General features: G+C 43.3%; 2 protein-coding genes across 11 annotated transcripts in view; both read left to right on the top strand.

Annotated features, from left to right (window-relative positions):
- Window positions 1-16,276, top strand: part of CYP27C1 (cytochrome P450 family 27 subfamily C member 1) — a 20,549-nt gene extending 4,273 nt beyond the window's left edge. The window contains exons 2-9 of the mRNA XM_074145012.1: window positions 811-1,001; window positions 2,924-3,123; window positions 5,664-5,873; window positions 7,634-7,797; window positions 11,146-11,312; window positions 12,106-12,184; window positions 13,213-13,416; window positions 16,160-16,276. Coding sequence (XP_074001113.1) covers window positions 811-1,001; window positions 2,924-3,123; window positions 5,664-5,873; window positions 7,634-7,797; window positions 11,146-11,312; window positions 12,106-12,184; window positions 13,213-13,416; window positions 16,160-16,276 — 1,332 coding nt within the window. The remainder of the gene's footprint in view (window positions 1-810; window positions 1,002-2,923; window positions 3,124-5,663; window positions 5,874-7,633; window positions 7,798-11,145; window positions 11,313-12,105; window positions 12,185-13,212; window positions 13,417-16,159) is intronic.
- An 18,840-nt stretch (window positions 16,277-35,116) lies between these two features.
- Window positions 35,117-132,506, top strand: BIN1 (bridging integrator 1). Of its 10 annotated transcripts, XM_074145589.1 has the most exons (18): window positions 35,173-35,283; window positions 79,603-79,683; window positions 86,795-86,849; window positions 87,315-87,409; window positions 89,320-89,415; window positions 93,889-93,996; window positions 96,597-96,689; window positions 101,751-101,836; window positions 103,677-103,752; window positions 105,680-105,762; window positions 113,375-113,525; window positions 117,509-117,637; window positions 120,534-120,641; window positions 122,115-122,138; window positions 125,763-125,855; window positions 126,603-126,713; window positions 128,137-128,238; window positions 131,635-132,397. In XM_074145589.1, exons 1-18 carry the CDS (start codon window positions 35,200-35,202, stop codon window positions 131,740-131,742), a joined length of 1,683 nt encoding a protein of 560 aa, XP_074001690.1. In that variant the 5' UTR covers window positions 35,173-35,199; the 3' UTR covers window positions 131,743-132,397. The 10 variants fall into 10 exon arrangements, with proteins under 10 accessions (XP_074001694.1, XP_074001690.1, XP_074001692.1 ...); XM_074145593.1 differs by lacking the exons at window positions 96,597-96,689; window positions 117,509-117,637; window positions 120,534-120,641; window positions 122,115-122,138 and adding exons at window positions 108,498-108,542; window positions 129,402-129,452 and having other exon boundaries at window positions 35,117-35,283; XM_074145591.1 differs by lacking the exons at window positions 96,597-96,689; window positions 120,534-120,641; window positions 122,115-122,138 and adding an exon at window positions 108,498-108,542.
- Window positions 132,507-143,218: the final 10,712 nt, after the last annotated feature.

Below are 143,218 nucleotides of genomic sequence, written 5' to 3'. Positions count from 1 at the left end.
TGAAATAATCAGTAAGATTTCATGGGACGATGATAACGCAATCTTACTGGAACACTTTCGGGGAGGGGGGGTGTGTGTTTATACATATTTTAATGTTTTTCAATCCTCTTTCTTAATTGCCTGTTGCTTGTGTCCAGCTTGAATCATACAACTTGTGGGTCAGCCACTAAATAAACCTCACTGCAGGAATAAGACCTTAACTTTTCCTTCCTTTTTCAGAATTGACATATGTCATTCTAAAATTCACTGCTGATGAAGCTGTCCCAAAATGCAGTTTATCACTAGGCTGCTGTGCTATCATCATCCTCGGTTAGGTGTGAGAAACTTATAAGTAGTTTTTTTGTGAAGAATAAAATGGTAGACTAAGTCTTTATTCATGAAAGACATTGAAACTAAATTATTATATCTTTGCATTATACTGTTATTTTCCCCCCTTTTACCTCTGTGTTTTTCATTTTTTTCAGACATTTTTTCTAACCTGTTTGATCTGAAGAGATGTGTTTTTAAGTGCCCTGAGTCCTTTCATCTTCTCAGTATTTGGTTTCTCTCATGCTTTGTGCCTTACAGCTTTGGGTCTTTGCAGTCAGGGGTCCTAAAGATGTGACCTCTCTGTTGGCTTTGTGAATATTTCACAGTAATGCTTAGACGCTTTCTCCTGACATTTCAAACCATTCCTTGACTGGAGGGCTAAGGGTCAAGTTCTAGATGTGATAGATTGATTCGTTGTATGACAAATTGTCAGTTTCCTTTTGTGTTATTTTTTCCTTAGTAATGCTTTACTTCTGTTTCTCTTTGTTGGTGATATTGTAGCAAAAACACACTCAGGAATATGGAAAGATCTTCAAGTCTCACTTTGGTCCCCAGTTTGTTGTATCCATTGCAGATCGAGATATGGTTGCTCAAGTCCTACGGGCAGAAGGCAGAGCACCACAAAGAGCTAACATGGAATCCTGGCAGGAATACAGAGACTTACGAGGGAGAGCCACAGGACTTATTTCTGCGTAAGTGTTGTTACTCTTTCATTTTCTTTGTTTTCTTGTAAAAGTTTAGTGATTTTATGAAGGACTACACAGGTCATCTGGGAATTCAGCCTTTTCTGTCTGGGGAAACTTGTGTGTCTAGTGGGGTGAAGAGGGTAGGAATTTATGGTGAATTGTCCGTTCTGCTGTAAATTTTCAAAGGGATGGTAGTGATACGTAGTTTGAAAGTAAGCTATCTTGCATAAAAGCATTCTTAGGGATTGTTTATCAGCTAGAGACGTCTGAGCTGACTTGCTTACCTGGAAGCAGTATTGCAGAACAGGGCTTACTAACTTGGGCACAGCATTGCACAAATATGGTTTTATTGCTTCAGATCTAGACTGTTTCATCCAGTTGGCAGTGTGCGGTGTGGACTTGTTGGCTCAGGCTGGCTTTAGCTTTATTGTTCACCGAAGTGCCCCCTCAGTAGATTAATGCAGAGAAGTCACTGTACAGTAAATTCACTCTGTAGTGCATCCCCATGCAGATATTTTTGTACATGGCTGATTCTAGAAGTTATCTGTTTTTAAAGCTTGCATAAGCTGGCAGTGCATGTGGGTGTGGTTAATTGCCACTGGGAACTACTCACAGTCCCCACTGACATAGGATATTTATTTAGAGGGAAACTAATTTCCTGAGCCATGGACAGTCTGTTTCTTTCATGGTGGCAAAAGGCGTTATGTGTTGCACTGTAGACTCAAATTTTAAGCTGCAGTTCAGAGTCAAACTAATGAACAGTTCCTTCATATTTTGTGAAATATCTTAAAGGAAGAGATAGTCAGAAAATGTCTGTTAAAGAGATTAAATTGTTTTGCAGGCCAATAAGTTTCTGTACCTTGCAGCAGCATTGCTCCAGGTGAAAGAATTTGATGGGAGATACTTACATAGCAATTTGCAATAAACACAGAAAAGATAATTAGCTGTCTCCATAAGGAACTGAAAGATATCCCTGGAACCACTGTTCCCAAATACTCTACTCATTGGAAGCATGCAGATGCTACAATTCAGATTTTTCATCTTCATTTCAATACATAGCTCACCTGAAGGAGAATCTAGCTGTAAACTGTTTCTCCAGAACTAGGTCTACTATCCTATTACTTTGTAGGTTTAGACTTAGGGTAACTGAAAGTGATGTATGAGAAATGGCATTTATAGTACTAGCTCAAATCATTGATTTGTCAGATGTGATACCGTTGGTAATCAGGCACCAATTCTAGGTAAAGGCAGTTTTGTAGACTATCCATTCAAATATTTATTTAAAGTACTTTTAATAAGCAAATTTTGAAAATTTCTTTTGTTAGCTACTACAATAAATACTAATATAGAGACACTTGTCAAATTCAGAACACTGAGTGGACAAGTTCTGTCACTCAGACCAGAGGCTGATTTACAGATGTACCTACATATTGCAATATGGAAATTTAATGAGGATGTGCAATAAATACAGAATAAAAATGTAGGAGGATAATACCAAATATAGAATTATAGAATTGTAGAATCATCTAGGTTGGAAGGGACCTTTGAGATCATCAAGTCCAACCATTGACCTAACACTGCCAAAACTACCACTGAACTGTGTCCCTCAGCACCACGTCTACCCCTTTTTTAAATACCTCCAGGGATGGTGACTCCACCACTTCCCTGGGCAACCTGTTCCAATGTTTGATAACCCTTTCTGTAAAGAAATTTTTCCTAATATCCATCCTAAACCTCCCCTGGCTCAATTTGAGGCTGTTTCCTCTTGACCTAAAATATGCTCTATCTCATACATTATCATCATTTTCATTTCACCACTTGCTCTCATTTGTAATGAAAAATCATGAACAGTTTCATTGCAGAGTTCCTACCCAGCAAATGACTGTTAAGGAGAATTGTGTATAGACATTATTAATAATTTTTTCTAGGGAGGGGGAACAATGGCTAAAAATGAGAAGTGTACTGAGGCAAAAAATTCTGAAACCCAAAGATGTGGCTGTTTACTCTGAAGGAGTCAATGAAGTTATCACAGACTTAATTAAAAGAATCTACACCCTCAGAAGTCAAGAGGACGATGGGGAAACAGTGACCAATGTTAACAACCTTTTCTTCAAGTATTCAATGGAAGGTAAGCCCAGGCTGTATAACATCCGTAAAGAAAATGGATGTAAAGCAGTGTGCTTTTGTCAAATAGCTAGTGCTCCATTGGGATTATTCTGATAAGGGATGCTTGATATTCTGCATTCAGGTGTCTTCCTACTCAGTGCAATAGGTATATCAATAGAATTCCTTTGTAGAGTCCAAAGAAATGATACCTCATATTAAGGGACAATTCCTGTGGAAATGCTGGTATGTAGATAAAATGTACAATCAAGGCTCTGAGCAGTTTCAGTACTCCATATTTCTAATTTCTTAATTTCTCAAGAATAAGGGTGTTGACCTTCTAAAACATGTTAATTTAACAACACACTGGCCGAATTCCAGATGGGGAATCACTGTGTGATATATCTAAATTCTGTTCATAGGTTAACGTGGGAAAAGACACTGCTTTTCCCTGCGTACACATACCAACTGGGGGATTGTTGTACTTGCCTTAAAATCATCTGCCACTGGCTCCCGTTAATGAGGAAACGCTAAATGAAATTCCAGCCTGAACTAGTACAGCATTTCCTGTGTTCTTATAGAAATCTAATGGTGATTCATACTTCATGCATTCCTTTGACTGCATACAACCTGATCTTGTATATAGTGCCTTTTATAAGCATTGGTACTCTTTGCTGACAGGCACCTGAATAAGTTGAGATTTGCAAGGACTTCCAAATTGCTCATCTACGAAGATGCTGTATCAAATGGCTGGCTGGCTGTTTGGTAAAGTCACCTGAGTCTGTTCTACATTAATAATGTCTAAAAATGGCATTCAACTAAGAGTTACCAATTTTATGGAATTTTAAACTCTGAGCTTACAGATTCACTTTGACTGATAGGTTAGTGTAAATTCTTCAAATTCTTTTAGCTTTTCATTTATAACTTGTGCCTGGCACGCACTTATTTCCTATAGGAATTGCAATGTTAATTAACTTACACTGTCAACTGCCCAGGGAAACAATGTGTAAGGTTCCTTTTTAACAGACCATGTAGAGAGGAAAAGAATGTATAAGAAGTAGCAGTTGCTGAAAGAAGCACCAGAGAAATAAAAGGCACAGAAAAATACCTCCCCGAGGAAAAAAATTAAGGAGGAGTGAATTGAAAATAGCCAGATTTTAAAATTATTTTTGTTAATGAAGAAGAAATATGAAGTGAAGAACAGGTAAAAAGAAAAGTTTCTTAGTATATATGTATTTGAGAATTTGTGGAGAGTTTGATGGAGGGCAAGGTCAAGGCTAAACATCATATCTATTGTACCTGTTTTTAATAGGAGAAACAGAGAAAAAAGAGACTAGAGTGTTACTAGACCAGTTACTCTAATTATCCAGTTAACAGTTATTCTAGTATTTCCTGAAAAGATGTGGACAAACTATTAACTAATAAATTTAAAGCACAAAATTTATTTTAAAACATTTGATTTGATGCAAACGGTTTTGAGAAATTATCTAAATGCCTTTCTAAATTATCTAATTGCTCCACTGGATGTTAGAAAAATCATTAAATAAGATTATTTTGATAATAGGAATGCTTTTTGTACAGTGCCTTGTGGTATTTTCATAAATAAACTGGGTAATATCATCTAGATTTGCAAGTTGAGAGGAAAAATTGCTAGAAACCTGTGTTCAGAAAGTAGTTAAAAACAGTTTGCTGTCAAACTGAGAGAACATTTTGGCTAACTCCAGTAGGGCAGTTTCTGGCTGAGTTCTGTCTAATATTTAATAATTTAGGTATGTTTGTAAAAACTGAGCTGAGTGATTGCGGGAACACTAATGGATGAGTGAGAAGTAACTTGATAAATGGAAGAAATGATCCAGAGTAGAGAAGAACAATAATTTAATAAATATATATATCTCTCTCTCAAAAGTACTGTTCTTTGGGGAATGTGGGTGGGTGTAAATTATATTTCTAGTAGGGATCACTGCAATACTGCAGACAAAACATCTGAGGAAATTATAGCAAGTCAGGAAAAAGAGACTTGTCAGTATTGTCACTTGCAACAGTGTCACACACTTGCTGTCTTTCAGGGCCACAGGACTATATTGTGAGCAGGGAAATCACTGTCTAGAGTGCAAGCTCTCTATCCATTTATGCACACACTCATTGTGCATTTACTACCGGCTTATGAGGAGGAAAGGCATAGCCACTGCTAGAAACTCCTGCATTGTCACTAGTTATCGGAAATGTCTTGGGACTTGTATGTCCCTGTGCGTCCAGAGGCAGGCGCGGGGTTTGTGGTGGCAATGCAGAGCAAAGCAAACACGCTGGACGGCTGCTCTGCTTCTGGTGGAATTCCTGGCTCTCTTCTCATGCGGAGCATTATTGACATAGTAGCCACTGTCTCGCTACAATGTTTAGCTGGGTGTTTTTTACTGTGTTTTAAATTTCTGTTTTACCTGCTCCCAACTTCAGTAATAAGTAAATATTTTTGGAAGGTAGTTCCATTATATTAGCATTATAATTCCTTAAATTATTGATATGTATATATGCATGTGTATAGCAAATTCTTTGATTTCGTGTGTGCAGGTGTGGCAACTATTCTGTATGAATGCCGGTTGGGCTGCCTGGAAAACAACGTCCCACAGCAGACTGTTGAATATATTGAGGCTCTGGAGTTGATGTTTAGTATGTTTAAGACCACTATGTATGCAGGTGCTATTCCCAAATGGCTTCGTCCACTTATTCCAAAACCCTGGAGGGAGTTCTGCAGATCCTGGGATGGACTCTTCAAATTTAGTAAGATTTAGTAGTAGAAAAGTTCAGCTGTGTTTCTGCAGGTTCTGTGTGTGTTTGAACAGGACTTGCTGCATTTTTCTTGTAAAATTGTAAGAAGACGTTGTGGTAGAAGTAAGTTTCATATTAAACTCAGACTGGCCAAAGAACCATTTTTAAAAATACTCTCCTGAAAAAAAAAAATTATCAGTACACTTTAAATTAAATATTCCCCTATTTTATACTGCTGTTTCTTTATTTGTCTTCATCTGTTGAGTGCCCAGTCCTCACTCCAGGTTCGAGTTCTTTGCCAAAGCTTTATCTTAAGCCACTCAAATTTTAATGAGGGTGGTTTTGTTGACTTCAGCAAGTTTTCAGTCAGTCACTCTGACAAGTAATCACCACTGAAACTGACTTGAAAGTTAAAAAATGAGATGCCAGCAATTAATTAAACTCTTTGTCAAGTTCATATATACACATACAAGCATATAAGTAGACATAGAAGTAAGCTGCCCTACTATAATATGGGGTTTTTTTTTGTGAATAAAGCATTCCAGGCTACTTTATCAATCAGCTTTCATGTAAGTAAGAAGAAGGACTTGTCTTTGCAATGTTTTTTGTTTTTTTTTTTAATATTCTGGAGTGTTTAAAAACCCGTGAACTCTTTTCCCCCTTTTCCCCTCTCTAATGTTAGAAAGCTGCATGCATTTTAATTTTTGTTTTATTAGCACTATTTGTCGAGGTAGGTCTGCGTACATCTTCTTTAGAGTATATTATCTAGTTTCTTAACTATTAATATCCTTAATATGCTTAATTTAGAATATGTATGGATCTGTACCTACAGTAGGCATTAAGGAGTCCATTTAATGCTGATACAGGTGTGTTTTCTGTGAAACACAAATTTTTTTTACACTGCCACTTTTAAATTTTTGTCCATGATAAAGCAGTCCTGTTCCCTTTTTGGGTTAAAAATAACAGCAGACTTCAGCTTTATCCTAGCAGCAGCTGAAAAACTGTTCTTGAAGAATTCTTTTCCTTTGAAACTTGTTATGCTGTTTCTTTGTTTAATCCCTTTGTGAAAAAGGAATTAAATGGTGAGAATCACTGTATGTGATGTGTGTTTGTGTAGGTTTCACAAGGGAACATGTTGATTCTAGTTTGGTTTTTTTTGTAAGCTCATTCTGCGAGGCATTAATTTTCTGAGGAGTTTTCCTCTTTTTAAAGCCTTAGTTTCACTAAAGGTGCTGTTTGTAGTCACTACAGTATAAATGGGACCGTGGGTGAAATTGCTCAAAATGTCATTCACTGGAATTTTTCAATTTTTGTAATTACTCGATGCTCCTCATCTTTGTCTTCAGTGTGATTTAGTTCTGTGGCTTTAACCTTCTGGTTGCTGCTAACATCTTGTAGCAGCCGCTGTGTGCTGACTTGCAGCACGCTCTGCAGGGTTCACCACTTCTTGCAGAGTCAGCAGAAAGCAAGCCAGGTGGGCGCAAAATCTTGACCTTGAGCTTCCTTTGCTCCGTCAGAAACTTTCCTTTTCTTGTTCTCAGCATTCTCATGCTGTGAGCTACCAAGGTTCCTGTCAGCTCTGTCTTTCCTTACCATGAGTGAGTACCCAAGGACCTCCACCACCACCCTATTATCTTTTCCCTGAGAAAATAGATTCAAATATTTTGTCTTTTTATGGCTACGTAGTGTAGTGTAAGGGGAAATGTCATTACTGAATGGAACTGGCAGAAAAATGAAAAAGGAGGCTTAATAATTTTTTTTTAATCCCAAAGGTCAAATCCATGTTGACAACAAATTGAAGGCTATTCAGTCTCAACTGGACCAAGGAGAAGAAGTGAATGGTGGGCTACTGACATACCTCCTAGTGAGTAAGGAGCTTACTTTGGAAGAGATCTATGCCAATATGACTGAGATGCTTCTGGCAGGAGTGGACACAGTAAGCTTGTTACCATTTTTCTTGTGCACAATTGTTTTTGTAAATCAGTACTAGTCACAGCTATCTGCAGGAGGGGTTATGTTGTTTGTAAGGACCTAATTTCTGATACATTTATGTCATTACATCTTTAAAATGATAGCAAATACTTACAGCACTGTGAAATCTCTCTACTAGAATGAAGTCAGTGTTGTTCTGTTCTAGCTGTGGTTTATAGGAACCCATCATTTGAGAGTCAGTTCCGCAGTTTATTAAGTGGATAAAATAGCAATTGTCTTTACATTCAGCTTGAATTTCATACATTTTCTTTTCCTAGTTTGAATATCAGGTTGGTATTTGTGCTTCTTTAGGTAGACCACAATGGAAAAGGCTGCTGAAAGTTAGTGTGAAAAAACTGATCAATAAACTCATATCTAGAATTTGGTAAAGGATTTTTACATATGGCTAATTAAATCAACGGGGACACCCACTATGGATCAGATGCCTGGTTTGTGCTGAAGTCCATTAGGAGGAGGGTGTTAGACCAACAGTAATGTAGATAAGGCATAAGTTTGCCACCTGTGCTTATGCTGGGAACGCACAGTCAGTCTGAGACAAAGCTGTGGTGATGGGGCTCGGCATTGATGAGGCTGGCTTATGGGGTATGTTAATACCTAGTGAAGCATTTTAAGTGGGCATCTTTCCTCATTCTTCTGATTTGTCATCTAGAGCATTTGAAGAAACATTAAGGTCATGTATGTTTCTTACTCTCCTTTCTTTCCTCCTGTGTGAAGTCAGTGGAGCTTAGTACTAACTGCAGCGTGACAACCAGAAGAATAAGAGAAGATAAAAATGAATTATTCTGTATACAATGTATATGGAGTTATTTAGAATATCAATGAACACTATCATTGTAAGTGAGGAATTTTTTAAAATAAATCTATATGGATTTGATAGAAAAAGTGCTATGTAAGACTCCGTTTAATAGTTTAGTACAATATTAAAATAAGTAAAAAAGTAAAGTAGCCTTAAAGTAAAAAAAATGCTCTGGATAATTGAATTCAGACTTATTTGATTTGAGTAATTTTGTAAGGTTTCTAGAGAAAACAAAAAAAACCCCAACAGTAATATTTTTGAATTCCAAAATAAAGAGCATATGTAAAGCTTATTTATATGCTGAAGATTATTCCATTGGTTAAATATCCCATGGGCTCATGAGTTTGGAAAGCTTTTTGGTGTTTGGTTCTTAAGCAAAGCACAGTTATTCATCCCATTCATTTTCTAATCTTTCAGAACCTTAATTTTCCATTTTTAGTGTGTAAGAGAGTTTTTGTTAAACTAAAAGGACAGCGTTCAAGTTCATGCCAACAAGAGTTTCTCTTTCCATTTGACTCAGCTTTCTCAGCTGGCAACAATCATTTTGTGAAAGGACTGTACTTCTGATTTCCTAATTCCCAAGTACGAGAGAGAAATTGAGGGAACCTTTTTTCCCCCACTGCTGTCACTTCAGATCTCATTTTATCATGGAAAATTAAAGAGGTTTAGAGGATTATAAAAGCTTTCAACAAGATTGTAAGGCAGTTTTTGTCTACAAAGCATGTTGGCTGTCCCTGGAACAGTGCTAATTTTTAAGAGGTTATGAAGGAGCTGGGAACCTGGGATGAAACAGTGTTTGTATCAGAGAAGTTCTGTGTGCAGCTGGTACAACTGCCAGCTCCTCTGAGCTCTGAGAGGAATAGGGCAGGCTTGCATTTTAGCAGGGGACAGCCACTCAATATCACAATAAGAAAAAAAGAAAGATTCTAAGAATGATACTTCTAGCATTATACCCCAGTTTGAAGACAAGACAGAAAATGTCACTGTCATGATGAATTTGCATTCTAAATTGATCTTAAATGTAAGCTCAAAATAAGACATTTCCAGAAGTTGGGTTTTTTACCCATACATTGTTTATAACCTTAAACTTTGATGTACCAATGAGTGAGAAGCTGAAAATAAAACTGTTTCCTGCCTAAAAAGTGAAACTAGTTGTCTGACTTTGTTATACAAGTTGAAAAAAAAACATTTAAAAAGAATTCAACAAAACTAGTGTAGAGGTTACGATTTTTCTCTCTTAAATGCTCCAGGGTAATAAGAACAACACAGGTAAGGATCAGAATGATGACATTGTCACTTCCTCTGCCATACTTACTCAGGAACATTGAAAATGCATTTTTCAGAGTAAACTTTCTGCCTTCAGTGATGGTTGTGAGGGAAACAGGCTCAAATAAGGCCATTTGCTTAACCTTAATGTCTTGGGTGCAGCTGACAGTAGAAGCAAAATGTCCTGAGTCTGTCTCAGGAGTATTTGAGTGGAACAGACCCTGAAATCCAGGTAGCTTAAACACAGGGACTCATGGTTAAATGAATGGTAAATATTGGATCACAAGTAGAGTTGAAATGCTCTACTTAGTTCATGTTAGTACAGATGGAGTGAGTTCATGCTCTCAGAGTGTATCCTAAACCACAAATGTACACTGAAGTACAGTTTTTCCAGCTGAGGTGAAATAGGATTAGATGATGGGTTCCTTTAAATCATCTTGTAGTCAAAGTTAAACTGTCTTCTGCCTTGTGTTCTGTTTTTCCTTCAGACGAAATATTTTAAAATTATTTTTCACACAGTACCTTTTTTCTGGAACCTTGATGATTATTAGAATCATTAATTGGGGGGGGAGGGGGCAACATTTTAACATTTTGGGGCCACTTTAGATATATAAGCTCCTCTTTAACCTTCCTTAAGAAAGCTTTCAATAGGATGCTGAATTTCAGTCAAGTGGGAATTTTCAAGAGGTAGAAAGTGCCAATTGTGGTGTAGCATTCCTTACCTAAAGGATGAAGTATAATCTTAGCAGGGATAATATCAATTCTGCTGTGGGAATGCTATGAGGAGACCACTGTATGCTTAGAAGGGGTTGGTGATGTTCTGAGTAGTATTGTCTTGTCTTGTTTCCTGTGAAATGTTTTTGTTGGGAAGAAAGGTGAAACACATACTGAAAACTAACAGTTAACTTAATCCATTGCTGTTTAGAGTCTATGTTTCAGTATTGTTTATGTACTTTTGTTTGCATTTGTTTTTTCTGTTGCTTTTTAACATTTCTGTTAAATAAGTAAGAAAATATCAGCATGGGTTGTTTTGATATGTTGGGGACGAAGGAAGGGATGGTGAAGTCTGACAACATTCCATTGAGACCAGATGTGAATCCTTGCCAGTCTCTTTTATAATTTTAAATGTGTAAAACACATAGTTGAAAACTGTTTGTTTTTCTTGGCTTGAAATTATTTTTAATCTAATCTTGTTGGACTGGATGATGATGGTTGTGGTTTCTTCCTTAGACTTCTTTTACTTTGTCCTGGGCAACATACTTGTTGGCAAAGCACCCTGAGGTTCAACAACGTGTTTATGAGGAGATAGTCAATAAGCTGGGGAAAGACCAAGTTCCTCTTGCTCATGATGTCCCAAAGTTGCCTTTGATTAGAGCTGTGCTGAAAGAAACCTTGAGGTATAAGTGGCAGACAACTGCAATCGTTAATTAAAAAAAAAATTAATTCTGTGTAATCCTAATGGATTTTGAGTCAATGCTAATGTTTGTATTTAGTTGTTGTTACCGCTATTTATCGCTTCTGCTTTTATTTATTGTTGCAGTATTGTGTCCAAGGATGCCCAAGCAATGAAATACGATAGTTTATGTAATGTTTAATGTTTTTAAGTATGGTAGAAGTAGTATCACATACGTAGGACGTGTCTGTTAAGGTGGGTAATTGAAAGCTTGATTTTTGCCTTTGAAATATTAGTCTCTGTGATGGACTGTAACAATCTCCTCCCCCCCACTACTGCAAAGTGGTACTTTGTAGTGCCACTACAATCATCTTAAGCTTCTTGACTTAAAGTGAAAGCATGTGACATGATTTTTTTATGTGTTTATACCAAATGTTCATAGTGAGGTGAGGGAAGTAAGAGGATTTTAGAGAAGGCATCGACAAGGCTGTTTCAGCTCCCAGTAGCGCTAAAACATCTCCAGCTTGACCAACTGGTTGCATGTTTGTACATGTGTAAAGCACATAAATACATAGACTGAATAACTCAACCTAGTTACTAGTGAATAACTTTTCTTAGGTATTAATCGTATTTGCACAGACAATTCAAAGTCTTTGAATCTCCAACATGTTCTGTACTTTTGAAGAATCTTTTTTCTGTGAACGCATATTGCATATTTGTGAATGCAAATTGGAATCTAAACTTTTAAAGTTGTATTTGTTATTACTGTTGAACTTCTCATAAAAATTTTTCTCAAGGTTATATCCAGTATTGCCAGGAAATGGAAGAGTGACCCAAAAAGACCTTATCGTTGGAGGATACTTGATACCTAAAGGGGTAGGTTCCATTGCAGTCCTCTGCAGAGAATGCTGTTTAATTTTTGCATATGAAATGTGATTTTTTACAACATCTATACACTTCAATGACTTCAAAAGAATCTTCAAAAGATTAGGAGGAAAGTATTTCAATAATACCCATTTATATGACAAAAATGGATTTTATAATTGGCTTGTTGCTGTTGGCTTTTTTGGATTTGGGTCCTCACCTACTAATCAAATATACCATCATGAGTTATTCTTAATATTCTTTAGGGTGGAGTCTATTGATAATATCTCTGTGCAATGTTATAATTTGATTAAAAAACATCCATTATTCTTTCAGTTTTCAAATTCTTTAATTAGAAATTAAAGAATTAATTAGTCTATTAGTCCCCTTTGTAGAAAAAATTAATTTCTTTTAAAAATTTTGAATCTTTCCTTTATGGTATTCAAAGATTACACAGAGATTGTCGTAGAACTGTATGGCTCTATTTTAAATGACAGCGCTTCTGTGTTAGAACAATGTGGCTTTAAAACAGTCAGGATTCTTAATTCTTAATATACTTATTTAAATGTTATTCCACACACGTACCTTCCCCACCCTCCTGTCGTCCCCCAATTTATTTGGAAACATCATCACATCAATTATTGCTGTTTTTTTTAATGAGGTGGGGTTTTTTTTCCTTCCCATGTTCTTTTTTTTTCTCTTCCCATTTTCCTTCCCCAGTGTCTTGTATCTCTCCTCCTTTTCTCTCGTACTATCTTTTTGAGACAATTTCCAATACTTGTGACTTTTGTTCCCCTCTCCTTCCCCACTGCATCTTCTCTAATATATCCAGCACCGTTTGAAACAATTTGAAGATTATTTCATTTTACCAGCTGAGAAAGGGATCTGATTTTCTAGGTATCCTTTTTTCTTCTAGAATTACGCAAAGATCTGTAGTTTTTATCACCTTATATTGCAGTAATTGCAGTAATTACAAATGCTTGTTTATTTTATTATGTATATTGGATTTAGCTAAATATAAATATCATTTATTTCCTCAGACGCAGCTGGCACTCTGTCATTATACTACATCATACAGCGAAGAAAATTTCTCAATGGCAAATGAGTTCCGACCTGAGCGCTGGCTGAGGAAAGGCAATTTGGACAGAGTAGACAATTTTGGTTCTATCCCCTTTGGTTATGGCATTCGAAGTTGTATAGGAAAACGAATTGCAGAGCTGGAAATTCATCTTGCACTGATTCAGGTTAGAACTATGTGACAGCATTACAAGAAGGAAAATATATTGGTATGAATGATTCTTTTCTATGTATACCATTTCTGGATATCTTACAGTGTACGAACCCTTTGTTTTGGAGTGTTGTCTAGTGTACTCATCCTGCAAAGGCTTAAAAAATTGAAAATAATCGTGCTTGAAATGTAGCATACTAGTTAAACTACACTGCGGAAGAAAAATTCTTTATAGTACAAATGAAGTAAAACTAAAGGTAAGATTGTTAAGAATATATATGGATTTAGTACAGAAGGTTTTATAAGCAAATTGGAAGTCTATCTTAATGTATATTAGAATGGTTACCTGCTCAGTTTCAGTATTTCAGTTACAAAGAATTCAGTTCCTACGAAAATGTTAGGAAGTTTTTATATCCTCATTCTGATCAGCGTTACGACAAATAATAGATTTTTTCCACATTCTCTGGTTTTCTCTCACTTCTTTTTCTTTCTTCTAACTTTATTATCATTTCAGATGTACATACAGTTATAAGTGTAGTTATATGTATATAGTTATACCAGTAGTTAGTACATATTGCTATATAATGTTTTCCATTGCTATATATCATAGAGAAAGCTTTCCCAACAGCTGCTACATCTTTTGTCACTTACAAGATGCCCTTTACCTCAAATACTGAGCTCAGATTGTGCAATCAAAATGCAAAGATTTGGGAACTATTTATAGTTTCTTAACTATAAAAACATTTAGACCCATTATATGTATTCAAAGCAAGGCTTGATTGAATTTGCCTTAGAACTTCCTTAAGTAAACTCCTAGAGCAATCCCTGAACAATTAGCATGTGTCTTTCGGAACTGGGAGTGAGCCAGCAGCTCTCAGAGGCTGGGTAAAACAAACATACTCGCATCTTTTTGAAAAGGAGGATCAAGGAAGTAATAGAGAGCCTGCTTTTGGTTTCTTGGAAAGAAACTAGGACTAAATAGTATACAACCTATTTACAAGCATCAAGATGATATTTAAGTGATTTAAAAATAGACACACACAAAGCATGGAGCTATCAAAGAGAAACTGTTTCAGAGCAGTCTGATTTCTTTCTTTGACTTGATTGCTTACCTAATGCAGTAGATATAGAATAAATCATGTGTTCTGGCTTCAGGAAGTATTTTCACGTCATGTACATTGTTCTCACAATTAAATTAATAAAATTTGTTCCAGATGGAAGTACCTATAATATACATGCACATCTGTTTGGAAAAAAGGAATAGCTAGAGGCAGTAGCTGTCAAATATTTGCTCTTGAACTGGGAAAGCGTTTAATTAAAATTCTGTAAGAGTTTGTCCTGCATGTGATTTAGGTTGGTATTTTCATTAACAGTGTAAATGATGGATTAGAGAATACTTTCAGAGTATGCATAGGATACCAAGCTAACATGAATTAAGTTAAAATCAGAATATACAATTATGAAAAAATGGAGAAATGTTCCTGAATCAACACAAAATTGTTCACTAAGGACAGCTGCAAGGTACTGCTCTTGAAAAGAAATCAAATGCATAAACACAAATTGCTAACCAACTGGCTGGGTAATTAGTATTGTAGGAACAGACTGGAGGGTTACAGTAAAAAAACAGTCAACAATAATGATGCTAATTCTGACAAGGCAGTGTAATTCTTGGGTATATTAAAAGTATTAGCAAGCACTTTGTATGTCAGAAAGAGGAGGTAAATTATTCAGTCTTACCAAACACTGGCGAATCCTCAGCTAGACAACGATACACAACTGACCCTGTGCGCTGCATTTTAAGGACAATATAGTCAAATTGGAGGAAATTCAGAAGACAGAGAGAATAACAAGAATGAGAGGTGGGAAAAGAGAAGAATGAGATGAAAATTTGATCCAACATCTAACACTGAAAAGGTAGTTATGTATAGGAAAATAGCGCTTTGTTCATAGGAGAAGGATAAGAGAAGATTACTTCATTTATAGGAAAAAGTGTTAGAGATTTAATATTAGGAAAAGTTGAGGGTGTTGTGATATTTCCTTCTAAGTTTTAAAAATAGCTGAAGTATTATATGTCCAGCTTAAAAATGGTTGAGATCAATCTCTTGAAGTTTGTTTTAGCCCACGATTTCTGTGATTTATGTTTGCAACTGATTCTCCCCCTTTCATTAAGTGTATGGAAATAGGGGTTGAATGTATAGAGAACCTATGTGTGAACCTAAACTTGTGTGATTGAATTATAGCGATTCTGTTCAGGGGAGGTTTTAATATTTGACTCCTTGAATTATGATAGTTTCAGTTGGTGCACTGGACAGTTGCTGTCTCATGTTTGTTTTGTTTCCTTCTGCCCAGGAAGAAAGGTGTGTGAGATGGGATTGGGAATCTTTTATTTCTTTGTTTTATAATTGCATATATTGATTTATATTAAAGGAAGTGAAATCAAAAACACATAGAGAAGGAAGCTCACAAGGTTTGAAAAAGAGCTTAGTTTCTTTGATAGCTCAGACTGTTTAATCAAGCTGTGTGGAAATTCTTCAGAAAGGACTGGCTCAGTCCTCCCTCAATTAGAGGAGGAAGATTTTTAACTATAATCTTCACCATGTAACAAAAATTTTTCTTTCCTGTGTGGAAATTGTAGCCCTTAGACTCCATAGAATTGGCAACAGAAATTTTGTTTGTTCTGTTATGTTCTCTTTCCCAAAGTCTAATCTTCATCTGTAATTTTGCAGCTTTTCTAATACTTGTCCTGGTTATTTTCACAGTTGCTTCAGAACTTTGAGATCAAAACTTCTCCTAAAACCGAGCCAGTTCGTGCCAAAACCCATGGACTTTTGACTCCTGGAAACTTCATCAATGTGAGATTTTCTGATAGAAAGTGAGACTCTCATGTTTTGGAAATACTTACGTGATTTTCATGGGAACAGACTTGCATCTTATGGATGTTTAATCATGCTTGTTCTCTGGTTTGTACGTATTTGGCAAACTGATCCAGTATTATGTTCTGCCTTAGTTCTAGCAGTACGTAAGAGAAATTACCTCTCCTATAATAGGTAATTACACATATGAAAATATGTATTGGAAAAATTCCTTCTTGCACTGGGAATCTCCTTTTACCTGGAAAGATTTCTAGTAACAACACCCATATGCATTGAAAATAATTAAATTCAGACATGCCAGTATCATTCAGTGGTTTTGTTACACTGCTTTGTCATAAAAGTGAACTACTCAGTGAGTCTCTTTGAGATCAAGAGGATTACTGTATAATATGTGAAAATTAGCTGCCTTTATGAGTTTATGTTTTCCCGTGTCTTGTCCTCCAGTGTTTTTTAAAAGCTTCCACCTAACAATGAAATGATGAGATCATTTTTCTCTTGCCTGTAAAAACATTTACTCTGCGTGTATTAAAAAATTAATGCAGTAATATGAAAAGTAAAGGTAGAAAAAATACAATTTGTGTCACTTTGTTTAGACTTAAAATACAGAACAATTAAAAATGTATCCAAACACAATCCCCATAAAATGTTTCTATATAATTTTAAAAAAATTAAAATCTTAAAAATAAGAATTTAAATGTCACATTGTAGAGTTATGAACCCAGACATTGTCCTCATCACCAAAGCATAAGCTGAGTGGAATAGCACAAGCCACTTTCATTGTTCTAGTTAATATTATGCCAAAACCAAATGTAAATAATAAAAATGAAGTAGTTGTTACATTTTTAACATTTAATTAAAATACTCCTATTGACTATCTTCACAGTTCTTCAACAGTAAGAACTGGAAACTTCCCATTACAACATGCTGAACCCATAGGCAGGTGCACAGTTGACTCCTGTAGGATGGAATTGTGACTACTGAAGTATTTGGAGATTTTTTAATTATCTGGTGTCCAATACGAAGAGTGGACACCTGAAAGGGTTTTTTTAAATTATTATTTTATTTGTCCTATGACAACTAACAGAAAAGTCTCACTTGCATGATACTTTAGTCTTTGGATAACTTTAGTATCACCGCACTAACCTTACATTCTGATTTTTGAGAGAAACCTTATGCCTTGGGTCCATGTTATGCCTCAAACAATGCACAAACCTGCATATCCTAATATGAAATTAGCTATGTAATTATGTATAGTTAACTGTTTACATGTCAGGCTCTGACTGTTGTTTGTGAGGTAGTTTATGTACTGACAATCGTGAACTTTTCAGACATATGCAGAGTTAGAAAAAGTTGTGCAACTGTGTTCTTAAAATGACAACATTTTTCTTCGCTCATCCAGCTATAAGAAGTCAAAGACAGGTTACAAATTAAATAACACACTGTAGTTTTAATGGTGTACATGAAATTCCACATAGCTAACTACTGCAGTCACATTGTTGCAGTATTGTAGTTACTTTTTGTAGTGCCTTTTTAAGGTCTTGACAAAAAAAAACCCAAAAAAATCTCCTTTGTATGGATCTCGTATATAAAATAACACTAAACAAAATTGATCTCATCTGTGAGACTAAATGTTTACATGATGACTTTAAAATGTTAATCCTGCCTGTCTTTATTGAATTGGGGATGAAAGAGCCCAAGCCTTCAATCCGAATTTGGGTTCTGTATGGTGCCTTATTTTTGCATTGTCAATAGCATCAGTAGAAACACCAGCCATTACTACGCTGCAGCACATTTGGTACTTGGTATCAATCCCGAAGAAATACATCACTGTAGAAGAAGAAGAGGCATTTAAAAATGCTCTTTGAAGCATTTGAATCTTTTCATGAAAACAGAAAGCCTGTGATTTGTTTTAATAGAGCATCTATCCATGTAAGTTGTCTTTTATACGTAATAAAATATTTATAAAGAATTAGAAGTCATAGTTCTTATTTTAAGTGTTATTTATAATTGCATTTTCCTTTAGTGTCTTAAAGTTTTTAGCTTGTTGAATAGAACTGGAAGATTCACTGCTACGTGGGAAGTTACTAGCTCAGCTAGAAAAGAGGGGATTCATGCAAGAATTTAAGGTGTGTAATGACCTAGCTGAGGAGAGATAATATTATATTGAGCACTGTCATTCTGGAGGAAAGTTACTGGCAAGGTTACCCAAAAAATACCCTAGGACTGATTCTAATGTAATGTTTTTATTAATGATAATTGCTTAATACATACAAAAGTATTAATGACATAAAAAGTGAAAGCATAAAGTATAAAAAAACCCCAACAACTCAGAATCTAATAGAGATGGGATGCAATTTAATAGCAAAAAACGTGTACGTAGGGAATGAAAAGAAATTATTTGAGGAGTTCACCAGTTGAAAATGAAATGTGTAGAGGAAGACCCAGGTAATCACAGATGACTAGAATTTGCAAGTGTGTTGGCATAATGAAAACTACAGCCTAGAATGTATGAGATGAAGTATCTGTGATAGAGATTGGGGAAGAGTGGGTGAGACTGCATCTTCGGTGCTACGTACAGCGTGGTTGTGTGTTCAAGAAAGGCAGGGTTTGATTTGAACAGGTAAGGCAACTACTAAGACTATCAGGTTAATAAAGTCTCTGTAAGTGGAGAAGGGGTTACACCACAATGTTTTTTGCTCTGCCTCCCTGTGGTTTAAGCAGATCACAAGCTTGCAGATGGAGCCCTGGCACATCTGGAACCTACATAACCACAGGGTTAGGAGAACTTGTTTCTTTGGACAGAAAACTGTGCTGACCTGATTGCACCCCTTCCAGGTAGATTAGATAGCAGGTAGCGGAAACATGGATGTCTGCAAGAGACTAAGTGTATCCTCAAAAATATTCACATAGTTGGTCTAGAAAAGTGAATATTGAGAGAAGAGATAAATGTTCTCTTCAAATACCTTCAAGTTAAGGTGTTTACTCCTTGCATTAAAGGACAACGCTTGCACAAAGCAAGCATCACCAGCTAGCAATGAGTAAACCAGTATAGAAAGTTTCAAACCAGCAGGACAATAAGAGTTTAGAATAAATTTACTATGAGAAATGGTAAAGACAAAAAAAAATAGATTAAAATCCCCAACCAGCCATGAAATCATACAATCATAGAATGGTTCGGGTCGGAAGGGACCTTAAATATCATCCAGTTCCAAGCCCCCTGCCATGGGCAGGGACACCTCCCACTAGACCAGATTGCATGATGGAGCATGGTCAAAAGAATTCTGTAAAGTGATTGTTTATCTAGAATAACTGTATTCAGTCAGCCTATTCTCTGTTTTTTCTTGCTCTGTTGTAGGTACGTAGGCGTGGAAGGAATCTATGAGGTCAATGGTGAAGTAGTCACAACTCCAGCAAAATTCTATGCCAGTGGTGACTGAAACTTACGAGCTCCTTAAATACCCAGGCCCTGGTGTGGCTGTGAAGGTGGAGAGTAGCAGGTCTGGCCGCTGGGAACGTAGGCACTGGGCAGGTGTTTGGAGCTAGAAACAGAAGAGTTGGGCTGTCGTGCATAGGGCTGGGGGAGTAGGAGAGCCAGAGAGAGTGGGGGCTTTGGGGCTATACCAAATCATCTGTGGAAACCTGTGGAAACCTAACTTCCAGAGTTAAGGAACTGGAGAGGTAAGCTGTTGAGTGCATGTAGGATGGAGGAGGACAAGAGAAATGGGGTAAGGCAAGAGCAGTTTGGGTGTCTGAGGTGTGTGCTATTTGCACCATATACCAAAAAAAAAAAGGCAAACCAAAAAGAAGATCGCTACTGGTTTTTGTCATTGAGGTTTCTCCTTCCTATGTTATGTTGTCATATAATGTTAATAACTTAAAAAAATACTATTATATAATTACTAAGGATTTACATCTTTGGTTATACCAGACTTCTGTGTGTGCCCAGAGAAAGACTCTGAAGCTAAAATAGTGAGTAGTAACTATTTTAATACCTGATCATTTAAAAAAATACATTTTTTTATATATCATAGAATCACAGAATGATATGGGGTTGGAAGGGACCTCTGGAGAATACCTAGTCCAACCCCTCTGCCAAAGCAGGTCCACCTAGAGCAGGTTGCACAGGAACATGGCCAGGTGGATTTTGAATGTGTCTAGAGATGGAGACTCCACCACCTCTCTGGGCAGCCCGTTCCAGTGCTCTGCCACCCTCAAAGTAAAGAAGTTCCTCCTCATGTTTAGATGGAACTTCCTGTGTTCAAGTTTGTGCCCATTTCCTCTTGTCCTGTCACTGGGCACCACTGAAAAAGACTGGCCCCATCCTCTTGACACCCACCCTTTAATTATTTATAGGCATTTATCAGATTCCCCCTCAGTCTTCTCCAGACTAAAAAGACCCAAGTTCCTCAGCCTTTCCTCATAATAGAGATGTTCTAGGCCCCTAATCATCTTTGTAGCCCTTTGCTGTATATATATATCTATGCACAAAAAAAAGAAAAATATTTTATCCTCTGGGATTAATACACATATTCACATACCTTTTTCCATTTCAAAACATATTTACACAGAAAATAAGTAAATGTATACCCAGATCTTGCAAATATTATTTATTCTTGTTCATGCTGGATTTAAAAAAAAATTAAAATCAAAACACATAGATGTCATGTGGGTATTTTAAAAAGAATTTCGTCTGAGAGTTTCCCCTATGGTTTCTAAAGTTTCTTCAGGGAAACCACTGAAAATAGTACGCCGATTTTGGTACCACTAGGTGGTGCTGCTTTTATAGTATTCCTTAGTAAACGTCCGCGATTATGTATCCATGGAAAAAAAAATAATATATAGCTAAAAGCAATGGACTGACTATAGCTTCCTAAAGATACAGGAGTTTTGTTGTACTTCTTTGACAGGGATTCGTAGCCCTTGCATGTGTAAATGTACTCGGTTTGTGTTCATCTCTTGCATTCGCTTGCTTAAAATGGGAATTTACACGTAACAGGTAGTAGAGCGTGTCCAAAGTTTCATGTGGACCTCGACAGAGACAATCCAGCCTTTGCAGTCCTGTATGCCTTCCACTGAGATTTCTCTTTAACAGACTTTGTTAATCATTGAGCTTTGACACTCTACTTGTTATCATGCAAAATTCAAAATAAAGACAGTTCCTACTCTGAAGAGATTACAGTCTAGGTGAGATAAGAGTAAAGAGCACAGGAAATAATTGAGTGGGTTATTTGGGGTATTTCAGGCACCACTGTAAATTTCAGCCTTGCGTTGCAGTAAACAGCAGATCTGTTGACACAATTTAAAGGGTATTGTATACCAATCTTGGCAGTGTTTGAAACATACTGTTTGCTGTCAAGTCTTTATCTAGTTGGGAAACAGTGAAATTGAAACATAGACTGAATGAAGCAGCCCACTTTGCTCAGATAAAAGGAAGGCTGGAGTCAGGGAATTTGGAAGGAAGCATCAAGGGATAAAAAACTGCAAGAGAATATTTGCTGCAGTTAAGTGTCAGGATAAGATCTGCTTTTACCATTTTATTGTTTCAAATCAGTCAAATGTAGAATTGGTGTCTAAACCAGATGCTGAAATGTGTAAGCAGATTGTTCAGATTACATTGTTTCTATATTTTTGAGAGAAAAATGGAAAAATTTGGAAGTACAAATGAAACATTTTTCTTAAAGGCAAAAAGTTGCGTGCTTTCCCCTGTGCAGGACATGAGCTGTGAAATTGCCCAACTTCCCTCAACTTAACCATTATTTTTCAGAAAGCAAGTTGCTCAGGCAACTTCAAGAGACCAGGAAGCAATAGTAGCTGTTTGGGATGTATTTAAAGTAGGTTAAATGTCTTGGTCTGCAAATGCAGATAAGAATTTGCTTTCAGGTTGCCACTCATCAACTGAACTGCAGAAAGTTTGGAGGGCGGGCTCTTAGCTCCTGACAAATACAAAATTATGCAAGTAACCTGCAGTAAAGAATATTAAAGCAAAGTTGTATTGTCATGAGCTGGGAGTATGCATGTAGGCAATTACCAACCTGACATTGACATACATTATCTTAATCATTTTTTGGAATATTAGCATTTATGGAAGATTTGTACAGTTTAAAGTGCATGCTGGGACACAAACTGGAAAAGGTATAATAATACGAAATAAAGCGATGCCATATGAAAGTATTTCATATAGCACATACATTAAAAACCCCAAAACCATACAGAAGCAACTAACTGTTACAAGTGGCCTGAGAAATAGCAGCATATGGTATCTTTCACAATAGCAAATGTTGATATTCTTCAAATTAGAAAGCAGGCCAACATGTGAAGACCACTTTTTTTTGAAGTGTTTACGGGAAATGTCAAAGAACTGTAGACAGAGAACAAGACTAACATGCTAAAGGAACTGTTGATGGAGAAACATATAATACATCAGCGTTGACACATCCACAATTATAGAATCACAGAATGGTTAGAGTTGGAAGGGACCTTAAAGATCATCGAGTTCCAACCCCCCTGCCATGGGCAGGGACATCTCCCGCTAGAGCAGGTTGCTCAAAGCCCCATCCAGCCTGGTCTTGAACACTTCCAGGGATGGGGCAATCTAGTCTTAAAAAAACCTGTTTATTTAGGGTGAAAGAAATTGTAACACAGAAAATCTAAGGTGTGCAATTAAGTAAAAAAACTATAATATACATTAAAGATGCTAATCTATGATGGAAGAGAAATCTTTGACCTGGGTCTGAGGGAAACTGATAAGATGGGATGCTTAAGAACTTTTCCTCAAATAAGTTCTTAGGTAATATCATAAAATTTCAGCCATATTTACATTAGCAGCTTGGTTCCTTTTGGCAATTAGTTATCAGCTGTTTGTTTTTCTAACTGAATTGGTGCTTCCCTTGGTTTACAATTGCAGGTGTAGACAAGGAGAAGATTAAAAAGCATTTAGAGGAGTCTCTTTTACTCTCAGTAGCTCAGCTTGTGAAGGTCTCTGTCTCCTTTATGCAGATAGGGTTAACCACTTGAATTTGCTTGAAGATTCCTAAATACTGCAGAGACAGCCTCATCCCAGCTGGAAAAAGAAAGCATTAATTCTAAATGATTAGAGAATCAAAAAGATATGTGGGGAATTAGTTACCCATATCCGGAACGGCATGGTTAAAAATCTTCATCTAAGATACCACTGAAAAGGTAATCAATATTTCACTGTCACATTTATAGATGCTTCTTTTATGTTACTGTCACAAGTTCATAGATAATAAATGCATAATAACCATGATAACTCTATCAAACACCAGTTATTTTCAGATGAAGTTGAGTGAAATAACATATAATTCTTTTCAAACAGAACGTAAGCACCAAATTAATCCAAGAAATAATCGCTTACTAGTTGCTAGTCAGCTTAGTTTTGCAATATAAATAGGTATCAGCACCAGAAAGTGTAGGCAGACATTTGTCTCACTTCTATCCTACATTGCATTTTAAAGACGGTTACAAAAAATCCCAACTGTTGCAGATTTCTGAGACATCAGTCTCAGCTGGTGAAGCGTTCTAATTGCTATCAGGATGCAGTGGATCCATCACCTTCTCACCAGCTAAACCTCCAGGGATTGGCCACGTTTGTCCATTCCCTGGCTCTGAGGGATTAAGTTAAAACAGGAAAGGTGTAATTCAGACGTGCTGCTCTACCAAAGCAAATGTCTCTGATGTTTGCACGTTTGCAAGACTGTAGACTTTAGGCCCACAGTGAACAGTTTTAGTCCGTTGAATTCCGCTTTCTGCATCTTCTGTTGCTGGGTCATCTTGATTGACAAGGCATTATTGGCAAATGTATAGTAGACATTAATGTTTTAATCTGCCATGACACTGGGCCACATTGGAATGCAAGAGTAGTATTTGTAATTACTGCAATTATGTTGATGTATAATTTGGTATTATGTACATTTATAATTATTTTTTGATGATGGCATTTCACTACCTAACACTATGGGAAAGGGAGAGAGCAAATGAAATTTATGTGACTATTTGGCTAGAAAAAAAATACAAATAGCACACTATCCTCACTCTACTGGCAGAGAAAATAGCGGTCTGTTAATGAGTTTCTGTCATGAGAAGCGATTCAGGTATAATTAAATTACAGAAAAATGTATGGTGGGGAATAATCTTGTTTCCCAGATGATGGGTTAGGTCAGGGTACTAAGGTTTTTCCACTGTATTAGCTATATCTCAGTGGAGAAAATTTTTCCTAGGCCACTGTTCTTCACTTTATGCACTTGAAGGAAGCACACTCATAGGTGTTAGAAAAAAATTAGGAGAAAATATTTTGTTGGTTTTTAGGTGTCTTTGAGATAATGCGACAAGTTGAACCACCCTCCAATTCTTTATTCATTATCAACACATATTTGGCATCTAAAGTTTGGAAGTCTTGACATTTTGGAGGTTAGAAAATTTGGTTGGCAGAGTGATGTTTAGCCTCGGGACCAGGGAACAATGAGAATCCGTTATTTATTTCTCAGGGATTTGTAAAGAAGGACTAAACCAAGGAAGCCTGTTGTGTCATGCTTTAATGTTTTTATGGAGTGTCTTTTAGGAGGATGGCAAATCAAAATGGGGCAAATCAAACTGCTAACTAGAAGATATTTTCCTTGGTTGGTTTCTTTGATTCTGATTGGTGTTTTTAGTGACTAATGGTTTTGTGACCAAGAGGCTGAGAGAAACAGATATCAAAGACAGCATGATTCAGTATATTCTTCTTGATCAGCTGGACATTCCTATGGGAATTCTCTAATTGCAAGAGAATGGGTGACTAGTTCTTGTTATGTCCAAAGAACTGTCTTTACTCTTCTGTATCAATGAGCGGGAGCCTGTAAATTTTTTTTTTTTAAAAGAGGATTGCTGATCTGATTAGCTTTATCAAAACATGTCTACGGCACAGTTCCATCCCATATGGCATAAAAACAAAAATTGTGTGTGGTTATATATATATCTTTTCTGATATTTATATAAGATGATGCAGACTTGTTTGCTCTGAGTTTTGTGGATGGGATAATTAATTAAAAACCTCAAGGAAACATTGCATTAATGGCAAGGTCAAACCTTCTTCTCCGCCTCCTCCTAAAAATAGCTTCCTGTATAGAATGGGAATATGTAATTTGAGAAGGAAAGGATTGTGTGGTTTCTAGGGTTATCGTACCCCTTGGAGGCTGCGAGCAGGGGTAGTACTGGTAGGATTTGCAACTGGCTCATACCTATTTGTTGCTTTGTCTCAGTGCAGATCATTGCTCGCATTCCTAAATGTTTACCATGTAAGTCTTGGTAAACCTGCAGCATATGGGCGTGCTAGGAAGGCATATTATTCCTTTATAAAACCTATGACCTAAGAAGATCTGTCAGCGTATATACACCCAGAAGATAATGCTGTGCAAGACTATTCTTATCCAGGCAGTTTGCTTTGTCTCGCTGTGGTGGAGCTGACTATTATTATGTAGACCAAAAATACTGTTCTCTTATAATAATTGCCTTTTGGGTTTCTGTTTGCTACCAGTTTCTGGAAGCTAAATATAAGGGGCTACAGTATGCAGTGGCTTATTTTCTCATATCTGTTTTTGGGTATGAAGTCTACTATTGCTCACAGTCGTGTGACAACAGTATTAGAGGTATAAGTAAGCTAACGACCTCAGTGAAGCAGGAGTAGATGAGGAACAGTCTCTTCCAAATTCCCAGAGCTAGAATATAGAACTAAATCCTTTGGATTTGAAAAGATCAGTTCGTAACTGAGATATTTATTTTTTCTTACTAAGACATTTAAAGTTTCTAAAATCACAACACTGGTATAAATGGCACCTGGGGAAAAAAATGTGTAAATGCAAAAGCCATACAGACAAAGTAGGAGAAATTAGATCAGTTTATGATTTTGCTTTTTTTTTTTTTTTTTTTTTAACAACAGACATTTTTTGGATGTTTGTTTGAAATAAAATATTTGCAATAAGCAGTTTCTCTTTCATTCCTCTCTTTGCATAAGATGGAATTACTGGGTGGAAAAATGTCCTTTTGAGAAAAGGGGGTGGAATCTTAGCAGTAAGTGGAAATTTTAGCTTGTTTTTGGAGTTTCAGGTTCCCATTTCATGCAAGAATTTATTTGACATATTTTCATTCAGGTTTCTTTTTTTCCTCAAAGGGAGTGGAAACATCAAAGCCTTTCCTTCATGGAATGTGGATTTCCTCTATTTGGGTATTTTTGGTTATTTTCAGTTTGTTATTTAGACTGAAACGTGTATGTGAGCATTGCAAGCCATGAAACTTCCTTTATAGGGACCAGTCTTTGGGAAGCTCAGCAAACTTCCAACTAGTCAAGCTCTCTCCCTTTGGCTAAAGTGTTCGAGGCTCAAGCTTCTAACATAAGCACATCCAGGTTTAGCTCACACATTCAGGCCAGGGCTGTGCACAAGACGTTTGATCTGGTTTGATCAGAATTAGCTGGTTAAATGAGGCTACTCTGGCACCATGCACTGGTTTTGGACCAGGTAGCTTAAGTTCTGTGAAACATCTGCCTGGATGTGGAGATGTGAGACCGACCCCTCATTTCGTACTGCTCTTTCTTGACTTTTTCATCACTGTACTGTTTTTTTTCAAGTTTTTGCGAAATATCAAACCAGGTGATGCTGATTGTGAGCACATTCCCCTGTCACTCTTAGGCAGGAAAGAGATCCTCACTCCTGCCAGGACTGTGCCCGCTATAGCTATGGGAAGTCTGCATTTAAGGATTTCATACAGTAAAAGGACTGGTGTCTCACATGTGCAAGGGAAGGTGCTTTCTGCTCCGATTCATCACACCAGGAGCAGTGCGGGGAAGAGTAGGAGGTTCTCTGGTTGTTTTCCAAGCAGCATATTTTTGCAATATAGAAACTAAATTTATCTTTACCTCCATATGCAACAAAGAAATATCACATCTCATGTCTTCCCTTAGCTTATGACTCAATGTCACTATCATCAAAGTATGCAGGGAAAGAAATGACCTTGAATTACTTAAAATAAATGAAAAATTTGAAGCGGTGGCTTAATTCTCCCTGCCCTTCTTTGGTTTTGAGTTTTGCAGATTCAGATTTTGAAGTTTTCTTCCTGTCTGGAAACCTATTCATGTGATTCCAAAAGGTGGGGTCTTGAGAGAACATCCTTTATTGCAAAATTTCTAGTAAAGTCGTTGAGATGCTGCAACATTTCCAGACTTGTTCTTTGGCTGCCAGAGTAAAGTAGTAGAAATAGCATGCAGTTCCATCACTTGTACAGTGACATGTTAAGAAAAAGTTTCACAGTTTAAGATGTTTGGTTGGTTTATCTGGTAGAGTTGCCTTGTTTCAAAATAGAGTTTGAGAAACAAACCAGAAATTTAGCTTGACATTTATGTTTCTTCCTTCTAGCATGCTGATGACCCTGATATCTGTATACACAAGGCTGTGACTCATTCAACCATCAAGGAAGCTTACTTTAAGACTCTCTAAATGCTTTCTGCTAAATTTGGCAGGGATACTTCAAGATGTCAGAGCATTGAATGACATGTAAAAATGTCACATAATCTGTGAAGAGAGATATATCAATTGTAACTAGATGACCCTCAATTCTAAGTCTCTGTAGTATTCCATTGTCAATCATAGATCTAATATTTGTCTACGAATAAAAGAAAACTGGTAATTTACCAAAGTTGGAAACAGCTAAGTATCTGCAGCAATTGAACACAGCATTTAGAATTTAGGTTAGAATCCAGGTTGGAATAGCAAAAAGCTGTTCACATTAAAAACCATTTTGATGGGATTGTCTGCTCTTTTCCTTCAGAATGGCTTACGCTTCATTCCCAGTTTTCTAAGCATGTGCTATCACAGTGCATGGACCCAGATTATTTTTAAGGTGGTACATTTGAGTGATGCAGCTAGCACATAGGTAATAGAAATGATTCCAATGCATGAAGGCTTACATACAGTAAACATCTACTTTAATTCTCTTGCGCCTGTTCTTTTCTTTCTACTAGAAATTAAACCTTCTGTGTGTACCACATAGAAATATCAAGAATAAAGCACATGGATAGTCTGAAAAATTCCTTAAAGTCCCCATAATATCCAGAAGCATTGTTTTCCTGTATCAGATTTTTTGACTAGAACTGCAAACTTTTGTGTTGATTTACCTTTACTAAAAACTCGTGACTCCAAGAGTGTTTCTTGTAAAGATGTACAGTTAACTTTGAAATTACTTATTGTGGATCTTTAAGTCTTTTGAGGTCTTCACTGTTTTTCACTGAATCTTCATGAAAGTCTTTAACAGAGTTGATAAAGCCAAGCTGGTGGAAATGGCTGAGTGGTTACAGGTAAGAACGATAGTTTTGCATTTGTCTGTGTTATATTTTCTGGAGTTCGGTCCTGGTCTAGAACTAGGAAAACACTATTATAAACATCAGTAACTATTAATTAGAATAGATTGTATAGTATTGAATATGTGCAGAAAACTGCACTAGCCCAAACCTGAAAGTTACCATCCTCATTTTCTGAAGAATCAAATGCCAAACACCAAAAGCAAAGAGTTGCATAATTTTGAAAACTGAACAGATATGAAGTGATAGTGAGCTCATAGTAAACAAAGGTGAGATAGCTCTCGTAAATAATGTGTAGTGAATGAGTCACTCAGTTCCATTGCCAAGGAAATGAAATGAGGATATCAGTAAAAGGGAGCAAGGAGGAAGACATTGCAACTGAGGCAACTGCTACCGTTACATAAATGTACCTGGTATGGCTATCACCGGTGTGAAACCTTGTGGAGGTATGTTTTATAGAAAAAAATTTCTGGATTTCACTGATGTTTTGTGCTGTTGATATGGTATCCTGGTGATACAATATCCTTCGTGTGATATCACCAGATCGTCTGTGTGTTCTACCATAGCTAAGATGGGGATAAACTGGCCCATCTATTAGAGTATATAATTAATTTCTTTTTAAATAAATAGTATAAGGCTTCCAGAATTCTCAGAATAATTTCCAAAGCAAGCACACGTTTCACTTACCTGCTCCCTTGTTGACTGATGATAATGAAAAACTAAAAAAAATTGTTTTATATGTGCCAAATCCCGTCTTTTCCTGCACGATGAGGCACACAGAAATTTTGGTAAGCTTCTTGGAAGTATATTTGTGCGAATCTTACAGACCATTCCCATTCTTTATTCACTTCATTTATTAGCGAAGGGTAACTTATCTGTTACAAATTCAGGGCCTAAGATGACTTTTTGGTGGCCAAAACCCCACAGGCAGAAAACAGAAAATAGCTCCATGCAGCTGAATCAAGCATCCAAAATGGCACATGAGTGGAAAAGAAATTTGATCTGAATTTTGAAATTCAGTGACAAATCTGCCAAAGTTTTGAGGTCCCAGTAAAATATATCATGAACACCACATAGTTATCAAGAATTCAAGCAGGGTTGCAATCAAGGGACAGTCTTCAGTGAGATATGAGACAAAGCTTTAATGTCATTTTATTTCCTGCCTCTCCCCCTTTCTGAGTAGAGTCTTCCTGAACTAGACTGGCAAAGCCCTCAGCTTTGGAGCCTTCCCTATGCTATGATATTAGGTCTTTTTTTTTGTGTTTGGGACATGAGAAGAGTCACTTAGGTATCATCTACTGTTTCTCATAACAAGATAGCGAAGAGATTCAACAGAAGTTGAGAGTTTGAGAGAGAACACCTTCTGGACACTATTTCTAAACCAAAGTTCTTTCATCTTGCTTTTGTTTTAAGGGACAGAACAGACAATGAACAAGCTTTTAGCTATTGTTTTTATGGCAGAAACTTCCTAATCCTTCCCAGCACCTTTCTGGAGAACCAAGGGAGAGTTTGCATGAGAATACAGTCAGTCAGGAAGGAATGCTAAGGCAAACCAGATAACGGTGAAACTGATGTCTGGATTACTCTTGATAATGTTATCAGGTTAAAAGGAGAGACAGAGGTCACCTTTGCAAGCTCTTCCTGAATGTTGTTCCAGAAGAATGCATGATCTGCCACGGAAAGGAAAAAGTGAGCAGGCTGTTTAAGGCAAGCGGAGTCAGAACTCCATTAGATTTTGCTACATAATACATTGTGTGTAATTTGTTGTTTTCAAGGTGTTGGATTTACTGTCTTAAATTAATCCTTCAGCTTACATCACTAAAGCGAAGGAGTGGTGCTGGCAATTAGTGAGGCTGACTGACTTGCGGCGTTGATGCTGGAGCTAGAGCTCGAGCAAGACTATGGATCCGAACAACCAGAGGCTTCGGGATTGTTTAAAATGTGAACCTCAACTTTGAATACAAATAAGAAATCATAACTGAAATAGACCATCTTGCATTATATGAGTACTTGGGGAGAAGGGCTTTAAAGTTCTTGGAATAATCTATTGAAAATAATATTATTTAGTATGAATATAAACATTTTAAGAATTCAATAATGAATATTTAGATTTACCATAAACATCTTTAATCAACCGAGGTCTACTAAATATTTTAAACCCCACAATAATTATAAACTTAAAATCAGAACTCTTTGCTGAAAAGAAACAAAAATCAATTTTACTGAGTTTTAATCTTCTCTGTAACTGGAACAGAGAATAGATACTTCTAGTTCCATGAATGGTAGAACAACTGCTATTGTAATTTTAAAGTAATTTTATTTAAATGAATTGGATTATACATGAAAGATTTTGCCACCAGTAGCAGGGAAGCAGACACATGTTGATTATCACAGCTTGTAGCTCTAAACACACCAGCTACAATTAAAAGCTCCCAGTCAGAAAAAATAAAGATATGTTAATGGACATATTGCTGAAATTACTCTTTAAAAAATAAAATTTTACATCAATTTAAATTAGGAATCGTGAAGAAAACATCCTGTTCCCAGATGAGCAAACTTGGCAAAACAGGAATAATAATTAAAAAAAAAAAAAAAGATGTAACAACAATTTGTGCAATGGAGGGAATAAATTGCATCTAAACTACTAGGTGATAGATTCCAACGCAGCAAGCACTTAAGCATGTGCTTAATTGTAAACAGGTGAGCAGTTCATCTCTCTTTAATGAGACAACTGAGAAGTGAAATGTAGTTATGGGGCTGAGACCTAATATAGGCATTATTGACTAGAGTATTAATCTGGTAAGAAAGCAGTAAAAAAGCAATGGTAGGTATGTACCTGCTAAATGTGTGTGTTCGTGCTGTTGCGTTTCACAGATTTGCTTCTTCCCTATGAACTGTGTAAGAGAATCATGCTGTCACCAGGGAGATGGACTACAGGTGGATTTCATAACCCACCTGTCTCTCTTAACTTTAGCTATTTAAGCGATTCATGTAATCTTTCTCTGTAGCTAAGGGGGAAGGGAGATGTTTCTAGAAGCTGTTTTACCTTTGAAGGTACTGATTTATCTCTTTTGACTATAAAAGGAGCCTAGGTGACTCAGCTTAAATGAAGCTAGATATGTTTAGCTGGTTACAGTGAAATGAAGTGTCCTAGAGCCTAGTGTTAGAATAAAGGAGACAACTAAGCACATATTGAACCTAATGAATCTCATTGTGGGAGATGGATATAAGCATCAATTTATATTTCTACTTACTCCAATTGTGCAGAAATCTGTCATTAATGGTTTCTGAAAGGTTAGACAGTAATGACACAAAGCACAAATGAATACCAGCATTAAGTTGCCAGCCTGTATCTTTATTACTATGTGCAGTCCTGTTGACATAGGAAATCATTTATGTTTATAAGATTGTAAAAAAACCTGTAAGCTTGAGATCAGAACAATGGTGAATAGGTGTGAGACTCAAACCTCTCCTCTCCACAAAGCAGCAGCCTTCAGTATATATCACCTGGCTAAAGGGGCTTATATGTTCATTCAAATGCATAGCCACTCATTGTATGTGATGTTCACTGGGTCGTGCCTTTTGCGACACACCTGGAGCCCCACAAATGATTACAGCTTTGGTGCTGATCCAATCAAGCACAGAAATAACTGGGAAATGACTCATGCTGAGAGGTGGATGCCTGCTGTTAATCCCAGCTGTTAAAATGTACACGGTTTGTCATCATTTTTCATTGTGGTGAACGTGTGCGTCTGGTCACTTTTGTTTCACAATTGTCTGATGTTTGCCATGGACTCTCTTTTCAGCTCACGTGCCACAGTCATTTGCTTTTCCCTTGAAAGGACGTAATCAGACAAAAATCCCTTCAAAACCAGTTTCACTGAAGAAAAGACGTAAGCAGGAGAAGCAAATATATGAGGTAGGATAGAGATGAATGTGTTCTGACCCTGAACCATCTGCTCTTTTAAACGTGATGTTACAACTGTTTAACCACACGTGTATCTTTCACTCGTAAAAACTCAGCTAAGGAGGGGGAGATGGGGAGTTAGGGAAAAGAAAATGGGATATTAATTATGTTTCCAGATCATACTGAGCAGTGAGATAGTGAAAAATATAGATGATACTGGACAAGAAATATAATACCTGATAAGGCTGAAATTATGGGACAAATACACAGTTGTGTATCTACAGAAAAACACACAGAAGTATGAATACTAAATGTAAAGCCAGCAAGGATTGAATAAAATTGCAATTTGCAATACAGTGTGGCATCACAGGTGTGCACACACTTGAGCCTGAATGTGACTTATATCACTGCACTTTTCTCATATACAACTGAAGCACACGCGTAAATATTTTATTAAATAGGAATAGTATGTCTAGTAACATAATTGAAGTATAGCATGGATTTAAACCAGTTTCTGAATGAGGGCTTTTGTCATTAAAAAAAAAAAAAGCCATTGTCATAACAGGCAAGAAATGCAGAGGCACAATCTCATGAAGCCTCACAAAGAGGTATTGACAGGATCTCTGCCCACAGTTTCTAAGGGCTCTGGCAAGACAATTGTTTTTATTCCAAGTTCTGAATGAACAGAAATAGTTCTGAAGCAGAAATGGGAACCAATAAATGAAATAGAAGATGAAAAATCTGGCCTAGCTCTCTCAAGTAATCACCTTCAACATTCTTCCTTTGCTTTAGAACGTGATAGCAAGTGCTATGCTACTCCCTACGTGTGTGAAACTCTGGAGATAAGAGTCTTCATCTGGCAAAATAAAGACTGTGTGAAATTGTCTTGGAACACGGGTAGGTTTTGGTACCATCTTTTAATTAAAATAGGTGTAAGAGATACAAGTCTCCATCTTCAACCAAGGCAAATACAAGTTCCTTAAATATCTAAATTGTCTGCAGAGCATTGGTTGATGCTGTACTGGGTACTGTGTGCACAGAGCAGATGTAAGCTCCCCCAAAGAAGACGAGGAGTGTGCAGAAGCAGGCTGGGCAGGAAGCTTTTCCCCCACCTGACCGAGCACCGGCGTGTAGAACTGACGGAAGCTTTGGGGCTCAGTATTAGGATATGAATAACAGCGCTGAGGTGGCTTCCTGTATTCCAGGAAGCAGAACTTTGTCCTATCTTGTAAAGGAGTAGAAGTTCACAAAAGGTATTTACTCAGTAGGTCTAGCAAAGCACGACTGAAGCCCTGTTGGGATGAAAGTGGTGGACCAACTGCAGTGTTACACAGTCAGGAGGTCCAGGCTCACTGAAGGGGAACAAGGGCAGGCAAGGAGCAGGGTGCGTATTTGGGCCAGGAGTGAAAACACTGAAAAGCAGTTGATTTATAGCTAAAAAATAACACCATACAGACTAAGGTAGCAGGAATTCAGGGGAAGTTCGGCCCATAAAGCGATCAGTGCAGTCATGGTTGGTTTTCTTCTGGTAAAGGCTCTGTCACTGCAATGTCTTCTGCAGTGGAGATACACAAAGCTCCTCACTCCACTGTCACCATCACTCCCTAACTGGAACAGCTGTCATGTGCAGCCACGCTGAATCCAAATTCTTGTGCAAATCCAAAACCACGTAAAAAGCTGCTACCACAGCACATTCAAAATTCTGTACAAACATTAACTAATTACCCATCCAGATGTTCCTGTGAGACAAGCTGGTCAATTGATTACTCCGATTTTCAAAGAGACAGGGCAGAGGTGAAGGCATTTACCCGAGTCCCATAATAGGTTGGTGCATTAAAGGCTGAAATCTGAAATTTCAGCTTGCTTTTTAAAATCGGGGGGTTGATTCACTTATAGACACCCTCCCCCCAAGAATGTAAATTTCTCATTTTGTGTTTGTAAAGATCCGGGGATAATTTGAAAAATCCCCTTTGTTGTATAAATTTAGGAGTATGGACAATCTGTGACAGCAACGAGTGGTACAAATATCCTTAAAACAAGTAAGAATGATATTTTGCTGCGGGATGAAAGGCAGCAGCAACCTCGCACCACCACTTGTGTAAGATTAACCACTTTTTACTCTACGGCACTCTGTAATTGCGATTACTAATGAAGACCGACATAGCCATTGGCCAGCGTCTCTAAGTAACGTTCCTCGCTTAGCTGTTTTTAAGTGTTAGTGACTTGCTGAGGAGCACAGCTCCTTTTCACCAGGCATCTCTCCCTCCATCCCACCTCCCTCCTTGCGATGCTTCCCAGCTTTTCCCCACCCTGCCTGACCCCTCTGGGCCGGGCTGCGGCGGGGTCCCCCGCCGCAGCCCGGCCCAGAGGGGTCAGGCAGGGTGGGGAAAAGCTGTCAAACACCTCCCCTGGATTCGTCTCCCCCCTCCTTGCCAGCAGCAGCATCCCACCCGCCCCCTCCTCCCGCAGCCGAGACGCCCGGCTGTGTCGCTGCTGCCATCTCCCGGGGCGACGCGCGGCCCCTTTAAGGCGGCGCGGAGGTTGCACTGTCCCTTTAAAAGGCGGCGGGCGGGAGGCGGTGGCCACCGGGGCCATCGCCTGCCCGCCGGGTTTTACCCCCCCTTTCCTGCCGACCCGGCTGTTCGCAGCCGCCCGTTAAAAAGAGGAGGCAAGATGGCCGAGCTGGGCAGCAAAGGGGTCACCGCCGGGAAGATCGCGAGTAACGTCCAGAAGAAGCTGACCCGAGCGCAGGAGAAGGTAAGGGGACAAGGGGAAGGGGGGGGGGGAGAGGGTGTGCTGCTGCCACCACCACCACCACCACCACCTCCCTGGGATGCGGGGGGCGATGCCGGGTACCGGGGGTGACACCCCTTCCCAAAGCAGAGATGTGTCTGGTGGTGGTAGCGGTGGTGATGGTGGTGGTGGTGGTGGCAGCTGCCTTCTCTGCCTGTGGATTTAGGGCCCCTTCGCATCCCGAGAATGCGAAATACCGCCTTTGCGAGCTGTAAGGGTTTTCCATCCGCCCGCACGCTCAGGATAAGCAGAAACATGGCATCGGATTCAGCTGGGAGAGGGGAGGGAGGAGAGAGCGCCGCACGTTTTGTTTTAAGTGTGTAGATGCTTATTGTTTCAGCAGGAGGAGACCGTCTTTCTGCCGTGTTCAGGTTGTGCTTTATGCGGCGGTTTGAAGAGCGGTACGGTATTTTGCGATAGCGCTACATACGTAACCTCAAAGACGGTGGGGAAAAGGAGGTGGGCACTTGCTTCCTTATCTTCTAACAGCACAGCTTGATCATCGCTGCATGCTTTTCTGACCTTGAGCTCCAGATTGTGGAATGGTGGTGAGGCAAAGACCATACTGTCTTTGAAGATCGTGCCGATGCCTTGCTGAGGGAGGGCTGTTTTTTGAATCCCGGGAGCCCTTTCGCTGCTCTCCACCCACCCCAGTGCCAGCCAAAGGTGCCAGGAATATGCAATGGATACTTTTCATGTTCATCTCTCTGGCATGCCGCAGCTGATGCCAGATGCCGGCTCTGTGTAGGGATTATCGGACGTTTTACGCAGGGACATTGATCAGCTGCTTTTATCTCAGGCACGCTCATCTTGGTTTTCAGTGATTTGCTGTGGGATGACATTGACTGAATAAGGACTGGTGCATCTTCGAGAGAGGGAGGGAGGGTGATCTGCCCACTGCTGCTCTTGTTCCCTGGGAGTTATCTTTAGCAGCTAGATTTAATCTAGGAGGTTTGGGATTGGATGCAGTGCTGGCCTGAGCCTCGTACCAACCGCTGACGCTGTTACAAAATGCTGCTGGGTCAGAATGGCAACCCAAACCTGTTGGGCCTAATGTTGCACATGCTGCTTCCACTGGTTTAAGCTCATTTACTGGGACTAGAAGCATGCTTTGAACTTGCCTGGCTGCTTGGGAAAAATAGCATATCCAGTATGGAACTGGCTGCAGCAACAAGGTCCCGGCTTCACTCTGTTCATGAGAGTGAGCATGGCCATATCTGTGGTTTTTCCCCCCACTGCAGTTCCAGGAGGGCATGGGACAGGGAATCTGTCTCCTGGTATCTGCTCTACCCCGAACTTATTGTAGATGCTAAATTCATTCTGTGTTAGCCACCAGATGGCAACCATATTAATAGTTAATATTAAGGTAGGTGGTGAAGGCTGAGCTCCTGGTCTGCTGATGAAGTTATTGTGTTTACTGGTGCAGCTTGGAGCCAAGTGTGGCCTGCCAGGCCCTTCCCCGACTTCTTATCTGAACACACACAGGTTCTTTTCCTAGGGAGAGAGTTTTCCATAAATTCCTCTCAACTGGTGATCCAATTCACTTCCTTACTTATTCCCTGATGGTGGTGGGGGATGTGGGAACAACAACAATTGAGTTTAGCTGTGTGTTGCAGGTAATTTGCAAGATCTGAAATCAGTTGTTTGTCTCTTTACACAGGAAAAAGCACAGCTCCATTTCCCTCTAAGCAGAAAAGGAAAACAAAACCCAAAGCACTTGCTTAATAAGTTTACACAAATTCTAGGCCCTTCAGCTGTTACTATCCTAAAGCAAATGAAATGACTTTGCTCTCTGGACTCTCAAAAAAGAAAAAATGGCATTGCTTGCTTCATTGTCTGACAAGTCTCTTCATACTGCTACGGCTTCATCTCTAGCAGTTCCTCTTTTGTGGAGTGTTAGGTGTTTTACCCTTGTCTCTAAGGGACAGATTTTTTCACTGAGGCCAGTGTGTGAATGTGAACTTTCAGCTCATGAGGAAAGATAGAGCTGAATACGAAGTGAAGAGGAAGGCAGCAGTGGTTATGGCCCTATACTGATGTTAGTCTTGTGGTATTTTGTTTTAAACTGTGTTACGTGATACTATGTGTAGCAGGAAGGGTAAACCACGTGCCTGGAGATAAGGACCAGGTGTTTAAAAAATATTATTAAAAAAAAAAAAAGGTAAGCAGAAGTGTGCAGAGGTAGATCTGGGTACACAACAGACCAAGCATTCAAAAATGTATTAGATTTTGGTGAAGGGATGCTGAGTGGTGTTGAACTTTCCTTTTTGAGGCGAGTATAATTTGAGGCTTAAACAAGCTGACAGTGTTCCTTTTACGTATCCTCTTTCGATTTGAATCTAGGATAAAAATTCTTCCCTTCAGAGTGGTATCTCTCTCCCAACTGGAGCCCTGAGGCTTTGACTTCAGCAATTTCCTCCATGGTGAATTTAAGCCTTGTGTTAAGCAAAGAATGATGTCTTTCTGTTCAATGCAGAATTTGCACTGAAACACTGTACACGTCCTTTTTTCCCCTTCTGAGATGGCTATTATGTAAAGTATGTAAGATATTCCTTCAGAAGTACTGTTTGTTTTGAGCCTTTCAGCAAACCTATTGGCTATTTTTGGAAGGCACTTTCTCAATTCCACAGGAAATATGGGGCAGAATGGTTGAGTGTACTGTTTGCAAATGGGCTGTGCACCCTTTTAACCTCTCTCTCTATTCAAAGGTAGCCTGGAGTACAATACTTGGCAATAATTTGCCCATTGTCTAGTGAAATATATCAAATAAGTTGATGCCTCTGTCCAGAGGAACCCAGCAGAGAGGACCCAAGCAACTTGCTAACTCGTATGTCATCCTTTGCAATGAACAATTAGGAGATTCAGGCTGGAAGTCATGCTTTGTTCATCCTGTAGTTAGCTGAAGGATTTTCAGACCAAGACGTTGAGGTCTGCCGAGGGAAGTTGTGGATGCCCCATCCCTGGAAGTGTTTAAGGCCAGGCTGGATGGGGCTTTGAGCAACCGGCTCTAGTGGGAGGTGTCCCTGCCCATGGCCGGGAGGTTGGAACTCAATGGTCTTTAAGGTCACTTCCAACTCTAACCATTGTATGATTCTATGATCTGAGCTTTTCATAATTCTAAACTTCTTAAAATTGAGTAAAATTGTAATGCCTCCAATGTCATGGTGTCTTGGAGAGAGCCTAGTGTTTGCAAGCTCTTTTAAACTTCACCAGTAAGGATTTGAAGTTTTTTTTCTTTATGTCTGTAATCTCAGTTAGATTTTATGTTTCTGCTGTGTGCTCAATTTTTATCATACACTTCTGAATTTTTTAAAAATCTCCCCAATTTCTACAGCTCTTATTTTGCTCAAAGAGTGTCCTGTTTCTGGATGTGTCAGTCTGCACATGCACAAACATTTCTGCTTTGAACAAATTAAAACAGTGTCTCAGCAACTTGATGCAGTCCTGGTGTGAGGGCGACTCCTCTGCCCGGGTCCAGGAGGGGGCTGAGTTTAGGGAGCAAGTGGATTGAGGTTTTGATGCTTGACTGGCAGTGAGGGTCCTTGTCACAGGATCAAGCTCTTTGCTTTCCTCCAGCAGGTTAGGCAGAGGTTCAGAGTGGAAAGAAGGTATTGGCTGCATGAGTGCCAACTGAGGATTTGAATTACATACAGATTAATAGGCATGTCTGAAGAGATGAATTGTAAAATTGACATTGGAAAGAGAGGTTTTTCTTCAGGAGCTTTTTTGTGTGGCGAGTAGAAAGGGATGAATTTATTCTTCCCTTTCTGGACTTCAACTGAGCATGGGAAGTTCCTGTCCTGTGGGAGTGGTGGTCTCTTGCTCTCCTTTCATTACAAAGCTGGGCAAAATTAGAAGTCTGTGTACTGTGACATGAACAGGCTTTCATATTTTTTTCATGTTTTTACTCTGAGGTACCAACAAACCAAGGTATCGCCTCTTCTCCCTTGCTGTCCCCAACCAAAGGGGAAGGCTTTGTTCCAGGACCTGTCAAAGTTCAGTTTGGACATCCAGACTCCTTTGCATTAGAGGATATCATTCAGGTCATAGACTCTGCCACTGACTTGCTGTGTTGCCATAAGATGTCACTTCTGCTTTCTGTTCTTGGCTTACTTTGTTTATCTCACCAGTGTTTACCCACATCTATGTTTGTAGAGTTTCTATGAGTAAAACTTGTGTCAGAGCAAAGTTCTGTTCTCCTCTGGCTGTGCAGTCTGAGGAGGCTGGGCTGTATTCCTGGGCTCACAGGGCCAGTATGACCATAGTTGTTGGTAGCCAGGCTTGCTGATGCTCATTCCCGGCTTGCTACAGTGCAAAAAAAGATTTCTATCCAGCCTGTAAACCAAAGGCTTTGTTAAAGAATTTGCAGCCCAACAAGGAGAAATAACCAAGGACGCTGACCCTAAAAAGGAAGTTGGAGGACTGCTTTTGGCAGACCATTGTGACCTGATGTTCCAATGCTTTTTCAAATTAATTTGTCTCATGTAACGATTGTAGCAGCACAGGCTGTGTCCAGAAAGGATCTTTTCCATTCCCAGAACATAAGGCTTTGTTTCTTTCCCCTTGTAATCCCTTGGTGGACATGAAGAGGCTGTGATTTGGGTGGAACAGGGTTTGCAGAAGGCATGGCTTGCATTTTGTGTTTGCCCTGATAAGACCTTTTTTCCCCTCGGTAAGACATGCTCCAATAGGTGGAGCACGGCAGGTGAGAACACCTGGAAGGAAATCTCAGCCCTGTTGAAGCAGGTGAGAGTCTGTACCAAAGAGCAGCACCCAAGAACCTTAAATCAAATTTCAACACAGCTGTCTTCAGGATTCATCTGTCAGAGGCTGCCTGATCTGCAGATGAGGAGGGAGGCTTTATCTAAAAAATGGCAGACGCAGAAAGCTCTCTTATTGAGAAGAAAGTATCACATCTACCTGCTTGGGAGGAGGGAAGTTCCTTATTGTTTTTTGTTTGGGATCCTTCTATATCTTCAAAGCTTCTATGGTTTTTGCTTGGCTTTGCCACCCAACTGTCCTACCCTATGCAATTTGCCTTGTTGTGCCAGTGAAATACAAACTGCCTGAAGAGCTATACGAGTTGTTCTCTTGCTGATCCAGCATGAAACTTCCTTTTTTTTTTTTTTTTTTTTTTTTTTTCCTTGGAGAACTCCCTAGAAGACACAAGGAAAGGGCTTCTTACTTTATTTCTGTTAGCTTGCTTTCTCAAGAAGGTGGCAGGTAGAGTCTCAGAGGTACTTTGTGCCTAAAGTTTGCTGGAAAACAGGCACTGCATAGAGGAGGGAGATGTGAATTAATGCCCCTAACGTACAGACAGATGATTCCAGTATGATCTCAGACTGTATTACTGGGTATCAGATAATCTGCGTGGGGCAGGGAGGAGGCGAAATAGGAAACCAGGCTCCACATGTTTCCTTGCCCATGGAATGGTTTGATTGGCAGGGTGCTTACAGTGCCCTGCTGAAGGTGCCCCTCTGTCTGGGTGTTGGTGACAGATTTCTTTTGAGAAGCAGAATCTCACAGCTGGATGATTTTTCTGATTGGAAAATGCCCAGACCTGTTCCTGGTCATTTATCTTCCCTGTAATTTTGAGTCTTACAGCCAGTCCCCTTCAGTGCAGCTCTTGTGAGATCAGGTCCATAGAGTAGGATCTGGAAGATCTCTTTTTGATGAAGGCTTTTGGTGAGGCCTGAGGCAGGATAGAGTTAGCGTCACAGAACTCGTGTCTCAGGGGCAAGGGTGCCATCAAACCTGTCTGTCCTCTCCCTCCATCGTGCATGCTGATTGTTAAGCAAGGTTTTGTGTTTCCAGGCACAAATGTGTTTTTTGCAACATCACAAATGCTCTTGGCATGTGACTAGCAAACGACATGGTCTAGCCAAGCCATTCAGGAAAGCTGTCTGCAGCCTGAGGTGTTCAGCGTCTGCCCAGACTGCGGTCATTGGGAATAATGCAAGTTTTCCTTTGTTTCTGAGTCTTTGGACAGAGACACAAGACCCTATTGCTTGGGACAAAAAGCTCTGGTTTTAGAAATTTTGGTATGATGAGAGGGTATCTCAGGTTGACAGGTATTAGAGTGGCTATTTTTTGCCACTGTTGTGATGGTGACCAGATACCTGAGCTGCCCACTGTGTGAGTTCTGCAACTTTGCAAGGATCATCTTACAGTCCTGTCTGTCTACCTGTACATGCAGGGATCAGACTCTTCCCAGAAGTGCTGTAATGGCAACTTGACATTAGCATGAAGATAGGCTGGATTTGCCCAAGCAGAGCAGACCTGTAGCCCTGTTTTCTTCAACTTGCCACAGCCCAGCGTGCAGGGCTCCCAAAGTGGGCTGGCAAAGCCAGGGTCTGCAGACCAGCTGCTTCTGCTGTGGGGTATGACTCTATTAATGTTGACCCAAGAGACTGTGCATTCTCCACCCCAGAGCAATGAGATGGGAACAGATACGAAATCGGAATAAAGCCTCCTCCGAGAGCTGCTGGCAGGTGGAATAGAGCATCAAGGTCCATTTTGACGTCAGCCTGTGTTTTAGCCTTCTCTTGAGGGACTGTGTATTTGTTTTTTTCCAACACCTGCAATATTGAATGCATAAGTGCCAGCAAACCTGTACCATTCTGACAGCCATACCACTGAGCTAAAAGGGGGCATCTCTCACAGGAAGCTGTTGGAAGAGAAAAGAAAGTAATTTACATTGTCTTGCTGGTTAAAATCAGTTTTAAATAATGTATTAGTTGACTATTTAATACTGTCCTGACAGGAGTGAGGAACCCCTGCAGAATCACCCGAACTGTTGGCAGTGGTGCAAAGGTGGATAAGTTTGGCAGGTGTTTTTTCAGCAGGTGTGTGCAAGTGAGTGATGGACCTCAGACAGTTCAGGTTTCCCTTAGAACATCTCCTGGCTTTGCCTAGCCTTCAAAGCTTCTTGATCTTCACAAAGCTGGCAAGTACTGCAGGGGAGGTCCTGTTCCTTGTTCCTAGAGAAAAACTGGAAATAGCAAATTTTTAGCAGAAAATAGGATTGATGAATCTTTTTTTTGTTTGTTTTAGGTTACACTTTTATTGTGCTAGCTTGCTTACAGTTTTGTTTCCTTGCTGCTACTCAGAAAGTACCTCTCTTTAGATTTGTAGTTCTGTGGTCTGAAGGAACAGCCCTAGCAAATAGGATTAGTTGTTTAATTAATCATCCCCGCATTCAGGAAGGGTTTGGACACTAGTTATATTTTGAGGAAGACTTGGAAGCCAGAGCTTGGGGCATTACACAGACCTAGTCAGAGGTCTCACATGAAGCAGCTTTATGAATTGAGGAATAGGTGCTGTGTTTGCTCAGACTTCTGCAACTACATATATATAACACAGATTTTTCTACTACTTAAAGCTGTCCTGGAGTAAACTTTGCTCAGAGCCGTGGCTGGCAGGTTAAAGTTTTTGAAAGTGAGCATTTCTAGAGGGGCACAGTTAGGAGAGTCATAAAAGCCAGACAGTGTTGCCTTTCTTTTTGTCACTTTCTTTAGAAGAAAGAAGTCGTCTGGGTGGCAGTTTGTTCTTAATATAGGCTGCCAGGCAGCCTGGAAAGTGCAAACTTTACCAGTAAGGAGGAAAGCGGAATTTAACCACAACTAATCCCTGTGTGAAAACCACCAGTGGCATTTAATCTCTTGATGATACACGTGTATCAAAGTCTGAATTACTGTCCTCTCTGCAAGGATTTGACATGCAGATTCAGAAAGCTGGTAACCTGTTCTGAAATTGTTGATTTTTTTTGGTAATTCTTCACTGATCATGTTTGGTTTCACTGAATTTCAAGTAGGTTTAGAACTTTTTGTTAAACTTGCATTAAAAGCCATGCTATTTTCTCAGTTCTTTTCAAAGTTACCTTTTCAGGAGGGAGATTAGAGGCTGATGTAGCTGAAGTACAAACATTTTTCACTGGGCAATTGCTAACACTCTGCTTTGAAACTGTGTTAGACAGAACTGCAATGCTTGTTTGCCAGCAGGGACGGAAAGGGAACTTCAATCAAACAGAAACTACAGTGTTTGAAAACACAACTAAAAGTGTTTACTTTTATTTTTTTACTTCATGCTACTTGGCTTGGTTGCATATTTTATCAGGACAGAAACAATAATGCATGACTTAACCAACTCAGAGCTGAGTTTGAAGGTATTTGCAGAGTGAATAAGCAATTATCTCCCATTGGATTTATTTGGTGCCAGTGACAGACACTGACATACACTGAGTAAGATATAAAGACTGACTTTTGAAGAAAATGTAGATCACTGCATCTTTTTCCTTTACAGGGGTGCTGGTTCTTTAGCTCTCTAGTACTGTTGTAGGTAATGTTACCCATTCCTGTACGTTACAGTAAGTCTTTTGATCCTACCAGCTCCAGCAGTCTGAGTGTGGAAGGACTAACCTTATTTTCATTCCTGCTTCCTCAGCCATTGTGGGGGGGAAAAAAGGGCGAAAACTTGAGGGGAAAAATAGTACACTTTAAAAATGCAGGGAATTCCTTTCTCGGAATTCGAATGCTCAGTTCATTAATTTTGATTTTTCAGGCAGCTGAGTGGTGTCTTGGGGAGATACTTTTCTCCCTTTCCATCTGTGGGTGGAACATGACCCCTCTGCTCCAAATGTTGATTCTGACATGAGAGACCAAAAAGAAGATTGAGTTATTGTGGTAGGGGACAGTGTATTTCAGAGGTTTCTTTGAAAATGTATTTTGGAAAAATTCTGGTGAGAGGGGTGACCTATGTTCTACGAGAGAAACTGTGATCCGGAAAAGCTTAAATTCATTCAGATGAGAAATATACTTGGGTTTTGCACTGAAACACTCCTTAAGGTATAGATTCCTCAGTGGAAGAGTGAAATGACTGTTCTTCTGTGTATTGAAGTGACTTCTACAATAGGAGAATACCAGAGATTTCTATCTTTTCAGTTTGTTTAGGCTGAACGGCCCTTGTGAAAAGCCAAGCCTAACTGTGAGTTAATAAGCTGGAGCCATTGAAAGAAAGTACTCACTCTGATAATGTTTCCCTCATCATGCATACAGACTATGATTATTTGTTGGTATCTGCAGCATGATTATATTATGTATTGCCAAAAAAGGCCATTCCCTATCCTGAAACAATTCCAATGTAAATATTGGACAATCTCAGACTATTAAGACACTTCTGGTTTGTTTCAGTAAAATTCTGTATTCCAAAAGACTTAACAGTTTTCAGATATTTTTGCAGAGGTTTGGTAAGGATGTTTTTGTAGGCAAGGGTGCAAGGGTATTTTTGAACATCAAAATTTTTATGAAAATACATAAGCTGAAGAAAATAGAAAAGAGATTGGCTTTCTTTGGAGAGGAAGGGCACCTGTATGTGCCGAGCTGGGAGGTCAGAGAAAGTCAGAGGGGTGACAAGATCTGTTGATTGTGGAGCCCTGTAGTGATATGCTACATCCAATTGCTCATGGTCTAGGACTTGTCTGTGAATGGGCAGTTGCTAGATTAGAACTTTTTGCCAAGCTGGAGGCTTTTGCTCTCTATTCCCTGACCGTTGATGAACATAAATAATTTGGGGAGGAAGTGTGCATTATTAGGGCCAAATGCCCTTACGATGAGGCTGTGGGTACAGTAGGTTGCAAGAGCTGTGTTGCCATGCTGGGTGAAGGTGATTGACTTAGAGCTGGGGTGTTTTTAGCTGGAATGTCTTCTAAGCTGTCAGTCCTAAGTCTCCAGGCCTTAATTTTTGAGGAGGCTCTTTGTGGAGTGCACGGTGCTGCTTTTCCTCTCCAAGGACAGTATGGCCCAGATTCTCAGTAAGTACTCCGGCAAAGAAGCTTGTGGGCTCATACCCATTCACAGCAGGAGAACTTGGCCCATCAAGCCCAGTTCTCAAATTTGCTGTTACTCTTCCTTCAGCTCTTCTGGAGTAGAGTCAGTCCTCTCAGGAGGAAAGGAAAAAGGGCTGTAAAGCTGCTTGGGAAGAACCAACAAGAACTGATCATCTGTGTTGCTCTGTATGTTCCCACTTTGATGGGACAAGCCATGCTCTGTAACCCAGCCTGGCCATGGAGGGCACCGTTCCTAAACCTTTCCCCCATCTCTGATCCCTTGTGGCTATCGCCCTCTGACTCAGGGAGTCCCAACAGCTGCTCCAAATGTCTGTGTCTTTCTCTTCACCCCATCAGGCATATTAGATGTTCCAGATTGGTCCTGCATTTGAGAAACTCCCATCCTTGTTCACTAAGGTGGTTGTGAACCCGTACAGGAGCTTCCCTAGCCTCTTAAGGGCTCTGTATCCAGCCTGTCCTTTCTGGAGTCCCTCTCACATTGTTCTGCCTTATAAGAGCTCCTCTGCCCCTCTCCCTCCTAGCACACACCTGCTCCTTTATCTCTTTCTCCAGCTCAGGCATGACCCCAAATGCCTTTTGTGTTTTTTCCTGATTTGGTTGCTTCATTTTGCATTAGGGCCTGCATAAAAATAAAAATACTTCTTGCAAATGTATCAGTGTTTAAAATGAGTGTTGCAGGGGAGGAGGTGGAGGACTTGAGAAGGGGGATTTGTGCAAACAGCACTATTTATGCTATCGATTCCTCTTACTAGTGTTACTGTTGGCTATAGATAGGGTTTAATTAAGCTATGTTAAATGCCTACCCAAGTAATAGACATTGATGTTGCTGAAGTCCTGTTGCCTGGAATGTTACATTGATGCCAGAAGAATTAAGCGATGCCATTTGGCCTTATTAACTACAGAGCTACGATGTAGCTACTACCCAGCACCACAGTTGTGCCCGGTTTTTTTGGTCTCTGATGTGGTATCTGTTTAAGGCTGGGACAGACAGAAAGTAGGGTGGAAATTTACCTGCTTTCTTGGAGACTGTTTGATGTTTCCTACTGCTTTATTTTCAGGGTGTTGATATGTAGATATTCTCCCCAGTCTCTGGTTTGCTGAAAAGCAGGAACTGTGAGGAATTCAGTGGTTTTACCTGCCTGCTTTGAATAAGAACAAACCAAATGGGGGGAAAAAAAATTGCCCAGAACATTATGAATTAGACATACAACTGCATCTGGCCAAGATGGCTTGGTAGCACAAGCACACCCAACAGCCAGAGACGCTCTGTCTCTCGGGTGGCTATATGATAGAGTGATAGACGTGTGCAGCTCGTTCGCCCCAGGCTCTACAAACCAAGACTGAATGGACAAGATGAGCCTAATGGAGCCTGTGTGTCTTCTGGTGAAGCTGTGAGTTTTCAGCACTTGTGGTATCAGGCCATCTGCTTAAGGTTTCAAGGTTGAAGCATTCAAAATCTGAAAACTCTGGCTTAAGCTCTTAAGACTCTTAATCTCCCACACTTCTCAAGGTAGGTGCCTGTCTCTGTCTCTGGGCTTGTTCTGGTGGAAAAAGTCACCGCTTCCAAACGGTTAGCCCTCTGCCCTGTTTCCTGCCCTACGCACCTGCTGCTGGAGCACTTTGTGTGAGTCTCCATCCACTTGCCTCTAGATAAAATCTTGTCTTTGTCAGACCAATGGTTTGTACTGACCCAGCCACTTCGACTGGGGCAGCAGTTTCATGGCGCTCTTAAACCTCACCTGCCACCGAGACGTGTCATCTCCAGCTGCTTCTTTTCTCCTCCTTTCTGCATGCTGCTGCCCCATTACCTTCTCTCCGGTTGTGCTGCTTCACCTGTTTTTCTTTCAAGCCTGTCCTCACAAACAGGTGCATTTGATAATAAGTTCTGGATGGGGGGACTAGAGGGGCAGCAACAAGCACAGGGAGAGGGGAAAGACCAGCAGTCCAAGGCGTTCAAGAGAGGATCTGCCCTGAGGTAAAGGTAGGGTGGAAATAAGCCCAAGTTTGACCTGATGCAAGAACTGCTGAATCAATAGGACCATGGGGCAATGGGGTGGTGGCTGGGCTGGGGCCTCTTTCCCAGCTCCGCTTGACTAGACCCATAACTAACACCTGACTTCTTAATTTTACATTCTCTTTCCGTTATATTCTGGCTCTCTGAACCTCCTGACTGAAAGATATAAAATAGATGAGGAAAAAATTGAAAGTGAAGTCTAAATTACATTTGCTAGGGTTTGTTTTTATTCTCAGGAGCTTGGGTGGTAAAAAAGCAGGACATTTCCATGTTCTTCTTAAAGATCAATAGGGGCCTGAAGAGTAAAGGGTAGGAAAGGGAGATATCCATGCTTTCATTTTAACTGTTAAAACCTATCAAGCGAAGGAAAAGATAAATAAATAAAAACCAACATGTTTTCCTAATAAACATTCACAAAGCAAGGCAAGCTCATGCATTTACAGAAGGGGGAAAAAAAAAAGTCCACTTAATAACACAGTGAGTTAGACCTGGAGGGAAGATGACGTATCAGTCGAATGTTTGGGGATGGGAACACAAATATATGTAAGGAATTACAAAGCAAGAAATAATTATTGTTTCAGTTTATTGTATACTGTTGGTTATAGCTGAGAACCAACCCTTGAATTTATGCCAAGGTACAAGCTTAGTGCCTGGGTGGTACCTGTCGTAGAGGGCAGGCATAATGCAAAATTGTCTGAAGAAATGAGAGAGAGGCATAGGCGTAACATAACAAGACTGAATCAGTTAACGCAGCAGGAGCCTTTGAAAGGAACCTGGGGTTTGAAGGTGCTTGGATGGCGTAGGGGTAGACAGACACTGAACCGCACCGCATACAAGTATGTGAATGTAGCACAGTGTGACTGCGGAGACCAAACTATCATGTCATGTCAGTGAGAAGAGAAATTGCTTTTCTGGACGGTCTGTCACAGCATCACTCCTGCCTTATCGTGACTTAATTTGGACTTGGATATTGCTAGAAGCTAAACCGCAAAAAATGGGAGCGGGAGGGAGAGGGAGAAAGAACCTAAAAATATTGAGAACAGTCAAGGGGCTAAAATCTTCAGATACCAAATCCTGGAATGTCAGGATTTGGGTCAGTGCTATATGCACATTGGGTGCCCCAGCCAGTTCACCAGCTCAAGACTTGTTCCTCTTCTAAGCGCCCTCTGTGGGAGAGGAAATGGTTGGTTTGAGCCTGTAGTTAAGAGCACCTTTCTGCTTAACCGGTCTGCCATGTGCAAAGGTGATGAGAGATAATACTTGTAAAACATCCGGAGAACTGAGGATTTATTCGTGTTTTTTATAAGCATGCTGTAGAATTGCCTTGAGGAAAATAGGTCTTGCATCCTGGAGATGTACTGTGTATTTTCCTAAACTGCCAGCATGGCTCTTTTCTTGTGGAAAGCAGGCCTCCTACAAGCTGGTATTAGAAATATAGAGGGTGCGTTAATTTTCTCTTGCAACAACAAATGCAGATTCTTAACCTAGATCTTTGCTTCTACTCAAATTTTATTGATCAAACAACTAATATTTACCTTTTTCCATGGCTGGCTTTTTTTTTTTTTTTTTTTTCCTGTGGTGTTGGGCCAGTCTTCCGCTTGTACTGGCCTTTTTGTTGTGTGAGAGAAGTTTTGAAGAGGTTCGTGCTACGTCTCAGTCATTTCTGAAAGTCACTTGAGGGATTTTTATCTGTGTTTAAGTAACCACAACCTTAATGTTAGTGCCCTGCCTTAACAAGTAAGGTTTTCCTATCACCCCCATTTCATTTTGTTTTGGTTTGTTTATAACATAAGGGGCAGCAAAAATCAATTGTTTCTGATTGAAACCTGATGAAAAAAACCACCTTTGTCTTCACCCTTAATTGCCAGGCTCCTGCCTGAATTCATGGTAAATCTGGGAGCTGGGGCTGGCAGGCACCGGTGAAAAGCTCCCCCCTTCCAGCCTGTTCATGCGCCTGGTAAACTGACTGCGACTTACTGCACATAAAGGGGAATGAGGAGTGAGGCTACGGCTGCACAGATTAATGAAATCTAACTGATTCTGGGACAAAAGAGAAAGCAAAATGATGCTGCGGTTCCTTGCCACTTTAAATTAATTTCGTGGTATTCGATTGGTGCTGACAGCAGCTTTTCTTTTCTGCTGGTTCATGCTGGGCCTATGTAGTTTCTCCTGCAATAGGTGCCAAAGCCTTTTTTTCAGTTTCTGCTCAAAGGTGAGTGCTACCAGGGAGCAGTGAATGTTCAGAAAAGCAGTCTGTTGTCATGGTAAAGAGTCTGAGTGGCTTCTCCTTCATTATCCCAATGTATTGACTTTGACCTCTGCAGTACAGTATGGATGCAAATGACCTGCACAACTTACCAGGGAAGGAGGAGAAAATGATGCTGCTAGCACTTCTCAAAATTATTTTCTTCCATATGGGGATAAGTGATTCATCCAAAGTCACTCTTAAATTAGGTGAGAAGATGCCCAAGATGGTTGGGGGAGGGAACACTTCAATTCAAGACTGCAGTAAGTTGCTATTCAGCCAGGTATCCCTTGGTATGCCAGGAAACTCAGCGAAAGTGCTTTCCTGCAGTGCTCACATCCTCTTCTGGGGAGCTGACTCCATAAATGGACTATTTGGAGGCTCTGGAGTGTAATATTCCCAATTACATTACCTGCGGGGTCACCATGCCCTCTAAGGCAGCTGGCAGCCAGAGAGTGGCTTTGTCCTGTCATAGCTATATGCTTAAAGAGCATTATTCTGATTATCCAGGAGGGTGGATTAATGGGAGTTGATGGATAATTGGAGGAAGAGAGAGGTGCTTGGGAGGTCAATTTGAGTTGGCAGACTTGTTATGCAGAACAGCGCAGTCTGCTTGTGAAAAAGTCAACCAACAAAACTGCTCTGGAGGAACTGTCCTGCCTTGGAAGAGCTTGAGGAGGCAGGTAGCAAGGTGCTTGCATGAGAAATTGGGTCATTAAAATTGACACTAGTGAGTTGTGGTTGTGTTTGAGGTACTCAGTGAAGTATTCTGGAATAAAATGTGGAGAAAAAAAAAAAAAAAATCCTTCTGTCCCTCCAGATCTTGGCATCTCAATTTAGCTTTAAAACCTCTGTGTTTTCAAGTTCCAGCCCTCTCCCGTGGTGTTAGAGGAGCAGAGTCCTACCTGGTGGGATCATAAACGGGAGTCAGTCAGATGTTGCACGGTGGGCAGGGTTGGTGAGGAGTTTCCCATCTCTGTGGTGGACAGAGGAGGCCGTGTGGCAGAAGGGAGTGAAGGAATGACCTGGCCATCAGGAAACCTTTTGGTGTCCAGTGGCTGACTGAGAACAGCAGTGTGTTGGGAGTTGTACAAGCTGTTTGAGGAAGGGAGTGGAAATGTTCCCCTGGTGACAGGAGAAGATCTGATTGTGTAGAAGCAACAAATGTCTTTTAGGGAGCTGAACAGGATCCGGCTGTGCTCTGGGTAATGAAGAATGGGATAGACTGAGGGCTGCAGCAGCGATTCCAGGGGAAGGAGGAAATGAGACTTTCTGCAGGGGAAGTGACACTAGTGCCAGTCCTTACCTAAAAAAGTGCTACTTTAGAAGGACAGGAAAGAAAGGGATTGCCGAAGAAATCCCAAGAGAGTGATGGTCTGCCTTGTCTTTCTGGAGTATGTGGTTGTAGGGACTGAGTCCTGCCCTTGAACAGGCTCTTAACACCACTGCTGACCTTGGCAGGGGCTGCATGTGCAATGCTAACCCTCTCTGTCCTCAAAGCCCTGGAGACACAGACACATGTGCCCCCTGGTCCAGTGAAGTAACAGTAACACAAGTTGATTTCCTGGGTGAGTTAAAGTTTCACCATCATGAATGGGGCTGTGAATGAAAACCAGGATGGGACAGTGGAGTGGCAGGCCTTGGAAATAGAGTCCTTGAGAGCCTGCAGTACCTGCTTGCCAGCCTCCAGTGATGGGCAGCAGGAGGCAAAGGGACAGCTGATGGCTCTGTTGAGGGACACACCCTGCAGCACATTCCTCAAGCTTAGGGATGGCACAGGTCCGAAACCAGTCATGCTGTAGATGTGGAAGGGTATAAAAAGCATTGATGGATATTTTTAGCCAGAATGAGTAGGGGCAAGGGTTGAAGGGGACAGAGAAAGGGGACAGAACAAAAGGGAATGGCTTCAAGCTCCAACAGGGTAGGTTTAGACTGGACATTAGGAAAGAATTTTTCACAGAAAGAGTGGTTGGGCATTGGAATAGGCTGCCCAGGGAGGTGGTTGAGTCACCATCCCTGGATGTGTTTAAGAGCCGTTTAGATGTGGTGTTGGGGGATATGGTATAGGGGAGAACTTTGTAGAGTAGGGTAGATGGTTGGACTCGATGATCCCAAGGGTCGCTTCTAACCTAGACGATCCTATGATTCTATGAAAATTAGCTATTCCTATGTTTTCAGTCTCCCAGTATTGAGGAACCAGGTGTCCTTTTCAAGGGATGACTAATTCCTTGTTTCATAGAGTGGAGAATGAAAAGCAAAGCATTTTTTTGCCTCATCAGATGAAACAAGTCCTTGTTTTTAGAGGTGAATTTGTCATGCTTGGAATGTGCTGCCTTCGGAGCTTCCTTCTCTGTTCCCCCTTGAGCTGTTAGTGGATCTGTGGCACGTGTCTTTTTAATGTAAACCTCACCTCCTTCGCACATTGTAAAATCAGACTTGACTAATGTCCCTATTTCTTTAAATTTAAAAACAACAAAAAAAAAAGCTGCAGTGAGTGAACCCTGTTCAGGCAGAGTGTATTGTTCAGTTGCTCTGGTTTGTTATCGTAGGGTTGCTTATCAGAGCTGGGCTCTGAGTATTTACCTAAGCTCTTCCTGCTCTTTTCCCATTCTGCCCCCTGCCCCAAGATCTTTTCTGTGGTGAAGCAGCTGGAGAAGATACATGAAGGGGAAACCTGGGGTCTGAGAGATGTGGAGACTCTTTTAAGGAGTCTCTGGATGATAAAGACTAAAAGATGGAAAAGAGTGTGTATGGTAATAAATTCTTCTTTCATTTCTTCCCCCCTCCCCAGCCACCTTCCTTAATTTTATGACTGCAGTTAACCCTTTGATGATATTTTTAATCATAGAATATTGTCCACAGTGGTAATAGTAGCTCTTCTACTAATGCCATGTGCATGTACTAACCTAGATAGATTATTTTTTTTTTAAAACTTTTTTTTTTTAGTCTGTTATCCTGAAGCTGTGGCCAGGATAAGCAGGGATGTTAACAAGTGGCTGGAAACATGAGGAAGGTGTATGAAAACAGAATCTGTTTTTGTAGTGACAAGCTGAAAGATGAAAATTCATGTATAATGCTTTCTGTTGCCTTTGCTGTCTGGCTGTAGTGCTTCCTTACTAAAATTCCTTGATCTGCTTTCTGTTTGTTGCGATCATTCCCTCTAGTGTTTCTTCTAGCTGTCAGTCAGGGATGGCTTGGATTGATTTTTGCCATTTGTGTAAAGAAGGAAAATGTGCAAGTCGGGATATCCTCTGCTGAAGTCAGCTGTGGCTGCTCTTGCAGGGGGGAGAAGAGGAGGAGGAGATGATGTGAGATCAGTCAGTTCCCTTGTCCTTGTGCTTTGTCCATGAGACACACTGGTCTGATAAAACTCATTTCTTTGGGCTTTAGAACTAGTTCTAGCTAGTAACACATGGATGGCAGAAAGTGAGAGGTTTGGAGAAACTGTTGTGTATTTGCCTGTGTTAGTGTATCCTGGGACTAATATCTATGCATCCTGGATGCTTCAATCCTGTCTGTCTCAAGCAGTAAATCTCACTTTGTCTGAGAATTACCATATGGGAATGTTCTTTTCAGTCCTTTAGACTGTCTTTCACTGCGCACTGGTGTCCTTGCTTTTCTCAGGCACACAGGGTCTCCTCCTTCTGACTCAGCCTATGCAAAGCTGACTCAAGGTTGCAAAAGTAAACAAGAGGTTTTTCATCCTGCCTTCACCATCACTCAGATCTTGAAACCTGGAAGGCTCAGAGAGGCAGCAGCACAATCAACATTTTTGTCTCCTCCAGCAGTAGCTGGGCTTGCCTATGTGTCAGAAATCTTATCTTGCAAGTGTGTACTGGTAACACAATGGTCTTGGCAATGGTAAGGAACAATGTTCAGGAGTTGTGAAATGGTGCACTTGATTTTTATCATGCTCCCTCAGGGGCTATGTGAGAATACTAGCCCCACTAGGATAGAAAGAAAAGGTAATGATATGGAAAGGCGTCATGATTTGTACAAAACCAAACAGCATCTGTGATAAAGGCAGTTTTTCAGTGCAGCTTTTCCTGGTTTTGAGTGGAACTCTGACAATTCCTCCATTCCTTGTGTAATAAAGGTTAAAGTTTAGTACTGACCTACATGTCATTTAGGATTGCTTCGTACCACTGTGGCAAACTCCTTGTATAGCCACGGGCAAGTTACTTTTCTCTAGAGGTCTCATTCTGACATCTGCAAATGAAAAAGAGGAAGCGATTCTGTGTTGTGGTGGAAAAAAAAAACCCAACCTTTGAATACATGCAACAAGCCATTGCACATAGCCTGCTCGTCTCCTGACAGCGCTGTTATCATGCGGATAAGACTGTCCTGCTCTCTGTAGCAGAAATCCATGAGGCTTGTGTTTTCTGTGGTGGTGAAGATTGGTAGACAGACTGCCTGCTTTCAGCAATCATCTTTGGCTTTTTTATGTCCCTGCTCTGGAGTCCGAGATGAGAAATAGTGTTTTGTTTTGTGCTTGCAGTGCATTGGGGCAGTACCAGTGCTTTTGTGTGATGCACTTGTTTGTTTTGATACAGAAGAAGGTTCTGTGTTTGTTTCGGAGGAAGATGTCCTAGCATTTCACGCACACTGGCAGGTGCACATGGAAGAATAGCTGCAGGTGGATGCTTGTGCTTCGCAAGATATTGGCGATCAGCTCTGATGATGCATGCATTTGTCTCCTTTTGTCTGCTTAGCAAAGAACCTAACTTCTTGATGGCATCAGCTGCACATCATTAAAGTTCCTCCTTCCAATCACATCTTCCTTTCAATCCCACACAGTAATCTCCAGCCATCATCGAAATCGGCAGAAAGCCAAGTGCTTAACAGCCTGGATGCCCTTATCAGGCAGCTACCTAGAAGAAGGGCTTTCCCCACAGAGATCCAGGGGAAGCCCAGTCATGTCGCTGTGCTCCCAGCTCCTTTATGTTGTTGGAAAAAGTGCCCCTGCTTTGACTATATTTTCCTGCTCTTGGAAAAACTTAGGCTGTCACATACAACAACTCCGTCTTTGGATTTTCTCTCCTCTAATTCTAAACCATCCAAAACACAGGCAACCCTTCCTCTTCCCAGCTAAGACCTCTTTTTCAGGATCCATGTTGTTCCACAGTTGTAGCTATTTGCTTGTTGTTCTAGATCCCTCTTGCTCTAACTTTTCTTCCTCTTCCCATCATCTTTAACCTTTGCCTGTGGCAGCTGTGCAATCAGACCAGAATCCAAATGAAGCTGCCTCTTTGATCCTGGCCTGCGTTTAATAACAGGGCTGTGGTTGTTACTGAGGAAAGAACATATCAAGGTGCATTGGCTCTTCTCTTATCCAAAAGTTTAATTAGAGATTTGGGCAATATACACTAGTCTCTGTGCTCTGGAGTGGTTTTATGGAATTAGGGACCCAGGATACCCAGGAATGCATGTCCTGCTCAGTAATACCTGTTACTCTTGGTACTTAGTATACCTAATGAAAGGCATTTGGTAGATATGACACTGAGATAATGATACCTGTGAAACCTCTGGATTTTTAGTTTTGCCTTCCCATAAGTTATCCTGTTTGCCTGGGAGCATTTGATGCATTCTGGTACACAATCCAACCAGTTTTGGCTGCCCCAGAGCTGGATGTTGTTTTTGTGGAGTAGCTAGATGGAAGCTGGGCACACCGAAGTGCTTTGGAGTTTTGCCATTACAGATTTATCTCCATAATTTTGGATCATACTGTATGTGGCTTAGAATGGGAGATTCACACTTCTTTACTTTTTTTTTTTTTTTTTAAACACTTGAGTCTCAGTAAAACCTTGAAGCATTATAAAACGTGTGCAAAACCTGGGGTTTGGAAATGACTCTTGGTGAGAGAAGCCAAAGTTTTCAGTAAATAAACTGGTTCCTGAAACACTTTGAATTTGAATGAGTTTGTCTGAAAATGTGGCTAACATATCTGCATCTCCCTTGTATAATGAAGAGTCTAAAAAAAAAAATAAAAAATGCCAGGACCAGAATTTACTAGCTTATCTTGAAATAGAAAAAGGCTTGGCTGTGATTCTCCCCCCTTAGAAATGGGAGTGAATTTTTAGTTCTGTTGAAATACAAATTTGGCAAGTGATGTTTTCCGGGCACTTCACAGATAGAAATGATACACAATTCTGTTTAAACCCACCACTGAATCTAGTCCTTTAGCCAAAGATCCACCCTCACAGTTGGTGTGACTTGGTGGAAACAATGGCCCAACACTTTGTAAGAGGGCATAAGTAGGCAGCGCTACTAAGAAAATCATTCTCACCCCTTATGAGCCAGGCTGGGACATCAGAAAATACTGGTTACTTTTAACCCAATCTGTATTGCTATTTCAAATTGTGGTTCATCTCTTAATCCTGGTCAGCATATGGCCACTGAAATTCTTCGGTTAGCACAAGAGGAGACAGTGATGTAGAGGCAGGAAAGAGAGTGGGAAATGAGACTTCTTTAGTGGCCTTGTTGGGAAAGCTTTATTCATGAAACTGTGGCCTCTCCAAAGACTCCTCTGTGCTTTGAGGAATTCTCTAGTCTAAGGCAAACTTTCTTTTTATCCCCCCGAGCAAGATAGTTCTGTTCTGGAAATGAGGGTGGAACTTTGAAGTTCAAAGGAAAGTCCTGTTTCTTGCAGGAGATGAATTAGAGCAGAGCTTTCACCCTGGGAACTGTGACCATCAGATCTCTCATCAAGAAGTGATTAGGTGGCAGTATTTTTGAATGCTCTGTATATATAAGCTGTCTATAGCAGATGGCTTCCACATCCCCTAGCCAGTGTCCGAAGGTTTTTAGGGTGGTACCCTTCTTAAGAGCCCAGGTCCCTTCGATGTGCAGCCCCGCTCAGTGCAAGTCAGAGGTGCACAGAAGGTAGGAGCAGCCCGGCCTATTCTTTCCTGCCCCATCCTGTTTCCCAGAGCTGCTGGAATAGATCCTTGTTGATTCTGGCGCAGCCGGGCCACAAGCCACAGGGGACAAAGGCTCCTTTTGTTGGCTGCAGCCAGGCGCATGGACGTGCTTCTCGCCACTTGCCTCTTCCCGGGGTATCACGCAGTGATTTCGTGCCTTCTGGGATGCGTGTCCCTGAGCTCAGCGTGGCCGCGCTGGCCAGGGAGTGTTTCCTGCTGTCGTATTCTGAGAGAGGCAGGAGAGAAAAGGTGTGAGTAAAGTGGCAGTTGAGGTTTGCACAAGAGGAAGCTAAATATTGAGTGAACATGACCCTTTATAGCCAGGTCCGGATAACAAACAGTGAATCAGTAGGGACAAATAGACTTTGTTCCTTGTTCTCTTTTATCTTCACCCTTAGAGATATTTCATGCAGCTAAATCTCAGTTGTGTGGGTCTTTGGGTTTTGGTTTTTTGGGGTTTTGTTGTTGGGGTTTTTTTTGTTTTATAAAACCTGTCTTTGTTCATTTAATACTTCTGAAGCTCTGCAGGCTGCACATCAGTAATACTAAAGTGCAGTGGTTTCTGGGGGGAGGAGTTGGAGGAGCAGGTTGGGACTGAAGGCATGAGCTGGGGAACGCCCACCTGGTACAAGAAGGTCTCCTCCCTTTTCAGGTTTCTGTTCCCCTCGGTGGGAGCACTGCAGTTCCTGTCTTTGCTTGGCTACCGTCGCAGAGCTGCTTAAGGAGGGGGAAGTGAAACCTGTGGCAGGATAAGATCCAGCAGGGAGGTTTTACTCTGTGTCCATGACTGGTGGGGAAGGGAGGTGGCAGAGTGTGTCTCTCGCCAATGAGACCTCAAAATCTTACATTTAATCTTTGAAACACTGTATCCCATGCCCGCAGGCATCTGCAGCATCACCCAGTGTGGTGGGGAATCGGGCAGCTGCCGCAGCAACTGTCGATGGCAGCCTCAATGCCTACACCTCTTTCTCGCAGGTGATAGTAGAAGTATTTAGGTGATGGCACTTGTCTGATGGGAATGAAGACACAGAGCGGCGTGCACACGCCACGTGTGTTTTCTGAGCTATTAGTATGGATAGCAGCAGCCGTGGAACACTTGCTGGTTGCTGTCATACTTAATTTTTATTAAAATCATGCCAAGCCAAAATTAGTATGTAGGAGCTGCCCAGGAGGCTGATGTGACTGTACTGGAAAGACATCCATGTGGGTGAGCACGTGTCACGCTGACGCCCTCTCTACCAAGGAGGGAGGTACATTTTCGCCTGCTCGCAGCAGTTGGCTGCAGTCACAACACGTGTGTTGCTGAATGTGAAGGTTAGTGGCTGGGTTAGGAGCCGTAGTGGATGTGTAACATGGGATGTGCCATGTTTGGACAGCTGTAGTGGCAGACCTGGCATGGCTCTGTGTTTGGGGATCAAGAAAGGGATGTTACTCAATTCCCCCGACTTCTGCCTGGGAATTACAGAAAACGGAGAAACCTTTATAATAAGGTTTTTGGAAAGCAAACTCCTCATTACTATGGTTCTTTTGTTTTTGGTTTTTTTTTCATCCCACTCACTCCAGGTTTAAGTTTTTATTCATAATTGGAGTAGATTGTCTTGTTTTAGTCTAATGAGGTGCTTGTTCTTTAGTCAGACACACCGGGTACTGACTCCTGTTGAAGGAGTTACACCTGACAGACTGTGAGTACTGTCTAAGGTGAAGTTGTTTTTTTTTCCCATCCCCTTAGCTGGGTAGTCTGCAAATGTGTCAGTGGGGTTGAAGGAGGCTCCCTTAAAACCATGATGAGGAACATACCTCATGAAAAAAGTCTCATCCACGCTCTAGATGAACTAGAGCAGGGCTTCAGACCTTTCATTGAATCATGGGGCTTTAATTTTCTTTTCCTTCTCTGTAAATGCCAAATATACAGCTTGCTTTCTATGGTTTTTCTTCATGGGCCTTGAAGTCTGCAGACCACATGCTGAAAATCACGCAACATTCTCTTACGTTTGTTACCAGAACTGTAATTTCAACCCAGTATCTTCTGGCCTTGCTGTCTGTTTAACTCCCTGTGCTGTTTACACTTTGAGATTCTAAGCAAATAGTAACATGTAGGCAGGAGCCTATAGTCCTTCCACATGTGCTTGAGTTGTCCTCAGCCTGCTTCTCTGAGCAAAGTTTTCAACTCCCTCTTCTGAAAGGAAATTTAATTCTGTGTGTCTCTACTGGAGCTCTCTTCCTCCCCCCTACTCCAAGTCTGGATCTTGAGAGTAGCTCTCGGTGCACAAAACAGTTCTTCCAATTCATGTAGGTTGGCTGGTAGATACAAGCTTTTCCTTTCCTTCACTCTGCTCCTCTCCCACCTACCTTTGTTCCAGGTGGTCTGTCACCTTGTGATTAGGACTCTGGAAGAAGTAGCTTACCTCTCTTTGGTTAATGTTACAGACAATTCTTCGAACATTATCAGGCTGGAAGCAGCAGCAGCAGCACTTGATGGCTTCTGTAGCACATACAGGGTCTCAAAGATAGGTAGCCTTTCTTTCTGCTACTGCTTCCACTGCCTTCCCTTCCCCCCCCCCCCCCCCCCCCCCCAAAGATATTTCTCCCCTCCTTTCCCCTAAATTCTTCCTTCCTGGTTCAGCTAAAAAGGAAGCAGAGAACAGTGGAAATGTCAGCTTTGCTGTCCTCTCCTTGGCAGGAGATTTTGGGATATAGAGCTGGGCATGGCTGTAACTCTTGGCAGCAATAGGTCTTCAGAATAGCCTGATCCCTGGACAAAGGTGCCTCAGGGGTGCTATCCTGATAGAGCCATGGGTGCTGAGCTCACCAGGGATCAGGGTGAAGGCAGACATGAATCAGGATCTGAAAGTGGCTTGTGTCAGCCCTGAGGATGATGCATGGGGCAAGAGCTCTGTTCTTGGCCTCCTTCACAAACTGCCATTTGGTATGGCCTCCTTGGTCCAGGAATAAAGCTCATGGTGCTGTGCGTTACTCAAGTGAACTTGCTTTTCTTTGCTTGACAAATTTCTATGTACAGGAAAATTCTGGAGAGTCTGTACCCTCATGGGAAAATGTTTTTAGGGGTTTGCAAACTGAAAAAAGTTGAAACACCATCTCAAAACCTAGCGTGACTAGCAGAATGCTCACTAGCAGAGTGAGCTCAGACCTTTATTTGGTTCCTAATGTGGTCTCCTGCATCTGGAATCCTTTTGGCCCAGTGATCAGCACCTGATGTAGCAGATGTGTTTGTGGCAATGGTCTAAAACCTCAGTGGGGTTTTCTCTCCACTCAGAAGATATTGGAAGAATGCTGAGAGTGTACCTTTCATGTGTCCTTTGTATTCTTGAAGGTACTTGCTTTATTAAAACCTGGTGACCCTCATCTAGGCCGTGTTGAACCACTAGAAGCACAGTATGTTGGTGAGAGCTTGTCACTGTGCCCATCTGAATGTGGGCAAAGCTAAAATGCCCACTCAGATCTGGCTGCCAGGGTGGTGAGATGGCTTTGCACCAAGTGCCCCCCTCGTTGATCCCCTTGTCCCTGCCAAGAGGGATGCTTTTTGGCAATGTATGGTGGAGGTTGCCTATGTCTTCCTTGGCTGTCTCTGTTCATCTTACCTACTGATTGATAGCTGCTTTCAGGAGCAATCAGAGAAGCAGTAACTGACTTCTACAGCAACTCCCATGTGTCAGCTGTGGCAACTTTCTGATGCTTCCTACAGTGCCAGATTGTCTGCTGCTTCTTCCGCCTTACTTCATGTGTTCAATCACTGCCCTCCCTCATCTCCTTCAGATCTGAACTCTGCCCAGTGGGGTTGATTCTCTGGGAATTTAGTTTTCTGTGTAGGTGAATGAAACCTTAAATCACTCTAGTCATTGAAATCTTAGTTTCATTCTTTTGGTGGTTCTGCCTCTTCCCTGACTTCAGCAGCAGCAAGAGCAAGAACAGAATGGGGAACCACCAGGATAAGGGGGACTGTGTCAAAACAAAAGTCAGTCTCAAGTTAACAATGGAGTAAATCCACTGCAAGGGACTCAGCAGGTGGAAAAGGTCCCTGCTGTATTTCAGGTGTGGGACAAGGGAGGACAAACTGACTTGCACATAATAATCTGGAATAATAAATACTTTAAATGTTGACTTTATAGTAAAGATTCAAAGATGGTACTCCCTGTTCCAGCAGCAGAAGCTTTTCAAAAGGCTGCTTAGGAGGCTGATTATTATCCAAAGTTGTACATGATTGTCTGCAGACAGCTAATGTTTAAACGAGGCTGGTTTTAAAATAGATAACTTGCCCTGTTAGTTGTAGCAAAGCGTTTAAACACATCCTGCTGGATAGCACAAAAGCCTGTCTGTTCCTTCCTTGCTATTTGGATTTCATGTTAAACTTTGTGACGATGACCACGCAGCAGAGCCAGCTGAATGGAGTGCTGGCATTTTAAGCGCTCCGCTGGTGAATCTACCTCAAGGTCACAGCTCGGTGCTTTTGTCGCTGTGGTGGAGAACTGACTTCTTCTGCAGTACTGAAGATGAGCTGGTTTTAGGGCACAGCCTGGCTGGTTAGTAGATATGATTGTAACATATCAAATACAAGGTAAAAGTATACCACGCTGTTTGGTCTTGTTCCAATGTGCATGGTCAGGTCCTTGTGTTTTCCTTACAGCGCCATCATGTCTTGCAGCAGCACTGAACAGAAAGGAGTCTGGCCACCTTGCTCTTTAGGGCTAGCTGTCTGCAAGGCCCTGTAGGTGGCTGGGACATGAAGTGTCCATATTGCTGCAGAGTGAGTTCACGATTAGAGGTATATTAGCAGGTTCTACTTACTTCTTAAGTAGGTTTAGTGCTTGAATCCTCCTTGGTCATTCAGTGTAGTGCAAAGTGTCTATTGCGTGTCAGTTTTACCATGTTGAATATGAAATAAAATGTAAGAGGCTGTGAATGCTTTTAGATATGGGGAGGGCTTCTCTGGTTCAAGCACTGTTTCTGTGCTTGAGAGTTCTGGGTGATCTGTCTGTGTCCTAGGCAGTGCTCATGTGTATGAAGCATGCTGGTACGCCAGCTCTCAGGTGGTCTGACAAGTTGGTTCATCTGCAGTGAGACAGCTTTGTAGCAGCCAGTGGGCCAGATGTACAGTGTTCTGTTTGGCATAGCAAATCATGAAGATCTGTAGTCATGAAAACATTGTTGTTTCCTGAAATACAGAGCAGAGAGGATTTACAGCCTATGTAACCTCAGACAGTTGGATGGAAGCACTCAGATCCACCTTGAATCTCTTGTGTATACACATGCCAAATTAAAACCTATGTGATTTAAGCTATGTAAGGGGGAATTTCAAGGCACTGGTGCTTGGTATTGGAAAGGCAATCTGGAAAAAAGTTTGTGAAATACTGAAATCTTAAGATCAAATACAGGTTTAGTCACTGGAGATAGATAATCTTCTGGTGGTGCTCTCACAGCCCATGTTGAGTAATAGAGAAGACTTCACACAGCTGTGCAGATAGTGGTGATACAACCAAGTGAACCAAGGTGCAACAGTGAATGGGCATAACATCCACTAAACAGCAGTGATACGGTTAAAGAGTCTTGCCGTGATCCAGAGAGGAGCTTGAGTTTTACCTGGATTTGCTCTGGCTCCCTCCTGGTAACCCTTTGCAAACAAGCTCTTGGGCAAGAGGAGATAAAAGCAACTAGATGCAGTTCTGGCCTTCCTCTTCCCATGAATGCTGCTAGCTATAGAAACAAGTGTGCTTTAACCACAGAAGGTCAGCAAGGCCTTTAGGTTCTGGACAGACATCTGATTTTATTGTTAGCCTGTATAACAAGATTAGCAGCAAATGACTCACAGAACAAGTCAGGTGGTCTTTAATCTGCTGTAACTGGGTTGGTATGAAGATATTTTCATTATCATGACGGAATGTGGCTGAAAACTTTGACAAAATCAGGTCTTCAGTGACAAGTGTTTTCTGTAGGAGCTCTTAACTTTAATCAAAATGAAACATTGAAGGGGTGGGGTTTCAAACAAAAAGCTGAAAATTCCCACAGAGAACCCATGAAAAGGATTTTGTTGTTGAAGTTTTTGGTAGGAGAGAAAGTGATGCTTTCTCCTTAGCTCTGTGATGATCCCACGGGTGGCCTTATGGCCTGAACTTCTGGACTAGGGGGGCAATGGACATTACAGCTGAAGCTAAAAGTTATTTTGGATTTTCTTCTGGAAGGCAAGCTCCTTTCTGACTCTCCTGGGCTGCCTTCACTCATGTACTTACTGGTTGCAAGCTGTTCATGATTACTCCAGCATGATGACTTAATGTTCATAGTGTTAATAAGTAGTTGAATCTCCATAATAAGTGAAATCTGTGCTAAATAGAGAGTGTGTGTTACAGCACAGACATTCTTCTTCTTAACTGCCTCTGTGATCATGGTTGGCCTTTATGCCACAAATAAGGAGGGCACATCAGAGTCTGTTCCTGTTGTAGGAGCAGGGTTGGATTCAGACTAGAATACCTTTATTTTTCTCTCCATTTCAAGCTTCCTGTAAATAACACAACTGACACAGTCAAAGGAATAAAATCAGAGCCACCCTGCAAGTACTAGTTTATATGTTATCTTGAAAATGTTCTGGAGTTTTCACTGTGTTGAAGTGAAGCTAATCCCATTTTTTTTTAATGGAAAACATTAACCTATGTAAATACCAGGTGACTTTATCTTATCAGGTAGTATGATGGGATGGGAAAGGAATTGTATTTTAAAAGTGGAGATCCTGGCTTGTTAATGAAAATGTGACTGGAATTGTTAATTTCTGGCAAGGTACCTTATCTTCTTTCTAACTTTACATTTCTCCTCTCTCATCTGGCCATGGTAAGTGTATAGTTCTGTTTTATAATATCTCAAGAGGTTTTAAAAGTATTTTGATTTGCACAACTACTGTAGCAGGGAACAGAGAAGCCCAGACTCTGCTCCCTGAATTTCCAAGAGGCCCCTTGGACTGCTTCTGAAAATGTGCTAAGGGTGAAGTCAGCCGTGCAGGAAGGACAAGAACCGTGTGCTTGGCTCTTTGTGCAGGAGCTGGGACCACTTACAATGGTGGCACTATATCTGTGCACCAGGTGTGTAATAGATGTGCATGAGGATAGTCAACAGAAGATCACAGAAGGCCGGGAGAGAGTAGCTGGTACTCTGTCTGTAGACAACAGATGCTTTTTAGGGATGATCTTCAAATATTGGATAAACAGGTGATTAATGGGGTGGGCAAGGAGTGTTCAGGCACTGGTGGATGTAATTCCAGTGATACACATGCCTAGAGAACAGGGTGTGGGATATGCTCCTCTCCTTTAGCTACTGCCCAACCTTGCTCCATGCAGAAAGCCAAGTTCACATCTGCTTTTCAGTTACCTAACTTTTTTTTTTTTAAAGGAATAATTCTGCTCTGCCTTAAAAGGTGTATTGAAAAATTTAAACTCCATAGTGTATAACAAGACCTCCCCTTCTCTGCTCCCTTTCACGTCTGAGATGCAAAGGAAGGTGAGTTGGCTGGGTTTTGTCTGCAAGCACTGTCACAAACCTGGAGTGATTCAGCCAGAGGCAGTGGGATCTGCTTCCAAATCACTGAGAATCCATTTCCCAAAGAATCTTTTATTCTCAGAAGGCTTCTGAGAAGACGGGAGATTGCAGGCACAAGGCTGCCTCCTTCCCACTCCCCAACAGGTTGTGGGGATGGGATGGTGAAAATGCAGTGATGATGCAGGCGAGCTGAATGCAGGCTCAGCTCAGTCCACTCATGTGTGCATTGATTCATATATAAAACGTCTTTTGTTTTCCATGAGTGATGCAGGTCTGCTTACAATTTCAAGCCTTTCCGAGTGGTGGTGTGTAGAGCAGGGCCTTGGGAGAGCTGCAGGTTGCTGACAATTCCCTTGGTTATTAATGGCCACAGCAAGGGCTCCCAGGTTCTGAGAATAGACTCCACATTTGCTTTAGAGGAGACAGCTGACAATGGTGTTTGATACAGCAATATGTCTCTGCCTGACTTTTGACTGACAGTGACACAAACTCGGTCTCCACCCAGCCATGGCTTGAACCTGGTGACATTTACAGCAGAGCTAACTTCTCCAGTCTAAGTTTAGATGGTGATTTTTGTGTTTGTCTACATGCATGTTCTTAATAAGATAAAAAAGCAGGAGAGGGCTTCCACAAATAAAAGTGGAACAGGGTTTTCAAACCATGGCTGAATATAAGAGCGGGAGGCCTTCACCCTTCCTAGATTTTCATGGTCTAGTTGCTGCGGATCCTTGCTCAAGATATGCGAGTCCTGGAGGGTTGTTAACTACTTTGGCACTTTTGGTTTGCTGTCATGAAGTATGTGGTCATATTCATAACTATGGGTCTGCCTGTTTGACAGGGGTTTTTTGTTTTTTTTGACCAAGCTGCACTTGGAATTGGCTGGTAGCCTCAGCCCCACCTGTGCACAGCGAATGACATGTATTGTGGGTGTATGTCCACAAGCCATCTGGAAATAGCATGTGATCTTAGCTGACTGCTGAGACTTCATTTCTTGCCACGTATCCATGTTACTCTTTCAAAAGCTTCTCCTGTTAATGAACCCCCCTGCAAGAGAAAACTCCTTTTCCCTCCCACAGCAGACAAGCCCAGGAGAGCAGAGCTGGCAGCACGTTTCTCAGCCCTGCCTTGAAGGATGAGCAGTGTTGGGGGGAGCCTGTCTCTGCCCCATTTGATCCTCAAGCAAGTAGTGCTGCAGCACAGTGTGAGTGAGAGCCGATCCTTGTCTGGTTGATGGCTGAGCAAGAGGTTTCCTGAGCTTGTGCATTACTTCATGCTGTTAAATGGTGGTTGAGCGGGAATAGCTTTTGGTCACTATCACTTAGAAGCCTATTTCAGGTGAATGACCTAAAGGGGAATGGTTTTGTCTCCCATTACAGACCCTTTGTAAGCCTTCATTCTTTCAGGAACATGACTTTTTTTTCTGATACTGTCTTCTCCGAAGCCTGGTCTGACAGCAGGTCATATAACCCAAATAGAAATAACTGCCTTTTAGACTTGGCCATGAGGGCTAGACACTCTGTATCCTCCACTAGATGCATGAAGAATTTGCACCTCTGTTCCCCTGGCATTACAATGAAAAATGGACTATGAAAGCTGTTGGAACCCAACCCTTCATGAACATCACGAACAACGTACTGGCCACGTGTTTCTGGAGGGTTTTTCTGTGACTTCAGACACTGCTAGCAGAGTTACTTAGAGAGGTCTGATGGCAAGTAGCCTCCAGAGAGGCTGTCTGCGTAAACCATATAAACCCATTTCAGAACAACACTAGTGTTTAGGAAAGTGGTTTCAGCCATCCATTATAGGGAAGGAAAGCTCCTGGTTTTAACTCATTTTTTCTCTAAAATGAAGGCACAAATATGTACGATCAGGGCAGCAGTCCGTATGTCTTTGCATCTACTTTACCTCGCTTCTGAGTTCCTTGTCAGGAACAATTGGCTACCTATGACTGGTGGGAAAAGATTTTGCTGGAAGGAGTTTCTTTGACAATTCCTTTTCCTCTCTGTTTCCACTTCCCTCACTCCCTGCTCTTGAAGTTTGCTAAACTACACTTAGATAAGCAGTGCTAGCAGTGTTTTACACTGTCACCTGATATTTGTCGAGTGAGCTGCACCTTTTGTCTGCAGGAGACTTGGGGATTTTCAGTTCCGTGTCCTTTGTAACCCTTCTGCTCTTTGCTAAGCCGGACATGTGGTCCAGATTCATTCTTGTTGGTGTGATAAGGCATTAGTACTGTGGCAGTTCTGAAGGGTAAAACCCCAGCGTTGGGATCCCGCTGTAATCAAACAAATGTGGAACAAGAAAGGCCTCTTGCCTTGAGGTTGCATACAGTGAGTGATGATGCAAAGCAGACGAAGCTTGAGGCTTCACTGGTGCTGTGGATGCCTGCATTTGGGATTTTCAGGTGCAGGTGAGAGGGAGGAGTTGGTCCATCAGCACTCCCTCCTGTGAATGAAAGGTGCAGAACTCTGCTGATCTGATGAATTTTATTATTTCAGTATCTAACTATGGAATAGTACCAAAATCCCTAGGTGTAATATCTGTAGAGCTATGAGTGGTAGATTGGTCCTGCCTTTCTTGAAGGAAGATGAAATGGGAAACTTTATTTCCACACCCTGTCAGATAAAAGAGATTTTTTTTTTGAAGCCATGTACCTCCCTAATGCTCTCCTTGAGATCTTTTTGCAGCAGTTTTAAACAATCACCCCTGTATTGTTTCATGGCCCTGTTTCTAATATTGATGAATGTATGGTCCATAGCAGGGAATAAAAGCAGTCTGAAGCAGACCTAGGAATAAAAGCAGCCTGAAGCTCCTCTAAAAGCAGTCTCTTTTAACAGACCTCCCTCCAATTGATTTGCAGTGACAAAATTTCCTCAGTGTGCCTTTTCCTTCCCCTTTGGGAGTAACAGCTCATGTCCACTTGTTTGTAATATATTCAGCATCTGTCGACACCCCTCCAGCCTGGAGCTGAGTCGAGAGCCTTCTTGTCCAAGGCTGATAACTGAGCTCTGAGGCTGCTGTCAAAAATAAAAGCTGCTGAGCTCGAGTCAGATCTGGTTATCTGAGAACTGAAAACTGTGTGAAGGGCAGAAGTGACTGAGTTGATTATTAGGAGCGCTTAATGTTTTGCCTTGGCTGGGAGATCTTGATGTGAAGGTTTGAGAAAGGATAAACAGGAAAAACTACCTTCCTTGAATTGCTGCGTCCTGTACGCAGTTTAAGGATTTGGCAAACTTAGTGCTGCTGCTCTAGCATATGAAGGAGCCTTCCCTCTCCTGCTCCCCCTGTCTCTTTAAAAAAAAGAAAAGCACCCTGAAGTACCTCTCCCACTCTCTGGCTTCATATCTGGCCAAGCTCACAGATACAGATGCTCAATGAAACCCTGTTGTCCCATACAAGTGTGACAGAGCTTCAGCACAGCACCGTTTCTGCCCTGTGGTGATGTTGTCAGCTGAGCTGGGCTTTCTGGGGTGGCCTTTACATCTTCTGCCACATAAGAAAAAGACACTTGAGAAGTCTGTGCAGCACTGGGTAGAGGACATAGTCATCATCAGCTGGGAAGAGAGGGCAGCTGAACTCTTCATGTCATCACCTGCTATGGGATCACATATGTGACTGGTAACATGGGGATAGCATCCTTCTTCACACTGCCGGTAAATCTGTGCCTGATGTAGGCAGAATAATGAAGTGTGAAAGGGCCCTGTTCTCCATAAATTGTGGTATCAAGCAATGTATCATTTGTAGTGTACCTGATACAGATACATCAGGTGCCCTTGTGCCCTTCACCTTTTGGTTTGTTCTTTTGGGAGAAGAGAGTGAAGCATTCTGGATCTGACCTTTGGAGTGACAGAAACATTTGCTGCCAAGCCAGCCAGGTGGTCCTGGCTCAGTCTTTCCATGGTTCCTTCCCTCTAAAGATCAAGTTCATTGTCCATCTTGCTGGTAGCTAATTGAGCAAACCTGCCTGATGTGGATGTGTTTGCAGTAGTTGTTGGAAGGAGAAGGCTTGTGCTTGGCAACCTGTTCTTAAACTCTGAAGAAAATCTAGGGACTGGTTGTATAACTTAAAAAAACCTGCTGATTTGTTCAGAAATGTCTTTTCACTGTTGGCCGCTGAGAGGGTGTTACTGTAGGGCCTATTATAAAAGAAGGCTTCCACATTGCCAGTTTTAACCGTCCTTGCAAGCATATTTTGGACTTTACCAAAAAGGACCGCTAATAAAAAATACTGGATGTACTACTGTTAGGGGAGCAATTCAATTTATGACTTTTTTTTTTTTTTAAATATTACTTTATGTAACATTTTAGGTGGAACATTGTGCTTGTGGTGTAGCTTTTAAATGTAGCCCAGTGATATTGGGAAGATTTGAGTTTTGGGATTTTGTTTTTGTATTGTTTTTCTGTTTGTTTGTGTTTGGTTTTTTTTTTTCCCTCTTTAAAACTCAGCTGGACCCTTTCAAAAGTACTATGAACAAGTTTGAGGTTTTTTTTTTTCTACTTAAAGTGCTATCTGGAGTAAAAGCAAATGAGCGCATATAGAGCTTGCCTCTTTAAGGGAGTGCACGTAGAGCTTGCCTCTTTCTTCAAAGATCTTGTTATTTATAGGGCTTTTTGCCAAAGCTGATGCCACAAAAAATAGACTGAGCCCCTGGGCTTTGTGTACACTTGAATGTCATCTTTCTCTCTTCCCTTAATTACTCTGTATGAGGCTGGAATTAGCACAGATTAGTTGCAGGGTACTTCCTGTGCTTTTTGGTTTCAGAACTCTGATTTGCAGAACAAGTCCGACTGCTGTTTTGTGGAAAGCCAAGAATCAACCCATCAAACTTGCTGAGATTTAGATCTTGCTGAGATTTAGATATTGTAGCCCAGTTGCGTGGGAAGTAGCTGTTACCCTTTGCAATACGGTGAAGGATTGTGAACCTTTTTTTTAAGCATCTCTGTACTGGCTGGGTATCTGTACTGCACTCATTAAACTATCTGGGTGTCAGTATGCTGTGAATCCTGTATATGAGGTATAGAATAAACCATCTCTTAGTTCAGGTTCCTGATGATATCCTGGGAACTTGGAGAAAGTACTGAAAGGAAGAGGACTGTATCAGTAAATGACCTTTCTGCATCAAAGCAAAAGAACACCCCTAAATTACCAAACACTACACTGCCCCTGAAACCCATATTTATTGGAATAAAGGCAAATTGCAGAAGTATCTGTGCATTATGTATGTTTTGACAGATCAGATGCTTCTAATATGTAACACAAAACTGTTCGTAAAGTATGAGCAGGAAGCTGCAGGGGTGTTGCAGGGAATACCTGGCATCTGGAGGCAGGACAGGTAGGTGATAGGTTTAATGTTGGTTTCCTGCCTCCTTGTGTAATGCTGGCCAAGTAGCATTAGATACGAGCTACTTTTACGGTCAAAGATGGGGGCATAAAAAGGACTATCTTGTAGTAGCCTGAGAGATACTCCTGGAAGCATGAATTTTTTGGATAAAGGCGAGAGAAGTTGTTGAGTTGTTGCTCTGAGTGCTCCAGGCAGTGTGGTAGATTAAAGAAGCAAAGGAGTACTCAACCCTATGCCTAGCAGAGAAGAGGATCATTGAAATCAGTCAGCAGACAGCTATTTTGGAACCACCCTAATTCCTGACAAAAACTCATTTCTCTAGTGGGTACTAGCTAAAATATGAATTGCAGCCATGTCTTGTTTGCAATTTTTAAGTGCACAAGCCTTGGACAGTTGACTCCCAGTGCTCAGAGCTGTAGGCACCTGTGGGCTTTCCATGAGTAGCAGCCCAGAGTTACATGCAAAGAAAGGAAAAAAAAAAAAGTTAAGAAATTTAGAGACTGCAGATTTTAGGGTTCTCAGTGGGTTTTTAACTTACTGTTTTTAATATATGACTGCTTATTTCTAGATCATGAGGATTTGCCAGATCTTGCCTTCTTTTTGGAGGATTTGTCTTTCCAAAATCTGTAAACTGTCTGAATAAAATAAGTAGAAACGCTTTGGTCATGAAGTTGGAATTATTCTGTGTATATAATGTGCTGGAATATTATGGCTTTGCCTTCCAGAACAGTTTGTGTAACCTTTCATCGGTTCATCAGAGTGTTAATAGATGCTGACAAGCCGCCTTCAATGCAGCTGATATCGTCTGTGGACAGTCTACATTCATATGACAGTGTGTGTGAGTGTGAGAATTACTACAGGTCTCTAGACTGTTCCTTCTCCAGCATCTTCTGTTAGCATCATCTACAGTGCTTCAGATTGGTTAGGCCCCCAAAGTCTTGGTGAGTTACACAGAAATATAAAAGAATTATATATGTGAATGCTGTATAGGTGAATATATGTGTGTTTAGAAAACTTGAGCAACGTGGGCACCCAAGCAGTAACCAACTCTTGTAGCACACGGGTTTCTGCCTTAAGATAGGAAAGGAGAGTGTCTACACACAGAACCGCAGCTCCCATCTTTGATGTTTGGAGCAGTTACACTTTATTGTCTGAACAATGTGACTTGAGCTTGCAAAAAAGCATTTCACTTGTCCTGTAGTAGGCAACGTGGAAAGGCTACACAGGCAAAATGTCATAGGTTTTGGTGGTGGAGGAGTAACCTCCAACCTGGATAAACATCCAAGAATGGGGTTTCTGGAATTACTCTCCTGACTTGAAGGAGCAGGAAGCATAATGAGGTTGGCAAAATTACTCTCTCCATCCTCTGGAGTCCTCATAGTTGATCTCTCTGAATAAGGAAATTTCAACTTTTGGAGGAAAGTGCTCTGCTCAGGAGGTGGTGGTCTTCAACAGTCGTCTTCTTCTAGGAGGGAGGGGTTTTGCAAAGAAGTTTGTGTCAGCCAGGTATGGAGCTTTTAGCCTGTCCCATTGTGCTTCGCCTTCCTACTTTCTTCCTTTAGTTTACTTGTTGACAATACACTATGGTTAGAGACAATGTTAGCAGATCCTGGTATTGAAGGCTTCCCAGAGTGATTGGCATTAAGGCAGGGAAATGTCAAAGCCCAATTTAGAAAAGTGATTTGATCACAAGGTGGAAATTGAAAGCGAAGTGCTTAGTACCTCCCTCAGAACTGAGTACTGTCGGTAGGGTGGGAATGGACCATGGGAGAGTCTGCTGAAGGTTCTACTCCAGAAGGAAAGAGGCTTTTTGTGCTGATCCTCAGAGACGTTGGTCTTGCTGAGACAGGGAGTGGGGTCAGTAGTTACTATTGCAGATGCTGAGAGCAGTAGAAACAGAAGAAGAGGTAACCTGGGTGATGAAAATCACCCTGGCCTTTTTCCTAGTGCAGAAGACTAACTGGGGTTCTGGCCCCACGTCCAGGAGGGCTCTTTATCTTGGGCACGGGACTCTACCCATGGGCATAGCAATTTTGATTTGCAAAGCAAGACAGCAATTCTCCTAGCACAGCATGGGAGCCATCTTCTTTAGCTCCAGGTGCAGGAACAGGCCGAGATCTGCTAGACTCGTAGAAGCAGTGTGGGAGGAATGTGAGTTTCTGGACCTGGGGCATACTTCACAATTTTGCTACCTCTGTGTTGTGCCACAGCGCCCTTCCTTATCTTTAGGCAGTGGTGTGAGCACAGGAGACTGACCAATATGCAGAGCTAAAGTACCCAGAGCCTTCTCCCTCCCCTTGCTGGCTGTCCTGGGCTGAAAAAGTCTCAGGGTTAAGCCCAATTCTTCGTTGTGTTTACCTATAGTCTTAGGACAGTCAATGTTGTACTATGCATAATGATGTACTGTTTGATAATTAGCATATGAGTGATGTGAATCCCTTGTTTGATAGCCTGTAACTTGAGATAAGTGTCCCCAAAGGGAGCCAAGCACAGGAGGAAGCATCTTAAGAGTGAAAGTTTTCACAAGATGGCTCCAATGAGTCTTCATAGTGAATATCGGGAAGTAATATAAGTACCTTTACAGAATGCAAATACGAAAGTGATAACCTCCCTGTAGAAGTATTGATTAACATGTTTCTACATGTTTTTGTGATGTTTCAGTGTGGCAGCTAGCTGAGTCTTTGCATCCATTTATGGTGGATGCTAGCTACCTCGCCCCATGGGGAGAAACAGCACAGATGCTTTGATTTGCTTGAGGTCTTGGGTGAAGAACATGGTGCAGTTAGGAACAGCTTGTTCCCATAGGGCTATTGCTAGAGGCTTGTCCCCTGCAGTTGCTTCAAGGAAGGCTTCTGAGTTTGGAACGGGGATGGCAACTGCTATAGAAGAATCTGCTGCAGCCAAACAATCTTCTTTTTGTGCGTCATGAAAAAGAGGAGTCTTCAGCAGTGTTATTTAAAGGAAAATGCTCAAATAAAGCAGTCATTCCTAGACGAGCGTGGTGCAACACACAGCTTCAAAAGTGGGACAGGTCCGTTGTGTACCCCCTTCTTGGGGCTATTACTCACTACTTATGACAGCCTTAAGGATAAGCTGACCATTGTTCCAAACCACCAGACTTGAAAAAAGTCCTACACCTGCTGTGCTTATTTCTACATCTTGTCTTACACCTGGCATAATCAGAAACAGGGATATATTGTTAAGATGCAAACTTCAGCCTGGTGAAACTTACTGCTGTAAAGTCCCTCTGAGTCCATTACAGGGAAGCAGGTTTCTCCAGGAAATAACTCAGAATCAGAAAGTGGAGCTCATGGTTTTTTTCCCTATTGACTACAAGAGTGAGGGAGAAAGATGAACCTTGTAAGGCAACCCAGTATGACCACACTGAGTCACACTGAAATTGAGAGTTGTGTCCTAAAGGTGCAGGTCACAGTGAGGCTGCTCCTTAGTAGCTGTCAGAGGCAGATATTAGATTTGAACCTTCAAGGTGATATAGTGTGACTATTGCTCCTACAGAAATTTTGTAATATAGTGCCATTTAGGGAATGTGGAAGTGATATGTCTTTGGCGACAGCCTGTACATGCCATTATTATCTAGTCGTGCTTGGATGTATGTTACACTTCCAACTGTGATATGGAGGAAGGAGTGAGGTCTTTTTGCAGAGGATATTTGTTCAGAGGCAGTGATTGACCTTCTGTTGCTTTCATCTTCAGGATTTGGGAAGACTAGCTTTGGAAGGGCCTTACAAGGTCTATCCCGTATGTGGAGTGGGATCCAGCTTAAATCACACTTGAGATGCTTGTCTAACTTTTTTTAAAGTCTTTCATTAACAAAAGATCTCCATGCAATCTAATGATTTGCATTCTTTACCGTTAGCATATTTTTGGGGGATGTTCTGAGACTTCCACACTGTAGTGTGACCAGAGAATTATATTTTCACTTGTTTCGTTTTTTTCCCTTTTGCCAGCTGGGGATGCCAGGGATAAATTTGGTGACTCTGTGACATACCGAACAAACACTCTTCTTTACAACTGGATGGATGTGACACTGGACATGCATTTTTCAGGTCATTCAGGAAGTCTCTAACAAAATACCATATTGAACCCTGATTTCCTGACTCTTGCCCAGTGATTGAGGCAATGTCCTGTCTTTGTAGGATCTATTGAACCTTGTTAGCAAGTAAGAAGCAAACAAGAACCTCTCTGTCTGCGCCAAGTGCAACATTGCCCTTTCCCATCTTCCAGTGATCTAAGGGTCTTGCTGATTGCTTAGCCACAAGAATGATTTTCTCAATTTAAAATGGAGCGTTAATATGTTTGGAGTTTCTTCCTCTCCACCCCCGTTCTCCTTTGTCCCATTGTTTCAAAGAAAGACTTAATTGTGCCAGGCTTGCATGAGGAAAGCCAGGCTGTCCCCAAAACCAGCCTAGAGGCAGGCGTGGAGGGCAGGAGGACGTGCCCTGCTCCCGGGGAGAGTCGGAGAGGGAGCAGGACTCCCGCTGGCGCTCTTGCTTTTCTCCCCGAGTCTGAGTGGAAAAACTAAATTATTCCATGAGCACAAATCTACTTCGTTGAGCAAGTCACATTTCATTTGGGCATAGAAGAAACCAGGCTTAAAAAAGCTTATGAAACTTCCTTTGTACCTTATTAAGTTATGTGGCTTTGTGCTTTCCATCTGACTTGGACCCTATTTTCTTCTCCCCCTCTTCCAAGTATAATGACTTCCATGGAAGAATAGGCAGCGGCCTGAGATCAAAGATTTGTTTGTTCTGTTGCTAGTTGATCCATTGGCACATGCCAATTTGTTGCAATTCAAAATTAGTCACAGTATTTACTGGCTCTGTGCCCAGTTGGTAGTTGGAGATAATGCACTGGAGCTGGCAAATACAGCAAAAGTCAGAGACCTCGCTTATGAGGGGAAGAGAGGTCAGGAGATGGAGGATTTAGGAGCATCGGGCTCTTATCAGTAAGATGTAACCACAGCCCCTTCTCTGATACAGTGGGGAGTAAGATGTAGATCTGCCGGGCTCTAGTTCTCTGGCTGTGGGCTTAATGACTCCTCCTTCATCAGGGCAGGACCACACCAAATTCAGATGTTTCAAATGCAGATTTAGCTCTGTTAGGGATCGACAGGCCTTTTTTTTGCCTTTCTACTCATCACCTGCTTTCTCTAAACTGGTCTTTGGCCTGGGTGATCCATATGCCATGAAAAGTAGAGTTTTATTAGGTTTCTAATTCACAGAATAGGCCTATGTGGGGTTTGTTGAGAATATTTGGGTTTTCAGGGCTTTTGTTGTGGCATTGGTATTTCAGAAGAGAGTGAGGGATGGTGCTGAGTGAGAATTGTGGATGTATTAAGCAGCCGGCATATATTTCTCTCTTAGAAAGCATATACCTGAATCTGTTGCAGTTGTTTTTAGAACAATTTAGTTGCATTTCAGTTGGTCTGATACTGCTTCTTGGTGCTAGCTGCTGCTGCACTGCTGGCAAGTATTCATCTTTAGCAGTGATTTGTGTTTGTCAGAGTGTTTGGTGGTCACGGGGCTGATCTCCAGATCTCCATTTCCTTCATGCCCAGTGCTCAAAGCACAGAGCATGGGAGACCTTGTGCTAAGCAGTGTCAGGGTTTGCCCTTCAGGAATGCTTCCTCGGGTACATCTGGAAAAAAGAGGGTAAACTGCAGCCAGATAAGATGCTTCCTTTGAGTGCTACAAAACTGTGGTATTCAGGTAACGCACAGTCATCCTGTGAAACGTAGCATTTGAGAATAACTTGCAGCTCTGATTTCCCTAAGCAAACTTTCCATTTTGCTGGGAAAAGTTGCTGTTTTTAAATGCTATTTAATGCCTTTACTTCTCTGACCAGTGCTAGCAGAATGCCAGATGTCTGATATAGAGGATTTCCAGATTTCTCTGTCACTTCTGGTTACCTCACTTCTCAAAGTATCAATCCAAAGTTTCCTGCAAATAGTTCTGTCTGCAACACCAGATTACAAATACATCCATGATGTGAGAGGAATGTGATCGTTCACTTATTTGTTAATAGCATTTTACCTCCTTTAAAAGCACTTTAAAGTGCTTTTAAAACTTCAGTCAAACTCTGAATCTCCTTGTTTCTTGTTGCTTTCATTCAAATACAGCGAAAATGAGGCTCCCTGGGTGGAACCTGGCTCTGTTCAGAGGTCCTGCAAGTAGCTGGTCAGGTGCCTGTGGTCCTAGTTTATGAGAAATAGCAGAGCATCTGCTGATTCAGCTGATTGTTGGAAGAGACCTGGTTTCTGAGCAACACTGGAAAATGGTGTCTGGTGCCTGAGGCCAAAAATATTGGCTGGGATGACATCCCCATGCTGTCATAGTGAATCCGTAGTGAGCCACAATGGGAAATCACAGCAACGCTGGAGCTCCCTCTGAAATCCATTCATCCATCCCATGAGGTGTTTTGTGGGATTCATACAAAGTATTCCCTCCTACACCGTAGCTTGTGCTGTCTTGAAAAGGTCCCTGTCTTTATGCAGGGCCAGGACTTCTCAGGTCAAGGGCAGATCAAGGAGCCTAGCCACGGTCGCTTCTTAATCTTTTAAATGCCAGATCTGTGCCCTCTGCCTGGTGTGGTTTGCTCCAGACAGCAGCTGACAGATCACACCATCTCTGATCCACCCTGAGATTTGGGAGCTGCAGTGGGGTCCTGACTCCTACCCTGGTAAATCTGCTCCATTAATAGCTATCAAAGAGCCTGAAGTTTCCATCCGAACTTTATCTGGCTTTGCAGCGAGCTGGAGGATTAAAGTCTGTTGCAGGGGAAGGGAGGGAGCAGCCGTGGCTCACCCCGAATAGCCTGACCTATGACAGCATGTACCAGCCTGGGGAGGGGAGTTGTCCTGTGAGCTCACGGGTTATTAGCAGAGAGCACAGACATGCCTGCAGTCAGCAGCACACCCAGGGCCATCTGCTCCATCTCTGGCTGGTTTAGGGGGTCCAGAGGGATTTGTTACTACAGCTTGATGGGAGAGCTGGGAGCAGGCTTGAGGGCCAGCCTTGTGGAGCCATGGTTTTATGCTGCTCAAACCACTTAGGGTTTGACCTCTGGGCTGTTGCTATGGGGCAGATCTGTTTCAGAGAGAGAGCGGTATGAGGAGGTAACTCCTGCCCTGCTGCAGCCCATCATAGCAAGTAACAAAGGGATCAGAGGGGGCTGTATGGCAGGGACGCCTATAGTGCCAGAAGGCACGCGGTACAAATCTTCATCTACCAGATGGGGGGGATAGTGTAGGAAGCAAGAGCGGGTTTCTTTGGTGTGTCCAGGGGCTCACTTCTCACAGCCTCTCTCTTGTAACTGGTTCTGTTTTTCCTTGCCTTGTTCCTCTGCTGGCATCCCCGGGTCCTCTGTTGCACCTACCTCACGTTGCACTGTGGAAAAATGCAGGGTTTCTTCTGACTTCCTCCCCCTTCATTCAGAGCTGCTCAGCTGGGCAGTTTTTTCCTTATAGATAGGATGTGAGTTAAGAGTCTTTGTAGTGCCCAGCATTTTGCAGGACTTGTGCAGAGCACCTTAGCACAGTGGAAAAAGATCTTCCCAGCTGGCTGGATCTCCAGACTCAGTGTGCTTGTGCCCCAAGGAGCAGTGGAACTGCAGATTAGCTTCTTGGACATGTGGGAAGCAGGCGTGTGGCCACTGCAATGAATAGTCTGTGGCTGCTGCTCAGTGTTTTACACCAGGAAGCACTGAGGCTGCTCTAAACCTTTGACCCCTGCCAACATATTCCAGATTCCTCCCAGTTAAACTGTCTCCTTCACTCCCCTCCAGGCCTGAAAGCATTGCATCTCCTGACTAGCCAGACGTATGCATTGCCCCATAAAAAGCTCCTTTATATCCCCAACAATTACATTGATTTGCACAATGCGAACTTCATTCTGCTTTGGAATTTGCAGCTTGTGTACTTTATCATTACTAGTGATGGGTGCTACTGGTGTGATGGCTCTTTGGAGATCTAGGAAATCACCCAGCAGGTGGGAAATTCATGGTCCATAGATCTGGTCGCCTGGGGGAGTACAGCTGAACACAGGGCCTTTGTGCAGCACCTGTTCTGGAAGAGGTTCACCATACTACCTGATGAGAAAGATGAGGCCATACTGAATCCTTCTCTCCAGCTGGCATGGCAGAGAAATACGTAGCCTCTGAAGCAGCATTGCTGTGGCATGCGTTCCCCTTTACTGGAACAGATGGAGAAGCATCAGTGGCTGGTGTACAGGACTCTGCCTGTCCAACCAATGTTGCTGCTTCTGCTCTCCAACATGCTGTTCTGTGCCAAGAGTTTGAGAGGAAGAAGGGAACATTTGCGCTGTCTACATCCTGCTGCATAGACAGGTTTATCAAGCATGTTAGGCGCTTGGAGCTGCAGTGTTCTCTGCTGTTGCTTGAGCTGTAGAAAGTTCTGCTTCTAATTCCAGAGGTTTTCAGTTCAGCCCTTGGTCACAAAGAGGGCAGTCTTCATCTGTGCGTGTCCTTTCCCCCACTTTTGCTGACACTTGAATACCTCAGTGATTCATGGAGGTGAAGAGGCTGTTGAACAGAGGGAGAACGAAAAACAGTGATTCCCTCCTAGACATTATATCCCAGCCTAAATAAAGGGACTTACGAGCTGGGTGCTGAATGACTACAGATTTATCGTGTGTAGTACTAGAGTCAGTTATTGTGGTCAGGGGTGAGCCGAGAACATGCATGTTTATATGGGGGAGAGGGGAACTGAGATTAGCCAAATATGCATAACACAAATGTCCTCCACCTTGGCTGTGTAGAAAAGATGAGAGTGGGCCAGTAGGCACATTGGCAATTTGACTAAATGATCATAGTAGGTCACTTCCAACTGAAAATATTCTATTCTATTCTACATTCTGTTGCGTGGACCTTCTCAATGCCATTTTGGGGATGAAAGTCCAATCCCTGCCCTGCAGGGTGAAAGTCCTCTTTACATTCTCTGAGAAGATCTGCAGGCAGCAAAAGGAGCTGGAGGAAGCTAGTTTGGGTGGTTGTTATGGCTGACTGGCAGCTCCTCAGAGCAGCTGGTCTGGAGACACACACTAGTGGCCTTCCTGTAGACCTGATAGCAGTAACATGCACCTGCTTTTACATCTTCGCCCTCTTCTCAAGAGGGGCTGAACCTGATGGCTGAACATAAAGGACTGCTGTGCTCAGCAGAGCAAGAGAGACTTCAGCTTTCCAGTGCTTTCTGCCTCTTGGGCAGTCATGCTCTTGCCAGCCAGGGCTCCCTTAAATTTTGAGGTGTTCCCTCAGCACCCTTTCTAGCCAGCCTACAGCTCTCCAGAACCTCCTCCTGTGACTGAGGGCTGGGTAAGCTTTTCTCCGTTTTTACTAGTCCTGTGAGACAAGGCTTTTATTTTCTTTCTTTCTTTTTTGTTTTTTTGGGCATGGTCAGGTTTTATTTTCAGTTAACAATGATGCTGTAATTCAGCTTAACCAGCTATAGTTTACATCCTTGTCTCCCTGCTGCTGCAGTTGCTTGGGGTATGATAAATAACACCTGCCCTCCACCATAGCTGCAGTTTGCCCAGCCTTCTTGTGATGGACTTGTTCCTCCTCAGAAAATGAAATGCATTTGTTTCAAAGCCTGGGAATGATCCACTTAGCTGCATGGAGAGATCATTGAGAGAGAAGGGTGATAAGGGAAGTAGTCTGATAAGGAATTTTACAGGCTGTGGAGCACTGTGCTGTGCAGGGAGGTGGTGAGAAGAACAGGACTGGCTGCTGACACTCTCAGACGTGACACTTGGATTGAGTGTCATGTAGATTCATGGTGCAAGGTCCCCAGTTGCTCTCAGTCGCCAGCTCCTGCCAAGCATATGCATAGTGAGAAAAGGTAGAAAGAAGGTGAGACTTTCATTGCTCCAGCCACCTTCTCTCTCTAAGGAGGTCTCTGCATGGCTCCCTGTGTTTAAGGACAGTCCAGCTGTTCGGGGAACAAAAAACCCCACCCTGTCTGGACCAGAGACTAGCTTTAAATCAGGATAAGTGTAGCCACACAACACAAGGCATATTATGGATGTGGTTTGTTTCTTGCTAGTCTGGGAGATAAACAACTGGGTTGCTATTGCCTTGTCTGCAAAAAGCATTAGATCAGTGAAGGACGAACCTCAGTCATCCTCTTCGGTACAGCAGAGTAAAAGAGGTCTGAGTTCATCCTGATTCGTCTGTAAGTCTTTTTTCTATGACAGTGTGGAGAAATATTCCAGAAATTCTGAGAGCAAGAATAAGAGAGACTATTTAACATTCCTTCTTTCAGCATCATGAGCAAGAACTTGAAACTGTATCTCTGCTTTGCTGTATCTGTATTTGAAGTCTCCTATCTTTCTCTTCTCTTTCTGCAGGTCCTTCAGAAGCTTGGGAAGGCAGATGAAACAAAAGATGAACAGTTTGAACAGTGTGTGCAGAACTTCAACAAACAGCTGGTAAGATGATTGGCGATATGTAGTTACATCCTGGTTTTCAGTATTACCTTCCAATCATCTGCTGCAATGTGCAATTAAAGCCCATTAAATTAAACGTTACCATAGGCTTATTGAAGTCACCCGCAACTTGTAGCTGTTCACTTATGAGAAATTACACTGGGTCGTCTAGTGTCCCCGTCATGGAGTCAGTGAGAATGTATGCTGAAAAATAATACTTATTCTAGACTCAAGTTTAGGAAAAGGTAGCTCAACAAGAACACTTCCTTCAGTTAGCCGTTGCTTTGTAATGTAATTTTTCCTGTTGGGCTGGAAGCAGAGGTATAACAGCAACATTGTGTCTCTGAAAGATGGATAGGATGGGAGACAGATTAGAAATCAAAAACGAAATGAAACAAGGCAGTTTCAGTTTTCTAAGTGCAGCAGAGCGAAAAAGAGACATAGAAAGCAAAAGATGAAAAGGGAACATCCTTCCATGGCTAAGATCTAAATCTAACTTCCTCCCCAGCCTTGCACAATCACTACGTTCAGGCCTGAGTCATTATTCTTTTGCATGTCTGCTTCATCCCTGTCTTTTAGTGCACAAAAATATTTTAACAGTGTAGCAATTTTTCCCCACCCTCCTACTTAAACAGCAGTATGTTTATATCTTGAACTGGGTGTGGGGGGTTTTTTACGTTTCATTTTTGTTTGTTTGTTTGGGGTTTGGGTTTTTTGTATTTTTTTTTGTTTTGTTTTTGTTTTGTTCTTGTTTGTTTGTATCTAGAGCTTTCAGCCACCCAGAGAAGGGGAAAACATCAGTTACCCCGGGGGATTCGCACCCTGGTGCTTGGTGTTAGGGGAAGTGTTGCTTCTGTTTCATGGCAGGAAATGCGTGCCACACCAAAGCTCAGGTGGTGTTGAAGCATCTGAGCCATCTTTTAGCCCTTTTGTGCCCTGACGTCTTTAGGACCTTTTTCTGGAGCTGTTACCGGCAGCTGCATCATGTCTGTTAAGACTCAGCAGATGTGGTTCTGTGTCACAAAACCAGCTGAGAAGGAATTTGCCACAGCTGAATATAATGAAAATCTTTCAGTCTGACTTTGACTTATGTCTAACCGGAGCTGACTGCAGATTCCTGGAGACTAACGCTGATTCTCTTGGCAGCTCCAGAGGTTCGTGCAATATCTCTATAGTTAGTCCACCAATAATGTTCTCTTGTACACAGAGGAATACAGTTTAGCTTCTTTCTAATAACATAACTACCAGATGTGACTTTTCTGTATCATTTTTAAGTATTGGCAATCAGGAATTAGCCTTTTTTTAAAGGAGAAATACTGAAAAACTCAAATCTAAACTTCTTGATCTGGCTGGCTGGTTCCAGTGGCGTGCTGAGAAGCCCGTACCCCTTAGAGCTGAATTTCTTTCCCTGTCTTTCAGGGGCAGGCCATGAACTAAATTATCCAAATAGTTTATCAAAGGAGTTACTAAAATAAATGCAAACACTGACTGTTTTACAGTGCAAACCATAAATGTGAGCTAGCTGGACTGCTAGGATATCTAGGGCTGAGGAACTGTTATGATGCCAAGCAGACTGGGAGGAAAAAAACTTCTATATGCTATATCTGATATCATATGCTATATCTGCATATATACACATTTGTTTTTATATGCATGATATGTGTGTGTAGTATAGCTACGTGTGAGATTTCTAAAGCCTTTCCTTTCAAATTCTGCTCCAAAAGGGAATGCAAGTCTGGAGGAAAGCTGCTCTTTTGCTGCAGGCTTGTGGCAGAGCAGCTCTCCTGTGGAACTGGCTGGGGTGTGACCAGGCAGTGGCCTCATTTGCTGTGTTGATTATTGGCTCCTCTGACTCTAACGACTGTGTTGGGCCACTTTGACACATGTTCCCATGTGCGGGCTCTCAGTGAATGGAGAGCGGGTCTAAAAATCACTTACTCATTTTCAACCAAAGCATCTTGTGGTTCTCTCAAATGGTGGTTGAGTGGACATATAGAAAAGCATTGCGCTTCCAGCTCTGTCCATTCAGGTTCATATAAGAGCACCACTCAGAGGCCTCTAAATGGTAGGAGCTTTTTAGCTCAGACAGATGGATTTGCTGTGTGACAAATGAGCTGGGCATAACCACGCTTCTGCAGGGCTATGGGGCTCGCCTGTCTCTTGAAGGCTTGACAAGCAGCACAACTGGCCTCCTTATTACTCCCTCATGATAGATTATCTTTGGCAATTAACCTCCCAAAAAGTTCGTTCAAAGGCTCCCCCCTCCTTCCCTTTCCCAGTATCACTTATGTTCAGGTACCAGTACAAGGATCAGTCCTGGAAATTGTCCTTGCAAGACCTGGGAGCAAGAGGCCTGCTGCAAAGGTGGTACATAGTCCCTGCCTGGGGTGTTCTGGGCTTTAGCTTCTCTTCCCCCGCATTTGAAATGCTCACTGGAGAGACAGAGTGGGAGGCTGGTGGCAGCCCTTATACCTGGCACCGCGTTGTGTTTCTGCCTGGCAGAGTGGCCAGGTTTTGATACCTTTCATGAGCTGTCACTCGTGTGGAAGTTCTGGGTGGGTTTACAGCGTTTCACACCAAACGCATGAGAGGCAAGCTGCTGCTGGCACGGGCTGCATCCATCTCTGCCTGTACCCCACAGTGTTGGGCACAGCCTCAGCCTGCAGGACAGACAGCGTGGACTTAATCTTTGCTCATGCAGCATAGGTTTAGCTGTGGACCATTGCAGTCAGTAGCTCAGAGAGAGACTTTCTTTCCAGGCAAGAGCCTTTCATGCCCAGCAGTTCCCATTTCAGCCCTATGGAGCAAAACAAGTTTAACAGCTTGCCTGGTACCCCAGGGTGGGAGCTTCTCACCAGTTGTTCATGCTTTGTGTCTTAACAGCTCTGAAGTTTTGCTGAGTGGGGGCTTATCTGGAGCTGTTATTTCAGTGCTTCCCCTGCCTGCCTTTATAATTCCACAACCTGCTCTTCCAGCCCTATATTAATGTAATCTGAAACAGCACATTACCTGCCCCTCTCAGGTATAGAACATCCCTCCTAATAATAAAAATCCCTCCCATTGGAACTGCAAAACCAGGGAGGTTATCTTAAGAAGGAGTTGCCTTCTAATATTAGGATGAAAGAATTTCTTTTGAAGATTGGGGAGAAAGGGGTTTTAGGAAACCTGTCTGCTACTGAGAAACAGCTCTATGGAAAATCACATACTTAGCTAGGGCTTGGTGAAAGATGTTGCAAATAACAACCCCCAAACAAAACAAGAAAGCACAGAAAGGTACCAGACCACTTTTATGTTTTAATTTCACAGAGCTATAAGTAGTAGGGGGTTCATTAGGTCTTTGAAGAGAGAGCTTTTCCAGCCTCCTGAGCATAGCACTTCTATTTTTAGATATGCATATTCCTGTACATACTGTCCTGCGTATTATACCTGGTTGTGTTATAGGCTCACAGTGTTGAATTACACTGTGATTGTAAGTATGGCAATGTTTCCTCAAACAAGACAACACTTGTGTGTTTGAGTAGAACAACTTATCGTGGGCACTTCTACATCAAGACAAAGTAGTATTGTCCCTGTGTGAAGGTTTTAAGTCAGTTTGTTGGTGTAGGCATGAGAAATTAATCAGTTCAGAATCGGCAGCAATCTTCCATTTTTGTCCTAGTTTTACTTTTATTCTGTGAAGTTTTGTTACTCCGATATATATATTTACACTATTTCTTCTTTCTTTATGTCCATGTAATTTAAAATTACTCTGCTATTAGATTTTTTGAACATCTTTAGATTCAACCATACCTCTATGACTTCCCTCTGCACACTCTTAAACTCTTCGATAACTGGGAAGTGGATTAATTTTTCAGATTCCAGTTTAACTCTCTTCCCTACTTTTTTTACTACTTTGAGTTTAGGAGGCATCTTTTAAATGTGCACTCTAGGGTGTTGAAAGCTTCTGTTCTATACAGTGTTTGACAGTGTCTAACTGCATTGTGAGAGGTGTTTATGCACAAATAGTGGCTGTACTCAAAACAATACAAAAAGAAACCCTTGTAGCAAGTGAGGGAGCTGCTACGCTGGTGGTGAAGAAATAAAGCAATGGAAATGCCAAAGATGGACTTGGATGTGAACCCCTGGTGCCCAGGGGAGCTGGGGAAAAGGGATTCATAGCAAAACTCTGAACATGGGCCTCTCTTTGAAAATCTTTCTGCCTGCAGATCATGCAGGCTGTAAAGTCTATTCACTTTCCCTGGCAGGCAGGATACTTTTAAGATGCTTAGGTAACCCCATAGTTGTGGAGATCAGCTGTAACTCTGACTTTAAACATCAGCAAGAGGTGACTAAGAAAGACCACTCCAGTTGCAGGATGCAGCGTTGCATATTGGCTGACTGCACATTGTGGCAAGACCAGTGGTGTGAAGGATGCCTGGAGAACACAGAAGACCAGTTGTGCATTGCTGCAACAGCAGGCTCCAGTATTCAGGCCCTGTCTTGAAAGTTTCTCAGGTGGTCTATCTAAAAATCTTGATTTGATGGTTAGTTGTGATGGCAGTATACCTCCAAGAGGATTATTTTGTCCCTGTAACTTTGGGACTGTGTATTGACACTTCAAGTGTTCACGAGTCTGGCTTCTGTCATGTGCTGCTGTGGCAGGACTCAAGCAAGTATGGGCACAACTTTACCGGTGGTTTCTGATTTTAAATGCTATAATTTTGAGAGTTATAGTTCTAGACATTGCAGTGCCCAAGCGTGTGGTGGGCAAGTTCTGCAGAGCACCTTACCTGCTGATTACTTTCTGATAACCTCAATGTTGAATGTTCAAATTTAGTCATTCTTAAAAATGATATAACTGCAGGATGGTAATGTGTCCATCCGAGGGACTTTCTTCTGTGCCATTTCCTCTTGTGTTCTGACATGTCATGTTGCCAGTTCCAGTCTGTGATTTCCAGCATGGACCAATTCTAGGCAGACAGCAGTGCTTTCATCTAACCCTTTCTTCCTCCCTGTGCTGGGCACGAGCAAACACATATTACGGCTTGATTGAACTGCTGCTTGTCAGCTCAGCCTCCCTGATGGTCCTCTGTGTGTGTGTTCTTTGATTACTCTGGTAATCTTCCCTGGCGGTTTCTGATTGCACTGCTAGGAAAGTATCACCTGCCCAGGTTTCCACATTCACTTTAAGCCAGCAAAAAGGTACATTTTTTTACTCTGTGTTTTAAGAATTCCTAGGACTTTTGCAGCAGATGTGGTCATTATTCCTTTCCTCTTGTACTCTCTTTGGGTCCATTCCAAATGCTTCTCAGAGTAGGAGTCTGACTTTCTTTTATTAAAGTGGCCAGCTCTTTGCCATCCCTCGTTTCCTTGTTGATGGTGGTAGGAGAAAAGAACAAATGTGAACTCATCCAGAACTTTCAAGGCAAGGAAAACAAATTGGGCCATAGTGTTAGAAGCAGATGGATTTCTCCACAAAGCTATGCTAGCGCTGCCACTTCAACAGCTGGGCAGCTTTAGCCTCTGCTTAGAGAACGCAGATGCACTGAGAGCACAAAGGATCACAGCGTCAGCTCAGTTGAGGCAGGAGGTGCCTGAGTGGTGGGGAGGGCTGATTGGAGACATCTGCCTTTGAAGCTTGTAGCTCTGAGGCAGCTGTCAGAGATGTTCTGTGTGCTCCCCGTCTCTGGAGTTGTCTTCAGCTGTCAAAATTCATTATGCTGGGGGCCCCCCAGTGGGACACAAACTGGGAAAGAGTGGGAGGAATGGCAGCAGGCTGTGAGGAAGGTGTGAGGTGTAGTTGGTTGCTTTCCTGCATTCTTGTGTTTGCAGCTATGTTGGGGGATAGTGGGGATCCAGTGAGATCCCACAGGGTAAGAGAAACCCTTTTATAACAGAGATCTTTGTCTCAAACTTTTTTCTGTTCTTCTTGCATACTCCAGAAGTTGTCACCACAGGCGTCCTCAGTGTTTGCTCCTTCTCTTGCTTTGACATGCTCTGTGGTGTTGATCAACTTCTCAAGCCTTGCTTTTCTCTTCCTTTTGTTTCTTTTTGTATAATGTGACTGTTTGGATTCGGGAGTATTTTCCTGTCTGCTTTGCACCACTGTCAATGACACATGCCAAGGTAGGGCGGAGCTGGGCCTGACTATTCTTATCCTAGTGCAGGAGAAGAATTGTATGGGGAGTGCATGTATGTGAGTGTGTCTGAGCCAACTTCGCTGTAAAAGTCTCCATGACCCTTTCTAATCTGGTTTCTTGTACTGCGTTCACCTGTGTCATGTGAAGACTCAAACTGGCAAAACAGCCCAGCTTCTGGTTTTAATCCTTTGTTTCCCAGTAACTGAGATCTGCTGCTGGCAGGCCACCTCCACAGTGAAGCTAAAGAAAAAGATGATTAATTCTGTATCTGCAAGCCCTGCTGCACAGGACAGTTTAAACAGGAAGTTTGGGCAGGTCAGAGGTCCCTTGTACTCACTTTGCACTGGGGTTTTAGGTTGCAGTATGGCAGGAAAAACTGGTACAAGATAAATCAGTTGTATCTCTCTTCTATATCCTACGGATTCCCTCCAGTTACATTTGTTGCATAGACCCACTGGTCCTTGTCTTACAAACTAGTTATCACGGAATTGTCAGAGTTGGAAGGGACCTCTAGAGATCATGTAGTCCAACTCCCCTGCCAAAGCAGGATTGCCTAGAGCACATTACTCAGGACTGCATCCAGGCGGGTCTTGAAAATCTCCAGAAAAGGGGACTCCACGACCTCCCTGGGCAGCCTGTTCCAGTGCTCTGTCACCCTCACCGTTGTTGCCCTTAGGACCTTCTCTAGTTGCTGGTATAAAATCAAAATACTAAAGCTGGCTCTGCTGGGAAGAGCAAATCACAGCATTACCCACATCAAGTTACTTGGTATCTTGGTGGTATTGTTGGCCAAATATGCCTGCAGGTCACCATCTGAAGGCTTACCAAGTCAGAGGGCTGTAGTCTCCCTGTTAACATTTGTTTTGTGTGGTCATGGGGCTGGCGTGTAGCCCATCTGCAAGATCATTTTTCTTTATTTAGAAATGCTTGATGACTCTTTCTTACATTCTCTTTATGTGGGAAAATAACTGATGGTCATCTTCTTAAATTCACAGTCCGAGGGCACGAGGCTGCAGAAGGACCTCCGAACTTACTTGGCTTCCGTAAAAGGTAAGGTCTGCATAAGCAGAGAATGGTTTCCTCTCTAGCACTTACCTATGCAATGAGGTTTCCGCAGCCATCCTCTTCCTGGTGTTTCCGTAGGTGTGAGTTGTAGGAAAGGTCAGCCTTGTCTGGGTGGGGGATCTTTCAGAATCCTTCAGGACCAGCTGGGATGGAATGGGGTTGTGCTTCAATACCAAGCAGATGGTGCTGTCTTAGCAGACAGACTCTCATATCTTCTGCTGGGGGAGGATGAACACAAAGGGTTTGATGCAACTGCATCCTTGGTTCCTTTCTCCCTCTGGTTACCTTCCATCTCTGTGTTACCAAGGGTGAGACATCCTGTAACGAAGAGCTTAGCATTTGTTATAACCCATTCAACACCACCTGTATCCTCATTCCTCAGGATGAGGGTTAAACTGTGAGGAACACGCTATTTCCCTCTTTCTGAAGCAGTTCCCTCTTCTTTCCTAGCCATGCACGAGGCCTCCAAGAAGCTGACAGAGTGTTTGCAGGAAGTTTATGAGCCAGATTGGCCTGGGAGAGATGATACAAATAAAATAGCAGAGGTAAGACTGTACAGGATGCGGGGTCACCAGACTTGGTTTGTCAGCGGAGATGAGCTTTGGAAGCTGTATCTGTGTGGCACATTTCTTCAGCCATTTGACTTTGCAGAAGACTTAGAGATACAAACTCAGCATTGGGAAGAAGGGAAAGCTGAAGGAATGCAGCCTGTATTTTTGTCTGTGTAGGCACTGTCCCCAGATGTGCGAATGCTGCACAGAGCCATATGCTTATGCACACAAAGAATTTGTTCCCCCAACAGTAGCTAAACAGGGACATAGGATGCCAGAAGAGAGACAATAGGATCAACTGGATGTGTTGCTTATGCTCTGTGCAAGAGAAAGGGGAAGCTAAATCTGTGGCCAAAGCACGGTCAGAGCAGCCATTGTGTAGCTGCAACAGCTTCCCACTCACAGCAGTACCACCAGCTGCCATATTTTAGTTGCCACCTTGTTCGGCTGAGCCATGTGTCACCCCAACCTGCTGCTGTTCTCATGCCTTGGTGAGGTGATGCCTGTCCAGCTTGCGCAGGTATTTTCTGTGGAGCTTAGGGCACAGCCTGTCACTTCACAGCTTGAATCCCCCTTGGCATGTGTGTGTGGTGGGTCCAGATGGAGGCAGGCGCCCTCTGCTCTCTTGCTCAGCTGTTCTGCTGAGCGGCAGCTGTGGCAACTCAGCTCCATGGATCCATCTGCCATGAGGCTGCAGGACTGGGCTTATTGCAGCTGTCTGTGGCGTTGGAGCGGTGGGGAAGGAATAGAGAGGAGAGCAGGAGAAGGATTCTTCTCTTCCCCTGCTTTCCACTGCAGAAAATCTCACCTGAAATAACATCTGCATCTTGCCCAGGAAATACTGACTTCAAAGCAGATAAATCAAACAAAATCTGAGCATTTCCAGGTCAATTCTTGCATTAACATAGAAACTTTTCATTAGGAAGTGCTATTGCAGTAAATAATGGAGTTGTAATTCAGCTGGTCTGGCTTCATGTTCTTTGTTGGCCTCGTTTCTTCCTGAGCCACTGCGGTGCCTCCTGGGAGACCATCGCATTGGAGAACTTGAGCCAGAGTGGTCAAAGGGAACATGAGTCCTGAGAAATAACTGTAGTTACTCTGAGGCTCTGCAGGCATATTTCCAGTCCTCCACCTCCCCCTTTAATGCCTTTGCTTATATTTCTGTCTTTCAGGAAGAGAGAGGCAAAAGAAAAGTGCTATTTCTGCCAAAAAAAAAAAAAAAAACACACCCCAAAACCCACCACATAAATTGGGCATTTTTCTTGAATATTTTAGCCAAAATCCTTTGTTCAAGAGGAAAAATGGGAGAGAGGGGCAATTTCCACCTAATCCAAGGTGTTGATGGGAAGTTACTGTGCCTAAGATAAGATCAAGGATAAAGCATGCACAGGTTTGGGTGCAAGCCTTGGATGTGACCGCCATTAGGCTTTGGAGGCAGGTGGTGTGAGGGCTAAAGACTGGTAGAATAGCTTTCTGTTATTGTTCATTATCCTCCAGAAAGCTGTGTTGTAATGAAAAGCAGAAGCTAGTGCCTAGGGGTGTCAGGTGTCCCATGTTTGTGGCTGCTGGGAGAAGGTAAAGCCAGCCTGATGTTAATCTTCCATTCCATTGTATGGACTTGAACTAGCACTGGTGGGGAAAAGACAGTCCTTCAAAGGAAGGTTCATGAAGGGTGATCTGTCCTTGGAGAGGTCACCTGAATTAGCAGCATCAGGTTCAATTCCTACATTTCTGGCATGACCTCTGTTTTCAATGAACTTCTCTGCTTCTTAGTTTTTTCCGAAGATATGACTATTTCTTAAGAGCTCTGGGGGACTGAATTAATTGACTGTAGCACTCATGGAGAAAATAGAAATGCAGAGCTCTGTGTTCTTAGTAGTTAGCTCATTACTTTTGTTTTTCAGAACAATGATCTTCTCTGGACGGATTTCCATCAGAAGCTGGTGGATCAGGCACTTCTGACCATGGATACATACCTTGGCCAATTTCCAGATATTAAAGTAAGAGTCTCTTTAAACCTTTTTATCTAGAAAGTCACAGCAGATGAAACCTCATAAGAATCAATTTCTTGCACCCCCATCTTCTTTAGGAGGATGTGTGTGTGCTGTGCTGCTGCAAGCTCTCCTTTTAGAGCAGCCAAGATCTTTGCAGCTCTGGGTCATGTAAAAATGTTATGTTTTCCTTTTGGGCTTAAAACAAGAGTGAAGAATCTGGATGCTGAAGAGAAAACATAAGCGTGAAACAAGAGGATCCATGAAATTTCCTCTCATATCACAATGCAGGAGGGCAGTGTCAGCAATATCTCACAAGCTCTCAGTCTCTCCTCAGTCCTCTGGTTTTTTAACTTCCTTGTAAGGCAGAGGAAGAAAGCATTGAGGAAGTAGTGAGTGGCAAATGTGCTTTATAGGTAGAGGCTGGTACGGAAGGCAGACTTCTGTGTGTTCACTGAAGTCCGCTGTATGTGTAACCAGCTTTTTGCAGAGAAGGAGGAGATCATGTCCGAGGACCTGGGTTTGAATGGTGTCCTCTCCCTTCCCCCACAGTTATCTCCCCTCTGTTCCTTTTAGAAGGTTATGCAGGAAATGTCTTCACCATATGGAAGCGCTAGTAATGATATCACCATATGGGAAATATCAGCTTGTCTTCTTCCCAGTGAAAACAACCTTTTTCCCACCACATGTCTCTTAAAACGTTTGTCAATATTTGTTGCTTCAGGAGGATCGTGCTGTATCAAAGGGTGGCAGGTCACAGGCTTGTGGAATGAACCCTGAACAGCAGCGCCCTTGCCTCCTGGGGCTCCTTTGGTTTTGCTTCATTTTTCCAGTCTCTTCTGTCCCTGGAAGTCTGAAATGGGGAAGGGCGAGGAGGCTTTCTGTTGCTTTCCACCTGCTTGAAGCTCTAGAGCTGATTGCTCCCTGTAGTGTGATGCCGTGTGCCTCAGCAGCACAGAGGCTCGTGCACTGCTTCCTAAGCAGAAGGTTTTGTTTCAGACTTGGTGTGGTCTCAGACTTCTGCACCACTTTGGTCCAAATCACAATTTGCCAGCCTTGTTGGCTGTGCAGTGGGTCACCTTGGAGTGTCACCTTTTTTCCATGCTTAATATCTTTGGGATTTCTCAATTCTGCTGGGGTCTTGCTGAGGTTTTACGGTGGGATTTTTAAAAGCAGCACAAGATTGGGACCACCCAAATTCCACCAGAACTCAAGGTGTTAGGCACTGAGCCCCCATGGATCCTTTCTATTGGGCCACTAAGGTGTTTATTACTAATGTCCCTTTCTCAGTCTTCAAGTGATGCTCTAGAATATGGGAAGTTAAAGCAATTTTATGCACAATTTAAGTAATGCTTTAGAGAGCACTACTCACCTCTGCTTCCCTTCCTAAAATGAGTGAGAATTTGGCTTTCTGTTGCTTCCTACAATAAGATATGGATATGTTTCACATAGTTGGCTATTTCTTTAAAATGGATTTTCAGTGGTATGAATTTAAAAGGGTCAATAGGTTGTTATTGGCAGTTCAACTGGATGCATCATCCTCCTTACCCCAGAGCAGTGAGAAATGCTCAAATCAAGTCCGGTTTCTTTGACCGGTAGAAACTCTTATAGGTACTGTTGTTGAAGGCTACTACAGTTGTACGAAAGTATAATTGGGCTTAACATAAGGAATTAGAATTCTTGAGTGTGGCAGGCAAAACCCCCCCAGTCTTATTTAATTTACAGAATATTTCAGTTGTTTTTGGTTGGTGGTGTTAAAAGTTTTCCGTTTTGTGTTTTCCACAAAAGCAAATTTTCTGATTTCCCTGGAATTCTGGCATTACTGCCACAATGAAAGATGATTTATGGAAGGAAGATGATTTTAATTTAGTTATGTCAAGCCTGTTTTTTGTTAATGACCCAGTAATTCAAATATGTGATGAGTTAGATCATGCATGCATTATTTTTTGTTAAATTCTAACATATTCTGAAATCATCATTTGAGGGGCTGGAAAAATTCCCTTGAATTTTTTGGACTTCCAACAGGATCCACAGCAGGAATGTAAAAATATAACATTCCTGTAGTAAGGATTTTTTCTAAGTTAAAGAGAATAATTTTTAAATGTTGGGTGGGGGGATGTGTGAACAAAGCCTCTCTGTCTTCTTTAAGTTGAAAACTGGGAATGCAAAATACTTTATCCTTTGTTTGCAGGTCAGTATCTAAAACTTCTTGGAGTAGGACTCTTGCATAATCTATAATATTTCTGAGGGAGTTTTTTGGTTGAGGTTGCAGAGCACACGGTAAAAGTACGGGTCTCTGTGGTGAGCCCAGAGAAGATAAGCCGTAACCCAAGTTTTGAATAGCTGCGGAACTGGCAATTTTCTGTCTTGCACTGAAACTGGTGCCCTGTTTCTACTAGGTTTAAAATGAAATGTTGGTAAAGCGGGGAGGGAAGTGTTTTGTGATGGTTTGGTTTTGTTGAGTTTTTTTTCTTTCTTTTTTTTTAAGGAGGCTAAAATTAAGCTGTATCTATTGCAAAGCGGTAAACTCTGGAGTTAAGCTTTTACTGTCAGATAGTGGTGGGTAGCTGTAACTATTCAACAGTCATACAAGGAAGCTACCCTGCAGCCTTCCAGGACTGGGCTAAATCCCATTACTGCCATCACAGGCGATTGCATGATCAGAGGTTACTCCAGGAGAACTTGCAGTGTATCTGTACCTCACAGCATTTCCCTGTACTGTAGTAGAAATGTGAGGGTGGGGTTAGAAGATTGAGGTTGCAAAAGAGGGCAGGAGTGACCTTGAGAGATGGGTCACATTGAATCAAACTCCCTGGTGGGGTGGCAGGGAGACTTAGAAGTGGCTGTTTGCTGTGTCACAGAGGTGGTCAAAACTCCAGCCATCACTACTAGTCTGAACTGGAGGAAAAATCCTACCTTTTAAATCCATGACCTGGTCACGTGTTTTATCTGGTGTGTGTGGAAGATGCATTAACTTGCATCTCAGATTGTCATACTGCTAGAAGCCCCCTCTGACACCCCGTCTCCATGCCCAGCTGGTAGCATGATGTCAGGGAGGTGTCTTCTAGTGACCTCGACTGAGAGGTGGCTCAGCTACTTTGTGATTCCTCTCCTGGAGTGAGCTGAGTGCTCTGAAGTCAGTTTGGGTGTGCGTGTGGCTAAGATCCTGCAGATCTGCTGTGACTCACACAGAGCTGCACCAGCGTTTGCTGAAAGTGCAGAGGAGCATGTGTGGGAGATGTGCAAACTGGTCCCAGCTGGTCTGGCAGAAAGATCAGCCCTGAGTGCGGTTTTGCAGTTTATCTGCAGGAGCCTAGGGAGAAGAGACCACATCTCTCTGCCAAGTGCAGTGGAGGGAGGGGTTTTGCTTTTGCAAGTAAATCCCAATGCTGATTCTTCATCTTGTGCTTTCAATTTCCCTGGGTGCTGTGGTTAATTAGAAACCTCCTGGCTCCTTGCTGTGCCTGTTCACTCCAGTTCTCCAGCCTGTCTTTAGACGACTGATTGCTGACAATGGACCAGGCTCTCCGAGTTGAGGTGGTGCTAGGGTCAGGTTGGGAAGACCTCTGCTCCAACCCAGGTAGTCTGGGCTGTTTGTAGAGAGTGAGAAGGCAAGGGTCTAAGGAGGGTGGATGGTTCTTAATCAAGTGGGCCTGAGCCTTGCTGAGGTGAATCTATGCTGGGGGAGAGAGCCTGAGGCACCTCAGATGAAAAGGGGTAATGGAAGATAAGGCCACAGGCCTGACTCTGTCTATTCTGGATTCTTACTCATGGACCTGTCAGGACTCCATTCCTGAGCACGAATCTAGTACACAGTTGGCACCCTCTGATTTGTTACGGCTTCAGCATGTCTTGCTATTAGTGACACCGTGCTACAGGTTTCCCCCTCACACTTCTGCTGCTTAATAGCTAGTTACAATGGACCACAGCCTGTGGCTGCAGTCACTTCTGTCTGGACCTCCTGTTGCAGGGTCCAAAATGCTGTCCTAGGTGTATGCTGAGCACATGGATGAGTGCTTTTGCTGTGCTGGTAACGGAAATGCCTTCTTTTGTTGAACTTAATCCTTTGAGCTTCCACACAAACTAGGGCTGTAAGCTAGTTGGTTAGAGTCTGGCTGCAGCCCTCAGGAGGCCCTGAAAATGATGAAGCAATGCCTGTAGGATGCAGACACATGGGGAGGCTTAGGAAGCACCGGAGCTATAGTTCTGAAAACATTAATGTCATCCAGAGGTGGGCCTTGTTGTTGGTTGGATCCCTTTGCTTTCCCTGACTGGGTCTGCTCTCCTCCTGAGGAGCTTCCTCTAGAACGGTGGGCAGCCATGTGTGGAATATCCAGTGAGTGTCCTTGTGTGGGCAGAGCATAGGATGCTCTGAAGCTGGGTGAAGAGGAGGCGGGGTTTCCTTGCTCTCAAGGAAGGAGGGTCTTTGGGGTTTTGACTGCTGGGAAAGATTGTCACAGCTCTTTTCTCCACCTTTCTTAGTCTCGTATAGCGAAGAGAGGAAGGAAACTCGTGGATTACGACAGTGCCAGACACCATTTTGAAGCCCTGCAGACTGCAAAGAAGAAGGATGAAACCAAAATCGCAAAGGTAAAGCAAGCAGAAGGATGGGCAGCCATCCTTTCATTTCACGAGGTCTGCATTTGCCTGCTGAGCAGTTTCTAAGTGCACCTCTACCTTTTCATTGGATATGTTTTGTTCAGAGAGGTGTTGTGAACTGGTAAAGTTTAGTTCTAGAAAACAGGATGGTCTCTGTTGTATTGGCTCAGGCTCACCATCGTCAGTGAGCATCTCTTGATGGCCAAGGCCTAGGTGTGCATTTCCTCAGATGCTGCAGGACCAGTAACCTCTATCAGGAAAGCCCGTGTGCCTCTGGGGGAAGCAAAGCCTTCTAGTGCCAGTTTGTCTGCTTCTTGGGGCTCTGTCTTCCCATCTTATAGCAGTGGTAAGAGTAAGTGTTTGAGTGTTGCTTGAGGTTGGTTGTGTTTGTGAAGTCCTCTGATGTTCTAAGATGGAGACCCTTGGGAGTGTGAGTTACAAGTTCATTGATGGAAATGCACCTTATGCACACTTGATCACTCAGTTCTGTTGTCTGTTGGTCACAATTACTGGACAATAAATAAGGCTGAAAGCAGGAAAACAGGAGTTTTCTCTTGTCAGGGTGTGGTTTCTTTCATGCCTGTGAACAGCTTGATCTAGAGTTAACCCCAGAGCATGCCCAACATGCAAGTGCAGGATTTTTTTTAAATTAAAACAAATGTCATTAAAATTTAGATTTTTGTAGCTGAAGAAAGGTGATAGTGCTAACCTTGTTCTAGAGGAGGTGCGTGGTTCGACTATAAGCTGTGGATTACTTCTGTACCCTGAGTGGATTTCAACCATGTGCTCCACTCCACAGGACAGGTCTTGACACAACAGAATAATCCAGGGCTGGACAGACATCTTTAATTCCCTCAAATGTGGGCCATGACACATCAGGACCCTTCAGGCTAGAAGCAGTGCAGGAAAGAAAGAGCCTGGATCTTTTAACCAGGCTGAGAAGAGTTGTCATCCTTTGCTTAGAGTTATTTCTTGTAGGGGGAAATAAAAGATGCATCTCTCCCCCTAGCAAAGATCTGCATTTAATGGCCAACTGACGGTACTTTTATTTTTAAGCTGCAAGTCATCAGTCATCTGTTCACCCAGTGCATGCACTGTGATTAACCTTGACAGACAAAGGGGAGAGATCGATGGCTCAGGTGTTATTGCATCATTTGCGTGGCAAAGCAAGTCTTGGTTCTGTATGCAAGGCATGAGGCCCAGCTGGTTGTGCCTTCTGTTCAAAGCCGTACTTTGCTGTGTTTGGGGGCAAGAGCAGAATTTCCCTGGGGTGCGGTATTATTATTAGTGTGAGCCTGTGGGATCTTTGCTGCAGTGGAAATGGTTTTTGTGGGAATTCATCTACTCAGGTTGATACCTGGTGATCTGCACCAAAGAGATTGGCTTTCTTTGTCACTGCTGCACTCGCTCATGTTGCCCCAAAAGCTCACGTAAGACATTATTAACAAGGGATTGTTTGTTGTTCTTTTGCTAAAGTATGAAGATCAGCGCAGTTTGAAGGGTGTATTGTTAAGATTTAGAGAGTTGGTGCTCTGTTCCTGATTTGGCCTGTGTAAGTGTCTCTCAGCATTTGATTAGACTCTTCTTGTTAGCCAAAATGTTCACTGGATCAGATCTTTCCACCCCCTGTGCTATAGCCCATAAGCTCATGCACGGGATATATGACGCATCTCACTGTCCTGATCCTGTAAAGATGGGAGCAGCGAGTCCCCAAAAGATATGTACGTATGTTCTTCCCAAATGGGCAGGTTTTACAACCTGGCCTGTGATCCCAAACCTGCAGTCATACAGCTCTGCGGGGCTGTGGGCAGGAGCCAGGGCTCATTGTGCACTAGGCTGGTGTAGGAAGTTCACCTCTCTGTTCCTGTGACTATGATTTTGCTTGTGTGACCTTTGAAGTGGGGTTGTTCTGGTCTAAGGTACTTTGGAATATGATGACAGGTCCCTAGGAAAGAGAAAAATCTTCTGTATGACACAGCATACAAATGGGAACTGACTTGATTGATGTTTCATGGTATAGTAACACAAACAGCAATGCAAATACTTTTGGGGGCTGTATGGTGTCTCTTTTTCTTCTCTAATACATGGATGTTCTTTTCTCACCCAGGACTCCTGCCACTTATTGCTAAACTCACAATCTGCCATTAAAATAAAGCACTGTGGACTTTCAGCTGATGCATGCAAATAATTACGATGGTTAATTAATCCCGACCTCTCTTTAAGGAGCTCGCACTTCACAGCCATGACTCGGAGTAGGGTTGTCTGTGTGCGAGGTCACTAACAACTTTATCTGTTGCTCTTTGCAGCTGCCTGGCTGGTCTGCAGTATCCCAGCCCACACTGGAGCATTAATTACTGCTAAACTTGGCATGCTTCAAAGGATTCATAACTGATGGGTCCCAGGATGTTTGTTTTTTTCTCTCGCCTTGGTGATACTGGTTTGGCTCAGCCTCTAAATACATTCTCTGTTGTGATTTTGATTTTTTTTTTTTTTTTTTTTTTTTAAATCCTAAAAGGTATATGTTTGTGTCTCTCTTGTTCTCTGTTTATTTTTTTTTTCTCTTTTCACTCAAACATGCTCCCTCCCCCCAGCCTGTTTCGCTGCTTGAGAAAGCCGCGCCTCAGTGGTGTCAAGGGAAGCTACAAGCTCACCTCGTTGCGCAAACTAATCTGCTCCGAAATCAGGTGACTGCTGATCTACCTGGCTCTAACCCTGCATGCGCTATTTTGGGCTCTAGACTGTACCGTGCAACTAATCTCTAGGCAACGTTCACTCTAGTCCCCTCTGATAAGCGTGTCCTCGATATTCCTGAGCCACAGTGGACATGTGGAAGTTGCTGATCAATGAATGAATCTGTGCCTGCCCTATTGATTTCTAATCAGGGGTGTTGATATTGGGCTATTGTTTTCTTCCCCTAAAATGAAATGAGGATGAAGAAAGGCTGTGGAATAACGCAAAGGCAGAGGGTAATGTAGTGTAATTCCTCCAATTATTCCTTTCTTTTTCCTGAAAGAGAAGCAGTGGATTTTTATTGTTGCTGTTTAAAAGGGAAAAAAAAAAAAAAAGCAAAGCATTGGAAAAATTGGCTTCTGCATTTCTGCTGTTGAGTAAAGCCAGAAAAAAACATACTGCTTCAAAAGCAATTTCTATGTCTGCTGAGTTAAGTTGCAACATTCTGCCGTGGTAAAATCCAAGTTTCCGAAATGGGCACTGTTTTGGCCCTTGTGGTCTAAATGAGGTGTTTCCAGGTGTACAGAGGTTCAGTCTGCATAGGAGAAGAGGTGGGCCCAGACCAGGGAATTTGCACCCCGTGTAATATATTTGAACAGTTCCAGGTTGAGGTCATGGTTGCGTCATGTGGCAGAACTTGGCTGAACATTTAGGTTATAGCATCTTGAGGGACATAAGAGCAGCTCAGAGAAACTGCAGGGACTAAGAATTAAAATCCTACTTGCATAGGAGAAGTGTGGCTTCCTGATGAAATCTCCCTTGATATTTACCTTGGAGCTCCTGAAGGGATAAGAGGGAGCTGACAGAAAACAGTCAGTGAGAGGAGAATGCTTTCAATGGGCAAGGGATAGTAAATCATTACCAAGACTGGGAGAGAGCCAGTTACCTGCTTACAACTTCCTGGTGAGCTCATCTGTTCTCATTCAAATGCTCCTATGTTTTTACATTCCTTGTCAGTGAATGAATTACAGTTTAAAACACCAAATCGCTCTCACCTTATAAAGCACCTGGGTTTTTCACAGTCAGTTTATGGCTGTGGATCGGGGAAAAGACTAGGTTACCACATCAGTAAAGCCTGGGGAAAGAACAGCTGTTAGCAGCCCTACTTAAGATGCATAGCAAAGGAAGGAAATATGTATTCATTCTTGATTGAAGGGAGAAGGACATTTGGCAGGCTGCCGGGGGCTTTTCCTGGGCCTCCACAGTGCTGGGAACGACCTGTGCGGTTGTGGTTCTTGACTGGTCTGTTTGGCTGGTGGTATTGCTGGAGGACTGGAAAGCAGATACGGGAAGTTCTCAAGCTGCAAATAAATAAATAAGTCCGCTTTTGGGCATTTTTCCTCTTCTCAGACTGGCTGGGCTGACTGGGAATAATACCACCGCCCACAGATTGCCTCGAGAAACAGTACCTACCAGTGTTCCTCATCCATTGCGCTCTGGTCTTAGAGAGACTACCAAGAGTCAATAGATAATTTCACTGTACTGTGAGACTTTTCCCTAAAGCAGGTGACAAGGGGGTATGTAATCTTTCTGCCCGTTGTGTTGTGGGGGTCTTAACCTCCTGCTAAGTGACATTAATATTTTCAGTCACCCAGATATTTGATATTTTCAAATCAAGTGAAATCAAGTGGGGGCTAACAAAAAAAAAAAACCTCGAAGAAGATTAGTTTTTATTCTGAACCTGTAGGTTTTCCAGCTTTTCTTCACAAACACAAGCTGGCAGGGGAAAAAAAAGGCTTCAGTTTTTATATTTGCATGACTTCAAGGCTGAAGGTGTTACTGACAACCCTAAATCTCATTAAGCTCTTGGTAAAAGCGGGAAGGCTGATGGCACTGCATTTATTGAAGAGCTTCAGAATGTTAAGCCTAACAAAAAAAAAAGTCATTCCCCTTACCAGCAGCTGTGTTGCTGTCTCCTCTTGCCTGATAATTTTACAACCTCCAAGCAAAAACGGGGTCAGGAAGACCTATTATTTCTACTGTCAAACCAAGTCCCTCCCTCCAGTGTGCAAACTGCTGGCTTTTTAGGCCTTTAGCAGATACTAACAAAAACAATACAGTGGGGGTTTTCTGTAAAGCCTCCTGGGGGGTTTGCTATTGCATGCTCTCAGTTATGAATTTTGGTGAGTGCAAAAGGGAAAATGGCTTAGAACAGCAAATTCTTGCCTTTTTGCTAAGCTCCCCTGAAATGCTGAATACAGACTAAAAAGCAACAACATTCTTGGTGCTGCAGTGATAACAGAACAGATATCTCTGAAGGAGAAAGCCAGCAAGTTGAGTCCACGGCCATGCTGCCCTCCGGGGAGGCATGGCTGGCTGGGGCTGGTGGGGGCTTGGTCCTGGGGTGAGCCACCCAGCTCTCCTCCTTACCCCTGCTTCATGGGTATCTAAACTACTTACTGAGCAGTGCGTAATTAATTACCTCAGTTCACAGCATAATGTTTGAAGAGAAATGGTCACCAGATTCCCTGAAAGCACCAGACTGGATATTGCCAGAGACTCACGAGTGCTGGGATGCGTGATGAAAGGAAACCTAATGGGGGAATAACTGCCCCCCTGTCATAACCGAACTGGTTGTGCTTAGCACTCTGAGCCTTGGCTAAGGGTAAGGGGAAGGTCAGGAAAGCATTTGTGTTGTCCAGCTCCTGCTCAAACCTTCTCCCTTTCAGGCAGGAGAGGAGAGGAAGAATTTTCTGAGATCGCATTTCATAGACCTGGGCATTACATCCTTCTGCCTTAGTTCTCCATTGGGTTGGCAATGATGACAGCTAAAATAGAAAGGGAGCAGATATGGTAGCAATAGGCTCTGCTTCTGAAACCTATGTCTTTCCTCCTTTCCCCACTGGACTGCATGAGCTGGCTTTTCTTCTAGCAGGGTGCGTGACCAGTGTGTCTTCTGCTTTGGCTGGAAGCAGTCAGGCCCGTCCAGTGTCAGGACCTCTGCTTCCAAGCAAAATAAATCCCACTGGTGAGGAGATCCCTGGATCCAAAGGAGTGAAGAATTAATTCAGTGCTATACCTGGGACTAAGAGCACTAGGTGGGCCACAGGCACTAGATGGATCCCTAATTCCCACAGCTACTCTAGAGTGAACGTTGCCTGTCGCTGATTCCGCCTTTGCCTTGCGATGTCACAATATTCACACGTTGCTTTCTAGGTTTGACCTTCTGAACAGGTAAACGAGAGAGGGAAAAACTGTTATTAATATGCACTGTATCTGAAAAACTAACAGCATTTAATGGTGCCTCATCTCCCAGCTATCCTGTCCTCCTGGGTTGATTCTGGTTCCAGGCTAGTTTGGAAATTAGAATAAGATAAAATCAAAGGATGGACTGGGTTATTTTTTTTTCTCCCATTAGAAACATTCATTCATAGAGGGATTTTAAGGCAGAATGAGTCTTTGTGATCATCGTCTCTGATCCAGCATAAACTGTGTCTCTGTTTAAATGGGCTTTTTGTTTATTTTGTGCAAACTCTTGAAATGTTGGATTTTTCAGTGAGTGTAGCAGTGAAATACAGGGATTTCTGGATGGAAGCATCCTGGCCCCTTCTCCCCCTGCCTGTTCCTCACGAAGTCTGCTTAACTTTTTAATACCTCCCAGTTGTGTCTTTTTCTGGGAGATACTTTCTCTTCTGATCTTCAGTACAAAGTTTTAGCTTTGCCTTTGACAGCGATGAGCGACCCCCTTAAAGGTGGAGCTAGCTGAAAAGTAGGAGCTTCTGTGGCTGGCTTATAAGTCAGGAGAGAAATGTAGAGTATAAGGATCCTGCACAACACTGTGAGGAACAGGACTCTGAACTGCAAAATATTTTTATGTCCTTTTTCCCATCATTCCCATCTCCTTCAATTCGTAGAAGGGGTAGCAAACTGGCCACAGGGTCATAGAGAAACCCAGTTCCCCAGTGGCTTGTGAACTCTTTGCAGAGCCCTGTGGTGGTGTGACGTTCCTACTGTTGTCATGCATATATGTAGGCACTTGTGCTGACCTTTGTTAAGATGTGTCGTCAGGTTGCTCATGCATGGATTTGCCATCCTGCATCCCACTGCACAGGGTTGTGGAAGAATGCTGTGCTGTTGCAAACTACAGAATAGAAATGTTTTAATTAGCAAGCTTTGAGTTTTAAGGGAGGGCACTGAAAAGAGGTCACCTAAGACAAAGATGGGAAGGGGAATATGCTTGTTGGTGGTGTCTGCTGTCAGCAAGAGAAACCAGGATCATCCTTTTTGTCACTGAGATCCGACAAGATTCATGCATCAGTGTTGGGGCCTGTCAGTGTCTAGGTCAAATGAACAGATCAAATTTAAACTCTGAACTGGGAGAAAGAGGTCCTGTACAAAGCATATTTCCTTTGGTGTTGGCGGCCAACAGCCAGCCAGGGTTTGCTCTTGTTTTAGATCCTCACCAATGAGAGTATGTGAGACTGCTGAAACCAAGACCTGCTGCTCAAGCACTCCAGCCTGGCCTCCCGCTGGCACAACTCATGCTTTGCATACCCTTCCTTGCTTCTCCAGTCAGCTTTGCGAGAGCTGTATCAGCCAAAGATGCAGACCTCCTCCCTTCCTCAGAAGAGGTGGAGCTTTGGCATGACCATACCTGAGCAGAGAGAGTTACCACGAGGGCAGACTCTTCTTCAACGCAATTTGGGATGGATTTCAACTATTTGAGAGACCTGGCAGGGGGCACTGTTATCTTCATCTGTATCCAAGCTGCAGGCTGAACTGCCTGACCAGCTCCATTCAGTTTTTGAAGCCGGAGAAATTTATAGAACTTAAAACACTGAGTATCCAAACAGGGAAATCCATTGAGAGAAAGCCTGAGGGTAATACATGGAAGCTGAAGGGCCATCAGGTCACTTGTGATGCAACCCTGGTTCCTGGGAGACTCATTTGGATGGGGATTACCCCATGCCAGAATTTTGCCTGGTCTCCCAAGGAAGTCAAGAGTCACAGTTGTCCCAGCCCTGCAGGGTACTTGTTTGTGCTGGAGCTGACAATCTCCCTTCTCTGTTATTAAGGCTGAAGAAGAGTTAGTAAAGGCTCAGAAGGTGTTTGAAGAGATGAACGTTGATCTGCAGGAGGAGCTGCCTTCACTATGGAATAGGTGAGTGCTGGAAGTTTTCCTAAGGGCTGGTTGGAAGGAAGTGGAGACCCAAGGTCTTTTATCACTGTTCTCCTTTGCTTGGGCTGGGTGTCTGCTCTTGTTTTCTGATTTATCTTGGAGAGTCTGTTCTAGGATTCCTCTTAGCCAGGTTCATCCTGGCCTTTCTGTACTTTGCTTCATGATCCTCATGAAAAATGCAGCTTTACCACAAAAAGAAACTGTGTTTCTTTACCACAAAAAGAAATCTGTGCTGTGCTTTGCTTTGTCTGCTTAATCCCTTTGCCCCACCAACTTTGACCAACTTTCCTGGGCAGTGGCCCAGCTTCTCCTGTGGACAGCAGACAGAGCAGGCTGGGTCACTAAGATTTTTGGGTGTGGAGCTGGCTGGCTAGAAGGAACATCTGCAGCTGAGTGGGTATGTCAGCTGACTGGTTAAGGAAAGATGACATTTTAGAGGGGTTTTATGCAGGTTGGAGAGAGCCAAGAGGTGATGCCTTGATCACTGTCTCACCATGCAAGCTTATGAGCACCTGGTGAAGCAGCAGGTTTAACACAAGAGGGAGGATGAGAGGACAGGTTACTCTGCTTTGGATGCCACTTTCAGGTTTGGGCACTTGGGTCAATAAAGACAAGGGAAGGATCCTTGTGTGGCTGCCTTCTTTTGCCCCTGAATGTGCTCCTGGCTATGTGGCACAGGACCCAGTGAGGATCTAGTGGTTATAGCTGTCCTGTTTTGCTGTACTTAACAAAATATAGTCTGGGCAGAGGAAAATGGGCTGAAAGAATAGGAAGACAGACTTGAGGGATTTTTCGTACCAATGATCATGGTGATAAAAAGCGGGGATTAAAAAAACAGATCAACAGTTAGCTTGGAGGATGAACAGGAGAGCAGCAGAAGCTGATGTATGTGGAAAGCAGGCAAAATCCTCCTAGGAGGAGTGCCCCAGTGTCTGATTTTTAAATGCAGTGACCACATCTGGGTTGGCAATGCTGGTCTGTGGGAGCTGGAGAGAGTGGGTGGCAGCAGGGCGGGAAAGCAGAGTGATGATGTCTGCCCTCATTCTCTTTTCCTCCCAGCCTGGGCCAGGGCTTTTGCTCATTGCTGTGTGCAGGCCTGGCTGAGGAAGGAGCTGGGAGGGATACAGGCATCTGGGTGGTTCCATGTGCAGAACAGTGATGCTGCTGGCCTTAGAGAGCATCTCCCTCTTGCTGTTGCTCCTCCAGCTGGGTGCTGTTACAGGAGGAAGGAGGCAGGAGGCAGCTGCTGGGATTTTAAGGTGCCACAGGTTGTTCACAGGCTCCTGTTATCCAGCTGATTCTTTTGCTTTCCTGTTGCTCTCTGTGCCTATCCTGTGCTTTCTTACTCCTCTGCCCCTGAAGCAAACAGCTCATGGTTTTTTTTTTGCTTCCCCTGGTGCTGAGGGACTTCAGAGTTAATTAATATCTTTCCTCCTGGCAATTCCCCCAGCTCTCCCCACTCTCCATCTGCGTCACAGCCTCTGTCCTTTTCCTTTCCATCACCCTACCACTGGCTCTCTTTTTTTTCTGCTTTTCTTTTTTTCTTTCTTCCCTCCCCCCCTGCCCTGCACGTCCCTATCCCTTTAGCCAGCAGAAATTCAGATCCTATTTCATCTTGGACATGTTTGCCCCATACCTGCCCTTTGTTCCATTAAGCCCTTCATGCTTCTTTGCTGCCCTTCTCTTCCAGCATGTACCATACCTGACAGAGTTGAGATTGAATGGGAATGGTGGGTGGGAGGTAGCAGAAGGGACAGAATTGAAATTTTTGAGGAGAGCATTGTGTCCATTAAGTTCTTCTGTCTCATTTTTCATTTGGCAGTCGTGTTGGTTTCTATGTCAACACATTCCAGAGTATAGCAGGCCTAGAAGAGAACTTCCATAAAGAAATGAGCAAGGTAAGGCAACTAACAGCTTATCCTACTAATACACCCTCGCCTCACTGGTATGAAAAAAAACCCACAACAAAACAAAACCCTGAATAAATGGCTGGAGAAAACAGAGCATTTGCCCTATGTCAGAGGGCAATGTTAATCCTTAGTTTTTTTCTGAGCCACTTAGGAGAAAGACTAAGATAATAATGTAAAGGGGTGGAGCACAGGGAAGAGACCACAGGGCCATGCAGCAGTGTGTCACTTGGCACGGCTCATTTGCAGATCCACAGAGGGAAGGGAAGCCACTTTCAGGCCTATCTCTTCCTGTCTTTGTTAGTTTGTCTACATTATGGATCTGTAACCTACAATCTGGGCAGTCCCAGGCTGGTATCTATTTGCTGCCTCCTCTGCTGTCTGGCAGCAAGTTGCTGTGAACCCTCATCTTTCTAGCTGTGGGGATGAAAACGGCAGGAAATCTGCCAGTCTGCAAGTTTGCTGAAGACTGAGACCTGCCTTGTTGCTGTCCCTCAAGAAGGCACTTCTCAGCAGTACCTCTCTGCTTTGGCTTCTTTCCTGCCCTGTGACGCAAAAGAAGGCATTTAAGTGCTTAGCATGGCCCTTGCATGGGCTACCAGTTGGCTACGAGTTGTAAATCACAGCAGTAAGCAGTAAGTGTAATCTGGGTGGTGGCACCCCGCAGACACCTCTGGGAGTAGTCAGTGGGAAAGCCCCCCATTGCCACTTTCATTTACAAGTATGCTCTTGTTCTTTCACTTAAAAGCTAGAGGAGTCTTGAATTCCATAGGTCTGTAAACATTGCACTGATCTTGATGAGCAACTGAGAGCCCAGCTGGAAAACTGTTGTATTCCTTCCCCTCCCCAATGTCATCCTGACAACAAGACAGCCGCTAAGCAACAAGCAACATTATAGTCCTTCAATTCCCAGCAGTCAGGGGCCCTCTGCCTTGGTGTAATGCATCAGTTTTGAGCCCTGCTGACATTTCATGGGGAACCTTTCCAATTAATAGCTTGCTCTTCTCCACTGAGGAATGAACTGATTAAGAATAGGGAGGATTGTAATAATTATCAGTTTGTTGCTGTTAACTTACATTCAGCAAAACACAGGAAAGATGCTTGTTAGACAGGAATTCTCTTGTATCGTGTCTTGGATTTTTCTTTCCTGAAGAGTTTTGTATGAGAGCAGGCTTTTGCTTTGTTCCATGAGAACCATCTGTTTCTTATTACTGCTATAGCATCCAATTAACTGCTGGTGTTGCCGGCACAATGCTTCCAACATTGATTGTGTTGGATCCCTCCTCCTACCAATGATAAATCTGGCATCTCATCTCGTTTATGAATCGACTGTTTCAGAGTAGGAGTGTCTGGAGTGAATATTGCAGCCTTTGGTGCCAGAGAGAGTTTAACCCCTAATATTACATTTCTGCAAAGATAACCAGGTCCTGCCCAAACCTAGATGGCCCAGGGAGCCTGTGAAGTCAAGGCTTGTTGCTGACTGGAAGTCCAGCTACCTTTGGCTTCACAGTTGAAATGGCCATATCCCAAGCTTTATAAGCAGGTCTGAGGAACAGCGTTGGCTATAAATCCAGAGTGAGGCTTCAGTTCTAACATACAGACCCTTAGGTAAACCTTCTGCCTGCTTCTGCAATGGTACCTGGCAGCACACTGGTGGGGGCAGGTGATAAAGAAGCAAAGAAGATGATGTACAGGGGAGAACAGAGCGTTCCATGAGTCACCAGCAGCTCTTCACCAGTTTGAGTGCTCTAGCATTTCATACCCCATGTGAGAGTGAAAACAGATGTAGGGCTGTCCTCTCTTGGGATAGCTGAGTATGTGCACATATCTGGGCACAAGCCTGTGTTTGATCCGCCTGTGCAGGCCAGCCCAGGCTCTTTCTTATTCTTTTTCTTTCTTTTGTTTTCGTATTTTGCAGTTGAACCAAAACCTCCATGATGTCCTGCTGGGTCTCGACAAGCAGTACTCAGGCAATGCCTTCCCAGTTAAAGCACAGCCCAGGTCAGTAACTGTGGGGGTAGTGTCTTTCCCTCAGCAGGGAGGAGGGACAGGGATGTCTCTACCAGGGTTATTGAAACCTCTATGTTGTCAGTTGGGGAGGGATTTAACTACCTGCATATAGCCAGCCAGTGCCCTCCTGAGACTCCCTAGAGCGTGTCCAAGGTTGGAGCTGGGTGACACATTGCAATACCCCTTGCCTTTCTAGAGTAGCATCTGGAGGCCTAAACTTTCGCTAGGTGCTGATATTTAAGCAACTGACTCTCAGCTCTGCTTTTTTAAAGTCGAATTCTGTGCATTGACGTGTAATACTGAGCTGTTCTTCCTTCTGGATCCAGTTGCCCAGCACCTCTCCTGTTCTTTCCGTAAAAGCTTCCACCGTGTACCTACACCTTGTAAACTTGAGCACCAAGAGCCCATTTGTTTCCCCACCCTCCTCTTCAGCCCTCCAAACTTGGAACTACCTTTTTGCCAAAGCCTTATGCCCCTCCTGTGTACCCAGCTGAGGTGTGTTTCCTCTGCGTGTGTTGTGGAAGTAGTTGCAGCCTCGCTAATACGAGGCCTTCTGATGTCAGGGCACTTCCAATCTGCACGTATGCAAAGAGTGGGTGTCTTCCAGGCCTTTAGTTTTCTTCCCTCAGCTGGGTTCAGTCCTGTATGGTTAAGTGCAAGTCTGCACATTCTCTAGCACTGAGAGGGGAGGGAGAGGTCGGGCTCCGGATGAGGTTGGCTGGCTCCCATCCACATGCGTGAGTGATGAGACAGTGTCGGGCTCTGGCTTCCAGCTGCTGCTAATCCCACGTGCCGGGTGAGCAGGAGCACAGCCCAAGTCCTCAATCGGTGTATTGATGGAGGGAGGAGGTGAAGTCAGCATGAAGTAAGGGCAAGCTGTGGTCTGAGTGCATTGATTCGGAAGGCCTAGATCAGCTGTTGAGACCTCTGTGCTCCCTTGTCTCTCCTCCCAGATTAACCTCCTGTTGCAGTTGTGCATAGACGACTTGCGTGTCTTGTTCCAGCAATGTGTGTGATGTTTACCAGCTCTAACGAAGGAGGATATTTGAGTTGAATTTGGCCCCTGAATTTTGGATTGTTAACACCAAATTTCCAAGATGCTAGTAGGAATGCTTCTTGTGAAAATAATATCTTCTTTCCAAGTTAGCATGTGGTGTCTGATCATTACAACCCAACAAGACTAAAGCCTTGTGAGGAGACCGTGGTGCCCATCCTCTTACTGCTGTGTGCCGTGTTGTCTCTGATAGCGGTATCCTCCAGGGTCCTTGGAAGATGATGAGATAACAGGACAGATGAAGGCTGTAGCCATTGCTTTGTCCAGCTCCTTCCTCCAACTTCCTTTCTTCCTCCAGGAAATGATTGCAGGCTGTAGTTACGGCCTGGCTCGGACATGTTCATTGCTGTTGTGGCATTGGAGTTTCTGGCCTAGAAGAGCTTCCAATGAATAAATTACCTGTCCTCATGATTCCCACCCCCACAAACTGCTAGCTTCATCTGGGGCTGTAATGGGTATCTCAGCTGCAGTTCTGTGCTCTTTGGCTGGATATGAGACCACATGGCCCTAAAACCCCCAAACGAGCGCACACAGAGAGGTCCCTGGGTGGGCAGCAATCCGAGTGCTGCTGCTTCATCACTTACTCCCTGCATCTCAGCTGAGAAGCCAGACCTGCCCCAGAGCGACTCCCTTCCTCCTGAGCACAGTGGAGCTGGGTGTTGTAGGAGAATGTAGCAAAGGTTTGCCAGGGCAGTAAATATGTTTTGCAGTGGCCAGGAAATGCTGTGAGGCGCTTCTGTCTCTCCTGCACATCTGGCCTCTCTTTGTGGCGCAGGGCTGGAGTGAGAGTGTGCAGGAGGAAATAGCCCTCACCAATCTGATTGCTCATTGTGGTCTGCTGTAGGAGCAGATGCTTCCCTAACTCTTCTCTACTGGGAAGGGGATTGGAGATGGATACAATGGCAGGAAATGAATGAGGAGGTGTGAGAAGAGAGGCAATTATCTGTGCACATCATTATGACATTCATGCGAGGCCTTACAGAAGTATTACTGTGCCTGATGAATCTGATGCTGGCTGTGTAACACAGTAGCGCAAAGCAGCTGATGTGTTTCTGGGAGCCTCAGACATATGTTTAGGATTTGTTTCTGAAAGAGTTTGAACATTCAGGGCTCAGATGCCTAGAAGATCTAGGAGATGTATAGTGTTATCCTAGTGTGATTGGACAAACGGCAAAAGACCTAGTAGGAAAGCTGCTGATTATGTTCCATGTTTAAGACTGCGCACGGATCCCATAAGTAAAGGAGAATAGGGAACTTGTTTCTTGTGTACCAGTATTTATAGGGGAGAGCGAGGAGCTGTGATTAGCTGCGAAAAAAGGACATTTACAGTTCTCTGCTGGTCTGTACAGCTTCCGTTTTCTTCTTCTCCATGTGTGCCCTGGCCCTATATTCCAAAGAGGAGGGAAAATCCTAGTTTGCTCACACATATGTAGATCTTGGACAGGCCCCAAAAGCCCTCTCCTACCCACTCTAAACCAGGCCATAGCTTTCTAGGAACCAAGGGAAGTGTGTGTACGTGTTTCTGTGTGTGTGAGAGAGAGGAGATCTTGTCATCTTGCTTACAGTAAATTTTGTGGCATCAAGTGAATGGGTGCTTAGAAGCATAACTTTTCCTCCCTGGTTTGACTGTGCCATCCTGTAACGGAAATGATTTGCGTACCATCCTCAACAGAAAGAAAACTAAACTGTTCGCCAGGCTGAGGAAAAAGATGAGCAGGTACCGGTACGGAGAGCAGCATTTCGATACGTGTTTGATTTAGTTCCTAAAACTGGAGAGGCTGTTGCTGGACTCTAACAGCCTGGCACGTGTTAACCCTGCGATGGGAGAGGGGTCCTTTGCATGATACAATGTGTTCATGGCCTGCTGGGTCCTGCTGAGATCTCTCTGTGTCTGGATAATCCCATTAACTGCTTATGTGCTTGGTTTGAATCCTTGCTTCTTTTCCTCTCTAAGACGGCAGTGGGAAAGCTCAGGCATTGTCTGTTCGGTTGTTTTTGTGTGACTAAAAGCGTGGTGCTGGGTTTTCCATGGGAAATATGGGCCATTTTGGTGATTAACAACTTCTAGTTTTACCTAGTGGGGCTTGCCCTATTGAACACGTCTGAAATGCTGCATTCTCATTCCCTGCCTGGCCTGGGAGGAACACAAGGCGGGTCTTTCACACTCAGAAGTCCTGTCCTATCTACCTGTTGCAGTTGGGAGGATGATGAGGTGGGAGAAGGACACTTCCAGCTTTGCTCCTTACATGCTCTGTTCTTGAGGATCCTCACTGTCTTGCTCCAGCCATTTAAAATTTTGGGTAGGGCTGAAGGAAAAGGAAGCCTGTTGTCTTGTATAAAAGCTAATGTCAGCATCTTGTCTTTTAAGACAGCGACAACATTGAATAACTGAATTGCTACAATGCCAAGAGTTACCATAGCCAAGATCAAGGACTCTGACAAGAACATGCTCTGGAGCAAAGTGGGAATTGCTGCATAATGGCGTGGAAACTTCCTCTAATTTTTGTTTTTCTTAGTCTTTGTGTTGGTACTCCCTGCATAGGTTCCTTATCGGAAAAAAAAAAAAAAAAAATAAAATTTTCAAGATGTTGTCCTGCCAGCAATAAAAGCAAGTGCTGGTGGACTGGGACCCTTGCTTTTCTGGTGCTGCCTTCCCACTGACTAGGGCAACTCAAACAACCTTTCTCTTTGTCTCTGCTATGCGTCCTTTGTAAAGTGGGAGATTGGAAGGTGGAGAATGGTAATTTTACAGGGAAACTGATGGGCAAATCTTGATTTTTATATCCTCAAATGAAAAGCAGTGAAGGAATATCTTGTGTTGTTACTATTCTGAGTTTTTCTACTGTAGGAAAAGGAGGCTTCACAGGAGTACTTCTCCGTATGTCTGTCTCTGGTCCTTGGTTGGACCAGTGTTGTAGCTGCACCAGGCAGGAGGTCTAATATTTCCAGTCACTGAGAAGAGATAAATGCTATAGCAGAGGGAGAACTAGTAAATCTCATCTTAATGAGCTCTAGCCATGATGTCCTCCTCCTCTGCCCTGGTAAAGTCCCAGCAGTTAAAGTGCCTGACCTGGGCTGTGCTGGAGGTTTCTGCTGTCAGAGCAGCTGCTGGGGTCAGAGAGAAACGTGCAACCCCTGGTGCAGGAAAGGAGGGTCTAGAACTCAGTCACTCTTTGATACGCAACAAGAACGTACATTTGTGCCACAGTACGTTTGGGTATATACGTGCTTTTTCCTCCTTTCTCCCACACCCTCTTTTTTTTTTTCTTTTTTAAAATAATTCTCCAGCCTGCTTTGGTACTAAAAAATAAATTGCTTTTGGCTAAAAGGCCCTCTCTGAGCTTTAGCTGAGATGCCAACCTTTTTTTCTTTTTAACTTGAGAACTTGGCAGGAGGTGACTGGTCTGTTTTTACCATATTGGAAAGTAAGTTTCATCCTCTAACTTAGGATAGTTACAAGCGCATGGGAACCCCATCTGCAGATGTTAGTCTGCTCTTCCAGAACAGATGAGGCAGCCACGTGAGGGGTCTGGGAGCTCAGCAGCACTAAAAGAGTCTGGGGGATTTTGGCGTTCCCTTCAGCAGAAGTAACCGCATTAGACCCTGTTCTCAGCTCTCTATTTGCAGAAGAAAGTTCACACCCCCTTCCCTTCCCCTGCCTGATATTCCTGGATTTGGCATCGCTTCCCAGTTGCTCATGGGAAGGAAAAAAAGAGAGCAATGACCCTGTTGTTTTCATATACTTTTAATGTGGTACTCATGTTTGCTCAGTGGGGACAGTCCCCACACTCTTGCTTTTCCCTGTGTTTCCTGGAGCAAGCAGTCAGTTTGGAGACAGGACTTTGATCTGTGTGGGCAGTGTGTGCTCCCCAGGGACCCATGAAGGACAGAGGATCCTGGTGGCTAGCTCGCATGATGCTAGTTGCACTGGCTAAATGCGTGCAAAGCAACAAGTGCAGGAATGAAGGTGCTGCTCAGGGGGCTGGAAAAGTCTCAGCCAAAATTAGCACTGGCATTTTCCTAGGGGGATCAGCCAACACATCAAACAAGCTGTAAATAGTAGTGACTTAATGAAGGCTTTAGCGTGGGGCCCTTGTAGGATGAGGGGAGGAAGCTGGGCTGCCTGTCATGTGGGAGCCTTTTACCAATATATCTCCAAATTAAGTCACTTCCAGGCATCAGAAATAAGGCACTAAGAAGCTGTTTCATGGCCCTTAAAAAACAAGCCTGAACTCCTTTCTCACTGGGAGAAATGGCCTCTTCAGGTCCCTAGAAGGAAAAGTCTAGCCTTGCGTTGGTAGGCCATCTGATAGCCAGTAGTCCCAATATATTTCCACTGTAGTCTGGGCATTTGAGGAGTCCTGGCAGTGTAACTGTAGATCACGGTGTGTCCTGTCTTTTCCAAAGTGCTTGCAACTCTAGGGAAGGTAACTTGTATTTTTTTCCCCAACTCTAGCATCAGAGGTCATTTTTTTGGTCATTTCCTACTCTTCCCTGGTGACTCCAATTTAGAGCAGGACTTCCTTACCTTCACTGTTCAACCATTACTTCTTTAATCTGTAGCACAAACTTGTCAATTTTGCAGAATCCTTCACAGAATCCAACCCGCTGGATTGAAGTGATTTTTGGGGACCTCTGAGGAAGGACACTGTAGGCATATCCAGTCAAACTGAAGAGCTGTAGGCGTTGACATACATGTTCTTTAGTCCCTCCTCTTCCATTTTTCATCTTCCTTTACCTCTTTTTTCCCTTGGCGTGTATGCCCCTGGTTGAGAGTTGCTGGCAGAGAACGTCATTGGGTTTGTTGCATCGTGTTGGTGTGTTGCTGGCATCAGTGTCATCAGAAACATCTGACCTGCATGCAGACCTGAGAACAAGCACTTTGTGGGCAAATGTGTGAGGGGTGTGGATATGGAGAGGAAAAAGGTGTGGGGGGGAGTGGTGGGGAATGGGTGAGGGCGAAGTGAGTAAAGAGGGAATGGGATGGGGAGCTTGAAAGCTGGAATGTTGAGCAGGGGGAGATGCTTGCTTGGAAGGGGAGGTTTGTTGAAATGCCTTGCTGTCTGTACCTCCTCTTGCTGTCCATTCCTTGTGAGTGTTTAGGAATGAGGCCATCATGCATGTTAGCCAATGACCACCACACCTCCGGCATCCAAGTGTGAGTAGATGTACATGTCTGGAGCTCCGGGCTCTCTTTGGACAGAGCAAAGAAATAATGGACTTGATGTCCCTGCAGAATCAGGTCTGCATTGCTCTTGTCTTGGCTCTATGCCAGGATTTATTGTCTCAAGTTGTAGGAAAGGATCTGTTCCTTTCAACCTTTTCCCAAGGCAACTTCACAAGAACTGCAACTTTGTAAGTGGAGGCAAATATCACTCCCTGTAGATGAGGTCGCACAGCCCTTTTGCAATATTCTGTAATATTCTGGTTTCAGTTGTGTATAGTTTTGCCAAACTGTAACCACTTCTGCTAAAATATCCCCTACCAGTGTCTGTGCTTCTGCATGACTTGAGATAAATTGATTAGTTGCTTTTTGGGGAGCTGAATTCCAGCCAAGATGATTCAGCTGTTCCTGAGAATTAGGCTGGGAAAATGGTTTTACCTTTATCCCTGTTGAAATTCTCTGATAACCAACTTTTCACTAAATCTCTCATGATTCTGTATTTTGAAGCACAAACCTGACACTTGGCCAGGGCATGCCCTTAGGGAAAGGCGTTTGCCTTTGAAAAATTTGTCCAAATCTGGCCAAGTTATGAACCAAGAAATGCCATTGGCATATGCTCCTTGTATTAAATTCCCTGAAGACACCCTCTTGACTGTGTGTCAGAAACAGTCCTGGAATACAGACCAACTGGAAAGACAAGGGCTGAAGGGGTTCATTGAAAACAAGGCAGGGGAGACTTTCCATAGTAGAGAAATCTTTATTAGTAGCCAGAATGTCACTGTTTCTTTGCTGTCTGGAATGATCTGTGAAAACTCTGGCTACTTTGCCCCTCTCCCAGCTTACCCAGTGTGTACCATGTAGAGGAATATGATATTCTATGATTACAGGCTTAGTTCAGGTGTTGCAAATCTATTAGTCATAACCCATGCAGGTGTCAGTACACCACCACGCAGAAAAATTCTTATCTGTAGAATTTAAAACTAAATGAGCTGCACAGAGCTCCGTCCCCCATCTGCTTCCCCAGTATTAAAAAACTGTGACTTAAATTCTAACATAAGTGCCTGACATTAGCAGAACTAAGGATGCCTGGTTGGTTTTTTTTTGGTTTTGTTTTTCTGTCTGAGGCAAAGTGTATTTAGAGAGTAGCCTGCTGCACAGTAATGCTGCTGCAGTGTGTTGGACTGCAAGTGACTCGGCAAAGATGCTTCTCAGAAGCCTGTAGAGGCTTCAAATGTCTTCATCATGTGTCTGGGCAGTGCAACAGAGATAATGGAGACCACTGATCTGTGCTGGTTAGCACAACTCCTCCTAGGCCTGGCTCAGACCTCTCTTCTCTCTCTTTCTCTCTTTCCCTCTCTCTCCCTCTCTCTCTCTCCTTCCTTCAGTGACAGCACCCCAGCGAAAGCAAATAAAAGCCCCTCGCCTCCACCAGATGGATCTCCCATCACCAGCCCTGAGACCAAGACTGTCAACCATGAGCTGGAACCGTCCACTTTGGAAGCACCTGGGGCAAGCATCCCAAAGTCACCATCTCAGGTAGCGTCCCCATGACATTGACCATGTCTCTTCAGTATTACTGCTGATGGCACAAGCTCTGTGAGTCAAAGACATCCATCAGTTGCTTTTTTGGACCTCTTCCTACTACTGAGCACAGAGAATACGACATGACAGCTGTTCTCCTTCACTGGTTCCTGAGAATGCAAGTTGTTTGTTGATCATCTCTATATCATATAGGGAAGAACTAAGCTGTCTCTGAATGCCTCTGCAGGGGGAAGGTCAGTAATACATTTTACTGTCCTGTAGAATGGCCAAGAAGATCCAGGGAGGATGGAGTTTTAGCTAGGTGAGGAAGTTTGTTCTTTACATTTGAATTAACCTGTGGAATTCAGTGGTCCAGTTTCTTCCCAAGAACTTCCATAACTGAGGAAGGTTCAAATAAAAAAGTTTGATACTGATAAGGAGAACATCTGTACTTTGCATTATGATCTACTTTAATCTGAAGATAAAATATTATGCTAAAAATAAAGGCATTATATTCTTTTGCTATGAAGAAATTAGGTGGGTACCAGGGAGAAGACTGTCTGTTATATGGAGTCTGATACCTTCCATGTAGCCTTTGTTAGTCCTTTCCTTACACGAGACACCAAATGAATGGCATTATTACAATAGCAGATGTAGCTCCTGCTACTCAGCGTATCTTAAGATATGTTTTACTTTAGGATTTAAGGAAAATAAAACATTTACTTTCTTTTCCCATCCCCATATTTCACAGTGGGGGAAAAGCTTAGTAGGGAAAAATAGTAACTATGCCAAATTTATGTCTGGTGCCAATCCTTGAGTTTCGGTAAGTGGGACACCAGTGAGGAGTCTTCCAGGAAGAGGTAAAGCTGAGAGAGGTTCTGGCTAAACTGGTAAGAGAAAACCTATCGCTTCTAGAAAGAGGCGGATGCAACTCAGAACTTCCTTGCTGCTGTCATATGTAGCGGTGTGATTCCAAATCCAGGCCTGTGGTGTAGGCTGTCTCCTGTTTCTGGACAGCCTCGCACAGTATTTTTCCCTCCACTGCATTTTTGATTTTCAAGATTACTTAGGCACAAAAAGGGCATGTTTGTGCATTGGCAAAAGGGTCTTTTCCAGCCCTGTGAGATGTGTGGATGCCTGGCAGTGTCTTTCAGGACTTCTCCAGGGTCTCTGCACTGCTCAGCATTGCATAGCCTAGAGTGGCTTTGCCACCACCCTGGCTAGGACCTTGAGGGAGGATATGTGTATGAGGGAGAGAGAATAGTGCATATATATCCAGAGTTGCCTTCCTGTTTTTTTCAGAGATTGCCATAACTTGATTGAAACTTGGAATGACAAATTGTACAGATTTATTAAGCTGTTCACTGCAGACTTCACTCACCCTGCCTGTGGACTTGTCTGGCTGAGTTTGGCTTCTTCCCTTTCCTTGAAATAGCACACATAAACCTTGTTTTTGCCAGGCTGCAAGTGCTTGCTCATTCACTTGCTGCCTTCCTGCCCACAGGAATGGGGCTGGAGGCACCCCTTGGCGAGAAAGCAGAATGTTCCTGCCTGGAACCTCAGATGGGCCACAGGCAAGACTGAAATGGTATTTGCAGCTAATGCTGCCACCACCTGGCAGCTCTTTCCCAATCTATATTTAATTCACTCTCCCAGGCTTCACTACATTGAAGAACGAGAGCTCCGTTCCATATTCTACTAAGTGCTAAGAGACGGAGCCCAGCTCCAGATGGAGGGAAGGCAAGGGCTGGGGTTTCATACCCAGAGCCAAGCTCAGTGTCTGTATGGTTAAAATCTAGGAACTGAGTTCACGTCATCTTGCCAGCCCACTGGAAAACATAAGTGTCTGCTCTCTCAACAGTGCTCGACTTTAATACTGAAAGCTTCACAGGTGTCATTACTTTTGACCTATAGGTAAGTGATTTGTTCAAGGGTCCTTCTAGGGAGGATGGAGCAAAAAGCAACACGCAAGTACAGTTCTCTGGCCTCTTCCTGTCTGAAATACTGATGCAAACAATAAACAAAGGCTGTGGAAAGAAAGGCAGCAAACCAGGCGAGACCAGAAAAATACTAACTAAATCTTGAACTGTTCCCTATGCTAAAAAAAAAAAAAAGCTCTTTTACTGTCCTTTAATTCTCAAAAATAGCTTATTTCTTTCCTTTGGAAGAAGTGACTGCTATCAGCTCTCTGCACTGAGTAATATGATGATGATACAGGACTTCAGAGGTCTGTGAAATTTCAAAGGTCAGACTTTTGCTCTCAGGTACACCACTGAAGCACTGCAACGACACTTCTCAAATCGGTGCAACTGTGTTGAATTTGGACAGATAAAGCTCTTTGGGATCCAAGTCAGCAGAAAGATTTTAGAGGATTTGTTTTATTCTAGGCAGCAAAGTTGTTTGTACTTGATGAATTTCCAGGTATAACCCAACATCAGTACACAATCCAGTTGTCTTTGAGATGTGGTTTTAGACTGCAGTTGGAGATAGTGCTGGACACTGTGGAAGTGGTGGTCTCCAAGGCATTAATGCATTAGAGGGAAGGAGACTATTTTAGAGAAGTAAATAGCAGAAGAGTCAGGATATTTTTGACTTTAGAGTTTGTAATTGGAGCCTCCTGTTTCTGCAGACGGTGGCTCTGTTCAGAGAATAGCTTTTCTCTGAAATTTCTGGTCCCTTCTTGTAACTGGTAAGCAGGACATTTTCAGGAAGGGATTGTTCCTTCTGCAAATAGTGAAAAGTTGGAAGTGAACACGCTACTTTCATTATTTCCCTATGCCAGCTATTCAGTGGAAAATTTGTCTTTACATACTCACACTCTCTAAAGTAATTTAACCCCATAGAAAACTGGGCATATCCTTAGCAATCTGAATAAATGCCTTGTAGAGCTCAGTTATATGCTGCAGGAGTGTGAACACAGAACTAGGAGTCATGGATTGCTGTGTTTCAGATGTGGACCTGACACTGATATACTGGGTGCCTGTTGTCAGGTCGCCTGGCTACGATGGGAAGATCAAGTAACTGTAAAACATCACTGTAAATGGAAAGCATTGTCATTGCTGAGCATTGCTGTGGTGCTGGCAACTTGTATGGCTGCTCTGTTCCAGCACAGCGGCAGCTCCTCAAAGTTTGATTTGATCTAGAAAAGGATGTGGATGGGTTGACCTCAAGAGGGCCTACTGCGGCTTCCCACAAGGTTGTGGATGCAGTGTCAGGCTGAGTCTTGTAGAACGATGGTGGGTATTAGGATGGGTTAGAGTTACAGGGTTGGGACTTTGTTACGTGTTCTCTGGGATATCCATTTGGGAAACATGACTTCATTAGTATCAATGCTCATTGGTGAAACTGAGAGCAGAGTTGGGCCCACAGCAGTCATGGCTTCTAGGGAGTCTGAGTTGTTCTTACCTAAAGCTGGGAAGTGGTAAGGCGCCATCAAGAGCTCCTTCAGACCTTTCTTACAGTACACTGATAACTAGTGCACCAGGGAACCAATACTGGGCAGATTAGAGTCTGTCCTCATGGTCACCTACCCATAATAGGACAAATGGAGTCTGATCTCTCATTCCCTTAGATATGGTAAGTACGGCAAAGGGAGGCAGCGCTGGCCTGATCTATTGAATCATGTTCTCAGTAATTGATCTGCTCCCTTCCCAGTGGTTCTTTTGAAGGTTGCACATTCCTTAATTATGTATGCATGTCCTGTCAATGCATATTAATTGTGTTACGCTTCTCCTCTGCAGAGGGAAACTTGCCAACGGCTGAAGTGTAACTAATGATGCCAAACCTTCTCTGGAGGCGTGTGGTTGTTTTTTTGTTTTGTTTTAATTCAGCCCTTTACCCTCCCTCCCTCTCTCTTCAGATGGAATTGATTGGACCTTGCTATATGCCTGTGGTTGTGATTTCCCTCACCTTCAGTTTTTGTGGCTAACCTGGTTCCTGTCTCTGGTTTTTTTGGGTGTCGCCGTCTGTGCTGTGGCCGTGTGCTCACTTGCATGCAGTTGAGGAAAGGGCCTCCGGTGCCTCCGCCTCCAAAAGTCACCCCCTCCAAGGAGATCAAGCAGGAGAACATCATCAGTCTGTTTGATGACAATTTTGTCCCTGAGATAAGTGTGACAACCCCTTCGCAGGTTAGCTGCTATGCCCTGCCTTATATTTGTCTGCCTCTGAACTTTTCCTTTTGACCTTTCTTCTCTTTGGAGGTGTCAAGCCATGAAACCTGGTCAGGTTAAGGAGGAAGGAAAGGTCAGGGCTGGATTTCAGAAGGCAAAGGGATAGATAGGAGGCCATCTTAGAGGGAAGGGTGGCTAGAAGGCAGCTTTGATCAACCCTTTGAGAACTTTGATTCATAGAAGAAACAGGAGAAATGCAACTGGTGAAGATGCGGGAAAGTAATCACTGCTTTGGTTAAGCAGCAGTGCACGTGGATTACGGCTCCCCTCATATCCCATGGTATGGTCTCTCCAGACCCACTCATCCTGGGTGTGGATGAAGCACGTGTTTTCTGTTCTTTTACATCCTCAAGTGCTGACCCTGACATCTGTGCCAGTTCCTGGGAGAAGGCAGTATCATGCTCTCTATGCCTTAGCACATAGGCTTTGTGGTAACATTTAAAGCCCACACTTGCACAGGAAAGGCCAACAGAAATTGCCTGAAGTCCTCGTTACAGAGAACGGGTGCCTCCAGGTTAGATGGGCAGGACTGTGCCTGCCGTCAGTTCAGGACTGCTGACAGCCTGTCACTCTTCACCAGCCAGCAGCTCCCATCAGAATATTTCTTTCTTGCCATGTGGCACCTTTTGAAATCCTGAAAATAGAAAAACATTTTCAAATTATGTATTTTCCTCTTCACTTTCCTTTTGATTTACATCACTGCAAGAGAGGTTGCCCAGGTGGGGAATTCTGTGTAGAATCTAGGAGAATGGCAGTCCTTGTGTGTATAGGAGCCTGACCAGATTTCTGGCTGTATCATGAGACACCTACATCTACCTTTTTTATATATATATAAAAAGTATATATTTCCCCCCCCCCCCCCCCAAATGCTTGTTAAAGCACAAGTAATGTCTCTATCAGTGCTCATCTGTGACTCATTCCCTAACTTTTCCTTGCATCATGGTGCTCCATTGCCTCTGGTTTGCCACTTTCCACCCAGCTGCTGAGTAGCAGAGGTGGAGTGGGGAGGGAAGGAAGTCCATATCAGGTTTTGCATTGCAAGAGATAAAGCTTGCAGAGCAGAGAGATAATTTTCCAGCAGCGTTGGAAGGCGGGAACCATAGGCAGCTGAGCAACCCTCTATCATTCTCCGTGCTCCATTCTCCTGTATCATAATGGACAGATCTGTCTGGCCCATGGTTTGTATCGTGTGTTTCCATGTGAACGCCAGCCCTTAGCCAGACATACGCTTCTACACCTGATCAGTGTCCTGACCCAGGATGGGATCTGCTATGACATTCAATCAGATGGGAGTTCTGGGGGAGGCCTCTGGTTGCCAGAACAATCTTCACTGAAGCACCAAAGCCGCTAGCATTCAGCGTGTTGTCCAGGGCTATTCCTGTCAGATATCTTAGCTCCAGTGAGCTGTTTTGTGGGAGATCCAGGTGAATGCAAGGGGTAATAGCCCTTGCGTGTAAGTCTTAAATGGCAGGTAAGATTATTCCATGACTGAAGCTTTTGGTGTCTTGCCACCAAACAAATCTAAAGACTGGGGGTTTGAGCCTCTCTAATGCTCTGGATATGCGGGAGGATCGTACTAGAATACAAGTTGATTTTAGCATACTGGTCAGGGTTTATTGTTGTGAGATGGGAGAGCTTAGTTCCTTGTCCTCATGCCTGTTGATCTCAAAAGGAGAGGTTCATAAGTAAGAGAAAAATCTGTAAGAGAATTGAAGTAAGAGGAATTTAGAAGAGGTGAAGATGATGGTGGTGTGGGTTGTGTGCACAGGACTTTCTCTTAAATGGTGTCTCTTGCTACTTTCTAGGAGTTTTTTCCATGGTGGGACTATGATATAGCTGTGGAGACCAACCTGCCAGACTTGTTGAGCTGTTGGAAAGGTAGCTAAGGCAGTAGGGCCAGCAAGCTTGGGAGGTCAGTGGAAATGGGGGGCAAATCTTCCTGGACTTTCCTGGAGAGAGCAGCTTCCTCTGAAGCTGAGTAGAAAGGAGTGTCTTGTAGTGGTTAGATTAAATCTAAAACCCAGAAGTGATAGTTCAGTTTGAATACTAATGGCTTATGTCCTTTGTAGTGACTATTTTATTAATGGTAATCAGTGAATGTGCCATCACTGTCTTTAGCTAGAGCATTAACCAGTCAAAGGGAGTTACTCTGCCGACTTTGAAGAGAGTAGCAAATTTGTGCTTTGTTAGAAGACTCGTGTGGGCGTGTTCCTCAGATGTCCTGATGGAAGGCATTGGAAACAGCTTTTTTTTTTTTTTTGTATTGGGGAGTGATTCAAATCCCTCAGGTAGGGTGAGGAGCCATATTCTGTGTTTCTGTCTCAGGAGGCAGGGGGAATTAAGAGCTTTGGGAGTTAGCTCTGAGGTCCCATAGACTTGCCTTTCAGAAGTTTGAGTGGTTTTCTGCCTGGATCCATGTTCCTGAGATAAATTATATGGATGGTGGCTCTTCCATATGTGGCTGACGAAGTCTGTTCTGGCCCTTCAGTACAAAGGCAGCTGGATGAGCTATGGGGAATAGAAGGGCTTGTCATCTGTTTATATCTGAGTCAACAGTGGCAGTGATCCTTTTGACCAAAGCAGGTCAGAAGCTTACACCATGTCAGCACATTTGGCCAGGTAAGAAGATGAATGAGTCCTGTGGAAAACCAAAGGTTTGGTTTACCGTGGCATCCATGTGAACTGCCCGTGATTATAGGCAGCAAGCAGTCAGGAGTCACATCAGGTGTTTGCATTGCCACCACATCTTTTGCGCTTGCAGCCTTAGCTCCTGGATAGCACATACCCTCCCTCTACTGTGCGTGTGTGTGTGTGTCTAATGCTCGTACTGCTTTTCTTCCTCACTGCTGCCAAGTTTGATGCCCCTGGGCCCTTCCAGGAGGGAGCCAGCCTGTTGGATCTGGATTTTGATCCCATTAAACCAGATGCCACTGTGGGGAAGACCCCCACGCCCGCCTCCCAGGTTGGTTCATGTCACCGTTCCTTCTCCCTTCCATACCTGACTTGTTGCCAAGTGTGGTGTGACCTCCACCCACATGAATGATAATGTGGACCTGAGCTGTGGGTGGCTCAGACTTGTGCCTTGCAGATGGGTACCTTGGTCTCCTGTGCTGGATGTGTTAAGTCCAGTGGGAATCAGGTGGATATTGGCCAGGCAGCAGTCTGGCACTGTGTTTGTGGGATGCTTGTGCTTTACTCTGGTGATCTACTGATTGACAACTCATTTAGCTTAATGTATATCCCTCCCTAGATTAGCATCCTCTGTATGCTATATGCATTTAAACTGTTGCTCTGTAGATAGGAATTCAGCCTCTGTTCTGTGCTCCTGCTATAAATTGCTCTCGAAGGGATTTTTAATAAGAAGACTCTTTGATAATCTGCAGTTACTTAAGGTGAATAAAGCTGTAGATGTCTATCTACAGGCCTGTATGACAGATTTTTGTAGCAATAAGACCTCTCTTATTAGAGAGATCAAACATTAAGCATTTGATTCTTCTAAATTAAAATGCTGTATCTGCAAAATACTAGTTATTATCATAGTTTGATACACACCAGTATAGCAAGCTACCACTTTCTGGAACTTTAAGTGGGCAGATTGGCATTTTGAGTCTACCTGCCTGACAGAACAAGCTACATGCCAGGATAAGCTGTTTTGGTTTGTGGTTTTTTTTTTTAATTTATTTACTGAGATATTTTTTTTTCCTGAATCGCCGGTTATAGCCTGTATAATTGAGTATACTGGCATAGGACATGAGTATAAAGTTGGTTAAAATGGAATTACTTGCTACCCTTCCAGCAAGCAACAAATATTGCTCTGAGTGGGTTTTTCAAAACTGCTCAGCAATAGCAAGTTCAGTGTTCCAATGTATTTCTTATTAGCTTCAGAAGTCATTAAAAGAGTCTGAAATCAATACTTTCGAATGTTAACCACAGTACAAAGCCTAGCAAAAACCACCTAGTTTTCAAAGCAGTCAAATTTATTTCCTATAGGGTGGGCACTATGGCAAAGTAGTTAAGATATTTCACTACTGGTCTGACAACACCAGTTGAAGTCTTGTTCTGAAATCATGCTAACTCTACTGGGTGTGGGTATAGGGGAGCACATTTAACCCTAATGGACCACAAACTCCTGAGGTGTTTTTTTTTTTTTTTTATGTTGTCTGCCACTGATAACTGAATGTGGCTTGGCTGTCTCCCTTCATACCAGAGGTAGAAAAAACCCTTATTCAAATGCTTTGGTACTTAAATTTGAATATGCAGTGGGGAGGGGTATATAAATTCAGGTACTAAAAAAATGTATTTTAAAAACATGCAGAGATAAGTGCTGTTGAATGTTTATGTCTGTGTCAGTCTGATCAGCATCTGTAATGTTTGTACTCACTGAAATAATCACCTATAAACATGTTTTATTTTTGTTGCTCTTTGACATGCTTAGTCTTTACCTTGGGATTTATGGGAGGTAAGAACTTCATATGGCTTTCACCTCTCACCATGTACTGTGCATGTGCCAGTGCCATGTCTGTGTGCATACCTGTCTGCTTTCCCTCACTGCTTTTCCTTTCTTTACACCCCAACTCAAAGTTGCTCCATGTGCTGCTGAACCCCGTTTTGTACCTTCTGTGAAGCCCTAAGGGCAGCCACCTGTTTGCAAGTCGGGTCTGGCACTCTGAAACTTATGTCTCCACCAGCACACAGCCCCATTGCCTTTCCCTGCTAATTCACTCATCTTTTCCTTGGCATGGTGCTGTGATGTTCTCCTCGAATTTAATCCCACTGTGGCATCATCCTCACCCTCCACTCCCCAGTATTTCTTAAACTCTGTAAATCCTGTTGGTCTTGTGTGCGATGCATAAATGTCTCAGCTGCCCCTCATCCTTACTGCCTGTGCCACTGGGTATCCATACATGTTTGGGATTATCTGTGGTGTTCGCTGTTCCTTGACCATTGTTGCCAGAAAGGCTGGTGTGAAATAGCTCGTCCTGTGTCTACGCTGAAAGTTAAGTGCAGGCCCAAGACTTAGCTGACATCTGCCTCAACGTCAGCTTTGGAGCTTGCTGACAAGGGAGACCCTACACATGCTCTGCATCTGAACCAAAGTCAGACCTTCATTTGTGCCCTCTAGCTATATTGGGCCTGGGCAGGTCTCAGATTGCTGCAGATTAGCCTATTGGGAGATATTTCAAGCACAACTACTTTTGAGCCCCTCTGGACAAACAGCCAGTGGTGTGGACAGAAAACGCTTGGTCTGGGCACTCAAGCCTGCTGCTTGAGCTGGCTCTATCCCATGCTGTAGATGTAAGCTCATGCCCTTGGCTGATACTGGGGAACTGAGCCCTGCCAATTTTTCCATTCTCAAGGACCAGATCACCACCTAGAGTCAGAACTTGGGAGGACATGACTTAACCCTTGCTGAGAGCCTGGCCCAAGGACTCACTAGCCAGTGCTCTCCTTCATGTGAGCTTGGGTCATATCACGAAAGATGTTTCCATTGTGTGTTTTATCAGCCATCAGTGTTTAACATCTGTCATTCCCCTGTATGTGCATTGTCAGTCTGTCTTAGTAAGAAAGAAAGTGAGAAAGTGTTTTTGCAAGGAAAGATCCGGTGCCTTTTAAGTGGATGGGCAGGGGTGAGGTATGACTGTATCTGATTGAGCTGTGCCTACAGTCTAGGGTGTAAAAAGTGTTTTGGCCCATTTCTTCCATCCTGGAAACTGATTTTGCCCAAAGGACAACTTAATCAACTGGGAAATGCTACTAGACAAGATGCTCTCACCATGCCAGTTCTCACCTTGGCATACCATACACAGTTAAAGAGCAGAGCTCCCTATAGCTGGGAAATCCTCCTCTTGCTCTTCAAGCCTTCTGCAGTTTTTTTGCTATAATGATGTTCTTAGCTGTTATGAGAGGAATCTTGTTGCATGCCATGAGGTTAACAACCGCATAGAAACTTGGGTGCAGGAGAACTTGCTTAGTTTTACAGAGTAGGAAATCTTGCATTTGGTGTGTGTGATGCTGCTGCTGGAATGACCAAAGCTTTCAAACCTGGCAACAGCAGTGAACAATTCTCCCTCTTCTCCCTATAGTATCTTTCCATGAGTGTAAATGTTTTTATAGGCCTTGGGATGCCCACAGGTGCAAAAAATAGAAAAATAAGTAGCTGACATGAAAACGCCCTTTGTTGAAATTCAGGGGATTAATTTAGATTCAATTTCTCTGGTTATTAAATATTGCTTTTGCAAATTAGCTGCTTTTAAAAAAGGAGCTCATGTTGAGCTCCTTTTCACTTATCCACATAAAAACCATACTTGTCCAGATAGAGTTGGACGGACATCTGTCCCAGTTCCAGCTTCACTGAATCCAAATAAAAAGCAACCTGGGAGTGAATCTAATTTACCATGAGAAGCCTTTGTAGCATTTCATGTGCATACATTTACCGTAGCACCACCAAAACTGCTGTGGGAGTGCTCTGCAGGATGGGAACAGCTCTGCTGTTTGTAACATCCTCAGGCCATATAGACCTGTGGACACAGCGATGGGGAGACATGAGGAAGGAGGTGATGGGAGAAGAAAACGTGTGTTAAATGGCACTATTGGAGCAGCAGAAGATAAAGTAATGGCTTTTTGTTAAATTAAGGATGTATTTCTTTGTTATTGCTGCTGTTATTAAAAAAAACTACTTGGAGCATTGTGCCAGTGCATGGCTAGTAGCCAGATGGGTGTGGAGTTAAGGGTTACCATGGTCATTGCTTTACGCTTGGCTTTTACAGGGTTGGGACTATGAGAATTGCAACATTAAGAAATCTGGACAATGCCTTGTCTTGAATGTGGTTGTATTCAGGGGTACATATGTTTACCCAGTGTATAAGGCATCCTAAAGTGCGTTTATTTACATGTATTAAAAACGGGAAATCTCTGCATAGCGATCTCTGTTGTGCAAGTATGAAGTGGGAATCTGGTCAGATTGTTCAAAGAGAGGTGTGTGCTATCTGGAATAGAGAACAAATGGGTATGGACTGACCATGAAGACACTTGGAATGCAAATTAGACCCCCGAGATTCTTCTTGGGAGTCTTCCCAGGTGCTGCCTGGCCAGTTTCCCGAGGGGCTGATCTGCAGCATTGTTGCTATGAGATCCAACTTCCTGCATAGCTGCAGTTTCTGGGAGGGGGAAATGAATAGCTTTAATTTTGTGTTAAAACAGAGTTAGCCTGGCTTCAGGCAAGGGAGAATAAAAACTTGAACCACTGCAAGTGTATCAGAGGTGTTTGGCTGGTCTTTTGCTGTACACAGAAACCCCTGTCCCTGGGCTTCCTCCAACAGTGTCTGCCAGGCAGTGATTTGTAGGTGATGCTGAATGTTTCTCCCTGGTGGTGGCACCTTTTGTGTGTTAAAAACTCCCCTCTCCTCACCAACACAACTGTGTGCACACACCATGCGGAATATTCACAGCAAATTCTCACTAACGGAATATTCACAACAGAATCCAAACTCATGACTCTCTGGACATATCCAAAATCAAATTGGGTGAAAGTTAGCACAGTTTTCAGTTCCATTTGCTTCAGTGCTACTGTCATGTAGGTGCTGCATCCAGACTAAGTTCCATATCTGGACACATTATTACTATACTCTTCCGTTTCTGGGAGTATGCAAAGGCTTAAATATTCCTTGATTGTTGATCCTTGGAAGTAGCCTATTGAGAGATCCTTGTCCCTCGGCCATGCAAGCAGACGTATTCCCATACAAGTGGGCAATCTATATGTAATAATAGATACTGTACATGTGTGAAATAGGTCTGCAATTTAGATGGTGAAAAGAAAGAGGCGCAAAGGATTTTTGTCACTTCATTGATTTGCTCTGGAGTATTGCCTGCTGCGTGGCTGGAGTGAGGGAGTGCAGGTTCACTGGGTTGCCGCGAAAGAGGGATACAAGAAACCTGGTGAGAAACTGAGGTTTCTCACCTATTTGTCAGCAGATGGCAGCAGTCAACAGCATAGAGCACTTGGACAGACTGAGCTGCACTTTTCTGCACACACGTGTAGCTGTAATGAACATAACTCTCCACCCGGCTGGCTTTTGTATTGCAGCCTGCAGAAGCAGCCCATGCAGGAGCTGAAGCAGCTGGATCAGAAGCAGCAGCTGGAGCTGAAGCATCTAAAACTGAAGCCGATTCAGGATCGGTAAGCACCTTGAGGAACAGTGATGTCTTCTCTCCATCACATCCCTTTGTCATATAGCAGATGTGGGAGGCTGGGCTGGGAAAAGATCTGTGGCTGCTTGGAATAACACAGCGCCACCACCCCAGCAGTTACAGTACTCAGAGGCCAGACTTAGCCATTGCATTTTATCTGTGTAGTGTTTAGAGAGAAGATCTGCTGGAAGAGCCACAAAAAGAATTGTCCCTTCACCCATGTTGTGAAGTCAGCCCACAGCCCATGCTGTGCTGTGCTTGTGGTGTTTGCTGGATTCTTCCTTGCTCACCATTTCCTTTACCTACTCTGTTCTCTAGGCTCTGCCTCTGTCCCCTGAATATCCAGGGTTCCTCTTTTTTTCCTGACACTGCCATCTTTTTAGGGTGGCATCTCATGGCCGCTTGGTTCCTATAGGCTGTTACACTGGAGTTGTCTGTTTCACGAGGGCTCTGCAAGAACTTCATTGTGACCACAGTGAATGGGAAATGCTGGGCATTATGGTCCCAGAAAAACTCTAAATCCTCTCTGCTCTTCTGCAGCCTTAAGCAAAGGAAGGCAGTGGTCACCTCTCCTGCCTTCTCACTGCTGCCTCTTCTATCCTTTGGGGTGTTTTTTTGTCAGTGAAGCCATGGGTAGGGTTGGGATGTGGATCCTCCAGGGTGGCCTTGGAGCTGCAATTTTGGATTCTCTTTTCTGAATGGCTTTTTTCCTTGCCTGGCTGCTGCTGCCTACCAGAGCTCTCTGCCCGCTGTCGTTGTGGAAACTTTCCCTGCTACTGTCAATGGCACTGTGGAAGGAGGCGCTTCGTCTGAAAGAGCTGACATGCCCCCAGGATTTCTGTTCAAGGTGAGTGTGTGGTGGTGGGGCACTGAGTTTCTGGTGATTTTTTTTTTTTTTTTTTTTTTTTTCCTGTAATGAATTAACTACTTTTCCTCAGCATGGCCAGGGGCTATGCCTCATTGAAAGGAAGTTGAAGGAGAGATACACCCTCCTGTCCAGCAGCCCAGCTTCATGCAGTTCCAGATTCTTCAAAGGACAGTATAAGAGCATTGGTGTCTAAACGTCTGGCTGTGCTGTATAACAAACCCCCTTCTCCTCTCTGCTGCAGTTACTTCTGTCTCTAGAGGTGTGGTAGTGTCAGTCACAGACTCTGGGTATTAGATAAAAAGCTGTGCTCCAAACTGGAGAAGTTAAACCTTGATGAAAGTAGCGAAGGAAGAGGGGTTGGAAACACCAGTAGGGACTGAGGACTTCATGTTTGGGGCAATTAGAAAGCCAGGATGAACAGAGGAAAACATAGGATTAGACAGCAAAATATGATGGGTATTCTGAATATGCCAAAGATCACTTGCAGCTTGTTTCGAAGGTGTGGGGGGAAGGAGTTATTCTGGATGAAGGTAGTCCACAAATTTAACATGCAAAACGGAATGTGGTGGCAAGACAGCACAGATGCATCATGTCCTGAAAGTGAGAAATTATAGTCTCCTTTTTAGTTTGCTTAACCTGCTATAGGAGTGCTTTTCTTCTGCTTTAGTCATGTCCATGCATCATTATTTCTTTTTTTCTGGGAGATCTTCCAAAAGCAGAATGAAAAAACTCTGAAGAACAATAGGAGGCTCATCACATTTTGACTGGTTATGTGTAGCACTGTAGTGCTCGAAGTGGAGAGATGTGGTATGAAGTAGAAAAGCTGTATTGCAGATATTGATAGGAATTAGGCTGAATACCAAAGAGAAAACACAGCAGGATACAATCACCCGAAGATCCAAACTTGATACTCTTCTCTATGTTTGCTCTCCCTGCTTGCTGTGACAGAGGTGGGAGGCTATAATCTCTAATACTTTTGCAGTCCAGCTGCAAAAAAAAATACAGGGCACCATTCGAGTGAATACAGGCTTTCTACCTTGTGAGGTTTTAGGCCCATAAGATGCGAATTCAACCCTCGTAAAGGAGGACAGGGAGGAGGTGCTGATGCGTAACAAGTTGAATGAGACTCACCAGGATGCCCTTGTGAGAAAGGTGAGCTCCACGCCCGGCTGTATGAACAAGTACGTAGCCATTAGATTAAGAGGAGTGTTTATCCCTGTAGATGTGGCATTTGTGAGCCAAGCTTTCCCTGCCTTGAGCAGCAAGTTGCATCAGATGGCCTCCAAAGGTGCCTTCCAGCCTGAATCATCCAGTGAATCAATGAAGTGGAAAGCCTTGTCACCCATTACAGAGCTGGGTGAGAGAAGGCTGGCCTCACCCAAGCTCTCTCCTCTCCCCATAGGTCCAGGCCATGCATGATTACACAGCCACCGACAGTGACGAGCTGCAGCTGAAGGCTGGGGACGTGGTGCTTGTGATTCCATTTGAGAACCCTGAGGAGCAGGTGAGTGGGGAAGACAGGGAGCCTGGGCCTGGGAGGAGCCAAGGGGATTTCCAGAGCTGCTTCTTCCTCCACTAACAGTTGGCTGGCTGGGTGCAGAGCCATCAGTTTGTGGCTGGGAGCTGGCAGGAGAGCTTGAGGTTGGCTTCCTGCAACAGAGGAGGACACTGCTTTTTATTGGAAAGTAAAGACATCCTGCATAAAGCATGTGAACTAGTCATGGCTTCCTGTCACTATCAGGGCATTTGAGCCAATGCAGAGCCTATACTTTGCCTCCTTACTGCTCCTGAACTTGATGCACATTCCCTGGGACCACTGCAGTGCAGACTGTGGCATTGGCAGGAGTAACCCACAGCTTATGATGTTTTCTCCCCTTTTGAGGAATGCTGGAGCTCTGAGAAAGCAGCTTGCCATGGATCATGTCTTGCACTTCAGCATAGCAATGCCTGTTTCCAAAAGACAGTGTTTGGTCAGGAGATGGCAGCAGAACCAAAGGTTGCTCAGCCCCAGAGAACACCTTACTGTCCATCTCCAACCTGAATTTAATTGGCAATGTTTTTCTTTAATCTGAGCTATTTCTAGAAGCCTTGAGTAAATCCTCCTCACTTGCTGTGTTTGAGGGCTTCCAGCTGATATAGTCTGCAGCAGTTTTACTACTTTGGCTGAGGGAAGTGGTGATTTTATACGTTGTTCATACTCGCGTCTCCAGGTCTTTGTTTGGAAAAGGAAGGGAATTCTTCAAATTGATTCAGTAGTCACCAGCTCTTTGGGTTTGGCAAAGCCCAGAGAAGATCTGAATTCCACAAGGGGTAAAGGGAAGGTGATGTAGTTCACTGGCCCCAGAAGATGTGGATCTTCTTTGTGGCTCAGCTGTTGGCTTTGTGAATTATGGAAGCAGAATTTGCTGCTGCTTGTGAAATGGGAGCTATAATGTGCCGGCAGTTCCCACAGAGCTAGGTGCTCTGGGAGGAAAGGTTGTATGGGGAAGAGGCAGTGACTCCTTCTGGAGACAAGACTGAGTGGGACTGCTCTGCACAAGCATTTTGGAACATTTCTTTCTCAGAAAGCTTTCTGGATAGGAAATGAGTGGCAGCTCCCCTAGTTTCTATGGTAGGAGATGGCATTTTGGGAGCAGAGTTTTTCAATGCCCTATGTTTGCACTCTAGCTGGATGTGGGTGCAACAGCCATGAACTCGAGACTCTCCAAGCTGCAGAGGGTGAGCTCTGAGTGTTGCTAACATGATGCTGTAGCTGCACTGAAGCCCTCTAACCCTCCTACAGTGTATCCTGTGCTACAGCTCATTTCCCTAACCCTGACCGTATCCAGCCAGGAAACGCTGGCTGTTAACATGTGCATGAACTGTGCACGTGAGTGGAGGAAGCTTAGGATAATAGACTGTGATCCATGTCCCCATCTCGTAGCTTAGGTCTCAGTTTGTGGGTACATCAGCCAGGCCTGGATTCATCTCTCTTGACAGAAGAAGGGGTTGAGGGCAGCAGCACTTCAAAGCTGGCACTTCAAGTGACGTGGTTCAAAATGGGCAAGGGTCAATCTGGGTCCTCATGTCTAATCCCTACAGTTGAGGAGACCCTTGGTGGCAGGATGCAGTGGGAGTGATGCATGCTGTATGGCACAGATGCTGTGTGCAAATGGATGAGCTTTTGTGCTTGCCGTGCTGTGAGCTGGAAGCTGCCTTCCAAACACTTGGGCCCAGCATCTTCTGCCTAGTCGTTTGTCTTCCTGATTTATGGCATGTCAGTCCTTCCTCAGCCCCTGCAGCTGGCTGCTGCAGATGGGCTCCCGTCTCATGCCATTCCCATGACATCTTCTGAATGCTCAAATCTAAGGTAGCAGCAAGGTCTAATTGAGCCTGCAGGCACCCAGCACAGCCTGCGAGGAGCAGGGAACTCAGGTACAGTGGCTGGTTTGAGTTGCTGCCACATGAAATGTTCAGAAGACAGGACAAGAGGGCAGAACCTGCAAAATGGCAGTGGAAAGCAATACGTGCCCCACGGATCACCCCTGGTGAGGGCTGCATCACTCCTGAAGCGTGCAGGTATGTTTTTAAAGAACAAGTTTCAAGGGAGGCATTGCTTGGCCTTGGGTAAATACCCAGGTAACTCCTGCCAATTCCAGGAAAGGAAAAGTGTGAGCTGCACACATGCACGGCCTATTCCCCCACAGCTTAGAGCATCTGATTGCCTGAGCATTTCTGCTCTGGCAAGTTGTGTAGCTGGATGTGATGAGATATCTCTAAATGAGCCTGATGCATGCTCGCTCATCCAGAGGAGTGGATGTAGAGCAAGCTGTCAGGTTTGGAGGTGGCGGTCCCCTGTGCAGTTCCGATGCGTTATGCTGCAACCTTAACCCACGGGCTGCTACACTGCAAATGAATGGGCACATTTGCACGTTGAAGGGGAGTTTCTGTAGTGGCAGCTCCAAGGCATGCAGTGAATAGAGTAGCTGCACATCCAAGCTGCAAGAAGTGCAGCTTTCCCATCTTGAGTATTGTCTCCCTCGTGCTCAGGTGGACCGTAAACCTTGGTGCTGGACACCCTGCAGAGAGCAAGGAGAGGGTAGAAAGTCTGGTTCTCGTCCTGAGCAGGTTCTACCAGGCAGGACTCCATTTGCATTCCTGTTTTATAGATCTATAGATTTGGTGGCTGGGGGGGACCTTTGTGAGAAACCTTGAGTCTTACACCATGTGTAGCACAGGTTGGGAAGTTTTATCAACCACATCTTGCATCAAGCCCAATAGCCTGTTGGATTTTGGGAAGATGGGTTGAGCTCCTCAGCTCCCAGTTCTCTAGATGAGATTTTCAGCGTAGCAAGCAAGACTCATTTTGCCTGTGTCATCTCTCTAAAATGCTAATCACCCAGGTGCTGTGACTAGACCAGGGCATGAGCACCCCCAAGGAATGACTCATCCTTTCCTTTCTGAAGACCTGTGCTCAAGATGAATGGGTGAATTACACTGTGGAGGTGCCCATCTCTTTTCTGACTATGGAGAATGCTAGACCCCTCATATTTAGATAGTGAAAGGTGTGGTAGGTGATTCCTGCACTGTAGCTCTAGAGACTTTCTTTGGCAAAATTTGTTCTGCTTCAGTGGGTGTAAATTATGACATTTCTATTACGCTTGCTAATTGTTTAGAATTTCATTGTCTCTAGACACTCTGGGTCAGATAGGAGTTTTGGTGGGATGTAGCCTTTTCCCTGTTAAAAAGGGAATGAAAATGTTTTTTTTTTTCCTTCTCCTCCATCCTTTTCCTGGATTGTCTCCAAGCCAACTACAAGCATGGCTTTGATATGCCTTGACACCTCCTTGGCCTGCACTCCATAAGAAAACTCCCTACTCATATCTATCCTTCAGCATCTGATCTCTGTCGTCTTCTCTAGGATGAAGGATGGCTGATGGGCGTGAAGGAGTCTGACTGGATCCAGCGTAAGGAACTTGACCAATGCCGAGGAGTTTTCCCAGAGAATTTCACAGAGCGGGTGCAGTGAAAGCCCAAGCCCACCAGCCACATTTCTGCTGGAAGAAAGCAAGTTTTCTGGTAGATAAATGAAAAGGAACAGCGAAATAAAAAGAAGAGAATTTTAAAGGAACAGAAGCCTGAAAAAAAAGTCAACTTTAAGGGTGTGTTCTTCTCAAAGGGCAAGGTTTCAGAAGCAAATTGAAATTCAAAGTGTTATCAAAATATATACATATTAATAATAATAAGGCAAGTTGAATACCCGCTTCCCCCTTTGGTTTTAACAGCATTTGGATTCAGAGGACTGATGCAGAAGCAACTCAGTGTGGTTCTCTAAATACTGCATTGACTGAATTGGTGAGATGTCAGTCTGATCCCTGGAAAGGCAGTATTTGTCTAATGGCTTGAGAGTAGAAGCTGCATTTGCTCTTGGGTGGTTCATCTGTTTTGTCCCGAAGGTAGCTTGCATGGCAACCGTAAAAATTCAGCCTTCCCTACGTGTTCAACCTACAGTAGGCCAAACTTTCTGTTATGCTGTTGAAAAAAATATTTAGCGTATAGTGTTCACCAATACAATGTATGTGTGTGCGTGTGTGTATTTTATTTTCTTCCTTTAAAACAGTGTTACACAAACTGTGATTTTGTACATGTAAAGACAGAAGAAACTACATGGAAAGGGCATGGAGAAGATGAAATGTGTGAAGCTGTGCTCAGTCCAAAGTTCTTTCAAATGCAGATACCTAAATTCTCGCAGTAGTATTGGCCTGTGAAATGCTAAGGGGAATGGACAAATTCAAGAGAAGAAACAAGACAAAACAAGCGGATGCCATTTGGATGGCGCTGAAATTTAGGAGAGGGAATCCTCTGCCCCCAGAACCCTGTCGTCAGTTTCAGAAAAGCTTAGAATCATGTAGATGGACGATAGCTCTCAAAACTGGTTGGTTAGAAAATTTACTTTTAAAGAAAGAGATAAGGGAAGCAAAATTTTCTTCTGAAAGCATTTCCCAGAAAAAACAATTTGCTTTCTGTGTTTTTAATTGGCATTGTTATTTGTGGAATTGTATTTCTTATTTTCCTTTGGAGAGTTCTCTAAGTGAAATACTGTTAGATCAGCTTTCTCCAGTGCTGTGCTGGTGATCAAGTTAACTTCTAGGAAAACTGGACTCTTGAAATAGTCATTTAAAATGGCTGCATGACTTCATGATATTTTAATGCATTAGAAAGGAAGGCAAGAATATCTAAGTGTCAGTGTCAAGAAGACACCCTGCAGTCTAGTACTGATGCTGAGACCTTTCCTATACCTTTCCTTTGCTCCTGTTTGTTTTTGAGTTGTTTTTTTTTTTTTTTAGTTTAAACAAGCAGATGACAAGGGTGTTTCAAAGTGCATATTACACTTGTTAAAATAAGCCGGTCTGACCCTCCAAGACTCTAAAGTCCCACAAAGGTACTTTAAACTTTACTTGAATACCGATGCAGCTGGCAAGCAGGTCGGGCTATTATAATTTTTTTTTTTTATGGCTTTCCCCTCACCTTCATGATCTTTTTGCCTTGAAGGGATTTTGAACAGTGAAGTTACCTCCTGCTGTAAAGGAACAGGATCACTCTCTGAAATAATCTTCCTAACTGTTAGGAGCTGGCTTTTGTCAAAGATGCACAGAACGCTGACACACACTACTGAAAATCCCACCTTTTCCAGTCTGTTCCGGTTATTTGTAGGAAAACAGAGAAAACATTGTAGGGCAAAAGTGGATATATTTTTTTAAATTTTAGTTCAGAGGGACAGATCAGATTTTTATTGGAAAGTAGATTCTTAAAAATGCAAGAATTGCTGGTGTTCCTCCTGCTTTCAGCTTGGGAAATGATCTGTGCTAGTTATTTACAGCGATGTAACAGGCATCAAAATCTGTCCTATATCCCACATCCCTTCTCCTTTGTTGTGGTGTGTTTTTTTTTTTTTTTTGGTTTTTTTTTTTGGTTTTTTTTTTTTGGGTTTTTTTTTTTTGGTTTTTTTTTTTTGGTTTTTTTTTTTTAATTAAACATGCAGGAATTCATATTTTACATCACTGTTCCAAAACCCAATAGTATTTAGGGGTAACTGCTCACAATACAGAAGGACTGGACTCCACAAGTTAGAGTATAGTGAGCCATTGCTTTAGAATACTGCCCTGTTTGATTTTTTTTTTTTATCCTTTTTCACCAAGGTTGTCTTTATTATTACTCTTTTTTTTCCCCAAAATATCTATTTTTATGCATTTGTGACTCCATTACTCCTTTAAAAATATTCATAGAAAAATATACATTTAAATATACATAGAAATATATATATAAAAAGCGGGTTGATCCAATTAACATAATGCTGTCAGCTTAAAATGTTTATTTTTATGCAAAACCTGTGGATTATTGTTTTTTAAAAAAATGACAAGATTCTAAGTACCAGAGCTGTGATTTTTTTGTCTTGCAAGTAATTGTTCTAGAGCATTTAGAAAGCTGTGCTGGTATCTAATTTATTGTGGGGTTTTTGCTGTTTTTGTTGTTGTCTTCTGCTGTGTTTGAACCAGATGACTGTCCCAACAAAAATCCTTGTAAGGCCTTTTCACTTTATTGAGCTTGCAAAGCAACTATCCAGTACTGTATTGTCCCTGCAGAAGTCGTAACGCTCTGCAAAAAAGGGATGTTGTTTTCAGGTCATGTGAGTGATGCTCAGATATTGCTAGCGGGGAGGATGTCGCATCTCTCTCTCTCTCCCTTTGCTTTCCCCCAACCCAAAAATCCCAACCCCCGAACCCCCGTTGCTTAGAGCAGGTAGGGTGGGTTACCTGGATCCTGCATTGCTCACAGAGGAGTGATGGCAGCACATCACAGTCGAACGCAGGATTGGACCCACAGTTTATAAATTGCCTTATATGAGAGTAGGATGGCATAGCAGGAAGCTTGTAGATGGCAATGTTTTTTGGAGCTAGGAGATCTCTTCTCTCCTGGGTCACATTCAGCCCATTGTGAACAGCCACAACTCCTCCCATTTTCAGTATTTTTACATCTGCTACATACCTTGATTTGGGTTGGTATTACCCGGTGAAATGAACTTCCCGTTTTCTTTGGCTTAGGACTGATTCAAATAGAAAGAGGGACAGTAAACTCCCAAGTAGGCTGTGCCCACAGTGGTTTTTCAGTTTGCGGGCTGAACTGAAAAATCGGGGGGGGGAAAAGTTGTACGGGTGACCTCAAGTTGTAAAGGTGACCTGAGACAACTTTTTTTTTTTTTCGTTTTCTCAGTGAAATGAAAAAGGGAAAAATCGAAACATAAAAAAAACTTTAATCATTTCAAACCCAAACGAAGCATTTAATTTGTAGGGTTGCTTTTTCACTTTTTTAAAAATATTATTACTTGGACTATAGCAAGTTGCTTTGAAGCAAAAATGTGAAACCTTCTGTTTTGAAAATGCTGAAAGAAAATGTTTTAATGTTAATAGTCTTTTTGCCTTTGCCTTTTTTTCTTAATCTGATGACTGGTTTCAGTTAACCCTAAACTGTATTTTTTGGTGAATATATTATCCACTGAAGAGAACCCAAAGAAGCCTATTGCCCAGTTCTGCTCCACTGACAGGTACACTGGACACATTTCAGGGATTACCTGGTGTCAGCAAAGCTGCTGTTTCCCATCTAATAATCTTCCACTTGATTGTTTTATTGGGTGAACAATAAAGGCATCTCTCATCCCATGCCATTGACTGTTTTGTAGCCTGGCTTAGAAAGACGTTCTTGCTCTATCGGTCCCAGTTTGGTCACAGATTTGCGACTACAGATTTACGATGCTACTCCAATTCGAGCCTAATCCCATTGTGCAGTGGGAATTATCATTTGCCCAACTGATATCAAAGAAATAAGGCATTGCTTTTTCTCTCTTTTTTCTATCTTAGCAATGTCAGTAATATATCTTTATTAGATAGAATTAGGGAAAGGTCCCAGGGTAAAGATGAACGTGTTGCTCCAGACAGACTCCTGCACACTCTGTGCTACTTTCCGTGGGCATTCCTCAGTTGTATGCTTTTACCACCTTTGTGTTTCTTGGGTGTGAAGATGTCACAGTAAAAGGGATTGTGTAGGCTTCGCTCCAGGTGCTCAGAGCTAGTCCTGCTTTGTGATCTGTTTGCCACAATTCTTGAAGCCTTGTTCAGGACCCTTTCCTGTCCCACCATCCAAAGACTGTGGCCAAGGCAAACACCCCCAGGTCAAAGGGATCTCTCTTTGATGACCTGGAACCAGATGTAAGGACTCCATATTCTGCCCGGAATTGGGATGTTGTCTTAGTTAATCTTGCAACAGCTTCGTGATAGTAAAAGGCCCAAAACTAAATTTCTTTTTCCATTTTGGGTTGATGTGCTGACTGCTTCACCTCTTGGTTCCAGGGACGTCTAGAACCTCTTTATTTAGGGCTGAGAACAAAATGTGAGTGGTCAAGATGTGCATGGTTAATATGGTAATGGGTGTCTCTCTCCTGCAAAGGACACTGAGTTCAGAGTTTCCTCTTTTCTGCTCTGTGTCAGAGAGATTGAATGTTCTCTGTCACTATTGTAGATGTTTTGGATGCTGTGCAGTCCATACCCCAAAACAGTGAATGTCCTTTGTTAGAGGATGCAGAGGTGTCTTTCTCAGCCCTTTCTAGGAAGAGCTACTGATCTTTTACAGACAAGGCCTGTCTGCTTCTAACGCAGTAGCCTGTGATTTCTGCCTCCACTCTCCAGCTCCTCCTTCACAGCCTCTCCCATGCTCTTTGAGGATGACAGTAGCACAGGGCACTTCCCACCAGCCTAAAATGCAAAGCTAGAAGATGCACCAATGTGTCCATCGGCAAATCTGACTCAGTGCAGCGTGATAATGTTGATACCAGGAAAACAAGCAACAGCTTTTTTTCTGTGGGCTGCCAAGGGAAAGCTATGCCTTGCCGCGCAGGAACTATCACACTGACACTGGTGCAGACACCTCTCTGCTTGCATGCTCTGGTTTAGGCATTTCTGAGTAGCAAACTCCTTACGTGAAGGTGTTCTGTGTGACCCCCAGGGCTGGACTATGTCACCAGCCCTTGCGAAGCTTGGGGTCCGTAGCTGGCACATGGGGGCTGAGAATTAGACAGCAATTTCAGAAATTTTGTTTGTGAGATTAAATGGAGAAGCTACAGCTGTGAAGAGTGGTCTGTACGAGCTTGTGCTTTTATGGCTGTAATTCCTTCACCTGTTTTTACAGTGTATTCTGCTAATCCTGTCCCTAGTCTGCATTTCACATAGATGGTCCCTACTTGGAACTTGCCAGATGCAGTCCTGGGCTTATTGCTTCTCTTTAACTGAATCAAATGGCAATGACTTTGGCAATGTATTGGCAATCTTTTTCTTCTGTTAATTTGGTCTCTGAGTTTAACCACAATGACCTGAGAAATGTTTGGGTTTTGAGTGTTTTTTAAAATATTTTAATTTTTGTTTTGTTTAAACAAAGCTGAACAATTCCCATTGTATTCAGAGCTGTGATGCCCAGTTCCAGTGACAAGTACTAGATGGATTTGTCCCATTTTGTTTCTTGGCGATGTTCAGAAATATAATTTGTGTCATCCCAAGTTCGTTGTCAGTTCTTCTCTTTCTTATTTTCCCCCATTTATATTAAGAAGCTGAAACAATTTAAGGCTTGTTTCTCCTCAAAGAGGTGAGTAGCTTCAAAAAGATTTGGTTTGTCCAGGCTCCGTTAACACTGGGAGTTCTTACAAACACAGGGGGTGGAGAGGGCGATGCTGGTCCTTCCCTGAACGAGTACAACAGCAGAATAAACTCTTCTCACAGCCATCTCTTCCCGTCTGTTGTGAGGACCTGACACCAAACGAACGCAGTGGATGGAAGGATTTGAGACCTTTGCTTTTTAGTAGCTGCTAACCCCAAGGTGATGTGATCTTCATCCTCTAAGGCAAATTGGTTAATGGGAATATGACTCCACCTGGGCACCCTACCCCATCTGGCCAAACATCTCCCACCTCCCTTCTCCTGTCGGCACACCCGGGTGAGCTCTTAGTTTCCAGGCTGGCTTTGGGGTCTGCTCTTTAATGGGGTGTTTTCTTTACCTGTAGAAAGGGGGTGCTTCTGCCCTTTGCCAGAGTGCTTGGGGATCCTGGAGGGAAAGGATTAGAGGGGTTCACAGCTCACAGCGGACTGTTTTGGGGCCACTCCCTGGGATGTCTCGTTCCAGCCAGGCTCGGTGCAGCCGCAGGTGGGACACGGTGTGTAAATAGCGAGCGCTGGGCAAAGGTTGGAATACGATCTGATGCAAATCGGTGCCAATTAGCACTTTGATGAATGGACTGCCAGAGTCCTCCGCTTTAGCATGCGGGTGTGCATGCCTCGGCCAGCCCGGGGAGCCGGCCAGACGGTACTTGCACGGTTCCTTCGTTTCCAGACGGCCCGGAGAGTTTAGTGCCTTTTAGCCTCTCACCTCTATGGCGCTCAGATGGACCTGAACCAAATCCTGCAGTGGAGGGAGGGAAGGAGGGAGTCTGTGTCCCTGAAACTATTGCTGCAGTTGGTGACAGGCTCAGCTTGGCATCATGTCTCCTGCTGGACTGAGCCGGGCCAGCTCTGCCGGGGCTGTGAGCGCGGCTTGCAGGGCAGGAGTGAAGCCCTGAGGCACAGGGGCTCTGTGCACGCCTTCTGGTTGCCCTTCCTCGTGCAGTTTCCTTCTTGTCACCCAGTAATATAAAGAAAACAGGGGAGGGAAGAAGGCGGCCGAGGGGGAGCAGCGTGCATAATTCATTGTCCTCTGCCTCTGCTCGGCTGCATAATTCATTCCCAGTGATGTCTTCTTGCTCCAAACAAGTGGCACTTGGGCTCGTTGGCCATGTGCAGGCTGTGGCTATGTGAGACCTGGCAGCACATTTGGAGCAGGAACAGCCTTAAGGGTGCCTGCATCCAGCCCTGAGAGCCCTCACCAAGCTGCGGGGAGAACTGGGCTTCACTCCGGGAACGCAGCTGAAGCCTGTTCAGATGGAGGAGGCACAAGATGGCACCAGGTGAGGCTGGGGTGCCTGGGAGTGGGCAAGGTGGAAGCCCGGGTGTTACGTGCTGCAGGGCACTGGAAGTGGCTGGTGTCAGTCGCTGCATGGAATCCCCACGTGAAGGGAGAAGTTGGACAGCTGCCACCTGTCCTTCGGTGGCAGCCCATGCTACCTGGGAAGACCCCGCGCCAGGGAGTTGGAGCCCTGGGAGTGACTCTGCAACCCTGAGGAGGAGAAAATGGGAGTTTGGGGCAGCTCTTGGCAATTTCTCCCATTTGCTGGCTGGGTGAAGCCGGTGCCCTTTGCAGAGCAGGACTGCTGCTTCAGCAGGAGGAGGAGCCTCTGCTGCCCGTCTGCCACTTGGCCCAGTCCATAGAGCCATTAATAACAGTGCGGGAACAGGAATGCAGCAAGTGCCCATGATTAATTAGTTCATCAAGGGCAGTTGATGGCCAGCCTGCTCTCCTTGGCCCTGTGGTGCAGGTAATGGAGCAGGCATCAGTTCTCACTGGGCAAAGCGCAGCCCTCTGCTAGGAGCGATGGGCAGGATTTGCAAGCTGTTTTGATGCAGCACTGATAGATGTTTGGTGAGATCGTTTTTTCAGATGCTGTGGGGATAGATCTGTAAGGGGACTTGCTAGTTATCTGAGCCAACTCTCTGGCAGAGGCCCAATCTAATATCAGCTTTTCTTTTCCTAGCAGTGGCGTTATCCCATGTCTTGCCTCTTGACTTCTTCACATGTACTCTGCTTGTCTCAGCACTTTCCCATGAATTAATACACAGAAATTCAGGTACCACCTATGCTGCATCAGGCACAGGGGGTGGCAGAGCCGTGCAGTAATGAGGACATGCGAGCAAGGCTGTTTTTTGAAATCTAAGCAGGATGGAATGATCTGCTCCACAGGTGACCCTGCCAGGCAGGGGGCTGAGCTCCACCGCGTGCAGGTCATCACCTCCATCCCAGCTGCTTTGCAATAAGGTATGAGAAAGAAGAGCTCTAGCAGGAGTGCAAGGTATTAAAATTAAATTGCACACATTCACCTTGTTTGGTCAGCATGACACAGCCTAAGGTGTGAAATTAATGTGATGGGATGGGGACTGCTGCTGTGCCAATACGAGGAGCAGTGCAAGCCTGTTGTCCTGTGTCCTAAAGGGGATCATGTTCCCCTTTAGGGTACCTTTTTTGACTGCCACAATGTTGGCTATTATGGCAGAAGTCATGAGTGTTTGGAAACCCCTGTGCCACAGACTGTATTTTCTTCCGATCTCCAATTTGGAGACCTGTGAGAGCCTCCTGGAGTGACTTCCCTTCTCTAATGTCCAGGGTTGCTTCTGTACATTTCTATTAGAGGCTGCTAGGAGAGACCAGACTATTGATTTAGCTGAATGTGCTGTATTTGCTGCTGAAGATAATGCTGTGGTTAGGTGTGCAGCGATCCAGCCACACGGAGGCATTCGTGAAATCTTAGAGTGCCTTATCTCAGTGCAAAACATCCCAAACCTCTGATGAACACCTTCCGTATGCCAGACTTCTGGCCCCTGTAAGGAGGTCTGAAGAGAGCTCATGTTGAGAGCATCCATCCTGGGAGCAGGAAGGGTATTTTAGTGGCTGGGCCATGGCTTTGCTATTGCTGATCACATGAAGGATCACATTAGCCAGAGATGCTTTCAGCCCTCTAAGAGGTTTCCCCATAACCTGCAACAGAGGCTGGCTTTGCTCCTCTGTGACAAGCAGCCACCTTCCTAAATCCTTAGCAAGTTGCTCCTGGAGACATCTTGTGAAGTCTCATGCTCATCTTCTGCCTCCCAAGCCCTCCTTCCCATGGGCAGGCACGTCATGGAAGGCTGTACGCCCTGCCCCACAGAGGTAGTGATGTACATATCAGGAGGACAGGCATTTTATTTTGCTTTTCCCTCCCCTACATGGCAGCTCCCAGCATTGCTCACTGTGTCTCAGGCGCTCTGCTGTGTCTGCGAAACATTCTTGCTCTTTCCCATATGATACAGATGTTTTTGCAAGAGTGTAAATTACTCCCATCCAGTAACTCTTTTATGAAACACTCTTCCTCTGCACAGTGAAGAAAAATGCAACTGAAGTTGGTAATTAAATGTTTACTGTTAAGTACTTTATATATTATATACTATAGATCATTCCAGCCATTAAACAAACCATTTAACTCCCCTTAACAGCATTATTGTCTATTATTAGGTTAATCGGCATTCACATCCTGTAACTCTGCATTTCTATCTAATTAGCCTTTCTTACTTCATATTTCTATTTAATTAAGCTCAGCATCAGAGCTGAATTCCCTATACTCAGCACTAGGAGAGGACTTGATCCTCTCAATGCCCAGGGGGGCTGAGGGGCCCAAGTTTTAAGCAGTCTCCTTGGATATTTGCTAAGGTTTCCTTCCCTGAATCAATCCCTGCCTAACTCTAAAGAAATTTGTGTCCATGTAAGAAGCTGTAGGTTTCGCACCTTCCTGATTATCTCAGATTGTCAAAGATGCCTGTTGAAAGCTGTCCCGTCCCGTCACTGAAACAATCTAACCTGCTGTTAATGTACTATCTTAAACACTTAAGGTTAGCTTAACAGTTAACCACTGTACCTTACTATCCACACTGGCATTTGGGTGAAATCTTTGCCAATCCATGGCAGTGCTGGTGACTGACCTGGTGTCCGCTCAGAAGAAGACCTCACCCTGAACCAGTTTTGCTATTGCTTAGGGCACCAATGTGACAGAGGGTTTTGGTGCTTTTTTCCCCCTCAGTGAAGACAAGTTTGTTTACCAGAAAAGAAGAAATACTGAAAACAAGTCCAAAGGAGGTTCACGGATTTTTAAATCTGGTTTGTGTCATCTCACAGGTTTCAACATTTCATTCAGGTATGTGTTGGGTAAGGAGTTTATTTTCTTCCTGGCTAGAAAAGCGTGGAGTTTGTGTTGTGAGGGGCTCACACTTCACTCTGGATGTCGGGTTAAGGATCAGCAGCTGGGATTAGCTCGTATCTTACCTGACCAGGGCAAAAAAGTCAATGCTGGTGCTCTTCCACTTGCTCCCAGGCTCTGGCCATGGGTAAGAGCTGGGGCTGGTGGGACAGGCCATAATATCTGCCTGCGCATGGGGATTTGTCGATGAGCATCAGTTTTATACGCAACTCTACGAGCTCCATTTGAGAAACCTTTGCAGAGTTGCTCCAGCTTTGATCTCCGGAGGGATGGACTTTTAACTGGTGTGCTAGCTGGCGGATGGCACTGACCCATGAAACGGGCGGGTACGAGGAGGCTGTGGGACCACGCGCCAAGCTGCGTGAGGCCAGGCGGGGCCTTGAGAGCTGCTGTGACGCTGTAGCTCATATCACGCCTGCTGATAATGTGCTCTTTTAGCATAAACGTGTGCTCTGTTCTCTCAATCCCCGAGCCCTGGGGTCCGCTACAGGAGGCTGTCAATTGTAATCTCTCCCCCTCAGCCATTTATGGGGACACCCAAGGCACCCAGCGAGACAGTGTTACTGGAAAGCAGATTAAGTGGCAGGCAGGGAACACCTTGCTTGTCACCACTTAGCATCCAAGCTGCAATGGCTTTGAGGAATTGTCTAGGCCTCACCAGAGTCCCTGAGCAGCCCTTTTTGCTAGTACCAGTCCAGAACAATCAGCAAATTGAGTTCTTTTTATTAACTTTAAAAGAAGACATTAGCCTCAGCCAGGAGAATAAAACCAATTTATGAGGCAATTAGCTCTGCAAAAACATTTCAGTCTCCCCAGAGCAGCCATCTGAGGAGCATCTTATTCCAGCTGCACAGCTTCTTCCGGCCTTGGGTTTACAGCACATTCCATTTATCATAAATAATAATAATGTATAAACAAATGGTTTCCTGATGTGTGTGTGAGACAGCCAGGAAGGTCTTCTCTGGCTGAAACTAGACCATGTTGTTGGTTTCGTCCCTTCAGGTGCCATTCCTGTGGCCTGTTACTTGGTTGTGATTCATTTTGATGCTCAAGCTTTTTGTAAGCAGTACTGTCTTACGTGGATTTTTCATGGGATCTGCAACAGGGATAGCTGCAATCCAAAGAACCTGAACTACATTAAGAGGCTGTAGAAGCAGACTCAGAGAGCTCTGTGTGTATTTTCCAAGGCCCTTTGCAGGAATTGCAGCTTTCTCAATCCACAGGAATTGCCTGTTAGTGCTGGAAGTTTGGGCAAAAGCCAAAAATAGGGTCTTCCTCTGCCATTATTGTCCTGATCAAATAAATTCTGGATGATGAAGGTGGTGCAGAGATGAATATGAGTTGGGATTGGAGTTGACACAAAAGTTTGACTTGCTACTTGTGGGCTACCCTGAGACTTCCCAATTTGCCTTAAAAGCAAATTGAGATGAAAAGTTAAAATTTGGTTTCAATGAGCTGATGCAAAGTATTTTTCTGCCTAACACAGAACCCCTATTTTATCTGTTTTCCTGTTTCAACTTTTCTATTGTAT

This window comes from Numenius arquata, chromosome 3 (assembly GCF_964106895.1).
Source record: "Numenius arquata chromosome 3, bNumArq3.hap1.1, whole genome shotgun sequence".
NCBI classification, from domain to species: domain Eukaryota; kingdom Metazoa; phylum Chordata; class Aves; order Charadriiformes; family Scolopacidae; genus Numenius; species Numenius arquata.
Note: the sequence above shows the minus strand (reverse complement) of the source record. Positions and strands in the feature narration are given on the sequence as shown.

What these genes read in the sequence shown, in the direction of transcription:
- BIN1 (XM_074145589.1), top strand. Translation starts at nt 35,200, where the DNA reads ATGGCCGAGCTGGGCAGCAAAGGGGTCACCGCCGGGAAGATCGCGAGT. An exon ending in CCCCCACGCCCGCCTCCCAG is followed by an intron (nt 120,642 to 122,114) that starts GTTGGTTCATGT and finishes TGACATGCTTAG; the next exon opens with TCTTTACCTTGGGATTTATG. An exon ending in TACCTTGGGATTTATGGGAG is followed by an intron (nt 122,139 to 125,762) that starts GTAAGAACTTCA and finishes TTTGTATTGCAG; the next exon opens with CCTGCAGAAGCAGCCCATGC.